The sequence below is a fragment of the Mixophyes fleayi genome, chromosome 4, assembly GCF_038048845.1.
Source record: "Mixophyes fleayi isolate aMixFle1 chromosome 4, aMixFle1.hap1, whole genome shotgun sequence".
NCBI lineage: Eukaryota > Metazoa > Chordata > Amphibia > Anura > Limnodynastidae > Mixophyes > Mixophyes fleayi.
Genome location: NC_134405.1, coordinates 258,177,508 through 258,321,686, shown reverse-complemented (window position 1 = coordinate 258,321,686; position 144,179 = coordinate 258,177,508).

The following is a 144,179-nucleotide window of genomic DNA, read 5'->3' as shown; positions in this document are numbered from 1 at the left end:
TCCTAGCTGTCATTTTGTAAAATGTAGTACATAAATGACAGTTAGATTTAGATTGGTTGCTATAGGCAACATTTTCACTTTTTCAAACTTGCAGCTTGATAAATTTACCCCTCTTCTGTGCCTGCCTCTTCTTGCTGCCTGTCTCTCCTACAGGAATTGTAAGATGGCTGACAGTAAGTTTGACAGTAACTTGTGAATTAGAGCTGGGATCCAGGGAGAATTGGCATAATTCACTTATTCTCTGGTAGAAATAGAAATATGTGAATTTTGTAACAATTCATAAATGTTGAGGTCGACTTCAGGCAATCTCAGCAAACTCAGTTTAGGGGAATTGATAAATCTCTAGTTCTTTAAATGCTAAATTGTGTGCCCACCTCAAGTAAAGAAATACACAAGATACACCACATTAATTTTTTTAATAAAATTTGGTGAGTTACATTCACTCAGTTATTATTAATCAATTAGACATATTTCTCAAGCGAGCAATGTACTCATGGCCCCTCAGCTAGCTCTGGTATGAATACCTGTCACCATAGATCATGTTTTCTTTTCTCTACTACTTCACAGACCTTGGCAATCAGCATTTAGACTGCTGCAAATTAAATGATTTGAAAAATGCTTTGTCTAATAGCTGGAGTAAATTGCACTGTGTTAAGACATTTATTTTCTTTCGTACAGTTGGTCTTATTTATTCAAATCCATTAAAAATCACTGTGCAGCATTTGTTCTTTTACATTCATATTTGCTAGTTATGTACTTATAATGCCCTGCATTTGTATTGCTTGTCAGATGATTAGAATTCTTAATACAAAGCAATAACATGATTCAAAGGTGGCTATTAATCAACCTCAATGTCACACGCAGGGATGTAAGGAAAATAAAGAAAACTAATTACTTCTGTTATGGTCAGTCAGCTGATAGTCAAAGCTGTGTGTTGCATGGATATTTTGGAGACTTAACTAAATGTTTAACATATGTAATTATAAAGTAATTCAATTGATGTTATATACAAATGCATCCTTTGGTACTTACATGCTACATTTCTGATGTTTTAATTTCTTTCTGGATGCATGATTCACACCTCAACTTGTTTGTTTTGAACTTAGATCTCCCTCTTCTCACCCCAAGAACCTTTACGTCCGGACCTCCATGGCCTCTACACTACCTCTACCAACACTACCTTTACCTCTGTACTGTCTTCCCTTCCAGGACTGTGTACAATCTACTCCCCTGCACCATCCTGGGATCGGCATCTTGCAGACCTGCAAACCATAGTGGTCCATAGTGGTCCATAGTGGTCCCCACTAGGCTTATTGTCCCATTTGTTCCTATTGTCTGTCATTTCCCCCTTTCCCCCTCCCTTTAGAGTGTAAGCTCTCATGATTAGGGTCTTCTAGCCTATCTTTCATATCTGTTCATTCACTGTCTTCATGGTTGTCCTTGTCATGTCTTATGCTGAATTGTTTTTTTGTATGCCATGCAATATGTTCTGCTAATTGCATCCATATGTTTAATATTCTGCCTTATGAACTGAGCTGTAGACACTTTGTGGCACCGTATAAATAAAAAATAATAATCCAAAGATTTACCAAAAACAATTTTAGGTCATCTTAAGCAGTCTTACTCTTAAATGGCTTCAGAGATTACTATCAGGGGTAGCCTGATGTTTCAACTTGGGAAGCTTAGTTAAAACATAATAATAACAATAATACCAATAATAAAAATAATAATAATAATAACAATAATAATATTGATACCAGAATGGAAATGTCATGCAATGTTCTATAAAGTATCTTAAACATAGAATACTACTTGGATGCCAGTTGCCATCTCTAAAAACAAAACTGAATGCAATTTATTGCTAACTTTGATGCATTGGGTGCAAAAAACTAAACTTTCCAACATGCTCTGGGAACACATAAAATAACATGAGAGGCTGGCAAAAGACAGGATTTTGGTATCAGCGAGGGAAGGGTGAAGAGGTAGGTGCAGCCATACCTTGAAGAGCCACAGCCACTTTTCGAGTACACACTGAAGGGTGGGCAGCTTAGGTTTTGCAAAGCGATTGAGTACATGGGTCTCCAAACTGCTTTTTTTCCTCACAGTATGTAAAGGGACTGTCTGACGTGTCTATTTCTATGCTGTCATTAAAATAATCCTCCACCATTCTTTGGATGCTGACAGTAGGATCAGGTGGAGTTACGGCAGAGGTGCCATGATTTTTGGGCAATTCTGTTAGACCAGACCAGATGTCAAACTGTTGTGCTGAGAAGCTGAAGGAGAAGACGCTGTCTTGTCACATACCACTTGAGCTGTGAACTTGCTCACTGGGAGCTCATTACATCTCTTCAGATCTGGTACAGTTGGAAATAAAGAGAAGACATAGCTCTTACACCTAGGATCAAGCACAGTCGCCAAAATCTAGTGATCTAATTTCAAGATGTTGTTAACTATTGGATCCTGGCGAAGCAAATAAAGTCTGAAAAACTAATTGCTTTGTTTCATCTCCTCCTTCAAATTCTCAAGCTGCTTTTCCAAAAGTTTAATTATAGGAATCACTTGGCTCAAGCTAGTAATGTGTCACGCTGTAGGCCTATGAGGCTGAAGATAATATGACACTAACCGGTATTGGTGCCACTGGTCAAACAGGCGCGGAGTCTAACGTACCCTGGTGTTCACCAGGAACGCCCGCAAGGAGGTTTGGACTTCGCAGCAGATAGCACGCAGGTCGCGGTCCTATTAGCCAGTTACCAGTGTAGCGTAGAGAGGTCAGACGGTTCCGGATCACAGCAGTCAGGAATATCAGGTACAAAAGGGTAATCCAAAGGAATAGTCGCCAAGCCGAAGTCACAGTACAGAATGGGTCACACAGAAGAGTAGAATGGTCGCCAAGCCGGGGTCACAACAGGTAATCAGGAATCAGAATACTCAGGAGTATGGAGGAAATAGGGAAGCCAGGAACACTGGTGGTGAACCTGTTACTCTGGCACCCTAATGGCGCCAGAGGCAGGTTTAAATAGGATCCAGACTGAATTGATTGGTTGAGAGCGGAGGAGGCAGCGGGAACAGGAGTAGCGTCGCGTTGCCTAGCAACGGAAGTGAGACCAGGGCGCATGCGCCCGCTACCCGGAAGTCCTGCGGCAGCCGACGGGAGGATCAGACGTCCGTTCCCCGTCTGACAGGGAATCAGCGGGGACGGCGTCTGACAGTACCCCCTCCCCTCCTCCCTCTCAGAGAAGGATTGCCTTTCCTCAGAAATTTTGCGAGGAGACGAGGAGCATGAAGGTCGGCTTCTGAGACCCACGATCTCTCCTCCGGACCGTAACCTCTCCAGTGTACGAGATACTGAGGTTTGCGCTGGAAGAAACGTCTCTTCAGAATCCTCTCGATCTCAAATTCATCCCCTAAAGATGTTTTAATAGGTGGAGGAGGAGCAGGTTCTCTGAAGAATTTGTTGAGAATCAGCGGTTTCAGCAATGAAATATGAAATGTGTTATGGATTCTAAGAGACGGAGGTAATGCAAGTTTAAAGGAAACAGGATTGATGACTTGTGATATGGCAAAGGGACCAATAAACTTAGGAGCCAATTTCATGGATGGAACTTGAAGTCGAAGGTTGCGTGTAGACAACCAAACACGGTCTCCTACCCTTAGTACTGGAGCAACTCTTCTATGAAGATCAGCCGCTTTCTTCTGTCTCTGTACAGAAGTAGACAGTGCTTCTTTGGTTTGAGACCAGATTTGAGAGAAGTCCTGAATGAGAGTATCAGCCGCTGGTACTAGAGAGGAGGGAGCTTCGGACAAGAGAGGAGGAGTGGGATGTCTGCCATAGATAATAAAAAATGGAGAACGCCCAGAGAAGGAATGTAGAAGATTGTTGTGGGCGAATTCGGCCCAATACAGAAGATCATTCCATGTCGTTTGATGATCAGAAGCAAAACACCGTAGAAAACACTCCAAGTCTTGATTCACTCGTTCTGTTTGTCCGTTAGTCTGGGGGTGATATCCGGAAGAAAATTTGAGACTGACTCCAATCTTTTTACAAAAAGCTCTCCAGAACTTAGCGACAAATTGTACCCCTCTGTCAGAAATGATCTCTTGAGGGCATCCATGAAGACGGAAGATGTTCTTTAGAAACAAATCTGCGAGTTTAGGAGCTGAAGGGAGTCCTTTACAAGGAGTGAAGTGTGACATTTTTGAAATGCAGTCCACCACGACCCAGATGGTATTGTAGCCATTGCTCAAAGGGAGATCGGTGATGAAGTCCATCATAATGCTGGTCCAGGGAGAATCCGGAATAGGCAGAGGAAGGAGAAGACCAGGAGGACTTTGTCTTGGCACCTTGTGGCGTGCATAAACCGAACATGCAGATACGAATTTTAGAACATCTGAAGCCAGTTTAGGCCACCAATAATATCTGGAGAGGAATTCTTTGGTTCTCTTGTAACCGGCATGGCCGGCAAATTTGGACTCGTGAGCCCAACATAGTAGTTTAGAGCGGAGATGAGGTTCCACGAATGAACGCCCTGGAGGGGGAGAGATTACTGAAGAATTAGTGATGGCCACTGTTTGTATTGGATTTAGAATCATTTTGTTGTCTAAACAAGTGAGAGTACCGTCATTCTCAAAGGACCTGGAGAGAGCATCGGCCTTGGAATTTTTGGAACCGGGACGAAAGGTGAGATTGAGTTGGAACCTGGCAAAGAAAAGAGACCAGTGAGCTTGACGGGGGTTAAGACATTGTGCCTCCTGGAGATAAGTAAGATTTTTATGATCTGTCATGACCGTGACTGGATGTAAGGCACCCTCTAGTAAGTGACGCCACTCCTCAAGGGCAATCTTGATGGCTAATAGTTCCTTGTCACCGATTCCATAATTTAGTTCAGTGCTAGAGAATTTCTTAGACAGGAATCCACAAGTTTCTAATGTTCCTGAAGCAGATTTTTGGGAAAGTATAGCTCCAATCCCAACTGAAGAAGCGTCCACTTCAATAAAAAATGGTCTCCCTTGGTGTGGCTGTTTGAGTATAGGGGCCGAAAGAAATGCTTCTTTAAGAGTTTTGAAGGCCAATATGGCTTCGACAGGCCATGGTTTGCTGCAGGCACCTTTTCGAGTTAACGCTGTAATTGGACAGATAATGGATGAAAAGCCTTTAATGAACTGCCGGTAATAATTGGCAAAGCCGATAAAGCGTTGGGGAGCTTTGAGACCAATAGGTAATGGCCAGTTGACAATGGCCTTCACTTTCTGTGGATCCATCAGCAGGCCGGTACCAGAAACTATGTATTCTAGAAATGGAACTTGTGAACGCTCAAAAAGGCATTTCTCCAGCTTGCAATATAAGGAATGTTTCCGGAGGCGAGAAAGAACAGTCTTGACATGGAGACGATGAACATGTAAGTCAGATGAAAATATCAAAATATCGTCCAGGTAGACAATTAAAAATTGATACAGAAGATCTCTGAAGATCTCGTTGACAAAATCTTGAAACACTGCAGGGGCATTGCAAAGTCCAAACAACATAACTAAATACTCATAGTGCCCGTCACGGGTGTTAAATGACGTTTTCCACTCATCGCCCTTTCGAATGTGGATTAAGTTGAAGGCCCCTCTGAGATCTAATTTAGAGAAGATTTTGGCTCCTCTAATCTGGTCGAACAATTCAGTGATCAATGGGAGCGGATAGCGGTTCTTGATGGTAATATCATAAAGACGGCGGTAGTCTATGCACGGTCTTAATGAACCGTCTTTTTTTTTACAAAAAAGAATCCGGCTCCTGCTGGCGAGGTAGACTTTCTGATAAATCCTCTTTGAAGGTTATCTGATATATATAGAGACATTGCCTTAGTCTCAGGGAGAGCCAGAGGATAAACTCTACCTTTGGGAATAGTTTTGCCGGGAATTAGCTCAATAGGACAATCCCATGCTCGACGTGGAGGGAGCGTCTCTGCAGCGGTTTTGCTAAAGACTTCAATAAAGTCTAAATACGGCTCTGGTAGTTTGAGGTGGGAATCCAGAGAGAGACAAGGAAGTTGGTTAGGAGGAAGTATTTTCGAGATGCATTGATTGAAGCATGAGGAGCCCCAGGAGGTAACTTGAGCGAGAGCCCAATTGAATTGTGGTGAATGTTTCCTGAGCCATGGTAGTCCTAGAATGATGGAATTAACGGACTGTGGGATAACCAGGAACTGAATCCACTCTTGATGGAGAACCCCTACCTGAAACTGAACTGGAGCAAGAGTGTCAGTGATGGAACCGTTGCTGACACGGTTACCGTCAACTGCAGTAAGAACCAGAGGTTGCGGCAATGGAGTGCAGGGTATGTGAAGCTTCGACACCAGAGTGGCAGAGATAAAATTTCCTGCAGATCCGGAATCCACAAAAGCAGAACAATTTAGGGAAGAGTCCGAAAATGAGAGGGTGACAGGCATCAGAAAACTGTTATCTTTGGAAGGAGAGGGAGAATGGAGACATGAACCTAGAACAACCTCCCTGGTGTTGCCTAGGCGGTGAAGTTTTCCGGCCTCTTGGGACAAGAAGATAGCAGATGACCGGATTCTCCACAGTACAAACACAAATGATTCTTGATCCTGCGTTCTCTCTCATCCCGTGACAGGCGAGAGCGTCCAATTTGCATTGGCTCTTCCGCCGGGAGAGCTGGAGATTGAAAACGAGGAGCCAAACGTACAGTGCGACGACCTTGGACCCTCTCCTGAGAGCGCTCTTGAAGGCGAATGTCTACCTTGACACACAAAGAGACCAAGTCGTCAAGCTTGGATGGAAGCTCTTGCGAATCCAGTGCATCCTTGATAGGGTCTGACAGGCCTTGCCAATAGGTGGCGGAAAGAGCTTCATCATTCCAGCCTAATTCTGAGGCTAAGGTACGGAACTGAACCACTTATTGACCTGCAGTTAAAGAACCTTGGCGAAGAGCTAGCAAACTGGATGCAGCCGAAGACACACGACCAGGTTCATCAAATACCCTCTGGAAGTTCTCAATGAAAGTGTCAGAATGAGGGAGAGATCCGTCTCTTCGTTCCCACAGTGGCGAGGCCCAAGCTAGGGCCTGTCCCGTCAGGAGGGAAATTATATAGGCCACCTTAGCTCTCTCAGATGCAAAGTTTTCCGGTGAAAGTTCAAACTGGATGGAACACTGATTTAGGAATCCATGGCATCCTTTCGGATTACCGTCGTATTTCTCTGGGGTTGGAATCCGTAGTGTTCTAGAGGTAGCTAGTGCTGCGCTTGGTGGAGCAGCAGCCGGAGCAGGCTCAGGAACTGGGGCTGCTGCCTGAGAAGTGCTCAGGGCATCCAGGCGGGTAATCACTCCTTGTAAACACTGCAAGAGTTGTGCTTGGTTGGCCTCCTGGCATTCTACCCCTACTCCTAAATGGATGAGGAGATCTCGGGCTGAGGGTTTTCCGGTACCGTCAGTCATGGCCAGAGTAAACTGTCACGCTGTAGGCCTATGAGGCTGAAGATAATATGACATTAGCCGGTATTGGTGCCACTGGTCAAACAGGCGCGGAGTCTAACGTACCCCTGGTGAACCAGGGACCCCCGCAAGGAGGTTTGGACTTCGCAGCAGAGAGCACGCAGGTCGCGGTCCTATTAGCCAGTTACCAGTGTAGCGTAGAGAGGTCAGACGGATCCGGGTCACAGCAGTCAGGAATATCAGGTACAAAAGGGTAATCCAAAGGAATAGTCGCCAAGCCGAAGTCACAGTACAGAATGGGTCACACAGAAGAGTAGAATGGTCGCCAAGCCGGGGTCACAACAGGTAATCAGGAATCAGAATACTCAGGAGTATGGAGGAAATAGGGAAGCCAGGAACACTGGTGGTGAACCTGTTACTCTGGCACCCTAATGGCGCCAGAGGCAGGTTTAAATAGGATCCAGACTGAATTGATTGGTTGAGAGCGGAGGAGGCAGCGGGAACAGGAGTAGCGTCGCATTGCCTAGCAACGGAAGTGAGACCAGGGCGCATGCGCCCGCTACCCGGAAGTCCTGCGGCAGCCGACGGGAGGATCAGACGTCCGTTCCCCGTCTGACAGGGAATCAGCGGGGACGGCGTCTGACACAATGTCTGAACTCACTTCATAGGTGAATACTTCAAATGGTTTCAGCACCTTGCACAACACGGAAATGATTCTCCACTGTGTTGGACTAAATACATTCCCCCTCCTTTCCAAATGTCATGGCTTGTGGAGTAAGCGTGGATGGCTTTTTGCTGTTCTTCCATCATCAGAAGCATATACAGGGTGGAATTCCACCTTGTTACCACCTCTTGCTTCAGTTGGTGGCAGGGCAAATTAAATTATTCTTGTAGCTGTTACAATCTCCTACATGGTGTTGCAAAATGCCGGAATGTCCTGAAAATGACCACAGACAGAATCTTCTGCACGTTCCTATCATTTTTCAAACAGGTCTGTACCACCAAGTAGATTGTGTTAGCAAAACAGAGAATGTGATGGAATTCATCCAGCTATAATGCTCTCACAATATTGGTGGTGTTATCAAAAATAACATATCCTGAGGAGAGTCCAAATGGGATAAGCCATGTTGCAAAGACATTCCTTAGTTTTTCTAACAGGTTGTCAGTGGTATGCCTCTTAGTGAAGCCGGTGATGAAGCTGGTGATACACAGAGTAGCCTGCCTCTGAAAAATCTGGTGTTGTTGGGTACATGCTGCTGCTGTTCCTGCTGCTTTGGGTTGACCAACCCAATGGGCTCTAACAGTCATATAATCTTCAGGTTGCCCAGTTCCGCTCGTCCACATATCTGTGGTTAAGTGTTCAGCGGGTAGATTGGCATTTTGTAGCTCAATAATTAAATTTTTTTGAACTTTCTGGTAGAGGTGAGGAATTGATTTTCTAGTAAAATGGTGTCATGATGGAATTTAGTAACGGGGACACAGGACCACAATTAACTGTCTAAATTCAGCTGCATTAATTGTGGATATTGGAAGCAGATCTAATACTAGTATAATCGCCATGGTGTCTGTGATACACTTTGCAACTGCGTAAAGCTTTCATATTTGCTTCCTCTTGCGAAGGATTGTTTAACAGTCAATTGTTGAAAACTACTAGTAGTCTTCTTCTTGGTCTGCTTCTGGGATGAAGAGCCACACCCAGCAGCAGCAGCAACAGCAGCGGTCGTAACAGTCAAGAATTCTTCAGAGGCATCCTGGATAGGGAAGGAGTCATCTAGCCTTAGCAACCTGGATGCAGGACTAACACCAATCACTAGTGAGCATATTGATGAGGAAGGTGTTGTCGGTGTAGATTGCAGGTGCCAGGATTTAGCTGAGAAAAGGGAGCTAGCTGACGCTGGTCTGCTTGCTGTTTTTTTTTTTAGCATAAGTTTTAGATTTTACCAACAGCTTGCCATGGACTCATTTGGCGTAACATGGACAATGTTCTTAGATGGTCACGGTCCCTAGCTCTACTGACTGTGGCTTTACAAATGCTACAAATGCCTAGACAACTGTTGTCAGTATTTGGGTAAAAATAATTCCACACATAAGAGGTGGATTTTTTGGTCTTATGCACAGGCATGAAAATGGCCTTCTTCTTATCCCTTGCAAGAACTGCTTCCACTGGTGCAGTACTTATACAAACAACATGATTCTCATCAACATCCTCATTAGCCCTGTTATTTGCTACACAAATTTCCTCCTATCCTGTAGGAAATCTGAAGTGGTATACTCAATTTTTTCTGTATCACCAGCTACACTAAGAGGCATACCGCTGTTTGAAAAACTAAGGGATGTCATTGCAACATGGCTTATCCCGCTTAGACTCTCCTGAGAATATGTGATTTCTGATAACACCAACAATATTGTTAGAGCATTACAGCTGGGTGAATTCCATCTCATTCCCTGTTTTGCTCACACAATCAACTTGGTGGTACAGAGGATTTTAAAAAATGACAGTGACATGCAGAAGATGCTGTCTTTGTCCCAAAATATTTTGGGTCATTTTCGCCATTCTGCAACAGAATGTAGGAGATTGCAATAGCTGCAAGAGGAATAGAATTTGAGGGGGAATGTACTTTAGTCCAGCGCAGTGGAGAACTATTTCCGTGTTGTGCAAGGTGCTGAAACCACTCGAAGTATTCACCTGTGAAGTGAGTTCAGACACTGTTAGCTTGAGTCAAGTGATTCCCCTAATTAGACTTTTGGAAAAGCAGCTACAGAAGGCATTGAAGGAGAAGATAAAACAAAGAAAGTACGCTAAGTATGGCGGACTTGTAGATCAAGTACTTTATTCACTTTGCCAGGATCCGCGAGTTATCAACATTTTGCCAAGAGATGCAGTGGTGATGCAGATGAGTCACCACAACATTTTGATCTCTGGTCTGGTCTAAAAGAATTGCTCAGAAATTGTGAGACAGCTCTGCCATAAAATTAACTACAAATTCCATGAGGAAGGCATTTACCGGCAAATACATCAAACTACAGAGACTTCTGTAATGGTGGATTCCAGCAGGATTAATTAATATTATGTGAGGATGATGTATACACTGTGGGCAGCACGGTGGCTAAGTGGTAAGCACTTCTGCCGCACAGCGCTGCGGTCATGAGTTCAATTCCCGACCATGGTCTTATCTGTGTGGAGTTTGTATGTTCTCCCCGTATTTGCGTGGGTTTCCTCCCACACTCCAAAAACATACTAGTAGGTTAATTGGCTACTATCAAATTGACCCTAGTCTCTCTCTCTATCTGTCTGTGTGTATGTTAGGGAATTTAGACTGTAAGCTCCAATGGGGCAGGGACTGATGTGAATGAGTTCTCTGTACAGCACTGCGGAATCAGTGGCGCTATATAAATAAATGCTGATGATGATGGTATACACTGATGAGGGTGAGGGTGAGGATGATGACAGTGTAGATTGCATGTGGTGGGATCTAGCTGAGAGAAGGGAGCTAGCTGATGCTGGAATGCTTATTATTAATTTGGGGAGAATGGCATGTTGGCAATTTTATGCTTTTATACAGTAAACATTCCCTTTATTAGAGAGGTTTTTTCTTTACCAATGTAAAAGCTTGTTTTTTGAATTTTAGTTTCCCTGACTTAAACCCACTATGCCCTTGAGCAAAGGATTTAGTAGATGATGTAGAAGGACTAGTATCATCATGACTAGTGCCAGCAGATGGTTGCCATATCGATGCCACTGAGCTATGGCACTGGAGACTGACTGTAACACTGCTACCCCTTCTATTTCTGTGTGAGTAATGACACTTAGCAATAGTTCTGAGTAATGTGAATGGAGACTGGAGAGTGACAAAGAACACTGCTACCCTTGTTTCCATGTGAGCAATTGCACTGAACAATGGCACTGAGACTGTAGAGTGACAAGAACAATGTGACTGGAGACTGGAGAGTGACAAGGACACTGCTACCCCTGTTTCTTTGTGACTAATGGTACTGAGACTCTAGACTGCCAAGAACACTGCCACCCCTCCTCTTTCTGTTAATGCAATGATGCTGGCCAACTGCACTGGAAACTGCAAAGAATGCTGCTACCCCTTCTGTGTCTATCTGGGGAATGTTGCCGGATCTCTGTAAAGGGCAATACTTAAAGAATTTAAAACCTGCAAAATCTGACCACGTAGCGATGATGTTTTGCCTCGTTTTCAGTTCTGAGGGTGTGCAAAAGTACCGAGCGGGTTTGGCTCAATACTCGGATCTGTGATGTTCGGGTGGGCTCAGTTTTCGGAAAACCGAGCATGAGCATTTCTAGAGAAAATATATCTCATTTATGTAATTCTCATTGATCACACAAGGAAGGTGGTTAGGTCGAAAAAGGGTAGCTTTAAAAATGATGGAATTGTTGTTGTAAATTGTCAATTCCTGGGGATCAATCTGCTTTTCAAGATCTCCCCATTTTCCATGTTTCCCTTAAGCAGTCACATGAAAACACACTGATTTTCATTTTCTATTGTATTCCTGTTTTGCTTTAAGACACTTGTTTGCAATTTTATCACTGTATGCCCTGTTACTATCTTTTTATATTTATTAAGCATTCATCATAGTAAGCTCAAATTAATAAAGTTATGTCTCTGTGTTCTTAAAGAACTAATGATTTACAAATGCTACATTTAAGGCAGACATCTGTTTGAGTCACAGTAACTATAATTAATTTAAATTGTGAGTGCATTTTGAGACAGGTTAGAGTGTTTGAGTAAGATCTGTCTAGGCTGAACCTGTCAGAAAATCGACAGGTTCAGTGTGCATACCTGGTTAAAATGGCGACATTGTGAATATCGACGCTGTGGGTTTCCCTGCTAAAGTGCCCCCAGCTCCTGTTTGCAAAACCTTAGTCCTGGTACTAGTAAAATCGGGGGACCGCATTTTGTCCCATGTATTATTTACTATATTATGTCAGTGGTCCAGCTGCTGTATTGTGCCAGCAGTACCGGTAGATGAGTGCCGGTGGCATTGCCATTTGAATGTTGACATTGTGACTTTCAACTTTACAAACTAAAATGTTACCATTTTAGCCATGGAGACACTCTGAACCTGTCGACAATCAGAATGTCGACATTTTGGTGTTGACATTCTGACTGTCTACAAGTTTAGTATCGACAAAATGACTAAAACCCAGTCAGAGAGAAACTGAAGACATTCACAAAGTGTCAGCTTTGAAACCATATATTAGTGGTGACAGAACTTGGGATATAATAGCGCAAGATAAAATTTTGGGTGGAATTATATCATTTTTTGACAGGCCAACTGGTTTTGTTTTGGTTAACTCTTTCACACACACAAGTCACACCTGCTCAAGTGAGTATCTTGTGACAGTGAGTGAGTTGTCATAAGTGTCAGGCGCTGTCCCTGCTTCTCATCTGCCACGCAGGGATGGCTGCTTGTCTCACCTGTTCTTGCCATTTCCAGTTTCTCAGCACTCTTCCTCCGGCCGGGCTCCCAGCCGTTCTCTGCATGCGTGTCCCATTGCCATTCTGAGCTCCAGCGACAGCCAGTGAAGTCATCGCCACCAGATATTGCTTCTATTAAGCCCCTCTATTTAGGGGCACTCTGGCACCATTAGGGTGCCTGAGTACTAGGTCTATTCTTTGCTTCAGTGTTCTCTCCAGTTCCTGTGTTCTGCCCCAGCCTCCTGTTCCTTTCATCTGTGATCCCCCTGGCTCACGACTTGGCTTGTTTCCTGACTACTCTTTTAGATAGCAATTTGGTCTCATACTTATTCTACTGGCATCTGACCTCTGGCTTCCCTGACCATTCCTCGGATCACATTTTGTACCTTGCCTTATGGTTGGCTTGAACTCACACTATCTGACCATTCTTTGTTTTTCAACTACTTCTGATAACTGACTTGGAGAACCGCGACCTGTGCCTTCCTTGCAACAAAGTCCATACCCCATTGTAAAGGTCCCTGATAAAAACCAGGGGCATGTTAGACTCCGCACCTCTTAGTAGATCTAATCCTGACATGTAGTCACCATCACTCACCTGCTTCAGTAACAGCAAGATGTTTACAGAGTGTTTGGCATGGATTCTATAGGGCTATAGGTATAAGTTTACCACCCAATATCCTAACAAGTGAATGTAGGCGCCCAGAGGAGTAGGGGCTACATTTATTTTGGTTTAGGTAAATTAATTCAAACATTTCTATTTTTTTACTAGCTAAAATAAAATATGTTTTAAAAAACATTTTAGGTAGTTTATAATGTGAAATTGTAAAATGTGTTGTTATTGTTGTGTTCTTACAGAATTTGTTGTCTATAAATAATACTTAAAGAAAAATGTTTAAAAAAAAAGTAATTTTAAGAAACATACGTTGTTCCAATTTATTTCAGTTTAACCTTTGAGTAGTGATACACCAGCTCTAAAGGTCTAATAATTAAAAATTACACCTTTGCCAAATTTTGCTCATCATGTATTTGAAAAGCATTTTGGAGCCTATCTTCTCTTTGGGTAGCTGTTTGTATTACCCTGTTGCTGGTATTTTAAATGAGCTTACATATGGCTCAGAAATCTAAACAGCAAAGAAAGTATAACATGTTTCCCATTTCACCTCTCCCGACAATGGATACACATGAGTTACTGTACTATTTTGCTGTTGCCTCGCATTTTCTTAATGCAATGCTTCGTTGCAGTCTTGTCATGCAGAGTAACTTTCCAAAGACTGAAGCTAATTATATAAGATTTATCTGTGAGAAGACATGAGGATTAAGCAGCCACAGAAAGTTGTTAAAATTTATTTAGCAGCCTTATTTAATGAAAAGGTAATGAAAACAAGGATTTGCAGAGAAGGTAATCATTTCAGAAACACATATTACACAAGAAAAAAAACATTATTACCATGGGCTTGTTGTGTTTATTTTGTATTCTCTGGATGCAATTTGAGCTATTCATACATTTACTTTGTCTTTTTTATGGTCACATTTGTTATCGCTAGCCAACGTATAGTTTAGAAAGGCCATAAATCATAAATAATCAATGAATCATGTACAGAATACGTATTATACACAGTATAATTTGCAAATTTGCAAAACTGGAACTTTATAGTGTAACTGGCCTTTTATAAAATCATGTTCCTAATTTTGTGCAAATGTTCATGTTTTTACAGGCTTGAAGGTCAACGTAGTGCCATCTGCAGGGATACAAAAGTTGCTCTATCAGATGGGGAAGTTGGGACAATCTGTGAAACTTTCTACCAATCTAGATGCATTCTTCAAGAGTGTAAATTTTGTTATATGACAAATCTCACAATTAAAGCATTCACTAAATAGGGATCCGTGATACAGAAAGCACCTAACATTGACTTATGTGGATGACAGGAAAAATCATGAATTGATTACAAATTCAGGAAACAATCAGGCTTCATCATGTTCTCCTGCTTAATTAACAGAGCTCTTCAGCTTATGAGGTTCATTTATGTAAAGCTTAAAGAACATTTAAATGTAAATGTTTTACAATGTATCTGACAGATGAAAGCAAATCAGATGTGCATTATGGATTTAGATAACCTGTCATGAATGTTACTTAAAAGTGATATATTAGCCAATTCTGGTAAGAACATATGTAATTTAAGAAATTATGAACATCATAAAGTAAGCTGTATTTACTAAATAAAAACTGTGTAAATCCCTAATACACATCAGCCAAGGAATTTCTTAGTAGGGTAAGGGAAAGTTTATATAATAACATTAATAAATGTATTTCATATTCATTTGCAAAATTTGCATACAGTATTTTTTTTACAATTCTAACAATAGCATGTATTATATTGGTATATTGGTGGGGGAGGATATTAAAGTAGCTCCCAGTCCCGCTTGTCAATTTCTACCAGATCTCTTATGAGAGAGTACCAATGAGGGACTCTCTATACAGGGGCGGATCTAGACTTTATGTTTAGGGGGGGCGATTTTGCATAATCACGCCCCTCATTTGCTCTGATTGGCTGGCCTGTGTTAACCCCGCCTTCCGCCCGTGATTGGCCCCGCCCCCACCCGTTGTGGTCGCCGGCTGGGACCACTCTGATTGGCTGGCCCACATTTAGCCCCCCCCCCCCCCCGCTCGTGCTTAGCCCCGCCCCTCCCATTTTAATCGGCGGCTTGGACCTAGCTTTTTGCTGCTAGGGGGGCGAATGCCCCGATCGCCCCCCCCCCTGGATCCGCCACTGTCTCTATAACACCTATGCCACTCCCTATTAGGCACCCTGTTTTATGGACAAGGGATTGCTTATAGCTAGAATGCAGCAAACAATGTGCACCCCGCTCTGTACTAAATGCAACTAGCTTCATCACTAAGAAGCCTACAACTTCTTTCTAACTTAATTTTAGTGGCTGTTAAAAAAATAAAGTGGGACCCTAGGAATGGTAAATGTGCAACCCCACCAGGATCCCTGTTTAATGGGCATGGTGTCAAGAAAAAAGTTTCAACCAATCACTAAGTTTGAGGAAATTGTTTTACCATCAGTTCCCGAAGATGATGATGATTTACCTGATTTTTTAAAATTGTTCAGAAAATACCTTCAAGGCAGTAGCCTTAGGACTGATATCCAGTGCTGCCTCTGGGGTTATTTTTACTACAGTCCCTACAACTATATAGTAGAGATGTTCACTGACCACTGTGTTCTAGTTTTGGTTTTGGTTTTGGATCTGGAATAACTTCATGTTTTGGTTTTGGCAAAACCACCCTTGTGGTTTTTTTTTTTTGTTTTTTTTTTTGGATCCCTATTTTTTTTCAAAAATCCCTATTGCTTTGCTAAAATCACATAATTTACCTTTTTCCCCCCCACTACATAATTATTAACCTCAATAACATTCATTTTAAGTCATTTGCAGTAAATTTTGTCCACCTCACAGGTCACAATATGATTTTCATACACTTTCAAACAAAGACTGCAGCAGTACTTGCCAGTGATAAGAAGGCCATTGTCATGCCTGGGCATAAGATCAAAAAATCCACCTCTTATGTGTGGACTTTTTTTTACCCAAATCCTGACAATAGTTGTCTAGCCATTTGTAGCATTGTAAAGACACAGTCAGTAGAGGTAGGGACCTTAACCATCTAGGAACCTCATCCATGTTATACCATTTGAAGCGAGTTCATGGAAAGCTTTGTGAAAATCAGAAACATATGCTAAAAAAATAACAACAAGCAGTCCAGCATCAGTTACCTCCCTTCTCCGAGCTAGATCCCAGCACCTGCAATCTACACCCCCAACACCTTCATCATCAACATCCTCACAAGTGATCAGAGTTAGTCCTGCATCCAAGTTTCTAAGGCGAGATGACTCCTCCCCTATCCAGGACTCCTCAGAAGAATCCTTGAGTGTTAGGCACACTGCTGCTGATGCTGTTGCTGGGGGTGGATCTTCAACCCAGAAGTAGACCAAGAACAACACTACTAGTAGTTTACAACAATTGATTGTTAAACAATCCTTTGCAAGAGGAAGCAAGTATGAAAGCTTTCACCCAGTCACAGACGCCATGGCGACTATGCTAGTATTATATCTGCGTCCAATATCCACTATTGATGCAGCTGGTAATATAGCATTTTACTAGAAGAGCTATTCCTAACATCTACCAGAAGGTTCATAAAAATGTAATTATTGGGCTACAAAATGCCATTCTATCCACTGTATACTTAACCACAGATATGTGGACAAGCGGAACTGGGCAGACTATGATTGTGACAGCCCACTGGTTTGATTCGCCTTCACCAGCAGAGAAAACAGCAGCATGTACCCAAGAACATCACATTTTTCAGAGGCAGGCTACTCTGTGTATCTGCTTCATATTAATAATAATATTATTATTATTATTATTATTATTATTATTATTGTCGTAGATTTGTAAGGCACCACAGTGTTCCACAGCGCCATACAGTAGGGAAGACAAGGACATGCATAAAATAAGACATACGTAAAACAAGAACAGGCAAGGCAGACAAAATTAATGGAGACATGAAAACAAAGGGTATGGAGGACCCTGCTCATTAGAGAGCTTATATTCTAAAGGGAAGAGGGCACAGCTGAAACAAGAGGCACAAGTGTGGCTCAGAGTGGAGATTGAGATAGTTGTGAGAGTGCATTAGTGTGAATAGTGTTATCAAGGATGAGGTCACCTCTAAAATAGAGATGGGTTTTCAAAGAGCATCTAAGATTTGAAGGCTGTAGGAAAGCCTGATTGAGCGTGGTAGGAAATTCCATAAGTGGGGAGCAGCATGGGAGAAATCTTAAAAGTGGGAGTTAGAGGTGGTTATCAGAGACAAGACGAGACAAGGCGCAGGTCAGAGGTAATACCACTGACAACCTGTTTGAAAAACTAAGGGATGTCATTGCAACATGGCTTATCCTGCTTGGACTCTCCTAAGGACATGTGATTTCTGATAACGCCAACAATATTGTTAGAGCATTAAAGCGGGGGGAATTCCATCACATTCCCTGTATTGCTTACACAATCAACTTGGTGGTACAGAACTTTTTAAAGAAATGACAATGACATACAGGAGATGCTGTCCGTGTCCCGAAATATTTAGGGTCATTTTCGGGATTCTGCAACAGCATGTAAGAGAATGCAGCAGCTGCAAGAAGAATAGAATTTAGGGGAAATGTGCTTTAGACCAGCGCAATGGAGAATACTTTCTGTGTTGTGCAAGGTGCTGAAACCACTCGAAATAGTCAATCTGTGAAGAGAGTGCAGACACTGTTAGCTTAAGTCAAGTGATTTCCCTAATTAGACTTTTTGAAAAGCAAAAAGAGAAGTTGAAGGAGGAAATGAAACAAAGCATTTCCGCTAATTATGATGGTCTTGTAGATTAAGTACTTTATTCACTTCGCCAGGATCTAAGAGTTATCAACATCTTGAAATTGGATCATTACATTTTGGAAACTGTGCTTGATCCTAGGTTTAAGAGCTATGTGTTTTCGTTCTTTCCAACTGACCCAGATCTCAAGAGATGCAATGAGCTCCTGGTCAGCAAGCTGACAGTTCAAGGGGTACATGACACAATGATGTCTCCTCCTTCAGATTCTCTGAAATTTGCTGCTAGGAAATAACATAGCTTTCCCAAGACACCCAGTGGTGATGCAGATGAGTCAGCACAACATTTTGACATTTGGTCTGCTCCGTAAAATGAACTACAAATTCCATGAGGAAGGTCATTACTGGCAATTACATCAAAGTACACAGACTTCTGTGATGGTGGATTTCAGCGGGGAGGAATTAGTATTGTTTGAGGATGATGTACACACTGATAAGGGTGAATATGATGACAGTGTAGATTGCAGATGCTGAGATCTAGCTGAGAGAAGGGAGCTAGCTGATGCTGGTATGCTTGGTAATATTTTGGGTGGAATGGCATGTTGCCAATTTTATGTTTTTCTACAGTAAACTTTCACCTTTATTAAAGAGGTGTTTTTTTCTTTACAAAGGCACAAGCTTTTTATTTACATTTTTGTTTCCCTGACTTAAAACCACTATGCACTTGAACATAGACTTTAACACATGAGGTAGAGGGATTAGTATCATCATGACTGAGACTGGAGAGTGACAAGAACAATGCCACCCCTCCTGTTTCTGTTTGAGCTATGTCACAGTAGAATGTCACTGGAGACTTTTAGGGACACTGACAGCCCTATTATTACAATTTCTGTTTCAGCACTGAACCCTGCCACCTTTCTTGTTTCTGAGTGAGCTATGGTACAGTAAAATGTAACTGCAGATTTAGACCAAGCCTGCCAGCCATAGTATTTCTAATTCAGCAATGACAATTAGCAATGGAACAATGGAGCTATCCTCTTTGTGTGTAACCTATATAACACCGTACAATTGGACTGCAAATTCAGAAGACCAATCCTGCTAAACCTAGCATTACTATTTCAGCAATGACAATTAGCAATGGAGCAACATAGCTATTCTCTTTGTGTGTAACCTATATAACACCATACAATTTGACTGCAAATTCAGAAGACCAAGCCTGCCAACCCTAGCATTTCTTTTTCAGCAATGACAATTAGCAATGAAGCAATGGAGCTCTCCTCTTTGTGTACAATATGACTGCAGATTTACACCAAGACTGCCAATCCTATTGTTTGTATTTCAACAATGACAATTAGCAATGGAGCTCCCCTTTTTGTATGTTACCTATGTAACACAGTACAATGTGACTGCAGATTTCGAAGACCAAACCTGCCAGACCTATTATTTGTATTTCAGCAATGACAATTAGCAATGGAGCTCTCCTGAATGTCACTGGAGACTTTTAAAGAGCACTGCTACCCCTCCTCTTTCTTTTCTACCTATGACGCTGCCCAACTGCTCTAGAAACTATAAAGAACTGTTCTACCCCTTCTGTGTCCCTTTGTGAAATGGTGCTGGATCGCTGTGGAGAGCGGTACTTATAGAATACAACTTGCCAACAAAGAGAGGAGCGCAAAGCACCAAGTACATTAAAATACAATTTTAATTAGCATGTACAAATACAATATGAGATAAGCAATTTGCTGAATAGACTATTGACACATTGGACAAAAAGCTAAATATATAATAAAACTGACCAATGGTTGGAACAAGATGTGGCCAAATTGATTAGCATATGGTACCATATGACGCAATATTAACTTATAGCCGTTGGATATCCAATCTAGGTTTAATAGTAAATACTGAGGTTATATTCTTAATGAGCTGAATCCGGGAATGGAATGGTGCACAAAACTGGTAATTCTGAGTCAAATCCACCAATGAGGTACAATGGACCCCGATATCAGTCCAGATGGTAGAAGGATAGTGTGTCAGTTTGCGCTAACAAACAAGGCTGTTAATTGCATCATGATTATAGGAGAATCCACCAAAGATGTTATGCGCCCCAAAAAGCAGGAATAATTGCTTATATGTTATATGATATTTAGTTAATCAGGTATTTGGTCGGCAATGGCAATATTCACTGGCTTAGGCAAAGTCCAAGGTTCAAACACAAATGCGGTAAGCACTGTAGAACTCTAAATATGGATACTTAGCTTCGCTATGCTCATCCGTGGATCTCAAGCTCCCATCATGAAGATATTCTGGTAACTCCGGTAAAAATGGAAACAGCAATCAACGTAAGTATGGTCCCGGAAAGGATCCAAAACAACTAATGGTTTGGGCTGGCCAGCACCTGATGAAATTTGCAATATGTAACACTACTAACGCATTTCTCGGCGTCCCGCCGCTTCTTCAGAGGTAAGTATAATAATAAAGTACAGCCGCTCTGGTTTAAATACATCCAAACGGTCACATGAGGTCAGTCATGTGATCAACAGCTGACTTTCCAGAAATGTCCGACAACTGGGTTTTCTTTATCGGAGATAGCCGAACTTACAAATTAAGTCACGTGATCGTCAGTAGTAATCCGAAAATAGCCGACCAATTTGTCAAACTTCACGGAGATATACGATCTCCAGTGGTATGGATCTCAATAATTAAAAGAGCCAAGTCCAACGGATGCTTATCCTTATAAATAAATAATGAAAATAATAAAAAAATAATAAATATTCGGATGACAGATCTTCACATAAAATATATATATAAATATATTGCCTCTATAGAATAAAAACATAGATAAATTGCCCATATCTTATACATATAGATAAACCTAACATGATCCACAGATGATTTCACCTAAAAACTGAACAAAGAGTAAGGCTTGATTGAATAGAAGCTAGATAGCCTAATTGGTAGGGATCACTATGGCCTCCTATAGAGTAGGGGCCATAGAATAAACCTAAATATGAAATAAACAACTCAGTAGGTATGAACCCACCTCTTAGGGGGATCAATTGAATATGGAGAGATGAGATAGGATGACAGATGTACAATATGGGGGGTAAAAAAAATACAAGATGTAAAACAGATGGTACACGACCCGAATCAAAATATTCTAAATGTTGTTAAGTTCAATACTATCATTGAGTCCAAACGGCATTAATGTTTTTAATCTAAAGATCCAAAAGGCTTCTCTTTTGCAGAGATTATTAAAACGATCCCCTCCCCTAATAGTTGAATCGATCTGTTCAATTGCTCGAACTTTTAGACCTTCTAATTTACCTTTTTGACATTCATTAATATGCAATGATAAATTGTGTGATTTGATACCCTTTAAAATATTGCAGCGATGTTCTAGAAAACGTACATTGAGTTTGCGAATAGTACGTCCCACATACTGGATCCCACATTGGCAATTTATAAGATAAATCACATAAACAGAATAGCAATCTAGAACTTTCTCAATGACAAAACTCTCACTGGTTGAAAAAGAATTAAAATTCGTACATTTGTGGTCAGCAAATAGACAAGTTATACATCTATTTTTTCCACATTTATAAAAGCCATTGGGTCTAGAGGTTAACCAACGTCCTTAGTGGGGGTTTGTTACTGATGATTTAATTTCCACACAGTTTTGGTAGAAACTTGGAGACAGTTTGTTTTTAAGATTCTTAGACTTTCTGAAAATTGTATTTCTACCTTTATTAATATATGTACCAATACACTCATCCAGTTCCAAAAGAGCAGAATTTTTGGTGATAATACGTCTAATTTCACTGGCATAGCTGTTATGTTTAGTGATAAAAACTACAGATCTATCAGGATCAGTCTCCCTAGAACGTTTGGTTAGAAGACATTCCCTGTCTGTATCCAAGGCTTTAGTATAGGCTTTTTGGACCAGCTCTTCTGGATATCCCTGCTCCAAAAAGACTTCAAATAGTTTCTCAGAGTGTTTATTAAAATCCTTGATATCTGAACAGTTTCTTCGCATAGGAAGAAACTGGCTATTTGGTATACTATTCTTCCAAACATTCAGATGGTTACTCCTATAATGTACAAATTTTGATTTGCTAAAGGAGACATTTAAATTATTATTATTTTTATCGTAAATTTGTAAGGCTCCACAGTGCTCCACAGCGCTGTCCAGTTGGGAAAACAGGACATACACAAAACAGGGACATACAGATGTGGAGCAGTGAGAGAGAAAGATCAGTCTTACAGCAGCATTTAGGATGGATTGAAGTCTGCTAATAAGGGTGTCGGGAATGACAGATAGAAGGAGGTTGCAGTAGTCAAGTCTGGAAATGATGAAAATATGGATAAGAGTTTTGGTAGCATGAATCAAAAAAAGGGCATTTTCTGGCAATGTTTGGCAGCGGACTTGGGAGACTGAGGAAATTGTGGCGTTATTGACAGTGAGCGAGATAGTTAAGAGGAGGTGGCGATTCTGGCAGGAGGCAAGATAATAAGCTCTCTTTTGGACATGTTGAGCTTTAGATAGTGTTGGGACATCCATGTGGAGATAGCTGAAAGACAGTTGGTTACACAAGATAGTACAGAAGAGAAGAGATCAGGGGAAGAGATATAGATTTGGGTGACATCAGCTTAGAGGTGGTACTAGAGGCCGAATAAGTGAATTACTGCCCCAAGAGAAGAGGAATGAAAAAGTAAAGACCCAAGAACAGAGCCATGTGGGACCCCCAACAGATAGTTGAAGTAGAAGGGAGGATCTGTCAGAGATAGAAACACTGAAGGAGCGGTTTGCTAGGTAGAATATATGTATATATATATATATATATATATATACATATATATATATATATATATATATATATATATATAAATATATATATATATATATATATATATACAAGTTAACCCGTGCATGATACTCATGCATTCTAGTCAAATCAAGCTACTTAAGGTCTTAAAAAGGTTCTTGTCATGCATTTGGGCCTAGCCCAGGCCTCCTCAAGGGAAGAGCGTTACAACTCGTAAATTTAGCCTTTACTACCCCTCCCACGGGGGGAAGGGGGGATGATGGAAGTTAACTGACTTCACTATTCTAATTTTTTTGTCAAATAATGTCAGTATACCAAATTTCAGGTCAATTGGATGAGTCCTTTCTGAGAAAATAGTTTTTTCCACACACACACAAACACACACTAACACACGCCGCTAGGCTTTTACTTTTATATATTAGATAATGCTAAGAATTTAGTAGGTCAGTGTATAACTCCGCCCAGCAGGTGGCGCTGCAGCTTTTTTTATTTTTTACACACACAGACTAACACACGTCGCTAGGCTTTTATATTATAGATATATATATATATCAATGGCGCACGCAGGGGGGGTTTCTGGGTCTCCAGAAACCCCCCCTCTGCTAAAAAAGTGCCATACATATCGGCACTGTACTATACAGCAGCCGCGGCACTGTCTAAGAAGCGTCCGCGGAGGTGCTGTATTGTATACAGCACCACCGCGGACGCTTCTTTGACAGCGCCGCGGCTGCTGTATAGTACAGTGCAGCCAAATTGGAGCTGCCGCGCAGGTTTTTTTTTTTTTCGGGGGTGGAGGAAACCCCCCCTGAAAAATCATCCGTGCGCCCCTGTATATATATATATATGTATGTTTCTTGAGTAAAAAAGAGTGTATTGATATGGTTTGTGACATAGCTCTTTATATATTATGGCTGCCATTGGCTGCTTATCGCTTTAGATTATATGGATTTGGTAATCAATGAATTGCCATTATTTGAATAGTGACACATCTCCCTTTAATACAGTACATTCAGAGGAAGGACATCAGTTAAGTGCCTCAGGGGCAGATTATCTAAGGGAGTTGATCCCAGAGGAGATGCTCACAAAGATTAGAATAAACAGAACTGTATTTTTTTTTCATATCCTGACAAGTTCATGACAAAAAAAACACTATGTGCTAGTATTATGTTCAGGAAAGAGAGATATATTGGACTCTGTGCATAGTAAAAATGTTAGTAAAATAAAATTTATATATATATATATATATGTATGTATATTAGAGATGAGCGGGCTCGGATTTCGCAAATCCGAGCCCACCCGAACAGTGCGGATCCAAAACGAGGCTATGCGTCGGATCTCGCGAGACTCGGATGTCATAAATTCCCCGCTCGTGGCCGCCATCTTCATTCTGCCTGCGTTTAGTGAAGAGGGAGGTTGTGGTTTGGGAGCCCCTGTATATATATCTTCTGTATATATATCTTCAGTGAGAAGCCTTTTGCACAATTTTAGGTACATCTGATGCAGGAACCAGCATAGTTATTAGGTATCCTGACAGATTCTAGTGTAATGACATAAATGAGCTACTAACAACAAGCAGAAATTTATTAGGAGTAAAAAGAAAACGCAATTAATGTATTTCTTGGAGTGCTAGTAGTCAGGAATCCAGAGTGGGTTGTACAGAGTCTTTTTGTCGGGGAAGAAGTAGAGTATACTGCAGGCAGATAAATACCCATTTACACATAATTAAATGCTACTTGTCTGTATTTCCTGCTATTAGTAAAAACCCTTTTTATATTAAAATGTGTTTGTGTGCTTAAAGGATGCAGCTCCCAGCAGCAGGAGTGCCCATGTTACAATCACTATACAGAGCACTACAAGGTAAAAAGTCATTCCAGATTTTCAGTGTCCTGCTGAGTCCAGTGGTGCTTTTGTCCTGTGCTTTGTTCTGCTAAGTCCATAGTTATTTTAAAATTATCCAAAAATCATAAAAAAAATAAAAATAAAATAAAAAAACAATTATAGAAAATTAATTAAAAAAATTTTTAAAAAAATTATACAAAAATAATTTTAAAAAAATCTAAAAAAATTATTTAGAAAGTATAAAAAAAGCTAATATGTCTAAAATGACCAAATGTAGAAACCATATAGTAACTATACAAACATCTACTAATACCCCCTTACTACGAACATCTGCTGAAATTGCAGAAGCTTTCGTTGATTACTACAGAGATCTTTACTCTGACATTCCACCAGATAACAACCTGATAGACAGACTACTAGATGAGGCAGACTTACCTGTTCTATCTGGCTCTCAGAGGGAACTCTTGGATGCGGATATAAGCCCTCAAGAAGTGTTTGAGGTAATAGCAAAGCTTAAATTTCACAAGGCTCCTGGGCCAGATGGATTTACAGGAGAATATTACAAATTATTAAAAATTGAAATTACGCCCATCCTCCTTGATTTATACAAAACGATTCATCGTTCACATCCCACCTATTCTACATTTAATAGGGCATTTACATCCCTCATTCCTAAGCCGGACACTGACCCCAAACTATTAGCCTCATATCGCCCCATCACATTGTTGAATTTAGATTTCAAAATTTTGTCAAAAATCATGGCAAACAGACTTTAAAGCATTATACCCTCGTTACTGACGGAACATTAATTAGGCTTTGTTCATGGCAGGCACTCGGTTAAGGGAATTCGCTCAGCTATTGCTGCCATAGCGGCTTCCAAAGGTATGAGTATTACCAATAATGTGCTGGTCAGCCTAGACGCCCATAAAGCCTTCGACACTGTATCTTGGCCCTTTATGTACACAATTTTGCAGAGGCGTGGGTTTGGAAGGGACTTTATTGATTTGATCAAATACTTCTATAATAAACCAATAACTTCCCTTCTAATTAACACACTTCAAGGGGCTCCCATAGAAATGCACAGAGGGACCAGACAGGGTTGCCCTTTATCCCCATTATTGTTTAATTTATCATTAGATCCAATGTTAAGGGTTCTTCAAAATTGGCCAGTCATGCAAGGGATCCAAATTGGTGATGAGAGTATCCGTATTACGACATTTGCAGATGATCTTTTATTATACGTGTCCAACCCTGAGGCCGCTCTGATTCCCCTGATGTCGAAGATTGAGGAGTTTGGATCTGTCTCTGGATTCAGGGTCAATTTCAATAAATCAACTGTTTTCTCTCTGGGCATGGATAGACATAAACCCAATTGGGCATCTAACACTCCCTTGAAGTGGGAGATGAATTATATATCCTACTTGGGGGTCTTCCTTCCTCGTAATCTAGCCACTCTTTATACACTCAACATAAGACGTATAATCGAATCTATAAAGATAGAGATAAAAGGGTGGGAGAATCTCAATGTTTCATATCTGGGTAGAGCGAATCTCTTGAAGATGGTGTCCTTCCCCAAATTGCTATATCCTCTACAAACATTACCCTTACTTCTCACAAAATCAGATGAACATTTATTGAATTGCCTATTCCGCACGTTCATTTGGAGGAAAAAACGTCCCCATATCCCGTTTATCAAACTACAACAGTCATCTTCCAATGGAGGCATCAACTTTCCCAATATAGTTCTGTATAGCTACGCTGCACATTTACGGTACTTGAGAGATTGGATATCACAAACTAGTATATATACCAATTTGACATTGGAAAAACAATTTATACCTTCTATGCATATAAAGTCCTTTCTTCACATTCATGACCAGGAAATATCGATAGAATTATTAGATAACCCACTGGTGATGTCTGTGAGAAAGATTTGGCACATTCTTCGACATAAATTTCATTTAAATCCTTACAAATCTGTACACCTTCCTTTTGTTGGTAATCCTGATTTTCAGGATGGCATGGCGGCTCGTCCCTTTAAGACATGGGAACAACAGGGTCTATACTCTGCGGGTCAATTGATGAATAAATCAACCAAGAAACCATTGCGTTATGCCCAAGCTAGTGAAAAATTTCCATTTCTAGGCCCTTGGGGGATGACATTTCTCCAAGCCCAACATTATGTCAAGAGCCTAATTGTTTTTTTCTCAGACATAGATTGGGATAACCCATTAGACAATATACTACTCTCTAAATCCCACAAAAAGCTATTTCAATTCATTATAGACTCCTGAGAAACAACATAGACTATTCTACCATACGCTCGGGCCTTGCTCAATGGTTATTGACATTCCCGCACTTAACTAATGAAATTTTGCTTAAAAACTTAAACATCTCGATCAGATTACTCCCAGCCTCTACATATGTAGAAATGTTCCTCAACATATTTCACAGGGGATACATATCTCCACATCGCAGATTGGCTATGGGTCTGTCAGATAATGATAGGTATCCTAAATGTGGGATGGGAGGGGCAGACTTGTTTCATTGTTTCTGGGGATGTCCGGTTATTAGAGGGTTCTGGATACGTGTGTGGAGGTTTGCTACTGCTGATCTTGTAAATTATCTCCCTTTCACACCAGACTGGGCTATATTGGGCATTCTCCCACCAAATGCCCGCACATCCAGAGGTGGCAGACGTCTGCTGCTGATTATTTCGGCAGTGGCAAGAAAATGCATCCTCCACATGTGGATCCAGAGCACATCCCCCACACTGGACCTCTTTAAAGAAAAAATGTTCTTTGCCATGAAAATGGACTGGTTGGAAGCCTCCCTCCAAAAAACAAAATACACAGGGAGATTTTTTGACACTTGGGAGAGCTTTGTTGGCACTTTGTCAGTCCCGCTGAGAGAACAAATACAAAAATGTTTTCAACATACCCTTTGGTATGAAACTAAAATATTCATGCAAGACCCACCTATCTTTCTGGACTAGGAGAGTGCTTGTGTTGCCCCAGTCTCTCCAGGCTTTTGTACCTTATGTGTGATATCATATTTATAGTTCACTTCAGTGACTCACAGATGACGTTTTTCCTCATACTATGTGTCATGGTTCATGATTATTAAGTATAAACATATCTTTGTTCTAATTTATTTACTGATGTGTACATGTTTGACATTCTTCAATAAAGAAATATAAAAAAAAATAAAAAAAAAAGTATAAAAAAATTCTAGTGCAATATATTCTTGCAGTCTAGAAATATTATTACTGCAATACCTACGTTCACTGTTCTTGCAGTCCAGAAATATTAGTATCAGATATTAAACTACGTTCACTGTTCCTGCAGTGCAGAAATATTAGTATCAGATATTAAACTACGTTCACTGTTCCTGCAGTGCAGAAATATTAGTATCAGATATTAAAGTACGTTCACTGTTCCTGCCGTGCAGAAATATTAGTATCAGATATTAAACTACGTTCACTGTTCCTGCTACATCAGAAAAGCATGCACCTGCCCTGCCATCAACAAAAACAAGAGGTAGTGACGCGCATGAACTCCTCCCTCTATATGCTGCAGAGGATGGAGGAGCAGCAAAAGGCCATTCAAGCCTACACAGCCACCTAGGGTGGGCCACGTGTTTGTGCCGCCCACTTGTGTCGCTTAGCTTAGACATCCAGCTACCTCGGTGTAACCTTTTAGACTAAAAACAATATTGTGAGGTGTGAGGTGTTCAGAATAGACTGGAAATTAGTGGAAATGAATGTTATTGAGGTTAATAATAGTGTAGTAGTGAAAAAAAATAAAATATGGATTTTAGCACTTTTTATGCTTTTTTTAAAAAAAATCAGAACCCAAAACCCAAAATCAGAACCAAAACCTTTTGTGGGGTGTTTTGGCAAAACAAATCAGAACCCAAGACCTCAAGCTAATCAGAACCCAAATCCCAAAATTTAAAACACCAAAAGTGGCCGGTGCACACCCCTAATGTATATATACATATATATATATATATATATATATATATATATATATATATATATGATGATTCTAGTGTTTCTATGCATGCAAGATTATTACAAATAGTGCTAATGGTGTGTGCAAAGCTCATTATACATTTTTTACTGCATATCACTTGATTCATGCCAACACAGATATATTGTCAGTAGACAAAGAATGGATTGGTAGCCCCCCATCAAGTCTCATACTGGACAAGATTGCACCTGGGCTTCCATCATGTCCCACATTTCCTTGGGATTTAAGAATCGGCATTGGGTCAGAACCGAAGATAAGTAACTTTGTTTTCTTATTTTCTACTCTATTAGTATTAGAAGGTTTTGCATTTGCTTTACTGGTTTTAAGATGGTCATTTCCAAACACATTTTCACAAGGCAAGTTTTAGACCAACTTTATGACAAAGTATAAAAACTTATAAACATGTGCACAGGTGGCCTGAAGCTAAGTAAAACATGAAATCTAATGGAGTGCAGAGGTTTTAAGAGTGCTCAAGGCAGGTAGTCATATTCTGAGATGCCCTCTGAAAAATAAGCAAGAAAGAATATAAAAAACTTTTACGGCAGATAGTGGGAATCCAGAGCATTCTGGTTTTCTCAATTCAAGCCAGCATTTTGCACTGTAACTTTTTTAATTCAGAAAACTAATTTTCACAGAATGTACAGCTACTAATGCAGCTATCTTAACATGATTAATGGAATAGATCTTTATAACTGTTTTACAGTACTCATCACCATGAAGCAAGCAAGGCTGAAATAAATAGACAAATAAACTTTATTGTCTCATAGGCATCCTGGTTGCATGTTTCATAATTATTGAGCTCTATCCATTAGATGTACTTTATAAAAGCAAAAGAAAATGGAATGACAAGTGAGGCTTCATAGGACGAACGCACTTAAAGGGCGACAGGGTTTGTAATAAGCTGAACACTAACCTGAAGGGGTTAACATCGGGTTGGGCCCGACCAATGGGAGCTCCAGGGGGAGGGACCTTGATTGGTATAGTAGGCTGCACTTCCTGTACTGTCTCATTCCACAGCACGAGATCCCACCCACCCACTCCTCATTGTGTGCATTTCTAGGTTAATGTTGCGGTAGGAAGGCAGCTGCTGATTTGTGGGTGCACAGGTAGTTGGTCGTAGGTCACTGTCCCCTAGGAGGCACCAGTAACTCCCCTTTTGGTCCTTCGGTGAGGAGGGTCCCTGTCCTGCTCGGTGAGGGAGGGCAGCGTGAGTTTTAAAGGGGCAGTCACTCTGACGCCAAGTCAGCGCAAGTTATGATGGGATTTGTTCCCCTGTGGTTGTGGACGTACGGCGGTTTGCGCCAGTACACTTGTGATATAGTGTTACCAGCTTGAGAGCTGTTTCGCAGTGCCCTTTCTCTGCCACCATAGGTTTAGTTAAATTTAAACTTATAATAAAAGTTCTGGCATTTTTTAATAACTTATACAAGTCTCTGTGTTTATTTGCATGCAAATGTGTAGAATGTTAAGGGGTGATGTGAGGTTTATGGGAACATACACAGTAAGCCCTTTATTAGTTTTAAGGTGCATTTTTATGTTACAATTTAAGGTTGCATAATCACCTTAGTGGCAGAACATGTAAATTTGCCAATTTAAAATGGCTGTGGAGGGACGTGAATAGGAGTACCAATCAGAAGTCACAATCTCTCACTCACAATCCCCTTCAAAAATGTCCTAGGAAAAACAACTGCATGTAGCAGCCCACATGGGTCTCTGAGGAAGTAGAGGATCATATTGGTTATTAGTTAAAGACAGCTTTAATGACAACTTATTTAAAATTAAGTGGGTTATGAAACTCCACATGCATGAAAGAGCCAAAATAAAGGAAAATATAATTTTAATTTATAGAAGCAGAAACTTTTCTACAAGTTTTCCTTCAAACTACAAAAAATAGATGATAGCTTCCTTATGTGGAGTAGCACCCATAAAGAGTTTGCTTATATAGTTGTTACGGTTACTCCAATAAATAAATGGGGTTAATGTATTAAAAATATCATCACTAAATATATTTTGGAATGTATGTAACCCAATTACTGTCCCTTCAGCTCTTTTGTAAAACATAGAGAAAGTGTGTGTAAATAAGGTCATTTATTTGTGTTCCCGATTCAACAGTGGCCATCATGGCAACCCCCAGTCAGCAATGTCTGACATTAAATTATTAAATAAATAAGTTTAACATTTTAATTTCTATGGAATAGTGCATAGCTGTATTGTGAATTTTTAACACCTATAGAAATATGTAATAGACTTATTCTACTTTAATTTTCTATTAATGCAGGGACACTTAAAGTAGAAAAAACAAAACCATTGAAATCATGGATCAGTCTATTCCATTTGTGTAATTTAGTGTTTTCTCAGGTAAGCTAAGAAAATTGCTTGATGGAAGAAGTTTCAGTTCTCTGAATAAGAAGTTCAAGAAAGCAATTTTCTCATAAGTGGTAACTTTCTTGCTTCTACATCTTGCAAAATTTGACGTACAGTATGCCTAGTCCTTTTACAAATGTCCCTGCATGTCTGCATGCATTCTTTATGTATATATTTAGATTTCTACACATACAGACCACATCAACTTTTTATAGATGTGTGATTTGTGACCATTGTTTTGAAACGAGATTCCAGTTCTCGTCCATTATTCCTCATCTTCACCTTGTAATTCTAGTCTGAAATAGCGAATGCTTTCCTATCAAAATCTCAAATTGCTGACATTTTCAGATAAATAGAAAAACAGCTAATTCTCATCTGCACTAGCCTGCATTTTGATTACAGCTCGCTTTTAAGATGTCTATCCACACAGCACTGGCACAGAGATATGTCAGACATAAAACACCGTTAATAAAAAAGACAACGTCGCGCTTTGCATGTCAACTAGTGTGTGAGAGGGAAATGTAAAAAAAATTCACGGCACATGTAAAATCCTATTACTTCGGCTCGCATTTGAAGCTTCAGCTTAAAACTGCAGTCAAAGCTCATTCTCCAAACAGATTACAGTTTTCTGCGACACTTTTGTCCCTGAGGGCCTGAAGATTGCATTTGCTTTGCAGTCTGGAATAATAACCCTGTTTCTTTTATAAGACACACTGCTGCTGCACGTAAAGGTTATATGGAATTTAGTCCTCTAGTACAGCCATAACTAAATTTCAAAGGAAGCTCTCTCTTAGTTGTAAGTAATAATAATTCAGCTACACTAAAGAGTCCATAACCAGAAATGAGGAGCAGATATAGTATATCAAAATGGCAATTCTGTAATACTAGTAGAAAACTGCTGACAAAGTACAGTGGTAGGGAAACAAAATTGCATGATTGTTTATAAAGTGCTTGCCACTAGCTTAAAAGCCTGGCCAACAACGGTATTATAGGAAGGACGGCATTATAAATAAGGTGACATATAATGGAGCTAAGAGTAATTAGAGATTATCAAAACTTCTGCAAACTGCACACAAATTGCGGGTTGCAGTAAAATGGTTAATTAATTCTGTTGTGTGGTAGTATTGACATACGCCCAAATGTCATCTAAGACACGGGCAAAATGTTCAATGCAGAATAAAGAAAATATTTTGCAGAATAGTTTTTTGTTTATCTCTAATTTTAATTTACTTTAATGAAGAGAACATATTTGGTGGTAAGAAAGGGTGGTGTTAGAAAGTGGGAGCACTGTTTTGTTTCTGTGAAATTATCAAAATACTGTAAATGTTTGTTTACAAACAGTGTCTCTCTAGCCTTGTAAATGTCAGACCTAAATTTCATTTATGATATAGATTAGCTTTGGTTCTTTAGCTATTTTACTTAACTCCTTAATAACAAGAAAAATCTTCACAAATTCATGATCAAACCACTTTTCACATTTGCCTATGCAGTAGTTACTTCAAATATTTATTTATTTTTTTAGAAAGATTTAACTTTACGTAACTTTTACTATAGCGTATTCTTTTAAAAGTTAATGGGTGCATTGAAGGGTTTTGAGGTGTGAACAGAACAGGGCAGCATAGCGCTTTGAAAGTGCTAGGTACACCCCAAGGTGGCCAAACCCACATCGGAAATGGCCATGCCCCCAGTATGCTGTGGTCATGCCCCTGTCCCGCTGCCAGAGGGGTAAACATAGGGAGGTATGATATACCTTATTAAGTATCTTTATAAGGATACCACATATGTGTACTTTATTAGCTATTTGGTCTGCCATGTTAATAATCATACATTTTTACAATAGTACAAAAGTAAATATATTTCTCCATATATATTTCTCCATATATAGGGAGCCACATTTTTGCATATATAGACATTTACTACTGCAGTTCAGCTTATCTTGAGCATGTTAAGACTTGCTCAAACATTTGGGCAACCCTTGGAAAGCTGGCATATGCCACTTTCATACCCTCCCTCCAGTAGCAGGACAGAGGCATGCCACAAGACACTGGGGGCTTGGCCATGCCCAATGTGGGCATGGCTACACCTTTCTTTTGAAATTCTAGACAAGTCCTGTCTTCCCCTCCCCTCCAATCCCTGCATTATGTCATGCAAAACAACAGTAGACATTATCTCTCCCAACCTTCCGACCAATCAACCAAGCTGTCAGTATAGCAGGACAGAGTCCTCATATTGGGACTGTCCCTCTTAAATTGGGATGGTTAGGAAGTATGCATTTCTGCTTGAGAGAATTGGTGATGATGCCCCTAGGATTTCAGATATGGAAGTGGTCCCCTACTGCATGGTCCCCTATGCACTTCAGTAAACTAGTGGCTGTAAAATCCTTCTAGAAGTTCCCAGCAATGAACAGAACTACTGTACTGTTCTTGACAGTCCCAATCAGACAGAATCTACAGCATTGTGCCTCTAGAATTCTCAACATAACCCTGGCTTGCACTTGAGATAATATTTAATTTATTATAATAATTTGTAAAGTATTCAGATTTCTGACAGAACTGATTGAAGCATTTCTAGTAATTGATTTCTAGTGGGGCAGGAGAAATAAATGCCTTAGATAATTTATTCTTCCACTCAGTGTGGAAATGGGACATTTACATTATCTGTTTCTCAGCTGGTGCAGTATGGTGCAGTATTCATACTAAAAACAATATCTACTACTTTCACTTCCATGAGACGGAGAATGTGTTCAGACAAAATAGTTGTCTTGCTTCACCAGTTTTACTATATAAATGTAGAATATTAATTATACAAGTGCAACAACTATATGCAATGAAACAGATATAAAACAGAATAATCCATTGCCAGAAACCCCCACCCCAACAAAGTCAACCACTGATATAAAATGTTTTTGATGTTAAATATTAAATAAAGATTACAGCTGGCACAATATAAATAACTAATAATAATAATAATAATAATAATATGATCTATATAAGTGGTCAAAGTGGAGGGGATATATGTTGTTATGCCATATCGACATATCTCCCACTGCTTTAATTGTAAGACTATCAAACTCCATTACTTACATTACATTTCCTATATCGCCACGTTTACAGTTTTACTTCTACCACTGATCCTTAAGTAATGAAAGATGGAGCTAATATGCATCTAACACACATATGTTTAATAAAATACATAGCTGTCACATATGTATTTTACATTTATCATTACATTATTATTTTTGTAATATATTTTATATTTCATATGCATAAGCAAAAAATCCACCAAATATGTATGTAACTAAACCAATCAATGATGTGCTTATATGCCTACAGAAACAGCCTTGAGAAATATTGGAGTGCCTCCTCTACTCTCCAACAGTCTCCTGATTAGACTTTTGGAGCTGAATCTCCAGTGCAGCGACACCAGAGCAAATAAAGAGAAATAAATAAGAAAGAGTAGCAAGGCTCAGTGGGGTGCTACGATCTGCTGGTGGATGCCCCGCAATCTACCACTATATTGCAAACAACCTTTTGGGCATGCCCAGTATAAATGAATTCTTGTTTAGAACTTGAACGTAAGATAAAATGTTTGAATTGGTATTATGATATTTACTGTATGGTATTAAATAGATGTCACCCTTTCACCATTTGAGTATAATTATGCATTGTATTGTTTGTTAACCTTACAACAATAATGATTTCATATGTATTACCCAAATTTACAATGTCATACTACAAAACTCTCTTCCTATACAAAAAAAAATACAATTATAAATCCAAATAAGGCAAAGATCACAGTAAGAACAACAGAGTTTGCTTACATTGACAACAATATAATAAGCACAGAGTCTCAAAACACACAACACAAAAAACTGCGCATAGGCAGCAAATTATTTAATTGGTTAGTGCAGCAAAATATTAAACCACAGGTGGCTTTTTTGCATGTTTAGTGTTTTGCTTATTGTGTAATTCAATACTCAAACATATTTCATTTAATTAATGTATATGCAGTTTGTGAGTTATAATAATAATAAGCACATTTTGTGAATATGTCAGCTCAAGTAAATTCAGACAACTTTAAGGTTGCAAAATAGAAAACCTCACCCAACAATTGAAGTCCAATATTGCTTCTTCTTCAGCAACAATAAATCGGTCATCAACAAACAACTAAAGGCATATGCTTGTGGGACCACTCAGTTTGAAAAACAGTTATTTAAAACATCAAAAGTTTGTTATTTCGGATAAGTTAAAAGCAGTTGATTAATTTTGGTAGTAGTAACATAAAAAAAAGAAAAAAAAAAGACAGAACTAAAGTAACAATTTTTTTTTGTATATTTCATCAATCATAGCAGCACAATTGTATTCAGCATTGTATTCAGCATGATCAAGAAACCCTTTATACTTGCATGTGCTGTTTATTTAGCTTAAACATATGTCAACTGTAGGCTATGTAGACATGTTTAGTATAAAGTATAGTAACTAAAGTTTTCAGATTGAAAATGAGACCACAGAAATTACATTTTAGGTTAGACTATAGCACCATATTTTGTCACCACTGGAGTCCACTTTAACCATTGAATTAACTTATCAGAAGTTGCATCTTTTGCACCTGCAAGTGCAAATGTATGATGAGGAGCATGACGGTTGCCAGCACTAGCTAGCTGTTTCTGATTGGTGGATTGCGAACTCACCTCTGAAGATGATCGGTGCTTTCCGCATTGATCGCACATATATTAAAGGATTTTGTGGTGTACTTTAAAATACATTTTTTGCTACTTTCATTCATACGGGAGAAGGAATATAATGTCTTCTGTATTACAGTCAAGCCCATAATTATTGGGACATCGGCACAATTCTCATATTTTGGGCTTTATACACCACCACAATGGATTTGAAATGAAACTACAAGATGTGCTTTAACTGCAGACTTTCAGCTTTAATTTGAGGGTATTTACATCCAAATCAGGTGAACGGTGTAGGAAGTACAACGTTTTCTATATGTGCCTACCAAAAGTAATGGGACAATCGACTCAAAAGCTATTTCATGGACATGTGTGGGCTATTAACTTGTTATTTCATCATCAATTAAGCAGGTAAAAGGTCTAGAGTTGATTCTAGGTGTGACATTTGCATTTGGAATCTGTTGCTGTTGACTCTCAATACGAGATCCAAAGAGCTGTCACTATCAGTGAAGCAAGCCATCATTAGGCTGAAAAAACACAACAAACTGGCAATGCCTGCTGGACTAGGCCTTCTTTTAAAAGCCAGAGACATGTGTTAAGCATCCTGGAGTAATGAGTAAACTCTAGCAGGTAGAGAAACAGTCCAAGTACCACAGTGGCCCCTTTGGTGAAACAGTGGTTCTGCAGGTCGCATACATGAAATTGCAAAGTCCACATAGTTCTGGCAGACAGGATCAGTGGAGGGTACAGCAGCATCTAGATGCAGGGTAGCAGCCAGGCAGCCAGTTTGCCTTTACACAGCTAATACAGACTCTGAAGGCTCAGACAAGAGGCATCCCTTCCCCTAAGATACAACAGTGACAACATGAGAATTGGTTTAGATCAGAGAATAAAATCAATTCAATTTCCATAACATAACAGTGGTTAGCAGGATTGCAGCCAGAGGCAGATTGTGACATAAACCTAGCCATCTTTGGGGCGGTGATAATCCCATCAACGATGCTGAAAACTCCGACAGGCTTTATTCCTGCAAAAAAATCCGAAATGTGAGAAAAACTAATAGAAAAATAAAGAGACTTGAAAACCAAAGGTCCACATCTCCGATGGAAGCGACATGATGACAGGCAGTGATTCCGACAGGACTCCGGCACTCCACTTTCAAGTCAGAGTGACTTAGATAAAGGTTTCAATTCTGATTTTCTTTGTAGGAATAAAGTCTGTCGGATTTTCCAGCATCGATAATACGTACCCAACCCCTTTGAAAGACCATATTCTTCAGACAGCCGTTCAAATGAGTCAACAATTCCCTCCCTATAAACATCCCCCAAGAATCCTAATCTGATGATCTTTACACATTTACCTATTGGTCACACAGGACATTTCTTGAAAGTCAGGATTGTTCCATGGATGGAGAAAAATGTGTGTAGCCCAGCACTAATCAATGTGAAATCTTACACACCTTGATAGACAGTTGCAAAACAGTTGTAGCACTCCTTTTACCTTTACAATTAGAGAAAGGGATTAAGAGCAATTATCCAACAAAACTATTATTTTGAGTTCCAAAATGGCTGTTGAATTGGCCAAAGGGTCACAAAACCAGACATACACATGCTATGGCTGTGTTGCTAAAATATATAAACAGGGGTCAGGAAGTGGCAACCCGCTTAACTCTACTGAATTTAATAGGGACGAGCAGGGTAAAACGGCGTTGCACAGGTCAGGTTCTTAATGTGCAGTAGTTTTTATATATTAGTAAATTATTTGGTAAATAGACCAAAAATGCTATTTAAAAAATAAGATTTGTTCCATTGTCGCGTTGTCGTTATGTCATGTTGTCAAGAGGTTTCCTTCCAGCAAACAATTGTTTACAATCAAAAAATGATGTTCTTACTCATTTGTCGCTCTGTTGCTTTGTTGCATTGTTGCATTGTCGCTATGTGGTCTAAAAGCTTACTTTTTTGATACTTAATAACTCTGTAAGATTTGGCAGCTTTACATTGAGAGTTGTGGAATCTATTCGCCAGCAAACAAACGTATATATATTGTGGCAAAGAGGCATATTTGTCACAGTTCTCCTATAAGAAAATAGGTAAAAACACAGCTGGTCTGCAGCAGCAGGCTGCAGACAGGGTTACATTTTCCCTGAGATCCTCTTTCAGCACATACACACAGAGGTGTTCCACATGGGTGTAATTAGTTTGTTTTGCTGTGTTTTGTTTGTAGTGCTTGGGTGGAGGATAAAGACACTGTATTTGTGTGCGGACCCACCGATGCCAGTAAGTGGCCGGCTAGTAGTCAGGGAACTATTGTTTAGCCAGATGTAGGTGGTGGGAGATTTTGTGATACTTTTGCTTGATATGACTGCTGTACCATTGTTGAAACTGTTTAGCCATCCTGACAACTGCTAATAAACAGTGAATCGGTTCAGCAAACCTGTGTGAGACTCCAGTGAATGCAGTACTTTATCACTATATATATGTGTATATATATATATATATATATATATATATATATATATATATATATATATATAATTCTAATTTTCAATTCCTGAAAGGCATATCATAATTCTGTAGAAATTTTAATTTTAAAAAGATTTATTTTGGCAACTTCCTCCATAGTAGCAATTGCTGCTTATTATGTTTCAATAATGTTAATAGATTATATGATATAAATTCATCCTGTTTCACAGAGATAAGCATGCCAAGATATCTGAAACAGTCAACCCATATTAAATCATGGTCCTCAAACTATTTATCCATGACATCTATATCCACTGCATATAAACCTGACTTATCCCAATTCATTAACAGCCCTGAGTAACATATTAATTCTGTAACTACTGCCATTACATTTTGAAGAGAAATTTGATAAATGCAAAAACCTATCATCAGCATATATTAATATTATCTATTCTAATTTCCTAATTATACAATCTGGATTGCCTTTTTCTAATTATGCCAGAGCAAAAAGAGTAAGGGAGACAGGAGGGCCTTAACATAAATGCTGGAAACCAACTTGCCTGTCCAAAATCTGGTTTATTATACAACACTTGTCTGTATTTGAAATAATTTGGTTCTAAGCCAGTTTGCCTTAGAACCACTCATTAATATTGCCACTAAATAGAATCAAAGGGTTTAGCTGCATCTGGAGAGGCAATCAGGCTGGACTTGTTTTTCACATGATTAGGTTGCAGGTTATTGAAGATCACAGCAATGAACCTCCATGGCATGAAATCAGCCTGATCTATATGTATATGAATTAGGAAAAGAATTATCTTGCTTAGCCTAATCGCTAAGATTTTAGAAAGATTTTGTTTATTCACATATGATCAGAAGCATTTCTCTCTCCCCTCTCTCTTTTCTATAACCCCTTTATTCTTGTTTCTTCACAGAACATGCAAGAAAGACAAGGACCATGAGATCTACTAGGACAATAGGTACATGGTACAAGGACAACTGGTACGCCACTTCATGGACAATTGATACACTTATGAATTCATCATCATCTCACCTACTGCCAAACCTCCGCAAAACTGTGCCCATCTGGCCGCACAGAATGCACCAACTACAACTAACACAACAAGCCTTTCTATACCACAAAGTTAAGCCAACACACTCCTAACATAACAATTTTTCTTGTCCCTATACAGATAATAGATATGACCTATTTAATCATTCACATCAGTTTCTGCCACAATGGAGCTTATAATACATATATTTCTTAACCATAAAAATTTTCCCCCCTGCCACCTGTTACACCATCTGGTGTGGCAGTGTGGCATGTAATGTATTAAGAGAGATGTGCCAGAACTGCTTTCACTCTGGTTCAGAAGCCCTACACCCAATTCCCTGTTAATGGATGGAACCCTTCTACTGTATGTATGGCTACACAGTTAGGGTTTTGGTCAGTGTTTATGACATGACTTGATCTGACTGCAGGCAATATTATTAGTAGAGTCCTCCACAAGTTAGTTGCCCTCTGGCCTCTAAAAACCTTAATCCAGCCATGTGACTACTATACAAACTCACATGAACACCAGGTTTAATTTCTTCAGAAGTCATTTAACCTACCAGTATGTTTTTGGAGTTTGGCAGAAAACTAGAGTTTCTGGAGGAAACCAACTCAAACTCTCAAACTATGGGAGAACATGTATACTCCACACAAATAATGCTCTGGTGAAAATCGAACCCATGTTGTGATACAGTAATGCTAACGATTGTGCCACTGTGTCTCCCAATCTTGTGGTGTAGTTGGGGGGCACAATTATTTTTATCCCATATGTGCCTTCAATAGTAGGCTCTATTACTAGAGAAAGGGATGTGTTTGTCAGGGTTTTTGAAAGTTGACATCCTCCTTCTCAATTGAATGGACCTAAAAACATGAGTTTAGGATGTGGACATCTCAGTTTTACCTTCCCTATTTAATAGAGACATTGTTTACTTTTACAAATAAATAAGTAAAAACAAAAATGTTAACACAAACTAAGGATCCACAAAAGAAAGACCCACGGAACCCAGATTGTATAACAGGGAAATCCACAACACTCCATCCAGCGCTCCTTGCAACTATAAGCTAAATTTAATATTTTCATTAGATATAGTAAATGGTGAACTGTCATTTTCTTTCTGTAAAGAAATGCCAGCTGTTTACCTGTCCTATCAACACGTTCAAACCAGTAATGCCTCATATAAAATAAATAATTTATTCCATCTCCTGCAATTATTTGTGTAGTTGTTTTGCCTCCATCAAATCAGTTTTTGAGTAGAGTCTATTATTATTATTAAAAAGGGTCATATTTATATCAATCTAGTGGGTGACAGGATTTGTAACTAAAAGGACAGTTTTAGTGGCGAATGGTCAGGTATGATGCTTGCAACATATTCTAATTTGAGAATAGATCCTAGGGACACATTGTTTATAAAGGCTTAATTAAAGCAAGTTAGTGAAGCATGTGAAGTAAAATGGAATTCCTTTTTGGGGGGTGCATATGTCTCCAAGCTTCAGTAAGGTGCAGTGTGCCTAATAACATGCTCACTTCAAAGCCTGCTCTCCTGCTTTCTGTCTACTATGCAATCTGTCCAGAGTGGCATGAAAATCATATATCATAATTACTGACAGAGAGCTCAATTTACTGATCTCAAGCATTATCCCATTAATCAATAGAATGTAGTATGGCAGTATACATTTACTAATATAAATACCATACTATTAATATTGCCTATAGTAGTTTGATGTTTATTGTTATAAAGTCTGCTTTTACAAATGACTTCTACGCCTTGTTAAGATACTGGTATGCAAAATCTAAGACCTGCAGAATCTGCTTGCAGAGGTATTCACCAATAGCTACCACCTCCACAGAGCGTGAGTTGTTTACCAATACTTTAGTGCCACCATGTCTTAAGATTAAAGTAGTGCAGGTTGACAAATATTGTGGAGGTTAAAACGAGACAAGGAAAAGCCTAAGGAGATCAAGCACCAGTGTCTAGCACACACCAGAGACAAGCACACACTAGCAGAGATAAACGGCAACCTGCACAGAAAGTAGGAAAATGAAGCCTTTTAAAGAACAGGTATCCAATATCATCATCCTAAAGGAAATATTGACAGCTGTGACATGTGACAAGATGCAATGTTGGAATACATTAAACAGCTGATTCCAACATGGCTGCGCCCAGTGATAAATCTACCTGATCACCAAGGAAACAATCTGAAACCACATTACTGATGTGACTGAGACACAACATGACTTATTGAACTGATGACACAGTCGTGTGTATCCGCCGGATCCTATTGCAGGTGTGCCAGAGTAGGGTTGATGTATATTCGCTACCTGAACTGTAAACAAAAGCTTTTTTAATGGCTAAGACTTTCTGCCACCATATGAGTCTTTTGTGGCATCATTACATCTGGTTTCTAATTCCTGATATAGTTAAAAACCAATGTATCTTTTAGCTTGTCATTTAAACCTCAAACATTCCAACAAATCCTGTAACATTATAGTTGTCAACTAACTTATCAAGAGAAGTAATCTGTTTTCTCCTTCCCCATCCCCTCTCCTGCTTCTCCGCCCCAACTGGAAACTGCCTAAATCCAAAACTATGAACTTTTCCAGGGTATTGCACAGCACTTATAACAAGTTTAATCAATAATTTTAAACTGTAACTGCTGCCATTGATGGCTTTGTAACTATAGGTGGACAAGTATATGGGTAGCTTCAGTCTAAACCTCTACCGTTGACTACCCACCCCCAAATAACAGTGAGTGTAATGAAAAAATATATACAATTGTTTTATGACATTAATATGTCAAGTTCACAGACATGTCAAGCACAATTATGAAATGCGCAGTCACAATTCCAGACAGGTATGTGATTGTAGCAGGAGATCTGAATAAGATGACTTTGTCCCCATTACTTAAATCTTTGCTGGGAATATCATAATATATGTGATATGAAGATCACAGAGATTTTTCTTTCCAATAGAAATGATCTGTGCTGCTGAAAAATTAAATTGAAGCTATCATGGAAGGAAACGAGATTGGCATTTCAGTGACAACATGAGAAGTCATATACTTATAGTTGATTAGCCATGCAATTAGTGGCCTTGGAATGGCATTTGTTGATCCTTGCTTATTAAGTATCCTGTGGGCTTTCTTAACCACAAAAGAGTCAGAAAAGGACTCAGTGCTAAATAGTTAAACTAAAAGAGACACTAGATATTCCTCAGAGTTTCTTCCTCTCCAGACCGTTGAGTAACCCTAACTGTGTAGCCTTTTTTTCAGCTTATCTAGCTTAATATTATGTAGGGCAAATTCTCTTTTCATCAGTTTTATGTCAACTTCCATATTATAACTTTTATCTTCAAGGACATTGATCCTTCTTTCAGCCTCAATTGCTCTGCTTTTTCCTGTCTTATGTGTGACAAATATTCTTGCAGCTGCCTGATTTAGTCAGGTGGTGTGGATTGGCAATTAGTTATTGTTAGCAGCAAACCTGTGAATCAGACATACGCATGTCTGTATTCAACTAGTAGCGAACATGAAGAAATGTCTCTTATACGGGTCTAGGTACGCTCTGCTCTAACAGACAATACACTGTAAGATACGTCCATAACAACATATGTGGAATATAAAGTAGCAATGGAACACACAGAAAAGAAATAAAAGTATTCAATGACTGTTAGCTGTTAATAATGTAGTAAATTGGTAAAAAATAATAATTCAAACATTTTTTTCTCAATTATTTTCTCACCCCAAAACATTTATCATGATGTTATTAATGTCCACTGTATATGAGATATACAGTTACTCCTGTTTGCAAACACATGTTATAGCATGAAAAACAACTGCAACTGTGTAAATGGTATCAATCAATGTTCTAGCATGCATACATATCCATCGTCACTTGTATGCGGCACCCACATCCGACCTGTAGCTGGTACAAGTGATACGACAGAAAAACATGTACCTTTGTGATGCCCAAAGTTTGGACAAGCAGTAGGCCTTACAAATTTGCCTATTCTGACTGAATCCTCACAATGTTTTTTGTCCCGTTAACAGTAGCAACTTAGTGACAGAGGAATTTTTAAGCATTTTGCTGGCCTCAGTGACTGAGCTCATCCCTAGTGCAGTACAGCACAGATACATGTTTAACTGATTCTATCACATATTTTTGTTGTATTATCACAACCATTGTCAATTTGTATCTGTTCTCTTTGTTTTATTTGTTAATTATGTTATAAAGCTTTAAATAAAGAGATGGTGTTGAAATGTGCACTTCATATGTTATTTGATTGCTAGCAATTCCTCTAGTAAAGCACATATTATTCAACACACATCTCTGTTGATTGCTTTGCTCTCTGCAATTGTGCCATACAGCGATACCTGCAGTGGCAGGAACAGAACTATGACCTAACTTCACAGGCAACAGACTTAATAACATAATAAATAGCAGAACACAACCCTAATTCTATAGTAAAAAAAAACCATAAAAATAATTATAATGAAGTATAGTGCACAGAAAATTAATTATTGCTGTGTGAGTGATTAGCCTGTGCTGTGTAATTACAATATGCACACACCTTTCCATATCAGGTGCATCCACTTGTATAATGTGTTGTTCTATTACTCTGAAAGCTAAGAGAGCTGCAGCATAATTAGTTTTTGTAATTTTACCAGTGCCCTGAAGTGAAATGATGAAAGGTGTTTTATAAAATGCGACGAGTCGATAATCAGCAATTGTTTTGTATACTTAATGATCATATTCAAAATGTATGTGTTAATTAAACCTGAGATAATTATCAAACCTGCATGATTTATAGGGGCAATATCTCAGCTATGTCCCTGTTTGTGGTGTAGCTAAAAGTCCTTAGGCACTACTGCAAAATCTAAGCCATGGTCCCCAGGACATGCAGCAGAACCAGTGTAGTCTATTTAATTGATTTTAAAGACTTTTTAAGCCTGTATTCTCATTGCACAGAGATGAGCGGGCTCGGATATCTGAAATCCGAGCCCACCCGAACGTTGCCGATCCAAGCCGGATCCGAGACAGATCCGGGTATTCCCGCCAATTGCAAAACTGAAACCGAGGCTCTGAGTCATAATCCCGCTTGTCGGATCTCGCGATACTCGGATCCTATAAATTCCCCGCTAGCCGCCGCCATCTTCACTCGGGCATTGATCAGGGTAGAGGGAGGTTGTGTTAAGTGGTCCTCTGTCCTGCTATATCTCGTGCTGTGCTGTGCTGGGGAAATAACAATGCCCTTAGAAGGACACAGCACAGCACGAAAAAATTTAAAAAAAGTTATAAAAAAAAAAAAAAATTATTAAAAAAAGAAATTAAAAAAAAATATCCAAAAACAATCCTGCAGTATAAGTCCATTGGTACTGCAATATTACAAAGTTCACTGATTCTGCAGAATAGACTGGGAATTAGTGGAAATAATTGTTATTGAATGTTATTGAGGTTAATAATAGCGTAGGAGTGAAAATAAACCAAAAAACTTGATTTTAACACTTTTTATGTTTTCTTCAAAATAAATCCGAATCCAAAACCTTAAATCCGAACCAAAACCTTAAATCCGAACCAAAACCTTTTGTCAGGTGTTTTGCGAAACAAATCCAAACCCAAAACCTCAAGCGAAATCCGAATCCAAAACACAAAACACGAGACACCAAAAGTGGCCGGTGCACATCCCTAGTTGCTACCATTGCTACCTGCCAGGAATCACACAGAAACTTTTGTATTTAAACAGTCAGACAGATTTGACTCTACCTACAATGGATGTGTGTAGTCTACCAAAGAGTAGTTTTTCACCAGGGACGCGGAAAGGAGGTATGGACTTGACTGCTATCCCTCTGCAGGTTGCTGCCCTCAGTGCAATTGTAAGTGACTGTCAGGTAGACAAATCCAGGCATGAATGCAGATTAGCACACAGGATAGCGAATGACCTAGAACTCACTGGCGAGGATAAAATAACCAAAAACATATTGGAACAGATGGAATTAACCAGAAACACAATAAAATGGAAGAAAAATTATCCGCCATAATTGATGGACTGAATCAGGAACACAATGAAACGGATGGAATTAACTCTGTCAGAGGCACCTAAAATAGTGTGGATGCAATTAAGGGGAGGCAGGCCCAATAGAAGAAGAGCATATTTTATATATCGAACAAGTATGCTTGCTACTGCGCATGCCCAAAATGTCCAAATGGTGCCTCTTGTGCTACCTGAGCAAGAAGAACATTCATGCTGGATCCTGATAAGTAAACTGCAAGGACCAGTGCGTGACCTTACCCCTGTTGCTACATAACAAAACCATGGTTATTTCATAGTCTCACTGTGGCAGGGTGAGAAACTGTCACATTTGAGAAAAGGGTTGTCCTCTTGGGAGTCCCATCCAGTCTCCATAGGGGAGGAGTCTGGGCCTATTTGAGGGGTCAAATTCCATCTAGTGCTGGCTGGTGTCTGGGGTGGGTGGAAATCTCACAACCCTCTGTTTAGTCTGTGACTTATATTTCAATAAACATATTTATTAATGATGAAACGTTTCTTTAATGCTGAACAGCTCGAAACACATTGCACAGAATGAAAGATTCATATGATAATATATATAACATAAAAACAAGTTCCGGTGTATGCCTCTGTCAGATACAAACACAGTAAAATAGGAGCTACTTAAACCACACTCTCCACATAGGGGCGCCCTTAGGGGGGTTTCCAGTTTCCCAGAAATCCACCTACACTTGAAACAGTTCTGTGGTTTAGAAGGAGGAAACAGCTTCTAGGAACCTCCTCTTCCTGTCTGTATTTTGTTAAAAAAAAAAAGTCTGCTGTCTAAGACCTGTTTTTTGGGGGTTCTGCCTGTTTTAATGAAGTTGACTTCAACAAAATGACTGCCGCAATTGCTTTCAATTTTGTCTTTAGATTTTTGTGACTTTAGGCAAAAGGAAAATGCAGTAAAAGAAAGTGTACTAATACTAGGTGAGTAACCTTAACATTAATTGCAATTTGTTTTATTTAATTGGTTGTGAGGGAAGATTAGTATTCTTGTGCTGTATTACCTTAAAAATTATTACATTATATTAGTTTGTTAAGATGGTCTAGAATAATTTATTTAAAGGAGTTTTATATTTATATGGATTTTTTTAATGTATGTGTTATTACATTTATTTACACTGTACTTTTCTAATTTTATTAACATTACAGTAAGTGTTTGGGATGCTTTTATTTGTTTTTCTGAAAGAAAGTATTTGTAAATCCCCCCTCTAGAAATCTGTGTTTGCCCTTGTTACTGAAGGAGCTATATTGGCTTCTCAGTGGTAAGGGCAAGTGACAATGCACCAAGTAGATCATATTACTCTACTTGGTGCATAACTCTAGTTTGCTGTTCATGTGTATTGCTGTGTTAGAGGAAAGGTCCCACCACCTTCTATATATCTGTACAACCTGGCATTGCAAATAGACAGCAAGTAGCTTGGAAAAACCAAACATACCAATAACTACAACAATAAACAACAACTGATTTGGTGGAATTCTATCATTGAGAAAGATCTACCAGAGTGAAAGACCTACCAGATTAAAGAAAGAAAAGCACAATTAAAGCTTTCTTTGAAGAATTGTCACTGAACCATAAGTCCTTGTCTACTAATGCTCTTTTTTTCTGCAGGGAAGAAGGAACGGTTACTTCATTAATTTTGAGAAGGACATTTCGATATTTTAGGGTCTTCATCCCCACTTTTGGGGTTAAGATCGCAGTAGTAGTAGTAAAACTTCAGAAATAAAATTTTAGATTCAAAGTTGCACTGTTTTTTAGCAATCAGAAGATTCAAAGCAACTACCCATGTGAATTGTTTATAATAGTAGTAGTAAACTATATCACTGTGCTGATTATTATATATACTGTGGTAAATAGTAACACCCAAAAACCACTGTACTAATACAAGGACTAAACTACCAAGACTAATCTACCAATAGAGTTTTCATAGTCATTTCAGTGTGGTCATATGCTCTTAGCAACTCCTACTTTCAGCACATTTACCAAATCTGTAGAAAATTTCGAAGAATGCTTAGGTAAGTTTTGCCATGAATAATATTGCTAACAAATTAGCCTAAATGCACCTAAAAACAAATACTTCTATGCTGCTTCACAAAATGAATTACATTACCTCATTAAAAAAATATTTCTTACGTATTCTGAGTATTTTTGCTAAAATATCAAAAAGGCAAGTTTAAGTGTCTCAGTCACATGGTTAAGTGTGGATGATAGGATTTGTAGTTCAGCTCCAGCTGATGCAATATGCCTGCTAGGCAAGAATATACTTGTACTAACTGTTAGAATTTCGATATAATATCCTGCAGCCATACTGTCATCAATGTGGGCTAGCAAAATAGTTTATTATGCTTTCTAAATTATACACTTAAGTTAAAAGAACTATTGTCATATCTATCTACCTAACCTATTATCATTCTATCAGTTCACTCCATTCTAAGTCAGTGTATTAAAGGCTTCACTAGTAAGTAGGAGTAAATTCACTACACGGTTGCCTGCTCCTTGACTGTGGCTGTTATTTAACAGAGATGCCTCAGTGCATTTCAAAGTGGCATCTCACTTAGTAAAAAAAAGAAGAAGAGATAGTAAGCCAGAGGGCTAAGGCAGTAAGTCAAGATACTTTATTATGTGGCTAGAGTAAAGTATAAAACAAAACGATTGACACAGATGCCTAACAGAAGATTGTCTGTTGCAGCAATTTTAAGGTAGATATATTAATCTTTTTGCTGAAAAATCCTGCATATGGAAGTTTTCTGCTCATTGCTGGCTTCGATCTTTTGCTTTCACAGCCCAAAAATATGAGAATACAATAGATGTTAGCATTTTAAAATATTTTACATGGACTCTTTATTGCTCACCTGGTGCATCAAAACATGTCATGTGCAATACTATCTCTGTGAACTTTGGAGCACTACAACACCTGTCATATCATGTTTCCTTAGTTTAATTATAACATTATTTTTGCATTTTAAATATCCCTCTTTGATACAAACATAAGAATAGATTATCAGACGTGCTGTTAATTTTAAAAAATTAGGACATTTAGAATTATTTCTAGGGACAAATCTCTAAAACCTGGGACTGTCCCTGGAAATTAGAGATAGTTGGCAACTATGAACTTCTAAGAAGAGAAGGTGAAAGGACATTGGATGAATTCTACGAGGACCAGGTCTTCACAGCAGGGCCGGACTGGCCATCTAGCACTTCTGGAAAATGCAAGAAGGGCCGATGGCTAGATGGGCCGGTCTGCATGCCCGCCGAGCAGCAGCAGCACACTGCTCTCTGCTTGGCGGACGGAGAGTCAGTGATGTGCCGCCTATTCAAGTAATTACCTTGGACGGTACAACGTGACAGGTGCTGTTCCATGTGATTACTTTCATAGGCGGCACATCACTGACTCTCCGTTCGCTGACCAGCGCGCAGGAAGGAGGTGCTGCGGCTCGGGATCGGACGTAACAAGGTAAGTGTCTGTGTGTCTATAGTGTGTCTGTGTGGCTATGATGGGTCTGGGTGGCTATAGTGTGTATGTGTGGCTACAGTGTGTGTGTGAGTGGCCCCATGTTGCTATACTGTGCATGTGTAGCTCCATGTTGCTATAGTGTGTTCGTGTGTGGCCCCATGTTGCTATAGTGTTCGTGTGTGTGGCCCCATGTTGCTATAGTGTTCGTGTGTGGCCCATGTTGCTATAGTGTGCGTGTGTGGCCCCATGTTGCTATAGTGTGCATGTGTGTTTGGCCATGTCCATATAGTGTGCATATTTTAAATGCAGCGTGCGTGTGTGTGCATGCAGTATTTTAATATAATGTGTGGGGGAGGGGAGGAACTTAATACAGTGTTGGAGATAGGCTATTTAATGGTGGAATGTAGGTGGAGGCTAATTAGTCAAGGTGAGGTGAAGGAACCTTTAATTTAATGCTTGGGTGGTTTAGGGCTATCAATTGAATATGGGGCTGATTTGGGGAGAGGGCTATTTATTAAATATGAATATGAATTATTTAATGCCGGGGATGGTTGTGGAAAATGGCTATATTTATTAAACTTTAATGCTATTTAATTTATTGCTGTTTGGAGGGAGGGAAATATGTTTTGAATAAATGGGTACACTGTTAATTTAATGTTGGTGCTGGTGTAGGGAAATAGGTCTACTTATTAAATGTGATTATTATTATTATTGTGGGAACTGGAGGGAGGCCTAATTATAAAATGTGAGTGCTATTGTTTTAACACCAGGACTGGTTGGAGTTTTCTAAATCTCATTTTTTTTTTCAAAATTGGGCATCCAATATTCCAGGATCAAGACAAGAATGAACTGAGCTAAAGAAACCAGCTGCTACAAGTGGTGAAAGTGACCAAGACAGGTAGGAGAGAGTAGGACAGTCTACCAACTGTCCTGAATCTGGTGGGGCAATCCTGAATTTGGGTGACTCACTTAGTCTGGATTTGGTCCGACTGAAAGGACAGTTGGGAGGTATGTCCCGCTTCACAACGTACTGCTTGTGAAGGCAGTGCTATGTGCTTCTAACAGTAGTGCCTGTGTATTTGTCTAAAATGATAACCATGTTACATAATAGGGTCCTGCTATCTTAAATACCCTGGGCCCCCTGAGCTTTAATCCATCTCTGGTTATGGGAAGGGAACTGATAGCTGCTCCCAGTTCCTGGACAGGACACAGACTGCAGAGCAAGCTGAGGAGCTTTACGTAACAGAAGATTTGGTAATCTTGTGAGACAAAGAGCTTCCCTGCTCACTCTACAGGAAGTTCCCACCCTTATGGATGTCAGCAGCACCAATAGCATAGATAAGTACAGTGGGCTGGGGGAGTCATAATGTGCCTGGAGAGATGGCGTGATGTGGCTGGGAGGGCATCATAAATGTAATGTTTTATTATAATATATGCATCAATGCCCCATGTTGGCCACACCCACAACACAATGCGGCCACGCGCTTTTCTTTCCTGCTGGAATTGAGGTGTGCCTGTTTATTTTAAATGCCAGAGCTGATTTTTAGTCCCAGTCCGGCCCTGCTTCACGATCACTCAAAAGCTAATGATAGGACAAGTCAAGTTCTTTTTGTGTATAGAATGAAGTATAATATGTACAGTAATGGTCATAATTCAAACGCAACCTCAACGCAATTTCCATGTCTACAAAGAGCATGCAACCTGTGCATAGTACTGCCCTTATTCATATCACAGTATGTCTTTTTTAATATATGCTTGATTAGGATACAGGTGGGAATACAATCTGTATAAATGGTACTTTCTGTATGTAGACACAGGTATATGCACATGCGTATGTGCAATAATTTCACATCAGAACACTCAAAACTTTTCTTTGATGATACATTAAAATAGCAATTGTTAACAATATAATGCATTTGAAAAAATCAAATATAATCCATATTTTGTATTTTATTTTGATAAATTATTTTACATTAAAACTGCAAAAGATAAAAGTGAAAACAAACATACTTATAATAAACACAATTTTAGAATTTCGCGGCATCTGGTTTCCATGCCATTACTTATATGTCTACATTAGTCCGTCCATTTCCAAACCCGTTCTGCCTCTGAAGTTGTAAGGGGTCGTAAGTTATATATTCATGCAGATATGATTTACCTCCAATAGCGCTCAATGGTGTAAAGTCCGTTTCTGGGTATGTGCAGTGTGAAATCACACAAAAAACGCTGTGCAAAATTACAGATGTCCGATAATGCTCTAATTGCGCACAATATAATGAGAATAAAAGTTTTCTAAGGAGGAACTAACCACTGTAATAGATTTTTTTTTCTGATGTTTGCTCAATGTTTTAAGTTAAAAATGTTGAACTATCCAAATTATCCTTAATGGTTATCTACAAATGGGAGGACATGTATAATATATATCTTGTGGCATAGTATTACATTTAAATAATTATCATTATGCTAGCATTTGGGTGCATATAAATAATTTTTCCCATATAAAATGTGATTAGATGGTGCACAAGGTAGCAAAACATTGTGACTAATAATAATGAATGATTATTGCAAGTATAAAACGGCTCTAAGTCTAAACAAGTGACATCCCTGTAAATGCAACAAACATAATCTCATTTTTGCATTTGGGCCCTTTGCTGCAGCTTATCCGCATTCAGTTTGGAATAATCTGATGCTCCCAGCTTCTTCCATGATAATTTGGCAGTGACACCCCCAGAGTGGATGTCATCTTGACATGAACACACATGTATAAGTAGGCACAGTTACACAAAAATAGGTGATTGACATTATACGAATAGGAAGAATCCAGTGTCTGTGCTGCATTTCTGCATATTTTCCTAGCTAACACACATGACCCTTAATGCACCTCTTTTACAGAGCAGTCACCTTATTTTTCTATGGGAACAGTAATTTGCAAATTAATTTTCTCATTTCTCTACAGATTTACAGGCCTTATTTCTTATTTCTTATGTGAAATACCCTAACAACAGATATGTTGCAGTTTATTTCTTGCAGCATCTCATACTTGGAAACCTAGATTTCTCTAAATGTTGAGCACACCTTTGCTACAAATACATTTTTACCATTTAATTTGTGTAAATTATATTTAATTTATGGACCGTTATTTTGGTAGTTTTTCTGTTTTTTGGTTTTGCTTTAATACAGTTTAGCTATTGAGAACTAGATGAGATAAACTGCGAGCAGAGCACTGTGTTCTGGGTAATATAGACCAAGTAGGCAAGTACGGAGATTAATAAATTGATTCAGCAACTTGTTTCTGTGAATGTCAGTGATCTGTGCAACCATTCACTTTTTATTATCCCTACTTTTCCCTTACAAACTTGGAAAAAATGTTTTGTAGATATTTTTTTTTAGCTTTTAACGAATTGCAATATATGTAGACTCATTTATGGTTTCTTGACACATTTATTGCAATATAACAGTGCTTTGTTACTTGTGTGACAATAGCCTAAAGATAAAGATAAAGCAAAGTTTTGGAAAGATATGTTGTCAACCACATTGCATAAACATGCCGTAAGCTCCATTGCCCATAAATGTTACAAGCCTCATAGCACAGACGTGTTTATCTGCTTTGCCATCCCTTTTACATGTCCTCAAGGGCCCTATATCAATCTTGCCTTATTGAAATGTTGCTCTGCCTCCTGTTGATGCCTCCACAGGACTTACAGCTGCCTGCTCAAGGCAATAATGAATTTTGGAGGGAGATTCTAAATTTAAAAGATAGAGTAGATTGTGAACTGCAGTAGGGCAAAAACAACATTTCTGTGAACGGTTTCCCAACTGGTAATAGAGAGTGGTACTTTTTTTTCTTATGAACAACATTTCTTCACTTGGGAATTCAAGTCACTTGTAATGCTCCCATAAACATGCTAGTGTTTTGCATTGCTACTTGTTGTTTCTCTTTGCAGTGTCCTTTCTTGCTGACATGGTTCTATGTGGTGGTAGAGTGGAGAGGAAACAGCCGATTGAAGTAGAAGCACAGTTATTTCTCCATGAACTGTTTTTTTTTTTAGCCAATAAGAAGATGAAGGTCAGGTAAATAGATATGAAACAATTGAGAAAGTTTCACTATTCAGCCAATTATGTTGGTACATAAAAGTTTGCGCAGTGAGAAAGCTAAAATAGCTTAAGCCTTCTATGGGACATAAGCCCCATCTGCGGTCACACTTAACAACCGTTGAATTAGATACTTGTAGAAAGAGGTTTTGCTGAACAGCTCAACAATATTCCCTATAGTCAAATATACTAACAAAGCAAGTTTTTCTAGACATTCTTATTGGCTAAAAGGATAAAAGTTAAGTTTAATACAAATTACCTTTTATTCAGAAATTTCCTCACTGAATCAAGTCAGCCATATTCATACAAATTGCAAACTTGAACTGAATGTTCCCTTCATCTCTATTAATCATCCTAATTGGTTTCTCTAAAGAACCTTGTCAATTAAGAGACGCTGTCTTTTTTATAAAACCACTCAGAAAGCAAAAGAAGAAAAAAACATAAAACATTGTCATTGCGTTAACTATAAAATTACCAATGTCTTAACTTCTATCTTTCTGGTATATTCTGTACTATCTGCAGCTATGTATTCCTGATAACAATCTGTCTATTACTAGAAGTAAATAGAATCATTTGCAAGATTGTGCTATTGAAGTAGTTTGTATGGCTTACTGCAATGTGCCACACTTAGTGTAAGTCATTTTGTAATGAAATGGCAAATTTAGAGCAGAGGGAATTCACCATACCCTATGATAATGTAATTGAAAATAGGACGACTGTTCTACAAGAGGTAACTGTAAGAGGTTAAACGCTGTTTGGAGTTGATAGTGCATAGGATTTCTATTTTCAATTTAGAATAAATTGTCTATCAGTATTTTGAAGAAATGTAAACATATAATATAGTATTCTCCCATAAGGGAATTGCATCAGTAATCATAGATTAAATACCAAATTCTATTTTTAAACAAAACTTATGAACAAATCAATGTTGCATTTATTTGTTTCTTTCAATGTACTGCTGGTGTGTGTCTCAAGAAAGTATGAGAGCGATATTACTGGTTTTAAATACATTTGGTTACATACATACAATGATGTACGTGCTGAATAGTGTGCTCATTATGGTAAAAAGAAGGTAACTGAAATTAGTGAAAGAACATATTGCCTCCACCACCAGAATATAAAATGCACATGGCAGAAATTTAATATTTATCTCTTGACCTAGGCCCCTTTTGCAGCTCAGGTTGTTTCCATCTAGTACTGCAGAGTATCAAATCATCAACTTTTACAACCAGAGCTGCGAACAGGTTTTTCGGGTGCTGGTACATCAACTTTTTGGGGCTTCTTCCAACAGGTTGGTGGCCCTTTGTAGCTACTTTCCCCCTCTCTGTGCCCCTGTCTACAACATATCTATAAAATAAAGAAATGTATCCTGTTAGTAGAAATAAATGATCATTGCTTATTTTGGCAAGTATACAGAAGACAAAATGTTTGGATGAGGAAAGTCTGCGGCATTTGCAATTCTGCCATCCTAAGCTGATGGACTATGGCAAAAGATGTATTCACCAAATGATACACATGATAGAGTCTATCAAATTGTCAGGTTGAATATTAAAAAACAGACAAATGAACTACACATGCTGCATGGCTGCATTGCACTTAAGTAAAACGTATGATTCATGCCAGCAGTAGTTACTCTCTGTCCAGAGAGGAGAAGAAAATATCCTTATGCGCCATGAGTTTACCAAGAAGTATGTTAAAGAGTTTTTATTTAAGAGTTTGTGCCTGGGAAAACAGTGACATTATTTTATCAGTATTTTACAGTATTAATTTCCCTTTATTTTAGCCCTGTTTTATGCACTTGATGAAGCTTATAATGAGTGAGGCACATAGATCCAAACGATCTTCAACTCATATGCTTGTTCATTAGTCAAGCACTTACCCACTAAGTGGCAAGTTTATCTCTGCAGCCAATAGTGTACCCGGGGGAGGTGTCGGATCCTGTTCTATATATTCCTACCCCAGAGAATGCTGGATCTCTTTTGCTGCACAAATCCCAGGGAACTGTAATATAAAGAAATATCAGTAACATTTACTTCACTTTTGTTTCTTAACGCTGATTTTCTCCATTTACATACTTTCCTTCTCTTTCCTCTCTGTCCCTTAAGTGTCCATCCTTTATTCTGCACGTCATCTTGTAATGACTCCCCTTCCCCTCCTGGGAGACATCTTGGTTTTTCCCACTGTTCCTTAGCACCAAGCGGCTGCATGCCCTGGGTATTAAAAAAAGAAAGACAAATAATACTAATATGAAAATACATAAATAATGTAAAAAAATGAGTAAACTCGTTATCCAAGACATTATTTCTTTGCATTTGCTTCAATTCTGGGGGAACCCCCTCCCCTTTACTTTACAATCCCCCCCTTTTTCATATTCCCCATTCTCTCACACTGTAGTGTGGCCTGCACGCCCTTTTCTTTTCCCATCACATTGTAGCACAACAGATTTCCTCTAGGCCTGGAGGACTATTGGATGATGCGCAGGGATTTTGCATCGAATCGACTGGCATGGACATCAGGGGTCAATTCCTTTCAGTGTGGTGAAGAGTAGCAGGGCCAAACTACCAGCGTGGGATACACCCAACCCATTTTATACAGTACACTCAGTTCATAGTTTATAACGTGATGGCTGTTCTACTACTCCGGGGGGCCTCATACATGCTTATGTTTTTACACGTTTAATTGTTTGACTGATTGACAGCAAAGCCTAACTAAGTGTGTAGCCATTACAGCTGAGGCACAAAGTGAGGTAGGCTATTACATCCCCAAGAGAGATATAAGGGTGGCGACTTATAGTCTGACTGCCAGATTTATGTTTTTACCAGTGGCCTACATAGAAATCAGGACCCACAGCTAGTTAGGACATGTTTCACTGTCTCTATGGAGATGCAACATGGTATATTGGTGAGGGATTAGTATGGCCTCTATATAACAATCTCTGCAATTCAAGCTCAGGAGCCATCCCAGCTTCCCGCCTGGTTTTACTAATATAGAACTCGGTTCTATATTAGTAAAACCAGGCTTATTTGCATTGGAACCATGTCTCCTACTCTGGAGAGGCTTCACTTAACTCGCCAGGGAATAAATGGGCTTTTGGCCTTGATACATTCCTTATATTGCCTCATACTTTCATCCCATCATACAGAAAGGTTTGATACTGTATTTTAATATTTTCAGCAGACTTTGGTATGCATGATGAGTCTGTTGCCATTTAACATGTCTTTCTTTTCAGCATATACTACACTTACACAGTTAGCCAGGTAGCTTTAGTGAGAAAGATTTGAGGATAGAGGAAAGTTCAACTATAGCTCTGACAGCATTCAGACCTTTGCACTGCATGCTGCCGTGTCCTCAGGGAATCTAGGATCCATCAATTACATGTCCATGTGGATAGCGTACCAAGTTAGGTGTTCTTATTGACTATAATTATAAATTGTCATCCGTGATGCCCTGACAGTACCTCTATCATTATATGTGAATCCCTGATGTACTTACAGAATTTTAATCTTTGAGTTGGTATACACGCAATATGAAAACGGTGGCTGGTTTATGTTCAATGAACCCCTACTATTGGACCATACCTAGGGTATGGCTTGAGACATACTGGTTGCTATTGCCTGTAGACTCAGATATATGATTAACTCTGGAAATCAGGGATAATACTCTATAGTCCTATTATGGGGCTCTACCTTTCACCCGTCCCCCCTTTTTACCCAGTCCAATTGCCTAGTGGCCAATTTTCTTTTCTTTACGCTTGTGCCACACAGTCTAGGGACTCAGGTTTCCCATGGATTTTGTTCTTTTGAGCGTATTATGTCAGTGCCATTCAGCAACTACTGATTGTCTGATCTCAGTTATGGGTACCCTATTGTCCTTTCTACCTTGAGAGGATAGCATGCAGGACTCTTAGAGTACGTTATAACAATGAACATGCCCAATTACAGCCCTCACTCCACTAGACTCTACACTGGTTAATAATTTTGCAGGATGGACATATTAGAACACCAGTAGCTTCAGGTGCTTGCAAAGATTTACATACATCTCAGATGCTATTTTGTGTTATACACATTATAGACCACTTGGTAATCCTGAGGACATACTATGTTGCTATTTTGAATTGCTGGAATTACTCTCTGTCTCTGTCTGTGTCTGTGTCTGTGTTAGGGAATTTAGACTGTAAGCTCCAATAGGGCAGGTACTGATGTGAGTGAGTTCTCTGTACAGCGCTGCGGAATCAGTGGCACTATATAAATAAATGGGGATGATGATGATGAATTACCAACGACTGGTATTGGAACAACTGAGCAAGGAGAAGTGTAGTCTAACATACCCCCGGTATTCACCAGGGACCCCCACATTGAGGTATGGACTTGGCTGCATGAGGTGTGCAGGTCGCGGTTCTCTCAGTCAGCAAGAATAGTTTGCTGATCAATTGGTTTTAATTTTAATCTTTCAGAGAATTTAGATGAACTAGTGGTTACTAGTTGTTGTTAATACTTGTACAATAGTACTAGTACATATGTAGACTGAGATAATGAACTAATATATTTAGTGCAGAAAAACAGCATGCTTTTGCTATATAACTATTAGCAGCAGAATCCAAAAAACAAATAGATTTATTTGCTTAAAAATTTTAGGGTTTTCTAGTGAAAGCAATCTTTTCTGAATTATTCAAGAAAAAAGGTGGGTGTTAACGCAGCTGCACACCCCCAAAAACACTATATATTCTGAACTTTATTTTAATATTTGTCAATTGTGAAAGGGTCATTCAGTGACATCTATATTTAAAAATGGGTTTTGTGTTTAAGAGTCAACACAGCTGCACACCCCAAAAAACCTATATAGTCTAAACTTTTTTCTACTTGTCAATACTTGTCATTTTTAAAAGGGTCATTTTGTTATATCTACATCTATATGTTTGCGTGTGAGGGTTTTTTCTGGGCATTTTTGTCATTCAGCAACCGCATGTAGGACATTGCAGCAGCTGCAAAAAAATGTAATCTAACATGCCACCAACTGAAACAAGCCCATTAGATAAATTAAACAACAAAAAAATTAGGTTTAGATGCAAAAGATAAAAAATGCTGAAACGTTATGTAAGCACTAAATTTGGAATGCTAGACAACATTGCGTCATGGATAGTAAATAGGCAGTAACAATCAGATGTCATTAGATGGATAGAGGCACCAGTAGATATTATACAGGTATATACCCAAATGTTTATATAAACATTGATGATGATAGATGAAGGTGGCCTGCACCAATACCCAAAACTTCAAAGACTAGTACTATGCACTTATTGATATGCAGAGTATTCATTGGTGTCGCTATATAAAGAAATGTGGATGATGATAAATAAAGGTGGTCTGCAACCATGCTACAAAACTTCAAAGACTACACACACAATACATTTTGAATGTTACAGGGCATACATCATAGACAATCAAGCTACAGCAACATGCAGAGGTCATTGGATGCACAGTTGTATGAATGAATAGAGTTAAGACATTTATAAAGTAAATTGACGAAAGTGGCCTGCACCCATACTACAAAACTTCAAAGACTAGTACTATGCACTTCTCGATGGGCAGAGCATTCACTGATGGCCAAGGGCATACTTTCATACCTTGTTTTATTTATATGCTTTGTGCCGTAATGCTGTCCTTCTGTATCAAACAAAGAAACTTGCATATATTTATGGGGAGGGCTGAAGAATCAGTCCTCCGTGGGAAGCTTTGTCCAACCCTCTGGTAAAGGGGACTGCCTGAGACTTGCAGCGGAGGTGGTCACCAAGAGTCATGTATAAATAAATATGGAATGTATATAAATTATATTTATATGTTCTATTAGTGAAGTGTAAGAAATATTTAAAACAGAGAGTTCAGATAGGCAAATAGTTTCCTTTCCTACACATGTAAATATGTATAATGCTCCCATTGACGTTGTAATGCATTATGTTGTATTGTAGGTGTTTATTAACACTTATCTGGTTTGCCATGCAATGCTAAAGTCCCCCTCCTCCACTATAGAGGATGGAGCTCCACCTTGCACTTATCACTGCTGTGGTGGTCCTACATAATCCTTCTTAATTTTGATGATCATCTGCGTAAGCGTCGGTAAAATATTCAGGCATGTGCAGCTCAATGTATGCAAAACACATCAATATAAGTCTATAAAGGATTCTGTACGATTGGATGCCAAAAGCCATCCTGAGATTTTAAACTTAGCTGCGAATAGCTTTGAAATCCCAATATTAATATATGGGGTCTGTGTTCAGCGATGTGAATTGAGTCTTGGCAGAAGAAATCTATGATTTCTCGTGCACTGAACACTTCATAAATAATGCAATGATATACTATGGTCATTTTAAAGAAAAAAATGCATTTTTTTCATTTGTTGCACCTTTGTAAACAGACCCCTTAGTCTTCTAAACAGAATTACAGATTATTTTAGTTATTCCTTAAAACCAGCAGGGAAGCACAATTTCCTGGGAAAAGAGAGGTAGAATATGTGGGATTGATCAGTATTATTACATTACCCTGGTCTTTACATATGGATAAAATAAATCAAGGTGCATCTGCAAGTGGCCTGTTGCTACAGAACAACACTAAAATGCTGCATACTATTAATCTTTGTGTCTATTAGTAAACAGTCTATAAGCTATGATTATAACATGTCCCTTATAACAAGTGAAGAAAATTACTCACATCCTTTTCTATCACATACTATGCTTTTTCTATCCTTCAGAGACACCCATTTCTGCTTCTTGGCTAATAGGCTTTTGATGAGGCAATTTCAGATCTGCTCTAAGATTTATTATAAATTTTAATTTGCTGTTTATTTAATGAAACTCATTGAGACTAATCTTCATTTTCAAGCCAGTAATAAAATAAAAAAAAGAAAATACTGTTGTTTAATTAAAATTAACGACCTTCATGCAAGGAAAATAATTTGAACAATCAAAGGATAGAGCATCCGAGCACTTTTAGAAACATTTTTGTGACAGGCAGTTCACATGTGAAGAAAAACTTAAATTTTTCAATGTTCAAATAAATTAATAAATCCTACATTTTTCTATGGAAATGTTTACTAGAAATGCATGTTGAAAGCATGGTCATGCATACACCGAAAATAAAAAGGCTTTTCATAAACAAAAATATCCACATAACTGTCATGTGGTGAGTGGTGATAGGGAATTCTAATGTGACATAGGTAGCAATTGTTAAATTGATTTTTCATTCTTTTTTTTCCACTCATTAAGATAATGTTACCAGTTTAAAACATTTATTTATTTAGGTCTAGAGAATTTTTAAAGCGACCATAATTAGGTATCCTGAAACTATTTTTAAAATGGTTCTTGAACTAGTCCTTCACACAATTTTGAAAATCCTGAGAAATTCTCAAACTTCTGCAAGGTTGAAAAATTTGACCATGGTTTAAGTCTATTCAAGCAGTTACAAGTATGTTTCAAAACTCAAAAACATTCAACATCCATCGAGCATGTTCGTATGTGTAGCCCATTTGTTAAACATTAAACCCATCCACTATATTACAAGCATGTTTAAGGAACGTGTTCAACTTTAAATTCACTTCATGGAGACTGGGACAGAGATTGAGATTGTCAGAAGAGCTTCTATTGCAAGGAAAAAAAAGATAAAAGCGAATAAAAAAGCCACACAGAATGTTGATCTTCCATTGGACTTGAGCCTAATTGCTTTAGAAGTAGGACATGTCTATTCTCATGATTGTCTTATAGGATGAAGGTGGTGATTATGTTCCAGTTTAGTCTACCATGCGCTCAGGCAATGTACTATGACTGCAAACTATCACCATGCATTCCCATTACAGTGGGATACTAGTTGTTCTTAGGCTGCACGTCCAACTTCTGGGCTGACCATTCAGAAGTATAGGGCAGTCAGCCCGGACCAACCACCAGCTTTGTTGAGTACTTTCCATGTGTGGAGTGTTAGTGAATAGGTGTCTTTTGATGCTGAGTATTTACCATTTTCATTGAAGATAATCACCTCTTCCTACTCTGTGCCTCATAGTAGGAGTCAGAAGAAAAAAAGCACTATTATCGGATATGTTATATTATCACTTGAAGCTGAGTTGTCAACTCACGATCACTCTGGTCATTCCACACGTCAGCCATCCATTCCCGTGCTCCAAAGACAACAGAGCTACAGAGGCAGAATCCAATTGCTACAGACAACACAATGGATGATGCACTTTTTAGCATGTGCATACAACTGGTCAGTGGTTACAATCAGAAAATGTATGCAATAGTTCTCTGCATGAACTTTCTCACTCCACCCCAATTCCGCAGTATGGACTGGAATTGGCAGGTGACAAGACTAGGGCATGCCGCAGCTATATTTCTTTTGTCCTGCTTGAAGATATATGAACACGTTGGCTTTGCTGTTATTTGTATTTTCTGTTCAAATTCTTTGGTCTACCTTCCTTCTTTCACAGCCTTATCTCTGGTTATCGGTTGTAGACTGTTGAAAAGAAGTATAATATTTTTATCTGTAAGTGCAGAACCATTGCAGCTGACAAATCTTAGGCACATCAATCGTTATACATTATTAGTAGAGATGGTCACTGACCCCCGTGTTTTGGTTTTGTATTCGGTTTTGGATCTGGATTACCGTTTTTGGTTTTGGTTTTGCAAAACCGCCATTGCGTGTTTTGGTTTTGGTTTTGTTTGGTTTTGATTTGCTATTTTGCTGGAAAATCAATGTTTTTGGGCCTAAAATAACCAAATTTAGTGCTCCACCTGTTTCATGAATAAGTAATCTAATTGTAAAGCTAATAAATTATCAAAAAAACAGTTTAATTCCTGGTAGGTAGGCCTTCATTAATTCTACACACAAAACAGATTGTCTTCCTCTCCGTCTATGCATATTGGCAATGCAGCCATCGTATTGGATGTATATTACACCCTACACTTATAGTTAAATATGTAAAGAAATCGAAAAAGACAGTTTGCTTTCTGTCTCTATAGGCCCCCTCCACTTGTTGAAAAAAACAAAAAATTCAGCCGTTATAGACTGTACAATATTAATTGAAATGGAGAAAGCCAGTTTGGTTTCTGTCTCTATAGGTCCCCCTCCACTTTTCAAAAATACAAAAAAATTCAGCCGTTATAGACTGTACAATATTAATTGAAATGGAGAAAGCCAGTTTGGTTTCTGTCTTTATAGGCTCCCCCCCCCCACTTGTTGAGAATACAAAAAAATTCAGCCGTTATAGACTGTACAATATTAATTGAAATGGAGAAAGCCAGTTTGGTTTCTGTCTCTATAGGCCCCCCTCCACTTTTCAAAAATACATAAAAATTCAGCCGTTATAGACTGTACAATATTAAGAGAAATGGACAAAGCCAGTTTGGGGTCACTCTGTCTATGACACCCTACCCTTAAGGAGAAATTGCCCAAATAGTAGCCTTTCAAGACGGTACGTGATATGGAAATGCCACAAGTCCCTTTCCTCTTTAGGGGTAGATTGCACCCTACACTTACATAGAAGGTTTTAAAAAGATGTTATCATCATCATCTTCAGCTTCATCCTCACCCTCATCAGTGTGTACGTCATCATCACAGACTATCAATTTATCGCCGCTTGAATCCGCCATTAGAGAACAGTCAGTGCTTGGATGTCTTGGATGGTGAAGGCCTTCCTCGTGGAAGATGTAGTTCATTTTTTAAACATCATTTTCTCCACATTTTTTGGAAGTAATCTTCGACGGCGTTCACTGACTAAGTTCCCGACTGTACTGAATACTCGTTCAGAGTACACACTGGAGGGTGGGCAGCTTAGGTATTGCAAAGCAAGTTTGTACATGGGTTTCCAAATGGCCTGCTTTTCCTCTCAGTAAGGAAAGGGAATGTCTGACATTTCCATATCAATTACCTCTTGAAAATAATCCTCCACCATCCTTTGCATGTTTATACTCGTATTGGATGGAGTTATGGGCAAGGTGTCAAATTTTTTTGAAAAATCCTTCAAACCAGCCCAGATGTTAAATTGTTCTGGTCTGCCCCCTGCGTCTTCCCTGCTTCTTTTTGGGAAATTAAATTTTTTACGAGCAGCAGCAGCTTGAGAAAGTGAAGGAGGATATGTCGTCAAGCCGAGGCTCAGTTCAGCGGCCAACTTGCTGAGCAATAGCTCCTTGCAAAAGTTCACATCTCGCTCATTTACAAGTAAAGACTCAATGTAGGTCTTAAACCTTGGATCAAGCACAGTGGCCAAAATGTACTGATCCGAGTTCAAGATCTTAATAACTCAAGGATCATTGTGAAGCGAATTAAGTACTTGATCGACAAGGCCAACATACTTTGCTGAATTGCTTGCTTTCAGCTCCTCCTTCAGTTTCTCAAGCTGCTTCTCCAATAGTCTAATTAAAGGAATAACTTGGCTCAAACTAGTAGAGTCTGCAATCACCTCACACGTCACAACTTCAAATGGTTTCAGCACTTTGCACAGGACTGATAGGATTCCCCACTGTGCAAGAGTGAAATACATCCCCCCTCCTTTCCCAATGCTTTGCGCTGTTCCTCAATCCTCTGAAGCATGTACAGGGTGGAATTCCACCTAGTTGCCATCTCTTGCTTAAGTTGGTGGCAGGGCAAGTTAAACTGCTCTTGGAGCTGCTGTAATCTCCTACATGCTGTGGCTGAATGCCTGAAATGGCCTGAAATTTTACGTGCCCTGAAAGCATCTCCTGCACCTCACGGTTATTTCGTAGGAAGCTCTGCACCACCAAGTTGATGGTGTGAGCAAAACAGGAAATGTGTTGGAAATCACCCAGCTGTAATGCTCGCACTATATTGTTGGCGTTATCTGAAATGACATATCCTGGGGAGAGTCCAAGTGGTATAAGCCATGTATCAATCACATCTCTTAGTTTGCGTAACAAATTGTCAGCTGTATGCCTGTTAGTGAAGCCGGTGATACAAAGAGTGGCTTGCCTGTGACAAATGTTACGTAGTGGTGTACATGCTGCTGCTGTTCCTGCTGGTGAAGGTGAATGACCAACCCAGTGGGCTGTCACAGTCATATAGTCATTGGTTTGGCCACTTCCACTTGTCCACATATTTGTGGTTAAGTGGACAGAGGGCAAAATGGCATTTTTCAGCACAATCTTTACATTTTTACACACTTTCTGGTATAGTTGTGGAATTGCTTTATGGGAGAAATGGTGTCGTGATGGAATTCTGTAACGCGGTCACATTAGCTCAAATAACTGTGAAAAACCAGCTGTGTTGATTGTGGAGATTGGACGCAGATCTAACACTAACATTGCAGCCATAGCGTCTGTGATTTGGTTGGCGACTGGGTGACTGCTGTCATATTTGCTTCCCCTCGCAAATGATTGTTTCACAGTTAATTGCTGAAATGTAGGACTGCTCATTTTCTTGACCTGCCTCTGGGATGACGATTCACCCCCAGCAGCAGCAACAGCAGCAGCAGCAGTGGGACTAATGGTTTCTTCAGAGGAATCAATATTAGTGCAGGAGTCATCCAGCCTCAATAAGTGGGATGCCGGGCTAACTCCGAGCGCTACTGAGGATATTGATGAGGATGGTGTGGTTGGTGTATTTTGTAGCCGTCTGGATGTCGGTGACCGGAGGGTCCTAGCTGATGAAGGAGTGCTTCTAATTTTTTTGGAAGAACTTTCAGCTTTTCCCAACACTTTGCCATGAACTCTCGTTAAATGGAGTAACATAGACGAGGTTCCAAGATGGTTAAGGTCCCTTCCTCGACTGACTGTGGCTTAACATACTCTACAAATGGCTATACAATTGTTGTCTGGATTTGGGTAGAAATAATTCCACACATAAGAAGTGGATTTTTTTGTTTTATGCCCAGGCATGACAATGGCCTTTTTCTTGTCACGTGCTAGAACTGCTTCCACTGGTGCAGGACTTACAAAAACAACCTCATCCTCATCAACATCCTCATTAGCGCCCTCGTCGCCTACACAAATTTCCCCTCACCCTCTTCTAATTCCAAAGTGCCATCCTCAATTTGTGTATCACTGGCTACACTCGGGCTATTAAGGCACACATCAGCAGAATGCTCATGATTAGACATCCCACTGTTGGATGGACTCTCCACAGGGATTGGTGTCATTTGTGAATCAGAGCAAACATTATCCTCTAATGCCTTACTGTTATCTTGCAGCTCGGCTTTGACTCGTAACAGTAGTTGTGCACCAATTGTAGGCTCGGTAACTTTTTGGTTTCTGCCACTAATAGAGAAAGGTGAAGGCCTCACTCTCTCTTTGCCACTGAGTGTGTAGAATGGCATGTTGGCAATTTTTTTTTTATCGGCACTTAAATTTTGATCAGTTACACTTCTTTTTGCTTCAACACAGTAAAAAAAATTTTGGTGAGTGTTTTTTGGACTGATTTCGAAACACTGTGTAGTTTGACATCGTCTTGCGCAGATGACGTACTAGGAACATTACGATTAGGACTGGTGACAGAACCTGGTTGCTCATTCTGCTCATATGTGGACTGCTTTGAATCCATTCTGAGCCCAAAGCACTTGTAGTGCTAAAAATTATTTGGTAGATACTGCTGACAAATATAACTTTTGACAGCCAGAAATATTTATGCACAATTATGGGGGACACCCCAAAAGCACTGGGGAGTGCTAAAAATTATTTTTTAAGATACTGCTGACAGATAGTAATTTTGACAGCCAGAAATATTTAGGCAAAATAATGGGGAACACCCCAAAAGCACTGAGGAGTGCTAAAAATTATTTGGTAGATACTGCTGACAAATATGACTTTTGACAGCCAGAAATATTTATGCACAATTATGGGGGACACCCCAAAAGCACTGAGGAGTGCTAAAAATTATTTGGTAGATACTGCTGACAAATATGACTTTTGACAGCCAGAAATATTTATGCACAATTATGGGGGACACCCCAAAAGCACTGGGGAGTGCTAAAAATTATTTGGTAGATACTGCTGACAGATAGTAATTTTGACAGCCAGAAATATTTATGCACAATTATGGGGGACACCCCAAAAGCACTGGGGAGTGCTAAAAATTATTTGGTAGATACTGCTGACAGATAGTAATTATGACAGCCAGAAATATTTATGCAAAATAATGGGGGACACCCCAAAAGCACTGGGGAATGCTAAAAAATATTTGGTAGATACTGCTGACAAATATGAATTTTGGCAGCCAGAAATATTTATGCACAATTGTGGGGGACACCCCAAAAGCACTAAGGAGTGCTAAACATTATTTGGTAGATACTGCTGACAGATAGTAATTTTGACAGCCAGAAATATTTAGGCAAAATAATGGGGGACACCCAAAAAGCACTTTGAGTGCCAAATATTGAAAAAAAAAAGTCCTTTATCCTCCTCTCTTCTCTAGCGACTTTTGTTAGCACAATTGGAATCAGAATATTGTATTCTCTGTCCCTGCTCTAATCAGCCTGTGACTACACCCTGCTCTCTCCCTCTGTCAAATGGCGATGGATTGCTGTGGAGGCGGGTGTTTATAACCTTCATGTATCGCGAGAACCGAGCCCCGAGATCCGACGACGTCACGATGACGTTCGGCCTCGATTTGGATTCCGAGCGGGCGGGTACTGCTAGGCTCGGTACTCGGATATCCAAAGTTCAGGTGGGTTCGGTTCTCGGGGAACCGAGCCCGCCCATCTCTAATTATTAGTGTAATGAAATGGCGAGTTGGATGATAGACAATATCTTACTAAAATTACTGTTTCCATCCCAAATTCTTTAATTAGCCTGTTTCTCTTATCTCCTTATTTTCTCCTTAAACAGTTAAACACAATAAAAATAATAATCTTTGTTGTAAAAAGTTAAATTGTCAAATCACACTTAGTTAATGGGAAGTTATTCATGGCCGCTCTAGTTTTATTTACTAAATCTTAATGATTGTTGAATGTTTGGAACAAATGAATCATGATAAATGTGAAGAAAGTAGACAGAAATCAACTTCTAGAATATAACAAAAAGGACTTACAACCAATTCCAGATGTCTCATTTATAACACAATTTAACAGCAATACTAAAGCTGTAGAAGACATAATTTATAAACACTGGCATATCTTAGAACTGGATGAGGAGGCCAAGAAATTTTTACCAATGAAACCGAAAATTATTTACAAAAAAGCCAATAACTTAAAGAGCATCTTGACAAAAAGCTACATCCCACTTCCTAAGATAAAGATCAACACAAAGAAGACACAGGGATTTCACTACTGTTTGAAATGTAAGGCATGTAAGAACAGTAGCCTTACCCAAACGAAACTGGTCACTATGTTCAAATCAAACTCCAATGGGAGAAGGTTTAACTTCAAACAAGCCATTAGTTGTAACACAGAAGTAATTATATATATGCTGGAATGCTCTTGTGGCCTTCATTATACATGCAAAATGAAGCGCACTTTGAAGACCAGGATTGCTGAACATGTTACTAATATTATAAAAGGTTTAAAGACACACAGGGCCTGATTCATTAAGGAACGTAAAGCAAAAAAAATTTGTAATTTTGTACCTTAGCAAATCCATGTTGTATTGGAGATGGAGGTAAACTTAAAATGTGATGTCAGATTTATAGTTGGGGTAAGGCATGTTCTAGATTAAGTTTCAATTTCAGTGTACAAATAAAGCTATTTGTGTGCTACATGAAAAACAGCTAGTATTTATCTTATGTGCAAAATAATAAACTAATTTACACCCCTTGCATTGCAACATGGTTTTGTCCAGGAGAAAACATACTCATTTTTTTGTTTTGCTTTCCTTAATGAATTAGGCCCATAGTGTCTAGAATCATTTCATCAAAACCCAGAAGTGTAACCTGAAAGAACTCATATTCATGGGGATGCAACATATAGGAAAATTCTGGAGAGGTGGCAATTATCTAGAGAACATTTCACGTACTGAGGCTAAGTGGATGTACATGATAAAGACCCTAATGCCGCTTGGACTAAATAGTGCCTTTAATCTGGGTTCATTTTTGACCATATAAGTGGAATACATCAGAGTATACAATATTATCCAGTTCATACCAATAATCTTTCCCAATGAATGTGTTTTAAATCCAACTTTTAGAATTTGTGTATTTTTAGTTAGATTCTCATCCATAGAGAATCACATTGAAGCATTATGCTTATATAATACAACTATATACAAGTATTTTTATATATTCTATTTTTCTCACTTTAGCTATTTGTACCTGATTATATTCATTTTTATTTTTTGTATTTATTTTTATGTTTAATTTTATTTTCTTATATTTTTTTATTTTTATATATTTGTTATTTTTATATTTATTTTTATTTTATTTTACTTTGTTCTCTATAATTTTTTTCTGTTTTTATCCATCTTTTCTTACATTGAGTTACTAGCTAGCTACAAGCACACTATCCCTATTTATTTAAGAGCATATTAAGGTATAACTTTTACATAGTACCACAGGCACTTTGGTAATTTTATGTTCATTAAAGTTCATTGTGACTAAACATATTTAGGGTAGCCGACATTTATTGCACACATTTTAATAGTTGTTTTACAATAAAGAAAACTTTTGAACCAATCAGCAAGTGAACTACTATGTAGAATTCCTGACAAACTATTCTGTCACCATCGACAAAGTCTGTGCATCGGATAAAATGCATTGGAGCTTCCTGACAACACACAGCCACTGTCCACTTGCTTTCCAGTGACACACTTCTGCGTTCCATACGCGGCACCATGCAGTGGAACATAGGCTAAAGAAGACTAAAAGTGCCAGAAACAGCGTGATGTGGACAACTATGGTTAGATCTTATTGTTCCCATCAATTGGCCTAAGTCTGAAACTGCTCAAGAGAAGCTTCAACTGTTCATTGAAAGAGCTAAATCATTGTGCCATAATTACATTCATTTGAATTAAGCTTGCTATTAGTTTCTGTTTCTTCATTTGTCTTGTTCTGTTTCTATATTTTATATACATTTATTAGTTTATGTTTTATTTATTTTTTATTCTTATTTTTATTTACTTTTATTAATATACAAACTCCTTTTATTAACATTTGCCAGGACTAGCAAAACATTTTCAATAGATTATTGACCCAATATTCAGTTATTTAGAGATGCTCAGGCTCGGATCACCGAGAACCGAACACACCCGAACTTAGCAGATCCCTCAGAATTGAAAACGAGGCAAAACATCATTGTTACGTCGTCGGATCTCGGGAGTTTTGGATTCTATAAGTACCGCTCTCCATGCTGATCCAGCAACATTTCAGAGAAGGACACAGAAGGAGTACCTCGGTTCTTGGCAGTCTCTAGTGCAGTTGGGCAGCATCATAGGTAGAAAAGAAAGAGGAGGGGTAGCAGTGTTCTTCAAAGTCTCCAGAGACATTCAGGAAAGCTTCAATGCTCCATTGCTAATTGTCATTGCTGAAATACAAATAATATGTCTGGCAGGCTTGGTCTTGTAAATCTGCAGTCACATTGTACTGTGTTATATAGGTAAAACAGAAAGAGGAGAGCTTCATTGCTCCACTGCTAATTGTCATTGCTGAATTACAAATAATACGGCTGGCAGTGTTATTCTTAATCTGCAGTCACATTGTACTGTTTTATCAAAATGGATTCACAGCAGCACACAAAGACCAGTAGCACCAAGCAGCTGCTGGCACCAGTCATGATGATAGTAATCCCTCTACATCATCTGCTAAATCCTATGTTAAAGTGCATAGTGTTTTTAAGTCAGGGAAACAAAAATTTAAAAAAACACCTTTTACCTTGGTCAACAAAAAAATACCTGTAATCCAGGCAAAGTTTTCTGCAGAAAAAAATGAAATTGCCAACATGCCATTCTACACAAGCAAGGCCAAGGAAAGAATGAGGCATTCGTCTTTCTCTATGAGTGCAAGTTCTGCAGCTTTCACTGAGGCATCTTCTTGTAAGGTCAGTCATGACCAAGCGAGACCTTGTCATTCGGACTCAAAAAGTGGTGTACAAATACTTTTACATGTAAAAGCCGAGCTGGAAGATAACAGTAAGGCATTAGAGGAAAATGTATGTTCAGATTCAGAAATTACAAAAATCCCTGAGGAGAGTCTATCCACGAGTGCAATGTGTAATCCTGACCTTTCTGATAGTGTACCCATAAAGAAGGCCCCTTTAAGCATTTCTACAAATGTAAGCATGAACAGCCTAAGTGTAGCCATTGCTACACAAATTGAGGATGTCACTTTGGAATTGCAACAGGATGCTCTGTTGCTTAGCATCCAGCCAGGTCGCTGCAATCTTTGTTTGAAAGTGTATGAAAATAATATTGTGATCTGTGAGGTGGTCAAAATTGACTACAAACGACTTGAAATTAGTGTTATTAAGGTTAATAATAATGTAGGGGGGGGGAGCAAGAATATGTGATTTTAGTAAAAAAAAAAAAAGGTCGGTTTTGCCAAAACCAAAACCAAAACACAAAGTTAATCCAGATCACAGGGGTCAGTGAACATCTCTAGTTATTTACACTGTAATACTGTTTTTGAAACTGCCCCCTTTTTGAACTGTACTGCTACAAGTTTATGAAGTGCTGCAGATCTGGTGAGAACACTTCCTTTTTTTATCAAATTGTCAAATCACAATTTGTTAATGGGAAGTTATTCATGATCTCTCTAGTTTTATTTACTATATCTTGATAATTACTGAATGCTTGGAACAAATGAATCATGGTAATTTAGTATTTTCTGTTATGCTCATGTTCATCTTTAAAATAATAGTTAATGAAGCAATGAAGCAAGATGCTATGTAATTTTTACTTCTAAGCTGTTTGTAGTGTTATATTGAAGCTGATTCTGCAATCTCAAAGGGAATCACTCAGTTTCTTATTATACTTTCATCATTGTCATTGAAGTTCTCTGTCAGTTATATCATTTATGATTCACATGGATGATGATGACATGAAGTATCAGTCTCATATTGAAGAAAAACTGCAATAAAACCAGAAGGGAGTGCCAAGAATACAAGTATGCAATTACTAGATAATGGTGATTCAACATGAATTATGGTCATTTAACAGTTTAGGTTTAGTTTGCATTCATCCTTCATATAATCATTAACAAATCTACAATTATTCACTTGACTATTGCTAAAGACTGAAAGGGGGTAACAGGCAAGTGGAGCAGGAGTCCTTCTGCTACACAAGGCTCAAATAACGGAATTTATGGCGAACTATGAATCAACTCCATAATAAACCAGCCTAGTGTGATCAAATTCTAAACAGTTTGAACATTCTCTTTGGCTTAAATTCAGTGAAAAGGGGAAATTAGATATGTTTACCTTGGCTATAGTGATACTTTTCCAGAGATTTTCATGCATTATATGCATGGCATTAGACTTTAGCTATATCTGCAATGTGGGGGACACTCTTAAATCTTGTGCAGCTTTTCACTGCATTAAATACATAGTGCTAATTTCCAATTTAAAAGAACAGTATTAGGTTTTGAAGATTTTGTCTTAGAACTGTTTCTCCCTGACAACAAATCTGTTTTTTTAACATTGTTTTGGTTTTTAGAAGCAATTCTTAATAGTTATTACTAGTTTATATACTGTATAAGCTATACATTAGAAATACAATATATTTGTATAAGAGATTAGCAACTGATTGTTATGTTTATATCAATCCTTTCATACCATATCACAACACACGCTACTCTGACACTCACAGATAGCTGTTTGGCTTCCTATCCTGCACTGCGCTATGATTGACTGCCAGAATTCAGTGCAGTCAGGCGACAGTGCTATTAGTAAGCAGCTCATATAAAGTTATAAGTGAAAACTGCTGATGGAATATAAAGAAGAAAAGTAACGTAAGTAAATGTTGCAAGAAATTATGGACAAAATCAATAAAATGAAAATCACCAGCAGGTGGAAAACCTCTTTAACTTTGCCTCCCAATCTAGAATCCTCTAGTGCTCTGTTATGATACTATGGTCATCTATTAATTAGTTGCGGTACTATTTTAGTCAATAGGTCTTTTGAACGCAAAGCTAGAGGTTATTCTGAAATAAACACTGACAGAAAATTGGAGACACCAATCAAACAATACAGGGAATGCATAACAGGAGAAATGCCTGCAGACACACAGGCCAAAAAGTTGAAATGAGTTCCTGTGTTCAAACAGAAATCAGGGTATTGCGGCTGTAGAGCTGTCTGAGTTCAAATCAAGAAGAAGAGGCTGGAGAACTGTGAGAACATGTCTTTACTGTGTGGTATATACTGAGAACTGAAGATGGCTGCCAGGTATTTTCTGTCAGCCAGCACTTCCTGATCAGATTCTAGTTATCATTTATTTAGTACATTCTACAAATGACACCTAGAATCTGATTGTTTGCTATAGGCAACATCTCCACTTTTTTCAAACCCACAGCTTGATAAATTTACCCCTAAGGGTCAGAATAGGCTGCAATCCGGAGAATAGTCAAAGTTGAAGCAAAATCTCAGAGCAGGTGACAATCCAGATAATGGTCAGTATGCAATCAGAACCAGATCTAGGGTCAAGTAACTAAACAGAATAAGGTCATTGCATCTATCTCGGGCAGTGAGGAATATAGCTTCTTGCATTAAAAAGGAGCAGGTAGCTAAATCAGAAATACTGGAAGCAGTTCCCCTGGAGCTAATTCAACTATGGTGCATATATGTGACCGCAGATAGCCGAGTTGCAGAAACTAAAGAGCAGAAGAAGAAGACAAAGTCAAGATACTTGGAAAATTGATTTGTAGTTATAGAATTATTATTAATAATAATAATAATAATAATAATAATAATAATAATAATAAAAATGTATAGTCAATAATTTAATACTATTTGGCCATAAATAACTGAACAATGTAAATTATTCTAGATGTTAGCAGGAATTGTAGAAGATGATGATGATGATGGAGATATGCAGTAGGAAGTGGCAGTCAGTTAAGTTTTGAGAATTGGTGAGGCACATGACCCTAAAATCAATCTAAAAGACCTACCTATATTATTATAGGCAACATGCAAGTTGATAAGTTAAATAAAAGGTGACTGTGATATAGCCTAACATACAACATCTTTACTGTCATATGAGAAAAAGGTGAACCGTGATTGAATTTCTCAGCCTGATTGTATATAGGTGCATATTTTTAAATATGGAACATCTTTATGAGAGACTATTAGAGTTATTTGGCAATTTTCTAAATGATGATAATGGCTAAGAGCACCACATTAGCTGCATCCACTCACATAATCTAATATGCGAGTATGGACTCTTTCTGTTAATATTATACCACAACTTCTCCTAATGCTTTATTTGTAAAACTTTCAAACTCCATTCACTTACATTTCCCATACCACCGATTCTACATTTCCACGTTGTCCACTGCATATTATATGATCCAGAGAACAACTAGAGTAAACAACCAGAAAATTAAAATTATTTTTTAAAGATTTTCTTTCTTTGATGCAGAACTTCATACAATATGTGAGCAGCAATAGAATCCTGTTTTACTGTTGTTTCTGATGCAGAATTAATAATAGATTAGTATGTCAATAGAATCCCATCATTCAAGGCAATTATTTGTACGTCTGATAAAAAGGCACATTTTCTCCATGCAAAGCCTTGCTATTATTTCATAATAGAATGATAAGTACATTTTAAAGTTAGGAAGCCTTTTGCAAAATGTTCTCACTTTTTTACATGACAAGCCCAATTTCAAAATTTAAAAAACAATATATTAGTATAACCAATTTCTCTTCAAAAAATTTTCAAAGTTGGAGAAAATAAAATTTCAAATTAGCTATTAGCAGGATTTATATAGGATTTATCTATATATTGCTATTCCTGTACCAAATTTTGAAAATGGTATTCTGCTCTTGATAACAGAAATTAAATTAAATATATGATTCTATATTCTTAACTCAATTTGCTATTTAAACTTATCTTTTAATGCCTGTTGATTTTTTGCATTCAGTTATATGCCTTTTCAATGTTATACCTTTGTGTTTAATTAGTTTCTAAAACCTATTATTTTCCATGGTTCACCTGAACTTTTCATTGGGTTTTAAACTAGCTTTTGAAAAGATAATTTATTAAAATGAATAACAGAATAAGAATGTTCTTTTCTTAGTATTTCAGCTAGGTTTATTTTTATTTGTATATCTTGTTATTTAGTAGCATTATTACTTGTGAAATATGTTTTCACAAAGGAGGGGTTGATAAAAAAAACAAAATATCTTATTATATTTCACATTCAGTGATTTGATTACAATATTTTACATGTTAGCATTCTAAAACAATATATTTTGATATATTATGATTTTTTTGTTTTTCTCCCTACTGCTTGGAGAAAGTTTTTAAAAAGGTTTGCATGAAGGTGCAATAATTCTATTCACTGCTATTTTGTTGAATTTGAATTCAAAATGAGCAAATCTCAAATAAATATATTTTTTTAAAATATTCTGTGCACTTTACTCTGGCTATAATTTTCCATGCCCATTTCCCTTCAGCCATTTACAATCTTGCTGGGAGTAGGAGGCAGTATGGGAAAGCCAGGGAGCGTGCTTAAACATTCAAAACAATTTTTTTTGGTGTTTCTTTTAGAAGTTGGTTTTATTTGTATGTAGTGATTTGTTGTTTTTGTCTATTTAATAAGTTTCCTAAATTTATTTTGTTATGTCTTTTGTTTTACTTTTGTAGATTTTAGTTCACAGTTCATTAAAATATTTTTATTACTTTTTAAAACAAGAAGGAGGGGGAAGCAGAATAAGAGCCACATTGACTTTCGGTCAGATGCTCAACCAGCCACTGTTAGCAGTCATACAATTGAACACTAACATTTGTTTTTGTAATACCTGTGGCTACGGTGAGCATTTGTTGTTGAACTACCTGTGGCTACTGTGAGTGTTAAGTTTAACAACAGTGAATAAACTCAGGGACATTCAAGCAATGTAGTCTTTTTAGTTCTTGTGGGTAGTCAAAGTTCTAAGAATGACAACTTTAGATGAGAGTGCCCTCCTTGTGGATCTGGGATAGCGTGGAAACTTCCTAGTGGTGACAAACCAATACATGCAACTTTGCTAGCATTGTCTGTGATAGATGTAGATGTTTTGCTCTGCCAGAGTGGGTGTACAAGCTCCCATTCAAGCATCATCTTTTACATATGTGGTTAACTTAGAGTCCTGCTCAGACCAGGATTATGACCCAAAGGAGCCCCCTTCCCACTACATATGGTGCTCAGTTGCCCTGGGGCTTAACACAAGCTAATATGAGCAAAAGAAGGTATTAGAGAACACAAACAAGATCAGAAAGGTAGGTATTACCAGTTATAGGTGAAAGTGAGCAACATTCACCAGAAGAGGTGCAGCAGGTACTGTTGTGCAAAAGAGTTTGTCCAAACCACAACGTAGAGTCAGAACTAGCATAGATACTGAAGTGGTCAGTATCGAAATGTAAGGTCTAGGCAGGAAGTTGTCTAGGAATGATGGTCAGTACCCAAAAACAATTAGAATTCAAGGTGAATATATATGCTGTATGTATATATATATATATATATATATATATATATTTATATATATATAATATAAAAGCCTAGCGGCGTGTGTTAGTCTGTGTGTGAAAAAAAAACCAAGCTGCAGCGCCACCTGCTGGTCGGAGTTATACACTGACCTACTAAATTCTTAGCATTATCTAATATATAAAAGTAAAAGCCTAGCGGCGTGTGTTAGTGTGTGTGTGTGTGTGTGTGTGTGTGTGTGTGTAAAAAACTATTTTCTCAGAAAGGGCTCATCCAATTGACCTGAAATTTGGTATACTGACATTATTTGACAAAAAATTAGGATAGTGAAGTCAGTTAACTTCCATCATCCCCCCTTCCCCCCGTGGGAGGGGTAGTAAAGGCTAAATTTACGAGTTGAGGGCTCAAACTCATTTTCGTGAGGTAATTTTACCTCATGAACACACATTAAAAAGGGCGCTTGCGTCGGGAAGTAACGCTCTTCCCCTAAGGAGGCCTGGGCTAGGCCCAAATGCATGACAAGGAACCTTTTTAAGACCTTAAGTAGCTTGACTTGACTAGAATGCATGAGTATCATGCACGGGTTAACTTTTATATATATATATATATATATATATATATATATATATATATATATACACACACACGCATATATACAGTATATATACACCACTACCACTTTTACAGCTGTTTCAAATATCCCTCCTAACTTGACCTACTCCTCTCTGCTATCCACCATCTTTTTAAGGACATGGTAGAAGTACTGGACAGAGTGCAGGTGGATGCTGAGGTTACGAAAACATTTTTTGTAGTAGACCATTCCTCACTTAATTATCAACATTGAAGTACAATACAGCATGAAAAAAAATGGATTTTTTTAAGTAAAATATAAACTTTCAAATTCAACAGGTGCATAACTTGGACCCTCAACTTAACAAGTGCTCAATAATTCATATATGGCAACTGTCTTCTCCTACATCTGGAAATTCTATTGTGTTCCAAATGCCAGAAGTCAGAGCCAAGCTTGCTTTCCTAGGTCTGGAGCTTACATATAATATGGAGTTCCATCATGCATTACAAGCTCTGGAGCTTACATATAAAATGGAGTTCCATCAAGCAAGATATATTGTACATTATAGTAAAATAAAATCATAATGTAGATAATGCTGCTAGGATTTATGGGATTTTGGTAATAAACACTATAATACTTCAGTTATTATGTTTTAATTAGAGATGCTCGCTGACCCCAATGAAGGGGTTTTGGATTTGGTTTTGGATCTGCATTAGCTTCGTGTTTGGGTTTTGGTTTTGGCTTTCGCAAAACCACCCTCGTGTGCTTTGGTTTTGGATTTTTTTTTTTTAGACAATTTGCTAAAATATTCTAAAATTACATAATTTTGCACTTTTTTTTGATCCTATATTACACTTTCAAACAAGGTTTGCAGCAGTTTTTTCCAGTGTTAAGAAAAAGGCCATTGCCATGCCTGATCATAAGACCAAAAATCCACCTCTTATGTGTGCAATTATTTTTACACAAATCCTGACAACAGTTGTCTAGTCATTTGTAGCTTTTGTAAAGCCACACTCAGTAGATGTAGGGACCTTAACCACCTAAGATCCTCATCCATGTTACGGCATTTGAAGCGAGTTCATGGAAAGCTGTTGGGAAAATCAGAAATTTATGTTAAAAAAAATAACAAAAAGCAGTCCAGCATCATGTACCTCTCTTCTCTCATCTAGATCCCAGCACCTGCAATCTACACCCCCAACACCTTTATCATCAATATCCTCACAAGTGATGGGAGTTAGTCCTGCATCCAAATTGCTAAGGCTAGATGACTCCTCCACTAATCATGATTCCTCTGAAGAATTATTGAGCGCTAGTCCCACTGCTGCTGCTGCTGTTGCTGCTGCGGGGGATCGATCTTCAACTCAGAAAAATACTACTAGTAGTTTACAACAATTGACTGTTAAACAATCCTTTGCTAGAGGAAGAATGTAAGAAAGTTGTCACCCAGTCGCAAAGCGGATCACAGGCGCCATGGGGACTATGTTAGTATTAGATCTGCGTCCAATATCCACTATTAATGCAGTTGGTTTTAGACAGTTACTTGAGATCTTCTGTCCCTATTACCAAATTCCATCACAACACCATTTTACTAGAAAAGCTATTCCTCACCTCTACCAGAAAGTTCGTACAAATATAATTATTGGGCTACAAAAAAAGACATTCTACCCACTATACACTTAACCACAAATATGGGGACAAGCGGAACTGGGCAAACTAAAGATTATATGACCGTGACAGCTCACTGGGTTGGTGATTGGCCTTCACCAGCAAGAACAGCAGCAACATGTACCCAAGTACGTCACATTTTTCAGAAGTAGGCTACTGTGTGTATCAGCGGATTCACTAAGAGGCATACAGCTGACAATCTGTTACAAAAACATAGTGATGTCATTGCAACATGGCTAATCCTGCTTGGACCCTTCTGAGGATATGTGATTTCTGATAACGCCACCAATATTGTTAAGGCATTACAGCAGAGGGAATTCCATCACATTTCCTGTTTTACTCACACAATCAATTTTGTGTTACAGAACTTTTTAAGAAATGACAATGACAAACAGGAGATGCTGTCTGTGTCCCGAAAAATTTAGGGTAACTTTCGGGATTCTACAACAGCATGTAGGAGAATGCAGCAGCTGCAAGAAGACTGGAATTTCAGGGGGAATGTACTTTAGTTCAGCGAAGTAGTCACCTGTGAAGAGAGTGCAGACACGGTTAGCTTGAGTCAAGTGATTGCCTTAATTATACTTTTTGAGAAGCAGCTAGAGAAATTGAAGAATGAAATTAAACTAAGCAAATCTGCTAACTGTTTTGTAATTGTTGATCTAGCACTTAAGTCACTTCCCCAGGATCCAAGAGCTATCAACATCTTGTAATGACATCTCCTCCTTCAGTTTCTCTGGCAACTGCTTCTCGGAAAAAACTTAGCTTTCCCAATGGTGATGTAGATGAGTCAGCACAACATTTTGACATTAGCTCTGCTCTAAAAGAATTGCCCAAAAATGTTGACAGCTCTGCCATAAAATGATCTACAAATTCCGTGAGAAAGGCCATTATCGGCATTTACATCAAAGTACACAGACTTCTGTGATGGTGGATTCCAGGGGGGATGAATTAGCATTGTTTGAGGAAGATCTACACAATGATGAGGGTGGTGTACATTGCATATTTTTATGGATATGGATGCAAGGACTAGTTTTTGTATTTCAGCAATGACAATTAGCAATGGAGCAACTGAGCTCTTGTCTTTGGGTGTATAAAACACTGTACACTTTTTGGTGCAAAGTCAGAAGAAAAACCTGCAAGGACTAATATTTGTATTTCAGCAATGACAATTAGCAATGCAGCTCTCCTTTTTGTGTTACCTATATAACACTGTAGAATGTTACTGCATAATTACACCAACCCTGACAGCACTAGTTTTTTTATTTTTATGCATTGAGAATTACTAATGCAGCTCACCTTTTTGTGTGTTACTTATATAACACGGTAGAATTGGACTGCAGAATTACACCAACCCTGCCAGCAGCACTAGTATTTGTATTTTTCTGCAATGAGATTTAACACTGGAGCTATGGATCTCACCTGAATGTGACTGATTACTTTGTTTAACACTGCTACTACCCTCCTCTTTCAATTCTCTAACTTTGCCTGCCCAACTGCTCTACACTCTATGCTACCCCTTCTGTGTCCCTCTCTCAAATGGCGCTAGATCGCCGTGGAGGGCGGTATTTATAGATTCCAAAACTCGCGAGATCCGAGATCCGATGACTGCACAATGACGTTTTGCCTCGTTTTCAAATCCGAAAAAGCGCGAAAGTACCGAGCCAACTTGGCTCGGTACTCTGATCCCCTAAGTTCGGGTGTGTTCGGTTTCTGAGGAAATGAGCGTGAGCATCTCTAGTTTTAATGCTTTATCATATTATCAATATTGCCTTGTAAAACGAAAATCTTTATTCTAATTCTGGGTTCTGGAACGCAAATGAACTTACTATATCCAGTTTCAGCTGAACAGCTTTGTTTTAGTGGGAATGTAAGTTATTTATGCTAATAAGGCCATCACTATAAAAATTAGAAGGGAGAAGATTTCCGAATCCGTCTTTAGAAAGACTATCTTAGTCAAAGTGCTTTGGAAGATTGGACAACATTGACATAACAAAGAGTTTTTGCCATTTGTTGAGGAGTGGGCTTTGAAGGAACCACCCATTCTATGTTATAAGCCATCTTATCTGCATTTTCTGGCATATTGAGAAAGTATTTTGCTACACAAAGAGTGTGGAGAAAAATACATCATATGCATCTGGTATTGCATTAAAGTTGAATTAAATGCCACTTTTAAGTAAGTGCATAGACAAAGGGGGACTAAAAGGTGTATGGATCGTTACTCATCTTTACTCAGAAATAAAGGCTGAATGATTGAAGGTCTTCCCTTTGCACATAATATCACCTGTCAGATTCCCTGTCACTTGTATACACTTGTGGTGTTTATATTTAAAGAAAAACGGCACTAAGTTATTTTTTGTTTCATGAAACCATGATGAATATTTACAAAAACTTAAAACAAGACAGAAGATTAATTGGAATTCTACACTACATTTTTGCACATAAGCTTTTGGTGTAATCGTAACAGTGCCCATTTATTTCCTTCATATTTTTCATTTTACTGTTGCTTGTAAAGAGTGTGATGACACTTTCTATGTGAAGGGGTGATAGAGGAGCACTGGTTTATGCCTTTCTTTTTATTTTCAATAAAAGAGAAGTGGTTGAAGAAGCCTGCACTAACATTCAAATAGAGAGGGAATCATCAGGAAACATAAAGTGAGAATTTCTGAACACATTAGGAATATTAACAAGAACATAATGTCTGACACACCATGGATATCATTTTGTGGCCCAAATATGTACATGCAAACATAGTGTATTTCATCCCATATGCTAAAGTCAGACGTATCTTAAGATGCGTCCAGCTCTGAATCTATAGCATATGCGCCAGGGGTACGGCACAAGTACTTGCACCCACATACGCATACATAGAGCCAGGTTAAAAGAGCAATAAAGCTTTGTAAACATGATACTTGCAGGAGTTTTTGTAAGCATGCTCAGAGCAAAATCATGCAATTTACGTTACGCAAATAGACGTATGTTAAAATCTGTATCAGGTACACAGTGTTTTCAACCATTTTCTTTTACAGCACAATGAAGACGCTTTGGGCCTACTATTTGTAGAGCGAAAATTTGTCAAAAGATATTTGAGTGGAGGGAAGAAGAAGACAGAATTATTTATCAGTTTGATATCCTTGTACTGAAATGACTAAACATTAACTTTGATTTTGGATTGTTTTAAAACAATTAATTTATATATATATATATATATATATATATATAAATATATATATATATATTCATGTTTGTATTTTTATGCATATTTTCTTTATTTTTTAGATATATTTATTTATTTAATTAATTTTGTCTCCACAAATTTCTCCCCATCTATTTTTTCATCTGTTCTGTCATTGACAATATTGTTGTAGTGTTTAGCATCATTTAGAGTATAAAGCGTTTTTATTTTGATTTATGCCACATGTGGCGTAATAACGTCTGTTTTATTATTAGTTTGTATTGGAAATGTTTTAAGAGAATTTTCCTCTGCACGTATTTACAATTGCAAATGACTATTTTTTAAAAAATATATAAAATATATTTATATTGAGATATGCTTACAACCTCTGACTGGCTGTATAAATACTCAAATTTGACATGTACATCATAGCCTTGAAAAAGTCCTAATAAGATGAAATGCGTTGTTTATGCACAACTTAGTTGTTCAACACAATAGGGATTTCACTTTTTTGTATAGTATTACATATACAATGGACATCGCCAGGAGAACTGTATTTTCTAACCAGCTGCCAATCGGAATGAAAAAGTGACACTGACTGCAAGATATTCTCTACTTACCAGGGAGTAATTATCACCATATAAATGACAGAACTGTATAATCCTATATCTGGGACCTTCACAATACCTAACTTACTCACTCCCACACTGCCAAAAATGGTCCTTACTTCCGGTTTTAATTGCCTTGAGGATTTTAAATCATGACACCTACCAGAGCAGTGTTTTGATAAAGTTTAGCATTATTGAAGCTAGAGATGAGCGGTGCAGATTTGGAGAAATCCAACAGATCCGAGATTTGGGGTTCTGAGTGAATCCGAGTGGTTCTTCACAGCAAAATTGGATCTGAAATTTACGGGAACGTGTTGGATCTCTCGAGTTTTGGATTAAAATATTCTACATATAACCCTCCCTCATGTTCTTATCTGCCATTTTACAACAGACAGCCTGTAGGGAAGATATCAGCTGTAGTGCTCTGCTCCGAAAATAGCATTTAACCTACAGACTACAGCACTAGATAGCATGCAAAGGACAGAGGGAAGAATAGAGTATCTGTGGTTGATTATAATTTATTTTAATAAAGTTTAATTCTCCAGAGATCATAAGGTAGAATACTTTGCAGATCAGTGTTTCCATATACTCTATGAGTTAGACATCATTCTGAACTAACTAGTATATATAATGGAGAAAAACAGTGTGCTTTTGCTGTATGACTACTATCAGCAGAATAAAAAATAACAAATAGATTTATTTATTTTACAATTGTAAGTTTTTCTAGTGAAAGAAATCTAATATGGGGCAGCTACATCTGAATTAAGTGGGAAAAAACTGAATGTTTGTGTGTGAGGATCAGCAGCAGAACCCCTCCAAAACACCCTATACTCTAAACTTTTTTCTATTATTCAATACTAATAGTTGTAAAGGGTCACTAAGTGATACCTATATTAAGTGGGAAAAAAAGTTGCTTGCATGTGAGGGTTTTATATGGGCATTTTCAACATTCAGGGACCACATGTAGAACATTGCAGCAGCTGCAAAAAATGTCATCTGCCATGCAACCAACTAAAGCAAGCCAGCCCATAAGATAAATTAAACAAACAAAACTGTAGTGTAGGGAGTGTAAGGTGCAAGAGATAAATATGTTGAAATACTACACACACACTAAATTTGGAATGTTAGACAGCATGCATTACGTAGAGTGCACAGTGAAGAGGCAGTAACAATCAGATGTCATTAGATGGACAGCAGCATCAAAAGATATTTAGACAAGTACTAACCAAATTCTAAAGTGTTAAGCAATTTGCTGGCGCTATATAAATAAATGTTGATGATGACAGACAGAGGTAATTGGAAGAGCAATGGTATGAATGAATAGAATTAGACATTTATAAAAGTAGATAGACGAACGTGGTCTACACGTAAAACAGACAGTTCAGATATGCCAATCGTTGACCTTCCTACACAAGTGAGTATGTATAACTGACACAAATTGAAAGTCCACATTTAAAAGAACAGATTTTGGCACTGGCAAAGAAAACATGTAGTGGAGTTTAAGAACCGTATAGACTGGTTAATAATCTTTTTTTTAATCAAATCAGAGAAAGCAAAATGCAATGATGGCAAAGTTACACAATCCCTCATTAAATAAATAGAATATAGGAGCAAAAGACAGCAAATTTTACCTATTCTTTACAATTTTTTTATTAACTCCAGATCAAAACCAAAACCAAACCGTTTCATAATTTTTGGGCAAAACCAGTAACAAACCAAAACACAAAGACATTTTAGAATCAAAACCACATCTAAAACTAAAACACAGGTGTCAGCGCACATCTCTAATTACAACACTGCACTATGCGCTGTATTCATATCAACTTCTTCAGGGGCACAAGCCCTTAAAAAGTGACCATAGAGGTGAGTAACTTGGAAACTACAGACAAAAGATCCACATTTTTTTTTTCACTTAGGGAATGGTAGATCAATAACTAAAATAAATTTGTTTCTACTTGAAAATGATTCATCTTTTGCTATCTTAGCTCAAATTAAGTTGCGCAGATCCAGCAGCACAACCTTCAAATTCTGCATTCCGCTGAATTTATCATCTTTGAATACAGCTGGAGTACCAATTTATTGTGGTGCAAATGGAAGGGATTCCATGCAGATCACCTCTGGCCAAAATCCTCTGGAGGAACATGCAAAATTCAATGCCAAAATGCAAAAATGTGGAAATGTTTCTTATCTCTACTCCTCCTCCAGTTGCTGATCAGTGACACATAGCTGGATCTGTTACAACTGGAGATGAGTGATTATTCTGCAGTTTATAGAAATATTTGTGGTATTAGTCAAATGATATAGAGATCCCACATACATGCACAAGTACAAAAAAATAATACATTTTGAAAACAAAAAATAAACGTAAATTAAATGTATTGCTCCATCTGTTGTTATTTTGGCTGCTTTTCATGTGCATCAAACATGATATTTTTTAACAAAGATGAAGAATAAAGTTTCTGTAATTATTTAACCAAGGTTATGTAGAACCCCAAATCATTCAAAAAGTTATTATCTTCAAACCATAATTAATTGTTTGTTGATTCCTAGTTAGAGTTACTGTATGTGTAAACAGGGTAATCTATCCTGTGTTGCATTGTGTTTTTGGAGTCTATTAAATGAATCTATTTAATGTTAGGTGAAAAGCAAATCTCTGCTTAATAGTCCTAATTTCTTACAGCAAGAGCTCCATTTTACTGTGAAGTCTTCCTGCTGAGAGGGAAACAGCTGCACATCTGATTTGTGGCAGAGAAATCGGCAAAAAACAATTTGATAGTTTCCATGGCCATAGTACTTGGACAACTTGGGAATAACCTAAATTAAACGGTAATAAAGAAACAAACTGAAATTGAGCCTACGGTTAATTTGAAAGAAATCTTAAGTTGCCCATAAATATCGAAATTAAGTCAAATGAATGCTGTGTTTTTATTTTACTGGAAGAATGCACTTATAATAATACATTATGGATTGTGTATAATCTTTGTTATATTGTTCTCTTTTAACTTGTGTATGTTTCTAGGCTTTTCCTATGTACTATAAAGAACAAATGTAACTTTCTTCTATCTTTTGTTCAAGCTATACAAACCTTTAAACTAAGACCCTCGACCGCTTTGCAAATTCGATCACGACAGTAAGAGATCTGCAAATTGTTTGGATCTCCTGTTTAATTTCTGTAATTTCCTGTCTGCATAACTTCCTCTCCCCCTATCCCTCACCCCAAGCCATTTGTCTCACTGTATATCTGGTGTGACTAATTACTTAGTGATGGGAAATCAGGGAGGGGTTTTCAGCTTTTGTTGTGTAAATTTGCACTTTATTTTGTTTATATTTATGTCCATACTTCTAAATTTCCACATCGACCACTAACTATAATATCATTACACCTACTTTGATATAACTTTGAGTAACAATACAAGATACACAATTTAGTATCACAGATATATATATATATATATATATATATATATATATATATATACATATTTATATATGTTTACAGTGTATTGCATGTGGACTTTTGAACAACACTTACTGTGGTATTCATTTTAAAAAGCGCTATTTATAAGACAATTTAGTGTCCCAGTTAGAACAATGTATTTTAAAGGATCATGAACCAAACTAATTGCATAGTTATTTGAAGGAAGTAAGGTGTTTATCATGATAGACGACTATCTGGCACAAATAAAAAATATAAGTATAACGCATGATTACAAAAAGAGTTGGATCCATAGCTACTGTGGTAATTATTTAAATGAAAAAAAGAAGCATTTGAAAGATAAGGTAGTGCATAAATTATATGAAAGCATTTAAACCATACCTAATGGGTTATATATGTGATTGAATGAAGACTTTTGAAGGTCTGGGTAAACCAAAAGTCAAGCAGCAGCAATGTTTTGTTCTTTTCTACCATCAATACATCATCATCATTGATCATTACTGTCTTATTTGACACAAACTCAAATATGGCTTGAAGATGCATATACTTATGAATATTTAATATGACAGGCAATAGTTCATTTCTTTCTTTCAACTATATCACTATCACCATAACTAAAACATATATTGCAATTTCACAGTGAAAATAAAACAGTTTGAGCAGAAACAGATCTTTATGTCTCTATAAGGATAAAGTATAGTAAAATAAACTGTAGCCAGGGAGTGGCCTAGCAGCCAAGATGGCCGAATGGGTCTAATGTGAGCTCTGAGCACCATGAATGTACCGTGAGATCCATCTCGATCCTATCTCGTATGACTCACAGGAGACTGGCCCTCTCAGACTGCTGGTCACCTGGTCTTTCCAGTGAAGCTAATGTCACCCTCTGTTTTAGCACCAGATGCTCTCTACCACAGATGAGCGAGTCTTGACATGAAATGTGCATTTACAGGCTTGGCAGGCCCGCACCATGGCCTCAACTAACTCCTGGCCCAGTATCCAGTCCACTGGGTGATCATCAACAGCTGATATCAGGCAGACTGGATCGCCTCTGCTGACCCTGAGAAGGGTCCGTGGTGACAAACTTCCAGGGTCACCTAATCAAAGGTTAACACGCTGGCACGGCGTGCAGTCGGCCATACAGAGTTACCCCACAATACCTTCAGTGAGTTGATTGGACTGCCCAGAAAAGCAAAGTGTTCTCCTCCCAGGGAGTCACTCTTGGCCTGGACGGTACAGAGCCTGCACCTGCAGAAATCTGGTCTACTGATCATGTCAGCAGCGTAATTATCCACCAACATCATAAACAGTGCAAAACACATTGCCTACAGGGCAGCAGTGGTACTTTCTCCCCCAAGGGGTGCCAGGTTCCAGCCCTTCCACTGTGCCCTCCATTATCCTTGCATTGCATCTTTGCCATCCACGCTAGGTAAGGTTTCAGTATACCCTTTTTTTTCATTGGGGCCACACAACATCCTGACCTTTAAGTGCTCTCATGTGTTATCGCTCTACCTTTTTATTGGGCTTTTACTGACACCTGCTGTACTGTTATGCAGATCGGCTAACAATCCTTCAGTGTCTTTCTGAAGAGGCTCCTCTTGCAAATCCTGCCCTTGTGTTTGACCTGTCACACTCATTGAAACATTTTCTACTCATCCAGCTCCTGAACCTCCACAATGACTTTCCAGCTAGTACAGGCTCTTTTCATTCTGTCAGCAAATCTGGAACCCACCACTGCCATCTTGTGGACATTGTCCTAACTGCAGACCGGATATCACCAAATGATTAATGCAATCATCTAGTGGTTGCTCCTTTACCTGGAAGCTGGGACTCAAATGGTGGACAATCACTACAGTACTGGACTCGAGGGGAAGGCAGCAGCACAGCGGAGGCTTCCCATCTCCCTTCCTACTATTTCACTGTGGGTGAGCAGACCTGTAACTGTCATTTTGAAATTGAAATTTGTGAAATCCACTCCTGTACTTTGTGGCCCAGGTTTTTCATGTTCTCAAGGAGCTTCCCGGAGCCTGTAAACCTCCCTGCAAGCTCCCATCTCTTTTTTACCATGATTAATCCAGCTTAATCCAACATGTACAGCCTCACCATGAGCCCACCACCCTGGGGACACAAACCCATGGACTGGATATATCTGCTAACTGGAAAATATCAGGGACAGATTTTATTCTCTTACCAGACCCACTTTTTCTTTTATCACCCCTCCTTCTCTCCCCACCCATCCGCTCCTTATTACCAACTACCAACTACCTACATCATACCTTCACCTTTAATACACATAAACACTGGCAAGGGGCAAAATAGTGCCACCGGTGAGATCACACAAAATTTCTCCAGACAAGATAAAGCCACTTCCTCAACACCCTCTCCCTCCCTTTGTCAGATTGCATCCGACGATTCTAGGAATGTTATATTATGTCTACTTTCCTTCAGAACCAAAGATAGTCCTAGTGAAAATATGCAAACATAGCAAGATATATCTATAATATAAATGTCTAGTGGCATGTGTTAGTCTGTCTGTGTGTGTGTGTGTGTGTGTGTGTGTAAAAAATAAAACCAAGCTGCAGCGCCTCCTGCTGGGCGAAATTATACACTGACCTACTAAATTCTTATAGTGTGTGTGGAAAAAAAAATTCAGAAAGGGCTGAAATTTGGTATACTAAGATGTTTTTAATTTGTTAATTTAATTTGTTAATTGTTAAAAGTGTTTATAAAGATTTAAAATATATATATATATATATTTCTTGAAGGAGAAGTGACAGTTGGGAGTGGTTGGTGGTTGCTGGGGGTGACAGTGGGGGAGTGGTTGGTGGTTGAGGCCTGGGCTATGGCCCAAATGCATGACAAGAACCTTTTTAACACCTTAAGTAGCTTGATTTGACTAGAATGCATGAGTATCATGCACGGGTTAACTTGTAATATATATGTCCAGATCCCCTGTTGTTAATCTGTGGAATCACACAATAAATGGCTTCAGATATATTAGTTGTAAATGTAAACAGAGTTGGATATAGCTGAATAATAGCACAATCATTATTGTCCAGCTGATATCAATGTGCTCTGATTAGACCAGCTTGTGGTAACTAAAGACTGTCTGTATTGTTTGCTCTTTATTTGTATATGTATATCCCTATGACCAAATCGATTTTCTACTTGAACTGCAGGTTACTCTCAAGGTTATAACATATCATATGTCCATTATGCATTTGGGTGCACTCTGTACTGTAGCAGGTTGATTTACTGCTCACAGACACCAGAATAATATGGCAGCCTTCTCACTCTGGATTTGAACCACATAGGATGTTCTGCTGTATTGGTGAGACCCTCCAGGTGGACCCTCCAGCGGCTAAGATCCGCTCGCGTAAATCTCGGGCACGGCTCTCCACTGTTTCTAGGTGCACAGATTCCTAATTCAGAGCTTTGGATGAGTGAGTGAATAGCCTGGTACAATTGGTGCTGTAATTGTGGACAGTCATATAAAAGTGACTTGTCCTAAAACCTGGAGATGGTAGTCGCAGCTCTGTCCTCTAAACTTAAAAAGATTTTTAGTTCAATATATGGTTGCATTAGCGAATCATCTATACAATCAGAATGAAATCCTTACGCATATCGTTATAAAATAACTTCATCAGAGGAGAAAATTACCATGTCTAGAGTCACTCATAGAGTGTGGTTAAAAAAACACATCAATTAAACAATCAATGAATTAAGCGATTCAGGTGGTGTTCACATGCTAAAACCGATATATAAAAGTTACCAGCTCAATCTATCTCAGTTTGATCATATCTCCCATTCTGCACCCCATTGTTTCAACCTTCGTGATTCCTGGTCTCATATACCTCCATGTTGGGACTAGCGGTGAAGCCATTTCTCATTCCCCACACTCATTTTTGCTATGGGGAAATGTTGTTTTCTGTAATTTTTTATTTATATTAGTTTTCTAATTTATATTCTATATTTATTATTTCATATGCTTAGTATACTTGGTTGTTGCTATTGTTGTGTCTCTCAGGAAGGATGGGGGACCTCCTAGCCCTAGGCCATGCATCCTCATGCTCCGAGAGATACGTAAGCAGGAATTTACTGTAGTCCCATGGCTGCTTTTATTTTTATTTTTCTGACTTTAACTTATCTGCACTACCAAAACCTGTGCCTTAGCTTTTTACATTTTACTGATGTCTCTCACCTAGTTCTGGTTTCATTTGTCCCTTCCCTTCTCAACCCCTCTTTTTCTTGTTCTTTGTGCTATCGTCTCCTCACTCAGCTTCCCCTCTTTTTTTTCCCTTCTCTTTTTTACTTATCTTGGGGGAACTTTTACCCACTCAAATGGGTTACATCTCTTTCTACTAATGGTACCTCATTCTAGTCACCATGACAATTAAGTTTCTCTCACTCAGTTGTAAAGGTTTGAATACCTGCTAAAAGTACTCCATGTTATTCAATATCATTCATAAAGTTAACGGTGATATTGTTATTTTTCCGCAATTTCATTTCAAGTCAAGTGGCCATCCCTCCTTGACCTTGCATCGATTCTCCTTGGTACATTACGCCTCTCACTCAACCAATGAAAATGAGATAGTGATCTTGATTCATAATACTGTCCCCTTTGTCCTCTCAGAACTGAAGTTGATCCCGAAGGTTATTTTCTCATTCTCACAGTCAAAATCGGACACCTGGAAATAACTCTTGCAAACATCTATGCGCCTAACACATGTCAGTCAGTCTTTTTTCACTACATTTTCTATACACTGCACCATATGCATAGGGGTCTACTCCTGATTGGTGGCAACTGTAATACTATCATGTCACCTATTTTAGACAAGTTGGCTTCCAGGTCCTCTCCCACAACATCTCGTCACATGAAAGTTCTACAAAAACAGGTGGTCGAGGCTGTTATTTTTCATATCTGGCGGGCATTTTATCCTACATCCAAGGACTATACATTTTATTGTTTATACAAAAAGAACTGCGATGTGGAAAGTAGGATAGAAAACTATAATCTAATAGTCAATCTGTTATTAGATCAATAAAGGATTGGTTCAATATATAAAAACAATTTATTGCACCACAATGAATATAAAACAATTAAAAAAACATAGACACCAATAAAACAAGCTCCCAAAGATAGGCTGCTTAATCTGCTAACAGATAGTAATCAGTCCGTGAAACCTAGAATCTTATAAGAACCAAAAACACTCTTAAGGAATCCTCCATATGCAATTTAGAGAAAAATACATTCTCAAAAGATTGTATAAGTCTATTGGAGTATCGATACCAGGATAATTTAGACGAGTACAAGGTGTTATAACAAGTATACATTCCAGATAGGCGTTTCAAGTATGTAAAATTCATGTCTCTGTTTTAGAGACTGACTCGATGAAGATTCATAGTTTATACGCCAAGGAATGGGGGAAAAAGAATAAAATGACTTCTCTTACCGGTAAGTAATCTAAATCAATACATCCTCTGGAGGAATTAATAATAGCCTGATTCAGCAAAGTACCTGCGGGTATTAGCCGCTGTTGAGTAATTCAAAAGCAGCTTCGTAAGCAGCGCTGTACATCCCCCATTTACGTCCGGCCAGGAAACTCGGATGTAAATGGGGGATGTACAGCGCTGCTTACGAAGCTGCTCTTGAATTACTCCACAGAAGGGAAATACCCGCAGGTATTTTGTTGAATCTGGTGGGTTCAACTGGCGGTGCAGGAAACTGTGGATTAAGCATTCTTGTCTTGCTAAATCAATCTCCTCCAGAGCATATAGGCTTCCTATATTTGAACAATATTTTCATGCTGTCAATCACAGTCACATTGCATCGTGGCAGTCCACCCACAGGATTAAACATTGAGTAGATTTGGAAAATTCTCTTACGCTTATTCGCTCCCTGAAATTTCTCCTCCGGTTCATTCGTAATCAAAGACCAGCCTTGGAATACTCTTATCCTACCATGCAGTTCACTTTATACATATGGGACAGACTTATAAACTCCTGGGAACTCACTGAATCACCCTCACCCCTCATGCTGATATAGCACCACCCAGCTTTCCCAATCCACGTGCTACCTTGGCAACAAGCAGGTATCATCCAATTTACACATATCTCCAGTCCCCCCCCACCCCCCGTCATTCATGGCCCTTTGCGAGAAAACAGTCCGTCGTTCATATTTACACTTCTCCTATATGTAAATTAAGGGATTTATCCAGGCACATTGTAAATGTGCCATGTTGCACAGACCCACAATCTTTGAGAGGCAATGTTTGTGTCAGGTGGGCAATCTTTTTTTTGTTTCTTTTATGTATCATTCCATGTTGTCTCCTGAAGAGGTGCCATTGGAACTCTTTGAGGTCGCATGGGAGTTGGATATTTGAAAACCCATGGGCCAGGAGAGATGGTCACAAACTAGACTTTATATTGCTAAATCTTCCCTCAGTACCTTGATAATGGAAAATCCTTTCAAGGTCTATACTACATGGTAAATTCTGCCCACAAAGCTACATAGGCTATATCCTGGGACCACTCTATGTTGGAAGGTATGTGGGGTAGTGGGTTCTTTCTTCCATATATGGAGGCAATGTTCCCTTGTCTCAACCATATGGGTCCAGGTAACTAATCTCCTAACCCAGATTTTGGGTGTGACTGCTCAAAACTTTGTCATGCTACTTTGCTTTCCTAAAAAGTCAATTTCTAATATAATAATCAATAATGACAAGCTAATTCATAACGACAAGCTAGTACAATAGGTCTTTGCTGCAGCTCATCTACAGATAGCCAAGTATTGGAAGATCCCCCGCCCTCCTTGTATTCAAGCAGTTGTCTTGTGTGTCTTGTATATAGTATATAGTATATACTTATAGTATACTTCTGTGTTGGTACTTCCATTCCTAGTTTTTCCCCCTGTATTCCCTTGTTATTTACTTCTTCTTTATCCTGCTGGGAGGTGGTTGGCTGGCCAAACCACATTCTGGTCTATTTTACTCTGCCATCTTCTGCTCTATTTCTTTTTCTCCCCTCCTCTCAGGATTTAGTTCCTTTCTTTTCCCCTCTTCCTGGCTCTTAGTACTGATCTTTCACTTTTCTCCCCTTACCTTCCCCATTACAAATAAAAAAATCTCAACAACATATGTTGCCTTAGGGATTCCAATGTATTCTCTTGATTTTTATTCTTGTTATTGTTGAAGAACTGCAATACACACCGTTGCCATTTATAACCAGTTTTCTGGCAATTTTGTATGCTATGTGTACTAATACCTAGCTCAGTTTATTTCACTCCAAAATTGTTATCTTTTTCTTTTGTTTTACTGTTCTTTTTGCATCACCCGATGTTGACACAAATAAAAAGATTTAAAAAAACCCTGTATCCACACCTTCTGCTCTATTTATCTATGTGAAAAAAGTGTTTATAGGATACTAATAATCTGTTACCACACTTATTAGCAATAATTATAATGAGGGATGAATTAATCCTGAGAGAAATTAAAAACTGAGGTTTGTGTACATTTTGTACTATTCTAAAGGGTCACGGAATAGGCAAGGGCTGTGGGTACGCACATTGGAAGTGTCACAAGGGTAGGGCTTTTGGGCAGCCTATAGGAGTCTGTGAATGAGTATAATCTGCCTCTTGAATCCAGTAAAGTTGTCCTCCCTCCCTCACTTCTGGTTTATGTCCAATTTTTAGGTCGTATCTACCCGTGTATTTTGTTTTTGTTTGCCCATTACGGTGGTCTTATCTTTGCAGAGGACTCTGCAAAGTTTTGAAATGGCTTTGGTTTAGGATCTATGGGCCGTGGATAGTTTGATATTCTGTATGTTTTTTTGTTTTTGCCAGAAAACACTGTGCATTCAGAGGTCAAGGTTAGTGGTGCACACATTAATTAGGTATTCTGAGCCCGTTTGCCTTCGAAATTTGGCTTAGGTTTCGGTGCAAGTACCGCCCTTGGGGCCGGACTTGTTGTTGGCAGCATCCGATGAGTTATCCCAATTATGGATAAGGATAAAGTTGCGCCCAGGTAAAATTGTGGTCAGTTTTGTTGATGTCCAGAGGATAAGGAATTGGACATCCGGATTGGCCTGTGCCAATCTGTTTACAGTGTTTTCTCCCCACCATACAGTGTGTTTTTGGTTAATAAACTCTTCTTCTTTGTTTGCCACAGTTATGTGTTGTGTCCATTATTTTTAGCAGTTTTTATTTAAGATAAGAGAGGGGTAGAATTTGTGACATCAACCACTAAGCATGTATTTCAGTGAAAAATAGGCATTTATGACACATTCAATTTCTGGCTCTAAAATGATAAAGTACATTTCAATAATCTATAATCTCATCTACAGCAGTATTAACAGGGATAAATGGTTAAAGGATCAAGGATAATGCATGGGTGCTTATACATACAATATTGTCATTTGTATATAATAAGAATATATTCCCATGCTATATTATTGATTCTTTGTTATTATTTTAATAGCAGTGATCAATTCCACTATAGAGATTAGAGAAACCAAAGTGCTCTTCTTTAAATTAATGAAATGTGCACCAGTAAATAAAATCATTTGAAAGAGTGCAGCCAAGACAATTAATACCACTGTGTATGTGCAAACAAAAGAAACTATAGTCCAACACTCTAAAGCAAACAATATACAAATCCCTTTGTGTCAGCATATACATAAAAATTTTGTGCACAATATAGCTACATTGGGGTAAGCTCACTTGCCAATGTAGGTGGGTCCTTGTCACCAACGACTGAGACTACAGTAACTGCATGTCAATGGTGGCTTACTCGTTAGCACTTCTGCCTCACAGCACAGGGGTCAAGAGTTCAACTCCTGACCATGGCCTTATCTGTGTGGAGCTTGTATGTTCTCTCCATGTTCGCGTGGGTTTCATCCGGGTGCTCCAGTTTCCTCCCACAATTCAAAAACATACTGGTAGGTTAATTGGCTGTTATCAAATTGACCCTAGTCGCTCTCTCTCTCACTTTTTTTTTGTCTGTGTGTGTGTATATGTTAGGGAATTTAGACTGTAAGTTCCAATGGGGCAGGGACTGATGAGAGTGATTTTTCTGTACAGCGCTGCCACTATATAAATAGCTGAAAATGATGATGTTCATCCCTGGTCCGGACGTGCCACTGCTTACATGTTATGGCAAACCTCTTCCTATGACTTTTCCACTGCTACAAATCTTCAGCCTTCGCCTGTTTTAATCAGGCTCACCTCCGCTGGAAGTCTCATCCGGCTCCTTACGTTGCCTAGCAACAATTGACAGTGGTTCTGAGCATGTGCAGAGCATCTCATTAATTTAAATTCATTCATTCTTGATGACCTCAGCAGGAAACTTTTGGAAGATCCCATAGGTATGTTACGTAAGTCTAGTCGCTATCCAATGAAAATTGTCCACTTCAATTTATTGTGGTTCCAACTCGCAATGCGGTTTAATAGCAAAAAGTAGCAGACTAACAATTCAATAAAATAAGTACAGCCGATTAAATACGCAGGCGCCCTGGATCCAACATACAGACATTCAGTCCTGAAGTCTGTGGTCAAAGAGACTGACTGCTGGCCCTAGAGCTCCTGCTTATATACAGTTAGTGATACAGTGAATACAATAGAGATGATTTTGCATGTTTCCATAGGTTCAGGCTTCAGGACAGTCCAGTGAAATGCAGGTCATTGCCCAGTTCAAAAGATGCCCTCCAAGGGTGGGGGTTAGCTCTCCAATAGATGCATACTAATCTTCCCGCCGAAAGCTGGTTCAAACTTGTCTATTTGCATTACACACACAATACCATTCTGATCATTTATTCCCTATAATCCATAACTTGCATACGCAAGGTGCGATCTCTTAGGCGATTGAACCAGACATCTCAGAATAAATAGGGGATTAGAATGATACTAGACATGATATGTTTCCTGTATCCTGAACCGTAGATCTCACTAAAGTGTATTTAACATTACTATATTTAACTACAAACTCTGCTACATTGCATTATAAATAACTATGTGTTGGAATTATTTTTAAGGTGAACTAATATGTGTAACACTGTATGTGTTTATGTAAATGTGTGTACAAGTGTTCGAACGTGTTGTGATTAAATACGCTCCTCCACGCAGTAGTGGTATTCGCATAAGTTCATTCAAAGACAATCAGATTGATAGACATTAATTTGAAATGACCATATCCAATTATTTGATTTCGACAGCTCCACCCTTTGGTAGTGCACAAAACTATCACCTAATTATGCTTTCTATTTCAGGATTATAATGCATTTCTTCATTGACCATTATACCTGTACTTCTCATCACCATTACAGTCTCATTTCCAGTGTTTACCTCAGTAGATTGTTTTCCACACTTCAACACAGTAGGAACACATCTGACAAAATTACTAAGATGACACCAAGTATAAGAATAAGGAGCTTACCTATACTAGCAACCATTTCCTGTACCCACTCTCCTAGACCTGAGAACCACTTTGCAGGATTCAACCATGAGAACCATCCTGCTACCTTTTCTCCAATCTCATACAATGAAGAATTATGGTTCTTCCGAAACTCCCATTTTAGTTGTAGGATTTCATCTATTTTCAGGTCAATAACTTCTTTGGGGTCGTCAGTATTATTGGTGATGTACGTGCAACATTTGACACCAAACTGGGTGGCCAAAGTCAAACAATATCCACCAGTAATAGACGTGAGATAATTCAACACCAGTCTATGTTGCATCTACTCCTATTTATAAGCCTGTAGCTCCTTGCCCGTATACCTGAAAGTGTCATCATACATCTCGGTGATATTTTCTATCAATTTAGCCAGGTCCTGAATATACCTAAAATTTAAAGTTCCTCGAGCGATCCTGGTGGGATTTAATGCAACCATAACTTGGAAACCATTAGTTTCACTAATTAACTTAGTAACTACATGTTCTTCACCAGGAATTATATTTATTTTTCCACGATGTTCATACTGTGTGTGTATGTATGGAGGTGATGTAGTTATATGGATATCAATCATTTCATCATATGTAATGGTCATGACCTCGGCAACCAATTTACCTAGAAAACACAAATCCTTGGAACTTGGAGTGACCCAGGAATAAGCCTTTCTCCCCCAAATAAAGTACACATCATCTGTGAGGAGATAAGGTATAGTACGATCATTGATAATATCACACAAAGTTTTGACGAAAGTACCCATGCCTAGTGTCTTCATTTGTTTAAGACAAGTGTCAGCATGGAGAACATTTTGACAATAACCTAGAGGAACTTTCCCAATGGATACATTCCTATGTTTCTTAATATGTCCTATTTTATGATGTCCATCACTATTCCTGCTTATTGGAGATTTTAAGAGTCTCCCTTCAATACTGGTGTGGCGAGCCATTGTCTGATCAGGTAGGTCAGCTTCCCAATTCTCCAGTCTCTTTACATGTGAGATATTTAGACACAACAAAGACCAATCTAAGAAATATTAGCGAAGCTTTAGACTAGGGGACCTGGTGATATTATACCTCCCGTCTATGGACCTCCCTCCCCATAATTCGAGGACCTCAGAGATGTTTAATGGGAACAGTACTAGTCCTATGTTATGTTGTCCCTGAGGCACATGAGAGCACACCCAGCACTCGGCTTGGTTTAAGGCCTTAACCACTAGGAAGTGATAATCCTCCAGAGGATGCCCACCCAAATCCAAATTACTATTGGATTGGCATCGCTGGATGCACTTTTCTTCAACAGTACTTTCAGATACATTATTCCTCAGACAATTGCCCCTCACACTGTCTCTGAGTTTCAGAGCTTTCAGATCTTTTCATAACCCCTGAACTGAGTTTGACAATAGGCTGTAATGATGGTTCTATCAATCTTCTCTCCAACTCCACTTCATCAATATCACTACCAGATCCTTTCTCTGTCATCTGTCCTCCATCACAAAAATAGGATGTTCTAAAAAGAATAAAACGAAAAAAAATACTGGAACAAGAAAAATATACAAACCGCCACTACATTGCTGGGATAATAGTCTGTGCAACGTCCTTGGCTCAGGTGTCTTAGCTGCAGTCTTTAGGTCTCCCGAAATAGGTTCACAAGTGACAGATCTGTGTTGTCAATCTCGACTTTGCTTTGTACCTTCTCTGGTTTGTTGACTCTGCTGCAGTGAGTAGAATGGACCTAAGTGTCTCTTTCTGCTACCTTCAGAGATGTGGTACAGGTCATCAAGACTTGGTACGGGCCTTCCCAATGGTCTGTTAAACAACCTGAGCGTAAGAAATTGCGGATCACAACATATTCCCAGTTTCAACATCATGACAGTTTGTTTCTGGCATACCAGATGACAGCATTTTCATTTTTTGTTGCTGTTGTTTTAGCTGTTTGTTCATTTTTATGAGATATTGCACAGTCACTTCAATAATGCACTTCAAATCATCCTTTGGATCTATGATCAAATAAGGTTGTCTGCCATAAAGTATCTCAAAGGGGGACAGTTTAAGAGGAGGTCTGGAAGTGGTTCTGATGTTATGGAGGACTAGTGTCAAAGCTTCTGGCCACGCCAACCCAGTTTCAGCCATTATCTTACTCAGTTTGTTTTTAATGGTAACGTTTACCCTTTTCACCTTACCACTGACTTGTGGTCGGAAAGGAGTATCAAGTCTGCTATTGATTCCCATAACTTTACACATGTTCTGAAAGATATCACCGGTAAAATGAGTGCCCCTATAACTTTCTATGATTCTAGGGATACCATATCTGCATACAAATTCCTGAACAATTTTCTTAGCAGTAAACACAGCAGTATTAGTGGCAGCTGTAAATGCCTCTACCCAATTAGAAAACACATCAGTACAAACTAATACATATTTGAAATTCCTGCAAGGTGGTAATTGGATATAGTCAATTTGTATTACCTGAAAAGGTCTGTCTGTAGGAGGGATATGGGATGGCTCAGGTCTTATTGTATCCTGACATTTTTCCTCAAACACGTTAGACAAGACATTGCTTTATTACCGGCTTGAGAAGAAAAGCCTGGTGCACACCAGTATGCTCTAACCAGCTTACACATACTTTCTCAACCCAGATAAATAAGACCATGTGCTGCCACAACCAGGCCTGGGTAATATGCCCTGGGAGCCACAGGTCTACCTTGTCCATCACTCCAGAGTCTAGAGGACTCTTGACCACATCCCTTCACCTTCCAGACCGCCTTTTCCTGTAGGGAACACAAATCTTGCATTTTATTCAATTTCTGTGTGTCTATTGTCTGAAAAATTATTATTTTGTTGGTTGATACATTTACAGGCAACCCTGCTGCCCATTTGGCAGCTTCATCCGCCCTGCTATTGCCCACTGACACGGGGTCTTTCTCGTATGTGTGGGTTTTCCATTTTATGACGGCTACTGCTTTGGGTAACTGTATCGCTGTCAAGGGTCCTTTTATGTGATGTGAAGGTGCTACTGGTGTGCCTGCTGCTGTCATAAAGTTCCTAAGACGCCAAAGGGCCCTGAAATCATGTACTACCCCGAAGGTGTATCTAGAAGCAGTGTATTTATTAGCTGACTTACCCTCTGCCAACTCACTAGCTCTCCTTATTGCTGTTAGTTCGGCCACTTGGGCTGAATGAAGTGGGCCAAGGGGTTCAGCTTCTATGACATCCTGGTCATCTACAACAGTGTAACTGGTGCAAAGTTCTCCCATCTGTTTGTCTATGACAACTCCCACCCTCGTAAAACATAAAATCTACATTTTTGTGTATTTTTATGTATTTATATTTTTTTTACGACAGGTCTCGCAGTAAAAGTCTGTTTCAGATATTCCATACAATCATGTGTGTCAGTATACCTGCAAAACTCATCCCCAACAAGAGTCTCTTCTCTTTCCACCCTTTGTGCATCTTGAGGCACATATGGTAGGTTTGTAGCTGGATTTAAAGTATTGCACCATTTGACAGTGATTTTTGCAGGTGCCATAAGAGCTAGTTCACACTTTGTGAACCTTGCTGAAGAGACATGTCTGGTTTGAGCTGAATTCAACAAAGCAGATACCGCATGTGGTGTATAGACAGTTGAATCATGTCCTAATACTGCATCCTCGCTCTTACTTACCAGAAGAGCAGTTGCTGCTACACTTTTTAAACACATTGGGCATCATCTTGCCACAGTGTCCAATTGTGCACTGTAGTATGCTTTCGGTCTGCTGGCGTCACCATGTTTTGTGTCAGGACACCTGCTGCACAACCATCAGCTTCCGTACAACATAACTCAAAGGGCTTTTCATAATCAGGTATTCCCAAGGCAGGTGCTCTAGTCAGACTATCTTTAAGGTTATAGAATGCCTGCTCTGATTCCTGTGTGTGTGTAACACGCTCAGGTTTTGAGGATGAGACTAACTCCTGCAATGGTATTGCCAGAATAGAAAAACCTGGGATCCAGGATCTACAATATCTACACATCCCCAAGAAGGTACGGATTTGCTGTTGGTTCTGTGGCAGAGTCATGTTCTGTATTGCCTGGATTCTGTCCGGTGTCAAGTGTCTTAGCCCCTGGGTGAGACAGTGTTCCAAGGATTTATCCTTAGTATGACATGACGGTAATTTGTTCTTTGCAACCTTGTGTCCTGTTTGCGAAAGATGAAGAAACAACAATTTAGTATCATGTAAACATGACATAAATGAATCAGAGCACAACAACAAATTGTCCACATATTGAATTAGAACAAAACCATTGCTTGGTTGGAAGGATTGCAAGCAGTCATGTAAATCTTAGGAGAAGATACTGTCAATGAAACCCTGAGAAAACCTCATCCATGTATATTGCACCCCCTTGAAGGAGGATGCAAAGAGGTATTGACAGTCAGGGTGAAGAGGGACTGAGAAAAAGGCAGAACAAAGAACAATGACAGTGAAATGACTGGCAGACGGTGGAATCTGCATAAGGGTGAAAGCTGGATTGGGCACTAAGGGGAATTGGCTCTCAACAACTTTATTAATTCCCCTGAAGTCCTGGACTAATCTATAGCCTCTCCCCCCACTCTTCTTCACAGGGAAAATGGGACTATTGGCTGTGCTGGATGTACGAATGAAGATCCCCTGTTGCAGCAGCCTCTCAATTACAAGATACACCCCTAATCCACCTCCGGTTTTAAAGGGTACTGTGGGATTTTTGGAGCTTGTCTGCCACTTTTCAGATTAACCATTACAGGAGCTACATTCGTCATCAATCCAGTGTCCTGTCCATCTTTAATCCATAGGGAACCCAGTATTTGCAGTAACATTTCCTTTACCTGAGATGGACTTTGTTCTAGAATGGCAGAGTATAACAGTAACCTTTGTGGGTGTTTCAATATGTCCTGTACCTCATGTGCAACCTTCTCTGGTATGTCTAGTAATAAACCATCAGGACTACAGAAAATGACACATCCCATTTTGCACAACAAATCCCTGCCCAGTAAATTAGTAGGAGCCACTGCAGCCAAGAGAAATGAATGCTTGGTGTGCAGAGGCCCGATAATAACCTCTGCGGGTTTTGTCAAAGGGTAAAGTAGCACTCTCCCCGTTACTCCCATAGCTGGAACAGATTTGTTAGTGACCTGTAGATTTACAAGAGAAATTATCACTGACCTGGCAGCCCCTGTATCTACAAGAAATGTTTAATTTGTACCAGCTATATCAACTATCATTGTAGGTTCTTCCCTAAGATTCTCAGTTAACCTAACTGACTGTAGAATACAGGTATGGCCCTAGCGCTGGCTATCACTCTCCCACAAAGCATTTGCTGCTATGATTTGTGCTGATAACTGTTGGGAATTTTCTAAAACTTGTATGTGTCTCATTTCTGGGTATTTATGTGATTCCCCTCTATGTGTCCCAGATTTTCTCTCTCTACAATACTTCATTATGTGTCCCTCTTATGGTAATTATAACACCTCACTGTCGTATATCATTTTCTGTGTTGTGTTGTTAGTTTGTGGTTGTGTGTGTAGTCCTTCTAAAGCCTGGATACTTGCCATCATTAGCCTATCACTTTGCGCCACTTTCCTCTTACCTATGTTTTTATCATGTTCCACGGCAGACTCTCTAAGTGCATCTACCGTGATTCCTCTCCATTTAGGTAAAGAGGTTTGGTTTGTACCCTGGTCTTCAGATTTTCCTTGAGACCATCCATTAGTACCATAACAGCTACTTCCCTGTGTTGCACATCTTCATTTATGTCTGATATCCCTGTGTACTGGGTCAATGCTGACAGAGCTCTGGCAAAATAATCTGCTGCAGTCTCACTATCTTTTTGGTTTATAGTGAAAATTTTGCTCCAGTTCATTACGACTGGAAAATATATGGCCAGCTGTGTGATTATTCACCTAATATTTTCTTGGTTATCATCATCTGTTAAGGATCTGTCTTCGTCCAACATACAATCCTTAATAAACTTTTGTTTATCAATATTGGGAGGAAGACGGGCCCTCAACACCACTCGCCAATCTTTATTAGTTGGCTCATGCGCATTACCAAAGTCTTTTCTGACATCTGGCCAACTCTTTTCTAGGATCTGGAAAATCAGACATAATTGAATGTAGCTCAGATCTAGTCCAAGGACAATGCATTGCTACATGTTTTATAGGAACTACACTATCTTTGTCCGCTTTCCCATTGGGAACTGATATTGTGCGAACAGGATGCAAACCTACCAAATCGCTACATTCAGGAATAATTGCTGGAATTACTGTTTCGGTACAATGAATGTTCCCCCTCCTATTACTTTCTCCACTACTTTCACCAAATTCAGCCGCTGCGGGACCGATCCCTTTCCTTGTCTGTGTGATGCCTCTTGCACGTTAATAACATGGGCAATGGCTGAAATGACTGTGGGTTCATCATCTTCTTCAGAAACATTACTGTTAAATTGGCTTAATACAGGATATAAATTGCTTGTTTCATTTTTAACATTTTTGGTATCGGCTGTACTTATTCCCCCAACCGCATAGGGCGACGGGGGTGCGCTTGTGCTCCCTTCTCCTCGCTTTGCAACGCTTCCTTTTGGTATGCACGAGCTAGCTTGCCACGTGTTCCCTTCCTGTTGCCACAATTTTAAGCAGTCATTGTTTTTAATTCTCTTTTCATTGATTTGATCAAACACATTTTATCTCTAACATTACTTAACACCTCTGAATTGAAACTACCAACCTTGGGAAAAGGTGTCACACACTCCTTGGTCAACTTGACCCATTTGTCACAGTACGCCGTTGCATACGTACCATATTTCCTACACATAATATACCTTGCCAAACCAATTGGCTCTTGCTTAGGCAGCACCTCATTGAACATATCTAGTGTTTTCTTAGCACCCATGTGGAAGCGGACTTTTCCAACGCTTCGCAGCACACAACTACCACTAGAGATTTTTATTGGCAGTGGACGAATTACACAAGCTGCATCCACTTCTCAACTGTGTACAGCAACATGCGATTGCCAGCGTAACTGCCTTTCCAGCACACCTGCTGAGTACTTTACAACTGGTAGCACTAAGTAATTACTAATATCAGCCTTGCCAGCGTATTTTCTTCAACACCTTCCCAAGTCACAATCATGGTCTCACGCTGTACCGTGCGGTCTGATCGCACCGCTTAGGGATACTAACTATCATTAAACTTTGCGATTACTATTGGGCATGCCACAAAACCTCCTGTTTTTGGCACCAATATATCTGCCATGTATACCGGTCCGCGGCTCTCCTACCTGTCTCGTCAAACAGCAACCAATATTCCCTGTATCATTTCAACAGTAAATCAACTTTTCACTTAATAATCACAGAATTCACATACACATACACATACACCGTTGTTATCTGCGCAGAAAAATACATTCCCAAGTGATTGTAATAACTTTTCAGAGGCTTTAAGAATTAATCATACTATAAATATAACAGGACTAGCTTTCAAAATGACTGATTAAACACGTGGCAACAATACTGGAAATACACATACGCAATGCAAAATAAATCACATTAAAACAACAATAACAGAAACAGTTTTTCCGTCTTGTCCCTAGATTCAAATCAGCGTTCCTTGGATTACACAAAAACGGACATTCGGTTTCACAACACAGAATGATAAAGAGGCTTCGAACACATTGCGTTCTTACCCGTATATGACGCGTCTCCACCCTTTGTTGAGGAAACGAAATCCGTAGGCTTTGTAAATCTTCCGGTAGTGTGATCTCTGCTGAAGAGCCCCCAAATTGTTATGTACATCTAGTCGCTATCCGATGAAAATTGTCCACTTCAAGTATTGTGGTTCCAATTCCCAATGCGGTTTAAAAGCTAAAAGTAGCAGAGTGTTATGGCTCACGCCCAAGGTATCAGCTCCTAGAACCACTTCAGAGGTCTTTGCCTATAGCAGCCGCCTTTCCTGTAGAGCTAGACACGCTCACAAGTAGTCGGAAGCTCCCAGGTCTTGTTCTCTAGTAGTAGGAGCTGATCACCTGAGATCGTAGTGCAGGTTTTACAAAGAGGAGAAATCAGGTATCCAGGCAAAGGTTTCAGGGTCACAAGAAAATCAGCGAAGTCATTATTCAATCCAGGGGTCAGGGTCACAGGCGAATCAGTAGCGTCAATATCCAAGCAAGGGGTCAGGGTCACAGGCAAATCAGCAATGTCAAAATCCAGGCCAGGGGGTCAGCAACGGAAGACAGAAAGTACAACAACAGCAGGAGAAGTATGCTAGCAAGCAGGGACTATAACCGGCAGTGAGGCCCAGTCCATACTTTGATGGACAAATCAGAAAGGAGGAGGACAGGGCTGACATTTAGTCTTAGGAGGCTAATTAATTACTAGCTTAGAACTAGCATCGGTCATATCACAAACCAGGAACATGTATGAAAATATAAATGACAGATTAGAATCATGCAAGAGCTCCCCCTGGAGTTGGAGGATCTCCCTACACCCTCCTACTCTATGCCACAAAGATAACAGTGCATTGTAACTAATGCACATGCTCAGCTGCTACCTCACGCCAGGATGTGGCGTCCTGCTGCGGCTCGTGACACAGAGTAACAATTCAATAAAATAAGTACAGCCGATAACGTACGCAGGCACCCTGGATCCAGTATATAGTCACTCAGTCTTGAAGTCTGTGATCAAAGAGACTGACTGTTGGCCATAGAGCTCCTGCTTATATACAGTTACAGGACAGTCCAGTGAAATGCAGGTCATTGTCAGTTCAAACGATGCCCTCCAAGGGTGGGAGTCAGCTCTCCAATAGATGCATACTAATCTTCCCGCCGAAAGCTGGTTCAAACTTGTCTATTTGCATTACACACACAATACCATTCTGATAATTTATTACCTATAATCGATAACTTGCAAAGGCAAGGTGCGATCTCTTAGATGATTGAACTGGACATCTGAGGATAAATAGGGGATTAGAATGATACTAGACATGATATGTTTCCTGTATCCTGAACCTTAGATCTCACTTAAGTGTATTTAACATTACTATATTTAACTATAAACTCTGCTACATTGCATTTTAAATGACTATGTGTTGGAACTATTTTTAAGGTGAACTAATTACAAGTGTATGTGTTCGGGTAAAGGTGTGTACAAGTGTTCACACGTGCTGTTGTTAAATATGCTCCTCCACGCCTTAGCCTGCTATTTGCATAAGTTCAGACAAAGACAATCAAATTGATAGATAATAATTTGAAATGACCATATCCAATTATTTGACTTCGTCAGGGACTATAAAAGGGACCCTCTGTCACGCAGTAAATGTGTTAATATGCAGCCTCTGTATCTGATACTTACCTCAGTGTTTTGACCTTGCTTTTGAAATTCTTGAACCAGATCCTGTTTATCCCCTTGGAACCTTACTTAGTGACATTGCTACACTGAGTTCTGACCTGACTAATTGGACTTGCTACAGTTTAAACCTATGGTACTTAATTTACTAACTTTGCTAAATTGTGTACCGACCTGGCTCTGAACAATTGGACTTGCTATTGTTTTACCCCTTGGTACCTTGCTTACTGACATTGCTACACATTGCAGAGATCTGGCTCTGGACAATTGGACTCGCTACAGCTTAAACCCCTTGGAAGTCTCCTGACTGATCTTCTGCTATATTGGAAAGTAACCACCGTCTCAGCAGCAGCTTCTTGGATCACTTCCCAGCCTGCTTCATCAGGATCTCCTCTTTAGTCAGTCTGCTTCCATACATCGGAATCCGTCAACTGGCATAAAGTAACAGAATTACTGTTCTTACTCTTACTGTGACAGCTCCTAGAATCCCTAGCATGTGAAACAAAAGTATATTCAGGGTGTCACAATTAAAACCTTCCTTAAGCCTCCATTTTCAAAGCATGCAGCCCCTGAGATGAAGGATCTGACTCCCAAAAAGCAAATGAAATGTGTACAAGTGAATAAGATCATTTTAAAAAAGTACAGCCAGGACATTTAACTATGTCACTGTGTATGGTGCTCTAAAACAAGCACTATACAATATACAAATCACTATTTGACAGCATATATTTAAGCCATTGGCGGGTGAGCTTATCCCAATAATATGGTGCACAAAATGCTTCTACTTATGTATATGCTGACACACAGTGATTTGTATATTGTTTATTTTAGAGTGCCAGACTATATTTTCTTTTGTCAATAATTTTATGTTTTTTAGTGTACAATACAATTAATATACAATTAAGATTTTTAGCGCAGATCTCACATAAAAGAGAATGCAGCACATTGAATGGGTCAACAGTGTATGTCAAACATTGATACGCTATTCTGCTTAACTTGAAGTACAGCAATCACTAAACAGGTGCTCTACTATCTTCTTGAACCCTTAGAATTCTTATGGAATAAACAAGACTATAAGACAACCAGATGTGTTCTGTGCATGGATTGCATTTATGTAATTACCAAGTATTGTGCAATAGCTTGTTCAGCATAGACCATTTAATCAATGTCTGCAAATGTATATTTCTTAAAGCATAAATGTAAAATATGTACTTTATATAAACACAATAAAGTAATCAAATGCTGAATGCTAAATAGGTGAACTGCAAACCAGACATTTTGGCAATGAGAATGTGCAATTCTGTTTTTAAATATTGAAAAGGACATTTAGATCATTGGTGTTTTGTTTTGTTTTTTTAAAAAAAGAGTTGGTCTCTTGTAACGACCTATGGTGGTTATATGTACCTGCTTGATTGTATTTATTGCATTTTCTATTTGTGCCAGGGGTATACTAATGCCTGATAAACAGTGGAAATAAGATATTAGGTTATGTCTTATTGGTGATTAATAGCAAACATAGACATTGATTTTTCAATCTGTGGCAAATCCTTATTCTTAAGATAAGGAAGACAGACTAGGCAGTATAAATGCTCTTCTAAAGAGGTATGTGTGGTGTCTGAAAAATAGTCAAACATTTGCTGATAAATGTAGTGCTTGATGACATGACAGTCCCAAGGCTAGAAGATCTATAATATTCTGATAAGCCCATTCACTGACCTGGGTTCTGTAATGAGGGTGTACCATCAATACAGTAATATGGATTCCCATTACCAAAAAAACTCTCAAAAGTTACAAGAAAATTGAAACATATAGTAATGGCCGGGATGTTCAATCACTTAAATACTGTATCACAAATACTCCTCAAACACTCACTGTGAAGGTTTTCTCTCTACTGCACAAGAGTCATGGATAAGTTCTGTGCTGCGTAGGTTGGTTCAAGCTAAATATTCTTGTTGTTTTGTGCTTGTATCTCTTCAGTCTAAAGTACTCTGCTGATCTAACAGTTTTAGAGAGGTTTAATAATTTAATATTTTTTTCCCCCATATAGGGTCTGAGGGATTTATGCATGAAGCTAAAATTCCACTTAAAAGATGCGGGATCTGCATCTTTTAAGTATATTTGCTATTTATTACACTCCTAACTGAGGAGATTTCACAGAAATCTCTTCCGTTTAGACAAATATCGTGCAGCATCGCAGTCCCCATAGATTAATATGGGGACTGTGATGTTCTGCAATGCATAAAACTTTGATAAACTTTACATTGCGCAGACATCTCAGGATGGCATTACCTGTCATTTCCTATGGGATTCTGCTAACAACTCTCTGGCTTCGCAGAATCCGATATAGTGAAAGTTCTTTGAGCATGCACAGTGCACTTCCTCCTGTCACCAGCAGCGCTAAGCTGCCGGTGACAGGATCGCAGGAGAGGGGTCACTTCGCACGGGGCTCCCAGAGTATCCCCGGCATAGTGCATATTAGCGGTGCATATATATGCATCACTGCGATGTGCAGCGATGCATATTTAGCAGCACCGCATCTTATGATACGTAGACCCCTGAGTCATTAAGGAGTCAAAGCCTAAAAAAGGAGTAACTTTGCACCTGGGCAAGACCATGTTACATTGGAGGGAAGGTAAATTTAAATATGTGGGAGCAGATTTATAGTTGGGTTATGGGCATGTCCTAGATCAGCTTTAAATTTCAGTGCAAAAAAAAAGCTATCAAGTATTTGTGTGCTAGATGTACATTTACTCCTTTTTTGCCTTACTTTCCTTAATGACTCAAGCCCATACTCTTACAGGGGGGAATTTTATTGTGCACAACTCTGCGATGTTCGGCTGTGCACATTTCAGGGTACTATGGTACTTCAACATTACAGATTTTCCTATCTCTATGTGGTGTGAGGAGAAATCCACAATGTTACATTGCTTCTGGAGTGCCCCTGTGACTGAACCCCCCCCCCCCTCCCATGGAGTGATGAGGACATTTTTTTAACCTTATGTGTAAAAAAGCTGATAGTTTAAATTTGGAATTTATATTTTGTTCCTATTCGCCCAATCGCTATAACTGCCAAATTATTTTGGGCTTGTATGTGGTCAGACTGTAGAACCCATGAGACTTGTATATATCTAAAATATTAACTAGCTTTATAGTGGTTTACCTTGAAATTTAGGGAGTAAGAACTTTTTAAGTAGGTTGCTGTAGAGCAGTTATTTAGAGGCCCCAAGTCAAGATACTTAGAATGTATAATTGTACTAGCTAAATCTTTTTGAAAGATAGATAATATAGATATTATAATAAGACCTAGAGCTAGACTTACTAAAGGGTGGTTTGGTGAAACAATTTACTAAAGCCCAAACCGCCATTTAAATGGTCAGAAAAGGCCAACATTTTTTCAAAACCAGTACTTTTTAAAATAATAATATGAACTGACAGTTAATGCTGGATGTAATTATTTATGTTGCACAATTTGACATTACATAGTGCCTAAACAATATAATAATTAAATAATTTTGTCCCCTTAATATAAGTAAATTTTTTCCCCACATAAGTTAATATTAAATACATTTGCCCCTTATTCAATAAATAATGATTTCCCAAATAATTTAAATGTCAGTGGTGCTTTCACTTATGTTCTGAATGTCAAAATAGCTCAAACAGCATGTTTGAGCAATCAAGTCATTCAGAAGCAGGTATTAAAACTGTCCTGTCCTGTCTTTTGGATGACGGTTTTGATGATGGTTTTAACCAAACCGCTTTTCCAAGCCACCATACATCCCCATTTATTTTAAATAGCAGCCACAAACTGCCCTATAAATGTGGTGGTTTGGACCACTAAACCGACGGTGATGTGTGGCGTTTTAAAACTGCAACCAAATTAGATTTTTGCATCTCTTATTATATTAATTTTGTTTATATGTAACTCCACATCCTTCACATTTGTATTTGATTATAAATAGAATGTAATGTGTAATCTCATTCAAAATCTGCATTAAAGCGTTAATATGTCTTGTGCTCACCTGCATTTTTATGTACAGAACATCTATTATTCCAGGGGAGTTTCTGCTAGCTGTTCTGACCTAATCTGACATGTATATTGTAAACATTTTACCTTCCTTAAAGCCTTGTAGATATATATTGATAATCTGGATAAAGCAAAATTGAAATGAAAGATTGTGTTGTTTGTTGTTCGTTATTTTTAGATTTCTTGAAACATTATAAAATCTGAATGGATAACACCAATTATTTTATTACATTTTTATTGTTTGCTGAACAGCTCTCTGTGATTGACATATCAGCTTGCTTCATTGTTTTTCCATTTTCCCCTGGCACCAAATAAAATAATTGTTTTAGAAGACAAATTCATATCTATTGCAAATTAAAAAAACACGGCGTTATGACCTCCAATATAAATTAATCTAACTAAAAATCTCTCTTCCTGTACTGCTCCACAATGTGCTTCATCATTGGACCCAGCTGCTATGGAAAATAAACACAGATGTTCCCAATTTGAAAAGATTCGCAAGAAGAAGGAGGAATCCAAAAAGGCAAAAGAACCAACAGAGTTCTCTTCCATTGTTGGTTAAACATGGCCATTAAAGAAAATTCATGTGGCCTAACAATAGTAAGGAAGGTATGGCTAGTATTGTTTCCAGTAGTTCTTTCACTTCAACTATTTAAAAAAATGTGACTGACTACATGCGCTGTGTCAGTTGATGGTGTTTTTATATCTTTATTTTAGGACACACAATCATGTTATTCATTATAGCATTTGATTATACTGTAAATTCTGTGCTTGACTATAACTACATTGGAATAGTTTAACAATCCATAGTCATACATGAAAAAACAGGCAGTATTTAACTTATGTGCAAAACAGAACTCTCATTTGCACCCCTTGCATTGTAACATGGTTTTGTCCAGGAGACAGAAATAAGAATCCTCTTCATTTAAAATCCTTAATGAATCATGCCCCAGATACTGAGTACCTAGTAATTTCTTACACAGGCTAAAATGCCACCAGTTGTTGATTTAGAATACTAGTTTTGCTAATTATAATTCCCTTTACGGGCACAAGGAGGGATACTGTAAGCCAGAGCTTGATATCACTTATATATTTTAGCAATCTGCATGCACTATATAGATATAGAAAAAAATTGTTCTCTACACCTGTCCTCAGTCACCAAAATGCAACTTTCTATATCTACCACAATAAAAATTAACTATAAGTGACATATTTGTACAAAATATTAGGCCTAATGTCAAGATGCTTAATTTTTAGGAAGTTTATAGACTAACTTATATGTGCTAATTATCATTTCAATAGCTAAAGTCAAGTAAACACCAAGGAGGTAAAGATTAAGTATTTTATACCATAGCTAAAACACATGACTATATGACTGCTAAGATGTATCAGGTGTAAACCTTAAGATGGGTATACAATATAGAAAACGTCTCCCTATGCGATATATCTTTAACAATTTTACCAACGACTGATCCCAGTCCCAATCAGCATGCCAATTCATGTGCACACATTTACGCGATTTACCTCAAGATCTTTGCTCTTCATCTGTCATAACCATCTGCTGAAAAGATTGTGGCTCTGTAAACTCTATGGAGATCATTAGTTTATAGTGATTTTTAGTGGTTTATAAAACCAAAACAAATGACATGATGAGCGTTGGTACGATAAACCATGATCATGGGAGAGTAAACATTAATGCTAAATCAGACCTAACAGTCATTTATTATGTGATTGGCATGATAACCGGGTGAAAAACCTGTAGTGTGTACCCATGCTGGGCACCTTAATGTTCACTTGATCTCCAGAGACCTCCAACCAAAAGTCTAAAACGACATAAAATCAATATAAAGTCAAAATGAAAAAAGTTTATTACTTTGATCCCTTCAGAGTTTCAATAAATATCAATAAAGGAAAATATGTTTTTTGACGTATTTAACACCCAACATATTCCAGTTAAAATGTACTGAAAGTTTTCTTTTAAAATTACTATCTAAAGGAATTTTTGGGTCATTAGTTTGAATGATCAAAATACAATTTTGGTTGGTATATCTTATAAATAGATATTTTTTGCCCCATTTTATAGTATTAGCTAATTTGTCAGTTCCTTAAAGCATTCATTATGTTGATATATTACCCCCTATTCATTTAAAGTACCATATATGTCATGATCTCAGCAGTTTTCATACTGATGCACCATTGAACAATCCTCCAGCACAATTGGTTTTACTGCACAGACCACTCTATGGCACGACTGCTTGACACAACTAACATGAATTGATTTTGTAATAGTTCCTTTCTCATTTAAGTTAATTTTAGCGAGCAAGAATTGTTGGGCCATCGACCAGTAAGTGGCAATGGTTCAGAACAAGAATATCTATCTAGATATAAAACCACATTATTATGCTTTAGGATCAATGACCAGATACACATTTGTGAATTAATATTAATCTAAAACTGAGGAAGTGCATTATTTTATTATTCTGAAATAAAACAGCCAAATTTGCTTAAATAAAAACAAGAAATCCATCAAGTTAAACCTTCCATTGGAAGGAAAAACAAAAATGGCAGCTGTCAATATAAACTTTCAGGGAGATTATTTTTCTTAACCCCATAATAGCAATCAGAATAATTTCTTGAATCACATATACCAGTATTACTGTTTTCTAATTATAGCTACATATATTATGTCTTGTAAGGCAGGCATCTAATACAGTATTACATCCAGTTAGTGCATCTACCATTATCACTTATTTTTGTAAATAATTCCACCAACTGACTGCTCTTATGAACCACTCATATGACGAAACAAACTTTCTTTGGCTGTACTGTTTGACCCCTTCTCACTTCTACAAACCTGGGAATGGAAAGGATGTGACTGGAACCTTTGTCTTGATCTTACGTATAAGGTACTGCACTAGAAAATATAGTAGTAATTTAGTGTAAACAAACCTAATTTTCAACCTCTTGTTCATAATGTTACCCCTGCACTCACTTTATTACTAAGATCACATATCTCTGAACATTCTGAAATTCGATACTGTACCACATGTATGTCTACAGGTGAGCTAATCAGTAAAATGCAGTAACTGTCTGACACTGAGTACTGCTACTCAACATGCTGTATACCAGTATTCCTAAATTCTTTGCCATCTCTGATTTATCCAACTGCATACAATTTCATAGATCATGTAAGTATCATGATTCCCATTATGACAGAGGTGTGTTACCTCACATTTATCTACTTTGAACTTGAACTGCTATTTCTGTGACCAAACTGACATTTTCTCCAAGTCATTCTGTAGTAAGTTGCTTTTATGCACTGTATTAATAACCCTATGTATTTCAGTGTCTACAAATATAGATATCTTACTTTCTCATGTCATCAACAAGATCATTAATAAAAAAAATAAAGACAGGCTCTAACACTAAACCATTACCCAAATGCTTTATTTTTACTGGTTTAATGTTCTGTTTTCTATATCTTAGCAATATGAGACATATGCATTTAATCATGTTTAGGGGAAACTGCAATTGATATTTAAATGTGCATTTGTATTATTGTAGCTGATCATATTTGCTACTTTCGCTTCTTTGTCAAAACAGACAGTTAGAATAAATGTAAGAGGACAGTGTATTATATTGTAAGTCTGCATGTGCTAGTCTGATCACTGCAGTACTGGAACAAAGCAAGGTGTAAAGAATATCAAGGGCCTGATTCATTAAGGTTCTTAAATGAAGAGGTATCTTATTTCAGACTCCTGGACAAAACCATGTTACATTGCAAGGGGTGCAAACTAGTGTTCTGTTTTGCACATAAGTTAAATACTGACTGTTTTTTCATGTAGCACACAAATACTTGATAGCTTATTTGTACACTGAAATTTAAAGTTGATATCTGTGTGCTATATGAAAAAACAGATGGTATTTAACTTATGTGCAAAACAAAACACTAGTTTGCACCCCTTGCAATGTAACATGGTTTTGTCCAGGAGACTGAAATAAGAATCCTCTTCATTTAAGAACCTTAATGAACCAGGCCCCAAGTTACTATTTCTGTCAACTCCATGTCACATGTTACTATTGCTGTTTATACCTAAAAGAACTGGTGAATGAGAGGCATAGTAAAGCAAAAAGCAGGAGTAACTTTGCACCTGGGCAAAACCATGTTGCATTGGAGTGGGAGGTAAGTTTAAAATGTGTGGACAGATTTATAGTTGGGGTAGGGCATTTCCTAGATCAACTTTACATTTCAGTGTAAAAGTAAAGCTATCAAGTATTTGTGTGCTACATGAAAAACAGCCAGTATTTAACTTATGTGCATAATAATTAGAGATGTTCACTGACCCCCGTGTTCTGGTTTTGGTTTTGGATCTGGATTACCTTCGGGTTTTGGTTTTGGTTTTGCCAAAACCGCCCTTGCGTGTTTTGGTTTTGGTTTTAGATCTGTATTTTTAAAGAAAAATTGCTCAAATATTGCTCAATATTTTGACCACCTCACAGGTCACATTATTATTTTCATTCCCTTTTGGACCATTACTGTAGCGACCTGGCTGGATGGTAAGTGACAGAGCAATGACTCAAACACATGGCAGTTCCTAGCACATCTAGGACACATTGGCACATAGCAGTGGCAGAAAAGAAAAGTGGTGCAAGATGGAATTGTCCTTGGATCATAAAATCAGTTATGGTTCATTTGATCGCTCCATCCGTTCCTTGGATAACTGGAGTAAGTCTACAGCTAATACATGGACAGAGTGAAGCAGGGGGTCATGTACAAGGAGACCCTCAAAAGTGGGAAAGGGATCCCGGATATCCCCACCATGCTGCACGCCTTCTTTTTCTGCAACTGCATCTGCAGAACTCTTATTGAAAAGAACATTTGCTCTGCTGGGAAGTCCATCTCTCGCTTTTTCCTCCTGCCTTTTTGGAGGACCCTTGGCTGGGACAAGTGGGACAGCTCCTTCCCTTACAACTGGACTACATCTTGGTTTTACCTGGATATTGGACAATTTGTGAGGGAGCACTATCTGGAGGGACTTAATAAAGACTTGTGGAAGCCAAAAACTGTCCACAAGCTCATAACAGCTAAAGACATTATGGAGTCTGTTCCAGAGCTCCCTGCTGCAACAACAAAACACGTGTGGGAGAATGTGGCCTCTAAGAGGCTGACTAATAGACACAAAGACATTGCATGAATGGCTATCCAGGGGGGCTGCCTCTCTAGACATTCATGCACTCCCGAAACCTGTGCTGATACGTCCACTGCCCCTTCAGCATCACCAGAAGGGAAATAGCACAGCGTATTTTTTGGGACTGCGCAGGCACTGTTGGATGCCTTGGAACATGAACATAAGGACAGTGTGCCCAGAAATTGCTTTTCATACCATTCAGTGTTTTATGCATTATTTCCTGGGATCCACATCATTGGGGCAATCCAGGAGGCCTGGAACCTAATGAATTGCTTTACAGATACTATTTGGCTTGGCAAAAATTGCCTCGTCTTGAAAAGGGAGAAGATGACCACCCAGGATTGTCACAATCTGATCCACAGCCTACTAAGAGACTATGAGACTATGGGTCTGAGTCATTAAGGGATGTATGTCCATTTTCAACGTGTGCCGTGCGTAAAAGTGTTGTGCGCATGCTCAGCAGCCGAGCGAATGAGCCTGTCCGAACGCGAAAGCCATATGGTTGCGAATGCAATTGCCATTTACGACATCCTACGACTTTGGGGCGTGAAAAGGGCAGTGACGGGTCATGGTGTCATAGTCAATTCACAATGAAGGCGTTCCCGTGTACGGATGTCAAAGTCAGACTTGTGCGAACGCATGCAATCGCATGTTTGGCGGCGTATAGTATGCACTTGCTCGGGGTCTAGCTTATCTGTCATTGCCGAACCACTACCAGACACAAATTGGCCTACGGATCGCCATGTGATCGAGACGTATGCTGCCTCTCACCTGCATACTCTCTGCCAATTAAACACTCCTATAAAGCTCTGATTACAGCATGTGCCCTGTCCACTGCTGACTGATTTACTGGTATGTTTGCGTTATATATTTTAAGCTATTACTAGGGTTTATTTGGTTTCTTATTTTTGAAATTGTCTGTTAACTGGTAGCCTATTGTTTATCATTTTATTGTTTTTTGGGGGTCTTTCCCCCTGAGACATATGTATATTTTGTGGTATAATACTTTGTTTCATGTTATAGTTTCCTTGTAGGAGCTGTTTACTATTTTTTTTCATTTTTCCTATTTTTTCTTTAGTTTTCCATTGACATTGCTAGTTCACAGGACATTAAAAGCACAGGATAACCCTCCATTTTGTGGTAAGTTACATGGGCCTAGGTCTGCAACCTGACATAGCATATAAGGAGAAGGAATAATTGCACTTTCTTTTTTCTTCTTTAGTTTTCCATTGACATTGCTGGTTCACAGGACATTAACAGCACAGGATAACTCTCCACTTTGTGACAAGTTACGTGGGTCCAAAATGTTGAAAATGCAATACCAGTAGAGCCATCCCATACCCCTCATACAGATGGACTTTTTCCAGGTAAAGCAAATCAACTTCATCCAATTGCCACCTTGCAGGAATCTCAAGTATGTATTGGTGTGTACTTGTGTATTTTATAAATAAGTATAGACATTTCCAGCTGCCACTAATACTGTTTTTTCATACCCAGAAACATGTATGCAGATATTGTATCTCTAGAGTTATAAAAAGTGATAGGGGTACTCATTTTACTGGTGATATCTTTCAGAACATGTGTAAAACTTATGGGCATTTGACAGTAATTTACATACTCTCTATATGACACAAGCCAGGGGGAAATTGGAGAGTGCATATTGTACTTTCAAGAATAAATTGAATAAAGCGATAGTTGAAACTAGATTGCTGGAAGCTTTAGCCACTAGTCCTCCCCACTATCAAAACCACTCGTAAACCGCCTCTTAACCTGTCACCCTTTGAAATACTTTTGACAAGCAACCCCACTTGGTTGTAGATTCCTGAGTTGAGTTAAAATGTAATGATGAAGAGACTGTTCCAAATCTTATAAAGAGAAGCAAATAGTGAGACAGCAACAAAGGACGTTTGAAACACTGTCTCCTGAAATGTTACACTAACTGTCATGATGCTGGACTGGGAGAATATGTTATGTACTGTAATTTCCTACACTCAAGTTGTTTAACAGACTGGTGAGAAGGCTAGTTCCAAGTGTTGATGACCAGCACCACATCTCTAAAAGTAGCAGAAAGAGGCACTTGGTTCCATTCCATCCAATGCAGGGAAGTCAACAACCCGGCAAAGGTTCAAAATATAGCTAAGGATGACACTCATGAATATGTTCCGGGAGATCGCAGTTAATAACACCTGAGCCAAGGACTTTGCAAAGACTGTAATCAAACCATGGAGCAGCAGTTTTTCTTTTTTTCGCTTTCCATTGTTTCTCTCATCCTTATTTTTTTTCCCAGGACATACTATTTTTGCAATGGTGACCAGTTGATGGAGACAGGTTCAGGTAGTGATACTGATGATGTGGGGATGAAGGAGAAATTGTTAACACAATCAGTCCAGCCAATTATAGTATTCAATTCAGGGGTAAAGAAAAAGTCTGCTAACCTTTGGTTTGGAGACAATATGAGGGGCTATTGTCTGAAGTATATTGTGTCTGTAAGTACTGTGATCCCATAGTTGAAGAGACGTTCATCCAGCGATGCCAGTCCAGTAATAATTTGAACTTGAACGGGCATTCACGAGAATGATTATCATTCTTTGGTGTTTAAGGTCCTAGACCAAACTAAATGTTGGGTGTGCTCTCATCTGCCTCTGAGACAAAATTATGTAGGACTAGTTCTCTTTCTACTACTAAATATTTCTGAGGTACTTGAATTATGAGGTGGGAGGGCAATAGAAGGGAGATATAATATTACTAGGTCCCCTAGTTTAAGACTTTGCCAATACTCAGTAGACCGGTTGCTGCTGAGTCGGAATTTTTCACACACAAAGAAACTTGAATATTGGGAAGCGGAAATGAGTGAGCAGACAATAGCCCGTCCCACAATTGTTGATGAAAAACCCATTGATATTATTAGAGTGTATTTAACTTTAAAGGCTGAAGGATATCATAAATTAGGTTATGTAACAGAAATTAGAGGGTGTTGTGAAAGTTCCTCTAGGTTATTGTTTAAATGTTATACAAGCAGAGATTTGCCTTGGACAGATGGAAATACTAGGCATGAGGAACTTTAATACAAATTGTGTATTGTAATGTATTATATTGTGTCCTATATCCTCTTAGACAATGGGGTAAAAAAATATATGTGGGTGTAGGGTATACAAATGTTTAACTTGAGCTCCAGAGGTATATGTTTCCTAAAGTAATTTTGGAAACTATGACTTTTACCTGATGACATAACTGATATCCAACGACAGTGTGATGATACAAACAGGGACAAATATCACAGAAAAATTAAATGTACTACTGAGTTCCTGCAATAAAATCTTGAAAGGGTGAGAGTGTTAGGTACACTCTTAAAGTGTGGCCTGTCGAGGTCAAATAATTGGATGAAGTAGGCTAAATTGATTAATATTGTTTTGCTATGTGATTGTGATTAGAACTCTATGGTTAATAATGCAATCGCACAGGTTAACAACACACACTTACATTTCATATATAGTACACATTTATTAATGTTCCAATCCACATTCATTTATTAGTAAATGTATTAGAGATTATTTATACATAGATAATACTGCTGTAAAGGTAATTATGGTTCAGGTCCTCAGAAATGTCCTTAGAATTCACTAATGCCACATGGAGTACCTGAGAATGCAAGAACCTTTGACCTATGAATGAAGACCTTACATCTGTGATTGTATATCTCTGTGATGACACTAGTTTTACAACTGTATAGTGTATAAATTGTTGAGCTCTGGCTTTGGTCCCCAGAGATCCCTCTGATTGAAGCTTGAGTTGGTGCCAACTGCCGCTTGCGTAATGTATTCGGTTATCCTTTCCTGCAAAATGTTATACCTATTTATGCATCATCATGGTTTTCTGTAATCCTGCTATCATTTGCAATTACATCTTTTACCACATTAATCACATTGGACAATATTTATTGTTAGCGAAAATATGAACATAACAGTATATCTGACAAAGTTGTTCACAAAAATCACTGACTATCACTGTGTAATCAACTCAGTTGTCATTTGCGTAAAAAAAACAACTTTTTTCTATTTTATTCAAATTGCACACTGTTCTAGTATGTGTATCTAAAAGTGTTGTTCACAAAAACCACTCAGTATGTACTCAACTCAGTAGACACTTGCTGGAAAAAAAAGCAATTTTTTTTATATTCTATTCAAATTGCACACTGTTCTAGTGTGTTTATCTGACAGTGTTGTTCACAAAAAACACTGATTCGCAGTTTATACCCTGCTCAGTTGTTGTCATTTGGTGAAAAAAGCAATAATTCTCTATTTTATATAAATTGTATGCCATAGCGTTGTTCCCCTAATTCACTGACTTGCATTGTGTACTCTACTCAGTTGTGTACTCATTTATCATTTGCTGAAAAAGTTTAACATTTTATCGATTTTTTGAGAAAATTGTGTGTGTTCATCGATATGGATCATGATCAGTCGACAGAAAAGCAGGAGCATCAACCAGTTGCTGTCACCAGTCATGTTAATAATAGTTCTTTAACATCATCTACTAAAGATTATGCTCAAGGGCATAGTAGGTTAAAGTCAGGAAAAAATTAAATACAAAAAAGCAAGCTTTTACATTGGCAAAGAAAAAAACACCTCTAATAAAGGGAAAGTGTACTGTAGACATACATAAAATTATCAACATGCCATTGTACACACGCAGTGGCAAGGAAAGATTAAGACGTTTGCCTTTATTTATGAATTATAGTTCGAACACTGTCAGTAAGGCATCTTGTCTGTCATGACAATGCAAAACCTTGTCATTCAGAGTCAAGAAGAGGTGTCAAAGAAATTATATTAAAAAAATTGGTGCTGAAAAAACCCCAGTAAGGCAGTAGAACAAACTCTGTGTTAGGAAACTTCACAAATCCCTGAGTAGAGTCTATCCACGAGTGCTACGTGTGAGCCTGACAGTTCTGATATTGTACTCATAAAGAAGCCTCTTTTCACCATTTCTGCAAAAGTTTGGATGAGCAGTACAAGTATGGCTTGTGAAATTGAGGATGCCACATCAGATTTGGAACAAGATGAGGGGGATATTTGTGTAGATGATGATGGCGCTAATGAGGATGTTTATAATGAGGCTATAGTTTGCGTAAGTCATGCACCAGTAGAAGCACTTCTTGCCAGTGATAAGAAGAAGGCCATTGTCATTCATGGGCATAAGAGCAAAAAATCCATTTCTTATGTGTGGAACTATTTTTACAGTTGTCTAGCAATTTGAAGCGTTTGTAAAGCCACAGGCAGTACAGGAAGGGACCTTAACCATCTAGGAACCTCTTCCATGTTACGCCATTTGAAGTGAGTTCATGGTTAGCTTTTGGGAAAATCAGAAACCTATGCTAAAAAAATAACAACAAGCAGTCCAGCACCAGCTTACTCCCTTCTCTCACCTTCATCATCAATATCATCACTAGTGATTGGAGTTAGTCCTGCATCCAAGTTGCTAAAGCTAGATGATTTCTACCCTATCTAGGATTCCTCTGAAGAATTCTTGAGTGTTAGGCCCGCTGCTGCTGCTACTGCTGGTGTATCTTCATCTCATAAGCAGACCAAGAAGGAGACTACTAGTAGTTTAAAACAACAATTGACTGTTAAACAATCCTTTTCAAGCAGAAGCAAGTATGACAGCTGTCACCCAGTCGCACAGTAGATCACAGGTGCCATGGTGACCATGTTAGTATTATATCTGCATCCAATATCCACCATTAATGCAGCAGGTTTTAGACAGTTAATTGAGGTCCTATGCCCCTGTTACCAAATTCCATCTCAACACCATTTTACTAGACAAGCCACAAGTCAATTGTTTCAGCAGGATACAAAAAACCTAGTTATTGGGCTATAAAATTCCATTCTACCGACTGTACACTTAACCATAGATTGTGGGGACAAATGTAACTGGGCAATTTAAAGATTTTTTGAATGTGACAGCCCTCTGGGTTGGTGAATTGCCTTCAGCAGCAGGAACAGCAGCAACTTCTAACAAACAGCGCCACATCTTTCAGAGGCAGTCTACTCTGTGTATTACTAGCTTCACAAAGAGGCACACCGCTGACAACCAATTAGAAAACTAAGAGGTGTCATTGCAACATGGCTTATTCCGCTTGGACTGTCCTCACGATATATGATTTTTAATAACGCCACCAATATTGTGACAGCATTACAGCTGGGTGAAGTCCATCACATGCCTTGTTTTGTTCACACAATCAACTTGGTGGTACAGAGTATTTAAAAAAATTATATGGATGTGCAGGAAATGCTTTCTGTGGCCCATAAAATTTTGGGAGATTTTCGGAATTCAGCAACAGTATGTAGGAGATTGCAGCAGCTGCAAGAAGAATTGAATTTGCCCTGCCACCAACTGAAGCAAGAGGTGGTAACAAGGTAGAATTTCACCCTGTATATGCTACAGAGGTTGGAGGAACAGTGAAAAACCATGCACGCTTACTCAACAAGCCATGACATTGGGAAAGGAAAGTGAATGTACTTTAGTCCAGCGCAGTGGAGAATACTTTCCCTGTTGTACAAGGTGTTGAAACTATTCAAAGTAGTCACTTGTGAAGTGACTTCGAACACTGCCACACTGCTAGCTTGAGTCAAGTGATTCCCCTAACTTGACATTTGGAAAAGCAGCTTGAGAAATTGAAGGACAAGATGAAGTATTTCGGACTTGTAGATCTGTTATGGTTCTGTTCAAAACCAATTCCTTGATTACAGCTATGGATCCAGACATATGAAATAAACGTTTAAACTGTTTATTGCAGTAAAGTAAAGTCCAGGTAAGGCAAAAATAAACAGTAACAGTTCAGGCTGAATGGAACAATGGATTTCCAGATCTTGGCAAACAAGCAGTAAATAATAAAGAAATGCAGCAGATGACTTAACTGAAACCAGTTTGTAGTAGCAGCCAGAAACATGCAGGTAATCCAGGAACAGAGAGACACATGAGCAGGCTAGGAACATCAATGACCAGCAAAGGATTCAGGAATAAGCAGGCTATATAGGCCACAGACAGGTGAGGATAATTAATTAGCAGTGCTAGTTAACCCCTAATAGAGGAATGGCCGGACAGCAGGTCCTCTGGAGAATCACAGATACTGCAGGGTAATGTGCACACAGGGTAACAAGGCAAATCATAACACAGGGTAAAATGCACACAAAGAAACAGGGCAGATCATAACAAAAATGCACACAAAGAAACAAGGCAGATCATAACATAACCCCCCCTTTAAGGAGCGGATTCCAGATGCTCTATACATGCTCCTTTCAGGTTTTTCTCCTCTTCTTTTTCTTTTTATAAGATCTCCCTGGAGACACAATTGGGCTCTTCTCTAATGGAGTACAGAGAAGACCCAATTCTTCAGAAGCAGAAGAATTGGCAAGTTCGTCCACTAACTCTCTAGTATCCTCCAAAAATTTGCTTTCAGAGTCTGAGTCCCAGCCTAGAGTCGGAACAGGACTGTTAATTTTATGAGAAGATGGTGAAATGCCCATGAAGCCGGTAACCAAGGTTTGTTGTTTGTGATTGTTCTTTTTATTTTTTGAAGATATAGGCTGACCAATGGAAGCAACAGACATCGATGACTTGTGAAAAAGCTTAGGTGCAGAAACACAGGCTGGCATGGAAACAGAAAAACTATGACCAGGAAACTCAACTGTTGATGGAGAGTAATTCTTGCACACAGCGTTAACAAAGTCCATGGTATTATGGATAATGGGGTTATCGGAATTTAAAAGGGAGAAGGCCCAGGTCTGTGGCTCCCCTCTAAAACTCATGATCATAGAACCCACTTGGTTAAATTGGCTGGCAAAGTAATCTGGTGAATCTTGAAACAGTTTCATGGAAAGCTGAAGAACCGAAATAAACTGTTTGATGTCTCCATCAAAGAAGACTGGAGGAGGATCTGATGACTTGGAAGAGGCATCTGGGCATTCTGGCTCACTAGGAAACTCTGGGGAGTCTTCAACTTGAGCAGCAGTCTCTGGAGAATCCCTCACTGGGATGGCAGAGCATAAGTCCCCGACAGGGACGGCAGAACAGGAGTCCCCGACTGGGACGTCAGAGCAGGAGTCCCCCACTGGGACGGCAGAGCATGAGTCCCCGACTGGGACGGCAGAGCATGAGTCACTGACTGGGACGGCAAGCTGGGCACATTGGATGGATTGCCCAAACTGAGCACACCACTCAGACTGGACAGCACTATGGGGAGCCACAGAGCAGACAGCACTGTGAGGAGCCGCAGAGCAGACAGCACTGTGAGGAGCCGCAGAGCAGACAGCACTGTGAGGAGCCGCAGAGCAGACAGCACTGTGAGGAGCCGCAGAGCAGACAGCACTGTGAGGAGCCACAGAGAAGACATCACTGTGAGGAGCCGCAGAGCAGACAGCACCAAGTGGTAACTCGGGCTGAACCGCATGGACTGGCAACTCGGGCTGAACTGCATGGACTGGCAACTCGGGCTGAACCGCATGGACTGGCAACTCGGGCTGAACCGCATGGAACCGGGCCCTCTCTGGAGCAGACTGGAGGGACAGGGCCCCCTCTGGAGCGGACTTTAAGGGCAGCGCCCCCTCTGGAGCGGACTGTAAGGGCAGCGCCCCCTCTGGAGCGGACTGTAAGGGCAGCGCCCCCTCTGGAGCGGACTGTTAGGGCAGCGCCCCCTCTGGAGCGGACTGTAAGGGCAGCGCCCCCTCTGGAGCGGACTGTAAGGGCAGCGCCCCCTCTGGAGCGGACTGTAAGGGCAGCGCCCCCTCTGGAGCGGACTGTAAGGGCAGCGCCCCCCTCTGGAGCGGACTGTAAGGGCAGCGCCCCCTCTGGAGCGGACTGTAAGGGCAGCGCCCCCTCTGGAGCAGACTGTAAGGGCAGCGCCCCCTCTGGAGCTGACTGTAAGGGCAGCGCCCCCTCTGGAGCAGACTGTAAGGGCAGCGCCCCCTCTGGAGCAGACTGTAAGGGCAGCGCCCCCTCTGAAGCGGACTGTAAGGGCAGCGTCCCCTCTGGAGTGGACTTTAGCTCAGGAACAACGACAGCAGCTTGTGACTCGGAACTGGAGGCAGCAGCTGAAGACTCGGAAACGGGCAGCACAGAGGCAGGAGACTCGGGTGCAACGGCTGCAACAGGAGACTCGGACCGGACACAGTGGCAGCAGGCTCAGGACCGGACACAGTGGCAGCAGGCTCCAAGCTGGAGGCAGATGATGTGACCTCAGAGCTGGAGGCAGATGATGTGACCTCAGAGCTGGAGGCAGATGATGTGACCTCAGAGCTGGAGGCAGATGATGTGACCTCAGAGCTGGAGGCAGATGATGTGACCTCAGAGCTGGAGGCAGAGGCTGGCTCCTCGGGACAGGAGACAGAGGCTGGCTCCTCGGGACAGGAGACAGAGGCTGGCTCCTCGGGACAGGAGACAGAGGCTGGCTCCTCGGAACAGGAGACAGAGGCTGGCACCTCGGAACAGGAGACAGAGGCTGGCACCTCGGAACAGGAGACAGAGGCTGGCACCTCGGAACAGGAGACAGAGGCTGGCACCTCGGGACAGGAGACAGAGGCTGGCACCTCGGGACAGGCGGCTGGAGCTGGCACCTCGGGACAGGCGGCTGGAGCTGGCACCTCGGGACAGGCGGCTGGAGCTGGCACCTCAGGACAGGCGGCTGGAGCTGGCACCTCAGGACAGGCGGCTGGAGCTGGCACCTCAGAGCTGGTAACTGGGGTTGGCAGATTGGGTCTCATGCCAGGGAGCAGAATAGGTGAAATATAACCAAATCCAGAATGCGGAGAAGTAACAACAGAAGACGGTTTGGTAGGCTGTCGTGGTCTGCGGAGAGGACAGGCTTGTCAGAAGTGTATATTACTTGCACAGTAGAGACACAGTTTGTTGGTTATTCTGCGCTGTCGCTCCGCTTCGGTCAGATGGGGCGTGGACCACCTGTGAACCGGGCATTTGTTACACTGTAGTTGTTAGTTAAATGCAAATTTGTCATAGTACTATTAAGAGGTGCTGGCAGCACAGTTTCAGCAGCAGACAGAGTTGGCTGAAGCAAATCAACAGTACTGGATTTCAGAGAAACAGATTCTGATAGTCTCCTGAGTGGGTCCAAAAGTATAGCAGAAAATTGAGCCAGCTGAGAGCGTAACAGAATTATGTCAGTTTGTAGACACTAAAGCAGAGGCTGTTCAGCCATTTGTAGAGCAGACATGTTTGCAGGGAGAAAACAAATGAAATCAATTGCAATGAGAGTTCCAGGTGAAATCTGAAGCAGGGTTTTTCCACATGACTCCAAGGCTTTCTTTTTGGGCTGGTCATTCTGTTATGGTTCTGTTCAAAACCAATTCCTTGATTACAGCCATGGAGCCAGACACATGAAATAAACGTTTAAACTGTTTATTGCAGTAAAGTAAAGTCCAGGTAAGGCAAAAATAAACAGTAACAGTTCAGGCTGAATGGAACAATGGATTTCCAGATCTTGGCAAACAAGCAGTAAATAATAAAGAAATGCAGCAGATGACTTAACTGAAACCAGTTTGTAGTAGCAGCCAGAAACATGCAGGTAATCCAGGAACAGAGAGACACATGAGCAGGCTAGGAACATCAATGACCAGCAAAGGATTCAGGAATAAGCAGGCATATATAGGCCACAGACAGGTGAGGATAATTAATTAGCAGTGCTAGTTAACCCCTAATAGAGGAATGGCTGGACAGCAGGTCCTCTGGAGAATCACAGATACTGCAGGGTAATGTGCACACAGGGTAACAAGGCAAATCATAACACAGGGTAAAATGCACACAAAGAAACAGGGCAGATCATAACAAAATGCACACAAAGAAACAAGGCAGATCATAACAAGATCAAGTACTTTATTTGCTTTGCCAGCATCCAAGACTTATCAATATCTTGAAATCGGATCACTACATTTTGGCAGTTGTGCTTGATCCTAGGATTTCTTTCTTTCCAACTGACCGAAATCTCAAGAGATGCAAAGAGCTCCTGGTGAGCAAGTTGACAGCTCAAGTGTTACATGACACAATGACATCTCCTCCATCAGTTTCTTAGGCAACTACTGCTAGGAAAATTTTTTAGCTTTTCCAAGAGACCCAGTGGTGATGCAGATAAGTCAGCACAATATTTTTACATCTGCTCTGGTCTAAAAGAATTGCCCAAAATTTGTGGCACCTCTGCCGTAACTCCACCTGATCCTACTATCAACATTCCAAAGAATGGTGGAGGAATATTTTAATTACATTGTAAAAATAGACATGTCAGGCAGTCCCTTTACATACCTAGAGAAAAAAAGGCAATTTGGAGACCTATGTACAAAATCGCATTGTAAATCCTAAGCTGCCCACCCTCCAGTGTGTACTCAGAAAGAGTTTTCAGCACAACCTAAAAATGTGGAAAAGATGGTGTTCCTCAAAATGAACTACAAATTCCACGAGGAAAGCCTTTACCAGCAATTAAATCACAGTACTGAGACTTCTGTAATGCTGGATTCCAGCAGGGATGAATTAATATTGTGTGAGGATGATGTACACAGTGATGAAGGTAAGGATGAGGCTGAGGATGATGACATCAACATCTTGCCACTGTAGAATTTATTGCCAGAAATGTTAGCTTAGCTGCCTTAAGCCCTTTGGTAGCTTATTGTGTGGGGCCAAAACAAACCAAGAACTTCAGCCACAAAAGTGGCAGTCCTAGTCACTGAAGAGCTTGGTTTGTTAAACTGTACATGTCCTTTTTAACATCCAAAATAAGGGTGGGTGAGAGGACAATTCCACTTTGCACCAATTTTTTTTTCAGGCTCTGCTGTGTGGCAATATTTCATAGATGTTCTATAAACTGCCATGTGTTTATGCCGTTACTTTGTAGCTTAGTCACCAGCCAGCTTGCTGCAGTCTTTGGCCTAAACTGGATAAACATAATATTGTGACCTGTGCGGTGGTCAAAATTGACTGGAAATGGCTGGAAATACATGTTAATAATAATATAGGAACAAAACAAGAGCCAAATTATGTGATTTTAGCATTTTTTAGCAATTTTTGCAAACAAATACATATCCAAAACCAAAACATGTGAGGGTGGGTTTGGCAAAACCAAAACACGTAGTTAATACAGGTCCAAAACCAAAACCCAGTGGTCAGTGGACATCCCTAGTAATATTATGAACCTCATACCTAGAACAGGTATAGAAACAGAGAGTTAAGTGTGTGTACTGCTATTTCTGTATTGTGTTCTACCTAGAGGGTTTAAGGTCTGTTATTGCATTATTATATCATACATACTTATATATCATATATTAAATTATATAACTTACTGTATATATATTTCGCATATTAAATATTTGTATTGTTTTATCATCTTTCTCTTGACTTATAATGGTTCTCTATTATTACTCACCATTACCCCTACCTTGTGTTAAATGAAAAAAAACACATCGGTTTGTTTTCCTAAATGCAACCTGCATCAAATGTTGTCATATGTGACACAGATAGTTGTCTCCTAACCAACTTATTGAGACCTTGACAGGTCCCAGTAAAGACTTATAAATTGATCCCTTATTTGCTTTACTGGATGGAAGAATTGCTACATATGCTAGCCAGGTGCGTGTTAACTCTCCATTTGGATTTTACCCGTGGGTCTCCATGCTAGTTTCTACTATTGCATCCCTGTACTATACTTTATTTTCAGAGTGTGCAGACCTACATATTGTTTTAAATATTTACTCTGTGGCCACTTTATTAGGTATTCCTGTACACAAGCTTGTTAATGTAAATATCTAATCAGCCAATCATGTGGCAGCAACCTAACACATAAAATCATGCAGACTTGGTCAAGAGGTTCAGTTATTGTTCAAACCAAATATCAGAACGGAAAAAAATGGGATTTAGGTTATTTTAACTGTGGAATATTTGTTGGTAACAGTATCTCAAAAACTGCTCTTATCTAAACAAAAAAATTTATAAAAAGAAAATGGTTAAACTGGCTTAAGCTGACAGGAAGGGAACAATAACTCAAATAAACATGTGTTACAACAGTAGTATGAAGAAGAACATCTCTGAATGCACAGTATGAAAATTGAAGTGGCTTGACTACTGTGGCTGAAAACCACACTGCGTTCCATTCATGTCAGCTACGAACAGGAAACTAAAGCTACAGTGGATGCAGGTTCACCAAAGCTGATCTGGTCTGACAAATCTTCATTTCTGCTGTGATATGCAGATGATGCGGTCAGAATTTAATGTAAAAAAAAACATTAATCCATGGATCTCTGCTGCCTTATGTCAATGGTGGAAGCTGGTAGTGGTGGTAGTGGCTATAGTAGTGTGGGGAATTGAGTATCGTTTAAATGCCACAGGTTACCTGAGTATTCTTGCTAACTTTGTTTATGCCTGTATATCCAAAGTCTACTCATCTTTAATTTGCTATTTCCATAAGGATAACACTCCATGTCACAAAGCTCATGTCATTTCAAGCTGGTTACATGACAATGAGTTCAGTGTACTCCAATGACCTCCACAGTCACCATATCTCAATCCAAAAGAGCACCTTTGGACTGTGGTGGAACTAAATATTAGCAGCCTGAATGTGACAATCTACAGCAACAACGTGATGTTATGATGTCCACATGGACTAAAATCTCTAATGAATGCCTCCAGTACCTTACTAAACCCATGCAACAAAGATCTGATGCTGTACCGGGTGCAAAGGGGAGCGCTACCCAATTCTAGAAAGGTAGAAAGGTATACATTATATATATATATATATATATATATATATATATATATATATATACATACATACACACACTATATGGACAAAAGTATTTTGACGCTTGACCATTAAACCAACGCTAACCAATGACTTTGTGTTTAAATACATATACTTTAATATGGAGTTGGTCCCCCTTTTGTAGAGATAACAGCTTCCACTCTTCTTGAAAGGCTTTTCACAAGATGTTGGAGTGTTTATGTGGGAATTTGTGCCCATTCATTCTGTAGGCCATTCATGAAGCCAGACACTAATGTTGGACAAGAAGGCCTGGCTTGCAGTCTCTGTTTCAGTTCATCCCAAAGGTGTTCGATGGGGTTGAGGTCAGGGCTCTGTGCGGGCCAGTGAAGTTCTTCCATACCGAACTAATTAAACTATGTCATTGTAGTTCTTGCTTTTTGCATTGGGACACCGTCATGTTGGAATAGAAAGGGCCTTCCCTAATCTGTTGCCACAAAGTTGGAAGCATAGCAGTGTCCAAAATGACTTGGTATGCTGAATCATTAAGATTGCCCTTCACTCAAGATCAGGGGTCTAGCCCAAACCCTGAAAAACAGCTTCACATCATTAGATCTCCTCCACTATATTTTACAGTTGGCATAATGCAGTCAGGCAGGTAATGTTCTCCCGGCATCCGCCAAACTCAGACTCGCCTATCTCACTGCCAAACAGAGAAGTGTGACTTGTCACTCCACAGAACACGTTTCCACTGCTCCACAGTCCAGTGTCGGTGTGCTTTACACCACTCCCTCCGACGCTTGGCATTGGTCTTAGTGATGATTGTAAGGTTTGCATGCAGGTGCTCGGCCATGGAAACACATTCCATTAATATCCCACCGCACAGTTTTTGTGCTATGGAATCAGCAGAGCGTTGGCATCTTTCACACACCATGCACCTTAGCAGTCAGTGATACCAATCTTTGACTTTACTCAGTCTTCAGCTTCGTGGCTGAGTTGCTGTTGTTCTTGAAAATGAGTCTGTGCATGCGCAGACCCGTGTTTTAAATCCTTGTTTCCATTTCCATTGGTAGACGCCCTTCAGTGGCCACAGTATTTAATGCACCCTTTTTCATTCATTCATTTGCCAGTTCTTTGTTATCTTTCACCCTCTCTGGACGTGTTTTCTTTTGGCTCCCTGCAATTCTGCTGTTACCAGTTGCTATGTACTGACCTAGCTCCCCTGCTGCCAGCAACCCTGGACCTCACCATATACCAGCCACAGATCATTGCACCGAGAACTCCTGTCATTTTGCTTCTAGCACACCACTACCAATTTACATACTCTCCTCTGTTTCTCCACTGGGTTTCACTTAGCACCTACTCGGAGACTGGTAAAAACCTTTTGAGTCATTAGACTCCGCGCCTTCCAGTAGGTGACTTCAAACTAGGTAAACCCATAAAAGAATCTGATGATTGTAAAAAGTGTAAGTGCAAATGTTTGCAAATGGAGACTGCATGGCTAAGAGCTTGATTTTATACACCTCCGGCAACGGGTCTGATTCAAAAGCCTTAATTCGATAGTAATCAGCAGTGGCCAAATAGTTTTATCAATATTGTATGCATATATATATATACATATATATATATATAAATATATATATATATATATATATATATATATATATATATATATATATTGTAACAAAAGGAGGCATTTAGCTGGCAATATACAGAGAAAGCAGGGAAGTAGAGTAAAACATTTCTGCAGTAATGCACCTAGAGTGAAGACTTATGTATAAAAAACAATAGTTTAAATTTGGTTAAACTTACATGATCTGAAATCATTCCTCTCAGCAAACAGACAGGGCGTGTCTGGTTGTGCAAACAGAGGCAGTGATGGGTGTTTTCTTTTAAAGAGAAGGTGGGTGTGTCACCTGTCCATCAAGCTAAGTCTGGGGGAGGAGCATCATGTATAAAAGCTTGTTTGTTTCATTTATTCAGAGAGACCAATGCTGGCTGGTCCTGAGAGAGAGCTGGACTATGTATAGCTAGTGTTTAGTGTCTCCATGATTGCTGTACAAGTATATAGTGTCAAACATTTACCATCCTGACAATAAAGCACCATAAAAAGGAAGTTGTTGTTTGCGTGTGCTTCTGCAGTAGCGGGCTCTTGCCACAAGTGGTGTCAGGAGTGGGATGCTCCGGGAAGCAAGTTTCCGCTACCCAACCCGCGCAGACGTCAACATGGAGGAAGTACTGAAAACCCTTGTGAATGTGGCCGCTGCGCAGCAACAGCAGCAAGCTCAGATGCTACGAGTTGCCGAGGCACAGGTGGAAAACACAAGGTTCTTAAGGGAAGAGTTAAGCCAGGTGAGGCATGACAGAAATGAACCACCTGGTCCTGTTCTCCTGAAAATGTCGCCAGGTGATTACATAGAAGCATATCTAATGTCCTTTGAGAGACTTGCAAAAATGGCAAAATGGCCTCCTAAAGATTGGGCTGAGAGACTGGCGCCATATCTGACTGGTGAAGCTCAGCGAGCTTATATGGATCTAGATGAGGAACGGGCCTCTGATTATTTGTGCCTAAAGTCTGAGATATTGGCTCGCGTTAGAGTTTCCGGGCCAGGCCGAGCCCAGCGCCATCACCAATGGCGCTATAATAAAGAAAAACCGGTCAGAGCGCAAGTGGCTGAGCTTTCTAAAATTTTAAAGAAATGGCTGCAGCCTGAGGAGAATTCGCCTTCTCGGATTATTGAAGTTCTGGCGATAGATCACTGCATGCGGGGGCTGAACCGCGATTTGCAAAGGTGGGTGCTGCAATCAGACCCACAAACTTATGAAGAGCTTGCCACCGTGGTAGAAAGGTTTTGTGGGCTACAGCAAATGACTAAAGAACCTGCATTTGTGCCAAAGCCGCTGCCACGCCAAAAGCCAGGTTTCACAATCCTTGCCACAGGGCCCAATGGCAAAACTGCTACGGACAGAGGGCCAGGTGCAAAGCTGTCTAATCTGAAGTGTTTTGAATGTGGTGAGCCAGGCCACTTTAAGGCAGAGTGTCCTAAACTACAGTAACCCATGCACTGTTCCGTGGCACATATTGGGCCTGCGTTTCCAAGCTGTTTTACCATGAGTCCCACATCAGGAAGTTCTTGTTTGTTCCGGGTGACTGTACTAATCAACCAAAACCTTGTTCTGGCCTTGATTTACTCGGGGAGTGAACTCTCATTGGTTTCCAGCTCTGCCTTACCCGAAACCATAACTTCTCGGTTGCCCAAAGTGAAGGTTCTTTGCGTACATGGCACGACAGAGGAGTATGAAAGAACAATACTACCAGTCACACTCAAAGACAAAACTGTTATGGTGGTAGCTGCCATAGCACCTAAACTCCCATATCCACTCATTTTGGGGCGAAACTTCCCACTGTTTAATGATGTCCTACGTGAGCGGATCCGGTCGGACATGCCGGCAACTGATGCAACGGTCGGAAGCCCGGTCTTAAAGGAACCGCCTAAGAATCCACAGCATCTGAACATCGATCTTTGGGAACCGCCAAACCGGAATGCCATCCTGGGAGTCATAGCAGGAGTTCCACAAAAGCATCCACCTGCGGGGAAACATGGACAGTCCAAACTAGCAATGGTCGGTGATGTCGCAGATGAGCCCACCCCGCCTGTCAGTGAGGATAGGGACTGGTCCGCAATACCAATTTTGTTTCCTCTGCAGGACTTTGCTCGAGACCAACTTAATGATACCACTTTGGAACATGCCTTTAAAAGTGTGACTGAGTTAAATGGGGTAGCGAACGCTGCCCAGCCTGCAGAAGGTATACCATATTTTATTGTTAAAAATAATTTCCTGTATAAAGTTGCTACTGTACAGGGGGATAAAGTAGAACAATTAATGGTTCCTCAGGTCCATGTAACCCTAGTGTTAAAAGCAGCACATACACATGTCTGTGGGGGACACCTAGGGGAGGAAAAAACACGGGAAAGAGTTCTGCTTAGGTTTTACTGGCCCAGTGTACACATGGCAGTGAAAAAGTATTGCCAGTCCTGTACCAATTGTCAGAGAATCTGTCCCAAACCCATGTACAGGGCACCTCTCATTCCGATACCAATAGTACAAGTTCCCTTTGAACAGATAGCTATGGACCTTGTGGGGCCACTGGAAAAATCTGCACGTGGGCACTAATATATGCTAGTGGTGCTTGACTATGCAACCAGATATCCAGAGGCAATTCCCCTACGAAACATAAAGTCCAGCACCATAGCTAAGGAACTTGTATTGATGTTTACACGATTGGGAATACCCAAAGAAATTCTCACAGATCAGTGTACTCCTTTCATGCCTAAACGGATGAAGGGCATGTGCCAGTTGCTAGGGGTTACGGCGCTTCACACCTCTGTATACCATCCACAAACAGATGGCTTGGTGGAACGCTTTAACCGCACATTAAAGCACATGCTCAGGAAAGCAGTGGCTCAAGAGAAAAAAGATTGGGACACTCTTATTCCCTAATTGATGTTTGCCATCCGTGTGGTACCTCAAGCTTCAACAGGGTTTAGTCCCTTTGAGTTATTGTTTGGGAGACACCCCAGAGGTATCTTGGATATGTTAAAAGAAGGGTGGGAGCAGCAAGGTCCCAGGGAGCCAAATCTGGTACAATTTGTGTCAAAAATGTGTAAGAGGACGACAGAGAAAAAGTTATGATAAAAGTGCTGTTGTTCGATCTTTCAAGCCTGGGGACAAGGTCCTAGTCCTGGTTCCCACCCAGGAAAGCAAACTTTTTGCCCATTGGCAGGGTCCATATGAAGTTCTAGAGGCTGTCGGTCCTGTCAATTACAGAGTCCGTCAATTAGGTAGGAGAAGGAGGAGCAAATATATCATGTCAACCTCCTTAAACCTTGGCATGATGAGGAAACCTCCCCTCAGGTAGTGAGTACTGCCATTGAAAAGTCTGCAGTGCCTATAGAGCCAGCTTTGTCCATTCAGCAGAGACAATAGACTGAAGAAATGGTTCGTCGGAACAGGGATGTCTTCTCTTCCATTCCTGGGCGCACTACCTTAATCGAACACGACATTGTCACTGCGCCAGGAGTCATTGTAAAGCAGAAGCCGTATCGTATTCCAGAAGCCAGACGGGTGGACATGAGAAAGGAGGTCGAGAAGATGCTCCAGTTAGATGTGATTGAAGAGTCCACTAGTGAATGGAATAGTCCCATTGTGCTTGTCCCGAAACCCAATGGGACAATTAGATTCTGCAATGACTTTAGGCGCCTAAACAGTATGTTGCAGTTTAATGCCTATCCGATGCCACGTGTGGATGAACTAGTGGAAAATCTTGCTGGTAGCAATTATTTAACAACCCTTGATCTAACAAAGGGTTATTAGTAAGTTCCCCTGACTTCCACGGCCAAGCCAAAGACTGCATTTTCCACCCCTGATGGTCTCTATCAATATAAAGTCCTACCCTTTGGGTTGCATGGGGCACCTGCCACCTTCCAAAGGGCCATGAATAAATTGCTACGACCTCACACAGCTTGTGCAGCCGCTTACTTGGCTGATATAGTGATTTATACCCCAGACTGGGGATCACATATAGCCAAAGTTGAGGCGGTCTTAGCTTCATTAAGGTCAGCAGGGTTAACAGCTAACCCAGAGAAATGTGCCATAGCCATGAGAGAAGTCAAATATCTGGGTTACATTGTTGGTCAAGGGCATGTAAAACCCCAGCTAGACAAAGTGGAGGCAGTCAAAATTTGGGCAAGACCAGAAAAAAAGTCGCAGTTAAGAACCTTTTTAGGCTTAGTAGGTTAATACAGACGGTTTGTAAGCCACTTCGCCACTAGAGCTGCTCCACTTACGGACATGTTAAAAAAAAGTTGTCCAGATAGATTAACCTGGTCTAATTCTGCAGAAACCGCCTGGTCTGATCTTCGGTTTGCTCTTTGTTCCTCCCCAGTTCTACAAGCACTGGATTTTACCCGGAGTTTCTTCCCCCAAACTGATGCTTCTAGTGTTGGCTTAGGTGCAGTCTTGTCACAGGAGAAGAATGGAGTAGAAAATCCTGTCCTGTACCTAAGTCGTAAGTTGCTTCCAAGGGAACAAAAATATGCCACTGTGGAGAAAGAATGTCTCGCCATAAAATGGGCTACAGAAGCTCTGCTCTATTATCCCCTAGGCAGAGAGTTCACCTTAATAACAGACCATGCACCATTGAGATGGAGGCAGAGCAACCGGGAGGTACATGCCAAGGTAACCCGCTGGTTCTTGGCACTACAACCTTTCAAGTTCTCAGTAGAACATAGACCTGGGATTCTGCACAAGAATGCAGATGCATTGTCACAAAAATATGCGCTCCTCGCGAAGTCCGCGTCCCCCGACTTGGAGACGCTAGGGGGAGGAATATGTAACAAAATCAGGCATTTAGCTTTCAATATACAGAGAAAGCAGGGAAGTAGAGTAAAACATTTCTGCAGTAATGCACCTAGAGTGAAGACTTATGTATGAAAAGCAATAGTTTAAATTTGGTTAAACTTACATGATCTGAAATCCTTCCTCTCAGCAAACAGACAGGGCGTGTCTGGTTGTGCAAACAGAGGCAGTGATGGGTGTTTTCTTTTAAAGAGAAGGTGGGTGTGTCTGTCCATCAAGCTAAGGCTGGGGGAGAAGCATCATGTATAAAAGCTTGTTTGTTTCATTTGTTCAGAGAGACCAATGCTGGGTGAGCTGGCTGGTCCTGAGAGAGAGCTGGACTGTATAGCTAGTGCTTAGGGTCTCCATGATTGCTGTACAAGTATACGGTGTCAAAACATTTACCATCCTGACAATAAAGCACCATAAAAAGGAAGCTGTTGTTCGCGTGTGCTTCTGCAGTAGCGGGCTCTTGCCACAATATATATATATTTATATATATATATATATATATATAAAAACAGGGATACTCTGCACTCTCCAAAAACATAATTAATGCTGTACTAAATACTGCTCTATAATAAAAACAAGGAATGTTAGTTCCACATATTGCAATATATGTTAAGCTGACCAACTCACGCCAAAGTCTTCCCAATCTGTTCAGTCCTAACATGATCAAATGCTATGCTATTTATCTGGGCTTAAGGCTTACCTGCGCACAGCTTTTAAAGGCAAGTCTTTCCCAAGCACTAGGAGCCATGGGAGACCTGGGACTTACCTGACACAAGTTGGAATTACTTAATGTAAAGAATGGGGTGCAAGAGTGATGGGACTTACATAGTATAAACAAAAACAGAAATAGATCCTCTGCACTCACTCACTGTCTTGTTAAACTTGTAATATCATTCTAACCTTCAGTGTTTTTCGCCTATAAATCACTGTGCTAATGTTAGGGGGCTACTTATAACATCATCTATATTCCGTAATAGGATAGATATGTTAACATAATAGTCGCGTTTATCAGCGTTTGTTATACAGGGTCCTTTACAGGGAAAGTAGCACTAACTCCACCATGCAGAGCCACTCATTATGGGCTTTTGATTTTACTATTGTTGGATAATGAAACTAGACTCATATTATCAATAAAGTCTCTATACATATAGACAACAACGATTAATACAATAGTACTGCATAGGTGTTATGGATAATCCTATTAGCATAATCCTTATGTAAACACGGCACAGCTGATTACAATGAATAGACAACAATAAATAATACAACAGTACTGTATAGGTGTTATGGATAATCCTATTAGCATAATCTTTATGTAAACACGGCACAGCTGATTACAGGAAACTGTATATCTTGACCTGTCCTTTCAACTCTATCCAGAGTGACTACGCGTATAAACGCGGTCTTTATATCGTTACATATTACTAAAAGGATTATACTCTTATCACTGTAAGGTTTAGACTACAGGTATTTTGACTTATACTATATAGGGTATTTCACCCGCAATTAATATTACAGACAGCAACACAAAATAGCAGGTAACACTGCTTATTAACAGTATCCTCAATTCTGGTCACTATTACTCATTTACATTTTTTAATATTATCGCTAATTTTGTGATTTGTCATTAACCCCAAATAATACATGGAGAACTCTAGTATTTTAATGAATACCAATAAAGTTATGTTTTATATATATATGATTTTTTTTCAATTTGATAGTCTACATTTAACAATTTAAACCCTTTGAGTGCCCCTCTATACATATTTTCTCTTTCTCTTTTCTTTTTTGGACATACATGTTATAGTATGTGAGGGTGCACCACAAATCAGTAATAGATTATTTATATAGGTCACATTTGTGTTGACTTTATTAAATATTTTTTGTATGGGTTTACCCAGTGCGGTCTACAATTTTTTAGCTCTGTAACTATTGTAGTCACCTTAGTATTACCATCGGATTATACACAATCACTCCTGGCTGACTTGATAAAACCTTAGCTGGCTAGCTATCAATAGATCTATAAGGCTCGGTAAACTAGCAAATTATCTCCGTTAGTCTTTGTAAAGTGTATTGCTAGCTACCTAACATTAACTCCATCTATCTTTGGATCTAATAGGAGCAATGATAAGGATCTAAGATTTGAATAGGTAAGTAGAGGCACCCAGCGAAACGCTGACGCGCGTTTCGCTATGGCACGACTAAGCACACATAGCGACATGGCAACAGCTCCTCTTTCATTTTCTTCCACACCTGTGGCTGCGAGGAAACAGCTGAGATTTCCGAAACGACCCGCTGGCGGGGATGCAGACAATATCTGGTCCGGACTGAAGGACCTGCCAACCATTGCTGACATGTCTACTGTCGCTGCATTGGATGCTGTCACCAATGAAAAAATGGTGGAGGATTACTTTGCTGACACCATCCAAGTAGACATGTCAGACAGTCCCTACTTTTACTGGCAGGAAAAAAAGGCAGTTTGGAAGCCCCTGTACAAACTGGTTGTCCCCCTCCAGTGTGTACTCCGAAAGAGTTTTTAGTGCAGCAGGGAACCTGGTCAGTGAGCGGCGAAGGAGGTTGCTTCCGCAAAATGTTGAGAAGATGATGTTCAAAAAAATGAATTATCAATTCTTCAATCAAGACCAGCAATGGCCTCCAGAGACTACAGAGGGACCGGTGATTGTGGAGTCCAGCGGGAACGAATTGATAGTGTGTGAGGATGAGGAAGAACACACTGAAGGGTAGCGAGGAATCAGAGGATGAGGATGAGGACCACATCTTGCCTCAGTAGAGCCAGTTTAGTGTGTACAGGGAGAGATGAACAGCTTTTTTTGTGTGGGAGCCCAAACAAACCAATCATTTCAGCCACAGTAGTTTGGTAGGCCCTGTCGCTGAAATGATTGGTTTGTTAAAGTGCGCATGTCCTATTTCAACAACATAAGGGTGGGTGGGTGGGCCCAAGGACAATTCCATCTTGCAACTCTTTTATTGCCATTATGTGCTCTTTGGAGCCTAGTTTTTCAAACTGCCATCCTGTCTGCCACTGCAGTGCCACTCCTAGATGGGCCACGTGTTTGTGCCGCCCACTTGTGTCGCTTAGCTTAAACATCCAGCTACCTCGGTGCAACCTTTTGGACTAAAAACAATATTGTGAGGTGTGAGGTGTTCAAAATAGACTGGAAATAAATGGAAATTAATGTTATTGAGGTTAATAATAGTGTAGGAGTGAAAAAAAAAAAATGAATTTTAGCACTTTTTATGCTTTTTTTAAAAAAAATCAGAACCTAAAACCCAAAATCAGAACCAAAACCTTTAGTGGGGTGTTTTGGCAAAACCAATCCGAACCCAAAACCTCAAGCTAATCAGAACCAAAAACCGAAAACCCAAAACCCGAAAAGTGGCCGGTGCACACCCCTACCAGTAATATGTATTAATTGTCTTGCTTTGTATGTATTTGAAAAATGTTTTGAGATTAGACTTGCATAGCTTTTGCTAACTTGATTTTCATTTTCCATATTTTGCTACATTCCTCGTAGTTTAAAATTACATTTTCAGTCCCATCTAGTTTAAAGACCTTAAGAGCTCTCTTTTCCCTCTTATTGCCTCCAATATTTTCTTACTGAAGCATGTTTGTTGCCTTTTAATCTTAGAAATGTTTTTGCTATACAGTTTGTGGAACAGGATAAAAAAACACCCTTTTTGTTCTATGTATTTTTTATTTAAGAATACAATTTTAGAGTCTACAAGCTACAATGCATCTATGAACTGATCAAACTTTGCCCTTTTAAAATTCATAGCTTCTGTAGTTCCTTACGAAATGTTTTATTGAAACACAAATCAAATGTTACCATGGTGTGATCACATTTCCCGGAATGCCCCCTCACCTGTAAATTAGATAAAATAACCGTTTGGTTAGTATTAAGTCCGCAGAACTCTCACTGTAGTTGATTATTCTGCCACATGCAAAAAATAGTAAAATACATTTAAAAAAAAAATAATCTTTGCCAAAGCCGCTAGTTTCATTGTCTCAATTTTCATCTGTCTCCCATGAGGTGAACCATATATTTTTTGCTGCCCAAAAGAGATGCCCAAAGTTTGAATTGGACGTGGCTGCATGTGCTCAACTTTGATACCTTGTTACAGTACATTGACTAAAGGCGAACAGCCCTTCCCTGCTCCATTCCATCCCAGATGTCATAGAATGTAGAAAATGGCCTTTGCATACCAAGATGAATTGAGCTTTGCTGCATCTATTTGCATATGGTCAAAGTTCTAGGCATTGTTAAAGTGGAGGAGTGTCCCCTTGGCGCAATCGTGGAATAAGTATTCTTATAAATGTTAAATCTTTTATTGCCCAGAGCTGCAGTAATACTGACAATTCCAGATATTGGGAGTCCAAACACCGCTATAGTTCATGCAGGCATACAATTAAAATGTCCCAGTAATTGGCTGCAGAGCGTCAGCTTATTATCCAATCCCCCAGGCAAACATTTATCTAAGGACTAGGACTTCCCTTATTATCCAGTCCCCCAGGCAGCACACACATCTACTTGTAAGGGAGCGCTCACCAACCCATCTTGTGCAAAGTTCTAGGCATGCACAGATAAATTTGCAGATTATACGCACAAAATCGGCATTTATGTTCCTTGAAGAATGAGGCCCATAGACTTTAATTTCTAGAAAACTTCTGTCCTTTGACAGGTTCTGAACTAAAGAAGTAAAAAGTATAATTTTATTTTTCTGCAAACATATACATGCTTTGTTTTATTATGTTGATTACGGTTGGTACAAGGAAATGTCACCTTTTTTTTCAAGTAATTTTAATATTCACTGCACATCCAATCCCAAAATTACAACACTGCCCTCTCTACAAAAGGCTCCTTCAGTATGTTAACCTCTGCCTCCTCACTTTGTAGGGTGCATCCACTGCCTCCTCACTTTGTAGGGTGCATCCATTGCCTCCTCACTTTGTAAGGTGCATCCGCTGCCTCCTCACTTTGTAGGGTGCATCCGCTGCCTCCTCACTTTGTAGGGTGCATCCGCTGCCTCCTCACTTTGTAGGGTGCATCCGCTGCCTCCTCACTTAGTAGGGTGCATCCGCTGCCTCCTCACTTTGTAGGGTGCATCCGCTGCCTCCTCACTTAGTAGGGTGCATCCGCTGCCTCCTCACTTAGTAGGATGCATCCGCTGCCTCCTCACTTGGTAGGGTGTATCCGCTGCCTCCTCACTTTGTAGGTTGCATCTGCTACCTCCTCACCTTGTAGGGTGCATCCGCTGCCTCCTCATCTTGTAGGGTCTATCCGCTGCCTCCTCACTTTGGAGGGTGGATAAGCTGCCTTCTCACTTTGTAGGTTGCATCTGCTACCTCCTCACCTTGTAGGGTGTATCCGCTGCCTCCTCACCTTGTAGGGTGTATCCGCTGCCTCCTCACTTAGTAGGGTGCATCCGCTGCCTCCTCACTTAGTAGGGTGCATCCGCTGCCTCCTCACTTTGTAGGGTGGATAAGCTGCCTTCTCACTTTGTAGGTTGCATCCGCTACCTCCTCACCTTGTAGGGTGTATCCGCTGCCTCCTCATCTTGTAGGGTCTATCCGCTGCCTCCTCACTTAGTAGGGTGAATCCGCTGCCTCCTCACTTTGGAGGGTGGATAAGCTGCCTTCTCACTTTGTAGGTTGCATCCGCTACCTCCTCACCTTGTAGGGTGTATCCGCTGCCTCCTCATCTTGTAGGGTGTATCCGCTGCCTCCTCACTTAGTAGGGTGCATCCGCTGCCTCCTCACTTAGTATGGTGCATCCGCTGTCTCCTCACTTTGGAGGGTGTTTTTGGACTCTCATTGGCCTATGTAGTTCACTCAAGGAGATTGTTTCTGGGCACCACTTAATAATGTTGGCGATTTGGATAAAAACTATACTATATAAACTTGGTAAAGCTTTTCTCATATAGAAGACAGAAGAGAATAGTATACCCTTACAATAAAGTACACACACTGTACTACTTCAACAAAATATCAAACATTTTAAATGTTCAGAAACAATTAAAATGCTGCCACTGTACAAAATGATGCTTGCCAGTAAAAAAGGCAATAGGTGGATAGGGAATGGTACAGTACAATGTCATACAGTAGCTCGAAGGATTGTGAAGTTCCTATGTTGCTTAAGACCGATATTATTAAAAAATACACATTTTTCTCAAAAGCTTGATGGTGTCTAAAATTAGAATGCTTATGAACATATACAATAAGGAATGAAAAAAGACAAAAGATAATGAGAAAAAATATCGATACAATAGAAAAATTATATATACAAAATGTGATTTTGCCAGTAGATTACAAAAGACATTATCATAAAGATCAATATATAAAGAGTATATCCCACAATGTAAAAATGTGTGACAAATAATGATTTATAACGTACTGATAATGGTCATCTCTATCCAGAGCTCAAAAAAACAATGATTTTTAATTATTTTTCTCATTGGTATTTTAATTTTACTCCATTATAGTCCTATATCACTGTAAATTACATATCCACCAAAGAGCTAATTGTAACTAAACTAAATAAATTGTAGTTATATAGAGCATTACACTTTATTTTTAAAAGAATAAAATCATTATCAGCCATTTAATCAGATTAATTATTTTTCTTGCTCAGAGTGACCACCTATAATTAGAGAAAATGTGTTTAATAAAAGTGTGTGATTTAACATACTACAACATGGTCATATGTGGACAAGGGAATAGAATACTGAATAATAAGAGTTTGCACTGGTTGTGAAATATTAAGCAGAGCTCATAGTTAGGGAACAGATTGTTCCTGGATGCAAAGCTTAAAATAGATGCCAAGTTATAATATGCCAACTTCCAAAGGATGGAGTGGTACAGAGTATAATAGCTTCTTCTCCTGGCTGAACTGAAACTGCGGATATAAAATTGATGTACCTCACATAAAGATACATTTTTCCAAGATGTGCCTTTTTAGTTGAGGCTGGTCTGTTATTGATCTGACTCAATGCAATTACGCAGTTGTAAGTAGTTGGAAATTTTCTGCACAGTATATAAATCAAATAAAACAAGGTATTGTATGTGTGAACCTTTTCTGCATTGTGTTTTTAACCTTAAATAATTATGTGACACATTCTATATTTTGGAATGATTTTAATCTGATTGCTATAATGATTATTTACTTACTACTTACAGACAGAACATCTAAGACCATTCGATGATTTTTGCTTTGGCATAAAAAACAGACTTAACAAAGAAGAAATCAGGGGGTGTAATTTAAGGTTTGTCTGTATTGCAAATTGTTGTGAAATGGATGTATTCTCTCCTTGCATTAAGCGGTGATGCTGTCCTTGATAATGCTCAGTCTGGAAGTTGTTAAAGAGAGGCATTAAGTGTTGTAGTTAAATGACAATAGAGGCCATAAGCCAAACACACATAAAATCATGTGTGTGTGTCATGTCATGCACTTACCTATTTGGGGTTAAGCTATGGACCTAACAGTCTACAGGTAAAAAGTTGCAGACCAAGTTATATACAGGTGTAGCACTGTTTTTATATTCAGTTGCGTACAGGTCTGAGACATATGTTATAAGCTGAAATGTAATTTTACGTACATGCTTTAAAAGTGTCTTCCACAGATATAGCAGAATGATGGAGGGTGTCTGAACAGGAGTTACAGATCACCTGAGGAGACTTCCTTTTAAAGGCAAAGTGGGAGTGTCTCCTGTCCATCAAGTTAAGGCTGTGGGAGGAGTCTTGACTATACTGTGCAATTGAACATGGCAGCCAATGGAAGTTAGTGGCTGGCTGGTAGTTAGGAAATTGCCATATAGCCAGACGTAGGTTGCTTAATGTCATCCTGACGTTTGATGTGTTATTGTGATGTAACAATAAACCGCCATTTTGATTTGCAAGAAGAAGTTGTCCAGGTTGCTGATATCTGCAGGGTGTTCTTGCAACAACTGGTGTCAGAAGTGCTACAAGAAAGGCATGTTTGTTACGCTTCCTTATATATTCTTTCCCCAGTGAATGATGGTTCTCTTGTTTCCAGCAACGAATACCAGGACCTATGGAGAGAATGCTCAGTATCAATCATTGCACTGCTTCTTTCTAACTTTTAAAAGTTGTCTCTACATTTTCTTTTCCTCTTTTCCTCCAGCTTTCTTCCCTCTCCTATTTTTAGCTTTCCCTCTTCCTCAATCACTCCTTTTCTTTCCATTATCCTTCTCCTCTTTTTATTCCTTTTCATAATCCCCTGCATGGCGCTATTCCCAGGTCAATTATACTACAACCCCTCTTCCCCTTCCATACTCCTCCACCTTTATGCCCCCCTCTGAAGTGCCCCTTCATCTTCATCAACCCTCTCTGTAGTCACCCTCTGTGGCCATCTAATAGGTCTCCCCCAGTTTTATTTTACTCTTTTTATTTCATCCACCCCCCGCCGCCTAGTCTTTTGTGCTGGCTGGTGGGAGAGCGGGCGCGGGCTCCCTTAACTAAGCGCCCTCCTTCTCCTTCACTGCAAGAAGTCCAGTGGTTGCTAGGCAACTGGCACCTGCTCAATATCCCAGCTGTCTGCAGACAGGAACCCCGACACAAGCAGCATCGTGCTCAGCTCCCAGGGCTCTGTGTTAGACTGCATGAGCGGTGGGGGGGACCCATATCCCCTCCCCCACTCACGCCCCTCCCCCTATCTATTTTGTCCCCCTGCCTTCCCCAGCGGGCATCCCCCTTCACCCCATTGTTTTTTTCAACAGTTTTTAACATACCTAATTTCACCTTCAAATAAATGCACGAAAAAATTCAAGTTAAGAAATAATAAAAAAGAAATTATATATATATATATATATATATATATATATATATATATATATATACCCATTATTTAAATATTAGCTTGAGTCTTAGCAAGTATTGACAGAATATTTAGATTTCATACCCTCACATGCATACTTATCGCTGTCTTATTCTTTAATAAATGATTGTGTAGAGCAGTGGTTCCCAAACTTTTGCAGTTCGCGGCACCCTTAGAGTCTCCAAATTTTTTCAAGGCACCCCTCCAAAATAATTACTGAGCAGTCCTGTTTTAGAAGTAGTTGGGTCAAAAAATTGTAATAAGTATTTAGGTCACGACAGATATACTTATTTAGTTGTATGATGCAAAAATGCCCCTCTGCATCCAGACACTCTGCCCCCTCTGCATCCAGGCACACTGCCCCCTCTGCAACCAGGCACACTGCCCCCTCTGCAACCAGGCACACTGCCTCCTCTGCATCCAGGCACACTGCCCTCTCTCACATTGCCCCCTCTGCCCTCTGTCCCCTCCTCTGCCCTCTCTCACGCTGTCACCCTCCTCTACCCTCTCTCACACTGTCACCCTCCTCTGCCCTCTCTCACGCTGTCACTCTCCTCTGCCTTCTCTCACGCTGTCACCCTCCTCTGCCCTCTCTCACGCTGTCCCCCTCCTCTGCCATCTGTCCTCCTCCTCTGCCGTCTGCCCTCCTCCTCTGCTCTCTGTCCCCCTCCTCTGCCATCTGTCCCCCTCCTCTGCCATCTGTCCCCCCCTCTGCCATCTGCCCCCCTCCTCTGCCATCTGTCCCCCTCCTCTGCCATCTGCCCTCCTTCTCTGCTCTCTGTCCCCCTCCTCTGCCATCTGTCCTCCTCCTCTGCCATCCGTCCCCCTCCTCTGCCATCCGCCCTCCTCCTCTGCCATCTGCCCTCCTCCTCTGCCATCTGTCCTCCTCCTCTGCCATCTGTTCCCCTCCTCTGCTCTCTGTCCCCCTCCTCTGCTCTCTGTCCCCCTCCTCTGCCATCTGCCCTCCTCCTCTGCCATCTGTCCTCCTCCTCTGCCATCTGTCCCCCTCCTCTGCCCTCTGTCCCCCTCCTCTGCTCTCTGTCCTCCTCCTCTGCTCTCTGTCCCCCTCCTCTGCCATCTGTCCCCCTCCTCTGCCATCTGCC